We start from the raw sequence: 144179 nt of genomic DNA, 5'->3' as shown, positions 1-144179 counted from the left end.
CTGCTGTTGTTAATAGGGGCTGTGTCCACTACTTCAAAGTCCATAGGGGCTGGCTGGACTGTGTTGTGCAGTCAGTTCTCCATAGGGGCTGTGTCCACTCCAAAGTCCTGTGCAGTGTCCCAGTCCTAAAGGGGTGCTGTAGTGTTGTCCAGGGGGTGCTCTGTCCATCAGGGGTGCTCCCCCCAAGTGCTAAAAAAATAATATATTTTCTGTGTTTGTGAATTGTGTGCGCAGTAGCCGCACGTGCATCAACAAAGTAGTGCCAAGCGTGCGCCTGTGTCATAAGTAAAGGGCCGGCTGGCTTGACCGTTAAAGGGTGCTGTAACCCCCGAAAGTACACTCCAGTCCAAACCAAAAAAAAATTATTTTCTGTGTTTGTGAATTGTGTGCGCAGTAGCCGCACGTGCATCAACAAAGTAGTGCCAAGCGTGCGCCTGTGTCATAAGTAAAGGGCCGGCTGGCTTGATCGTTAAGGGTGCTGTAACCCCCGAAAGTACACTCCAGTCCAAACCAAAAAAAAAATTATTTTCTGTGTTTGTGAATTGTGTGCGCAGTAGCCGCACGTGCATCAACAAAGTAGTGCCAAACGTGCGCCTGTGTCATAAGTAAAGGGCCGGCTGGCTTGACCGTTAAGGGTGCTGTAACCCCCGAAAGTACACTCCAGTCCAAACCAAAAAAAAAATTATTTTCTGTGTTTGTGAATTGTGTGCGCAGTAGCCGCACGTGCATCAACAAAGTAGTGCCAAACGTGCGCCTGTGTCATAAGTAAAGGGCCGGCTGGCTTGACCGTTAAGGGTGCTGTAACCCCCGAAAGTACACTCCAGTCCAAACCCAAAAAAAAATTATTTTCTGTGTTTGTGAATTGTGTGCGCAGTAGCCGCACGTGCATCAACAAAGTAGTGCCAAGCGTGCGCCTGTGTCATAAGTAAAGGGCCGGCTGGCTTGACCGTTAAGGGTGCTGTAACCCCCGAAAGTACACTCCAGTCCAAACCAAAAAAAAAATTATTTTCTGTGTTTGTGAATTGTGTGCGCAGTAGCCGCACGTGCATCAACAAAGTAGTGCCAAACGTGCGCCTGTGTCATAAGTAAAGGGCCGGCTGGCTTGACCGTTAAGGGTGCTGTAACCCCCGAAAGTACACTCCAGTCCAAACCCAAAAAAAAATTATTTTCTGTGTTTGTGAATTGTGTGCGCAGTAGCCGCACGTGCATCAACAAAGTAGTGCCAAGCGTGCGCCTGTGTCATAAGTAAAGGGCCGGCTGGCTTGACCGTTAAGGGTGCTGTAACCCCCGAAAGTACACTCCAGTCCAAACCAAAAAAAAAATTATTTTCTGTGTTTGTGAATTGTGTGCGCAGTAGCCGCACGTGCATCAACAAAGTAGTGCCAAGCGTGCGCCTGTGTCATAAGTAAAGGGCCGGCTGGCTTGACCGTTAAAGGGTGCTGTAACCCCCGAAAGTACACTCCAGTCCAAACCAAAAAAAAATTATTTTCTGTGTTTGTGAATTGTGTGCGCAGTAGCCGCACGTGCATCAACAAAGTAGTGCCAAGCGTGCGCCTGTGTCATAAGTAAAGGGCCGGCTGGCTTGACCGTTAAAGGGTGCTGTAACCCCCGAAAGTACACTCCAGTCCAAACCAAAAAAAAATTATTTTCTGTGTTTGTGAATTGTGTGCGCAGTAGCCGCACGTGCATCAACAAAGTAGTGCCAAGCGTGCGCCTGTGTCATAAGTAAAGGGCCGGCTGGCTTGACCGTTAAAGGGTGCTGTAACCCCCGAAAGTACACTCCAGTCCAAACCCAAAAAAAATTATTTTCTGTGTTTGTGAATTGTGTGCGCAGTAGCCGCACGTGCATCAACAAAGTAGTGCCAAGCGTGCGCCTGTGTCATAAGTAAAGGGCCGGCTGGCTTGATCGTTAAGGGTGCTGTAACCCCCGAAAGTACACTCCAGTCCAAACCAAAAAAAAAATTATTTTCTGTGTTTGTGAATTGTGTGCGCAGTAGCCGCACGTGCATCAACAAAGTAGTGCCAAACGTGCGCCTGTGTCATAAGTAAAGGGCCGGCTGGCTTGACCGTTAAGGGTGCTGTAACCCCCGAAAGTACACTCCAGTCCAAACCAAAAAAAAAATTATTTTCTGTGTTTGTGAATTGTGTGCGCAGTAGCCGCACGTGCATCAACAAAGTAGTGCCAAGCGTGCGCCTGTGTCATAAGTAAAGGGCCGGCTGGCTTGACCGTTAAAGGGTGCTGTAACCCCCGAAAGTACACTCCAGTCCAAACCAAAAAAAAATTATTTTCTGTGTTTGTGAATTGTGTGCGCAGTAGCCGCACGTGCATCAACAAAGTAGTGCCAAGCGTGCGCCTGTGTCATAAGTAAAGGGCCGGCTGGCTTGACCGTTAAAGGGTGCTGTAACCCCCGAAAGTACACTCCAGTCCAAACCAAAAAAAAATTATTTTCTGTGTTTGTGAATTGTGTGCGCAGTAGCCGCACGTGCATCAACAAAGTAGTGCCAAGCGTGCGCCTGTGTCATAAGTAAAGGGCCGGCTGGCTTGACCGTTAAAGGGTGCTGTAACCCCCAAAGTACACTCCAGTCCAAACCAAAAAAAAATTATTTTCTGTGTTTGTGAATTGTGTGCGCAGTAGCCGCACGTGCATCAACAAAGTAGTGCCAAGAGTGCGCCTGTGTCATAAGTAAAGGGCCGGCTGGCTTGACCGTTAAAGGGTGCTGTAACCCACAAAGTACACTCCAGTCCAAACCAAAAAAAAAATTATTTTCTGTGTTTAGCCGCACGTATATATCAAATCGATATAACATAAATGGAGGACCAAACTTTCTCCGATAAAAATAAAATAGAGAAAGATCAAGAACCACTTCCTCCTAGTGCTGAAGCTGCTGCCACTAGTCATGACATAGACGATAACATGCCATCAACGTCGTCTGCCAAGGCCGATGCCCAATGTCATAGTAGAGGGCACATACAATCCCAAATGGCAAAGTTCAGGAAAATGACCTTGAAAAAGACATTTAAATCAGCTGAAGAGAAACGTAAACTTGCCAATATGCCATTTACGACACGGAGTGGCAAGGAACGGCTAAGGTCGATCCCTAGTATGTTCATGACTAGTGGTTCAGCTTCACATGACGATGGAAGCACTCCTCCCACTAAAAAAATCAAAAGAGTTAAGCTGGCAAAAGCACAGCGAAGAACTGTGCTTTCTAAGAAGATATCACAAATCCCCAAGGAGAGTCCAAGTGTGGTGGTGGTTGCGATGCCTGACCTTCCCAGCACTGGACGGGAAGAGGTGGCTCTTTCCACCATTTGCACGCCCCCTGCAAGTGCTGAAAGGAGCACCCACAGTCCACTTGCTGATATGCAAATTGAAGATGTCACTGTTGAAGTACAACAGGATGAGGATACTGGTGTAGCTGGCGCTGAGGAGGAAGTTGGCGAGGAGGATTCTGATGGTGATGTGGTTTGTTTAAATCAGGCTCCGGGGGAGACAGTTGTTGTCCGTGGGATGAAAAAGCCCATCACGGTCATGCCTGGGCAGAAGACCAAACATTCCACCTCTTTGGTCTGGCAATATTTCTATCCAAATCCGGACAACAACTGTCTTGCCATATGTACCATATGTAAAGGTGAAATAAGTAGGGGTAGGGACGTCAACCACCTAGGAACATCCTCCCTTATACGGCACCTGCAGCGCGTTCATAAAAAGTTACTGTCAAGTTCAGAAACTTTGGCTCAGACCGTAAGCAGTCCAGGGACACCTAAATCCCGTTGTCCTGTTGTATCCAAGCGCCTGCAAACCACACCGTCAACTCCCTCCTCGTCAATTTCCTCCTTAGTCAGGATCGGAAGTAGTCCTGCAGGCCATATCACTGGCATGACTGACTCTCCTATCCGGGATTCCTCCGGAGGATCCTGCATTGCTACGCCTACTGCTGCCGCTGCTGCTGTTGCTGCTGCTGCTGGGAGTCGTTCATCATCCCAGAGAGGAAGTAGGAACACCACTACTTTTACTAAACAATTGACCCTCCAACAGTCCTTAGCGAGGAGGATGAAGTACGACAGCAGTCATCCTGAAGCAAAACGTATAACTGAGGCCTTGACTGCTATGTTGGTGTTAGACGTGCGTCCGGTATCCGCCATTAGTGCAGTGGGATTTAGACAATTGATGGAGGTAGTGTGTCCCCGGTTCCAAATCCCGTCTAGATTCCACTTCACTAGGCAGGCGATACCGAGACTGTACAGAAACGTCAGAAAAAGTGTCCTCAGTGTCCTGAAAAATGCCGTTGTACACAATGTCCACTTAACCACGGACATGTGGACAAGTGGAACAGGGCAGACTAAGGACTATATGACTGTGACAGCCCACTGGGTAGATGTATCACCTTACGCAGCAACAGCAGCAGCGTCACCAGTAGCAGCATCTCAGAAACGCCAGCTCGTTACAAGGCAGGCTACGCTGTGTATCACCGGTTTCAGTAAGAGGCACACCGCCGACAACCTCTTAGAGAAACTGAGGGAAATCATCGCCCAGTGGCTTACCCCACTTAGACTCTCCTGGGGATTTGTGATATCTGACAACGCCACCAATATTGTGCGGGCATTACATCTGGGCAAATTCCAGCACGTCCCATGTTTTGCTCACACAATAAACTTGGTGGTGCAGAATTTTCTGAAAAGCGACAGGGGCGTGCAGGAGACGCTTTGGGTGGCCCGAAAAATTTCTGGCCACTTTCGCCATTCAGCGACTGTGTGCCGAAGACTGGAGCGCCAGCAAACACTCTTGAACCTGCCCCGCCATCACCTGAAGCAAGAGGTTGTGACGCGGTGGAACTCAACCCTCTATATGCTTCAGAGGATGGAGGAGCAGCAAAAGGCCATACAAGCCTATACATCCACCTATGACATAGGCAAAGGAGGGGGTATGCACCTGACTCAAGCGCAGTGGAGAATGATTTCCGTGTTGTGCAAGGTTCTTCAGCCCTTCGAACTTGCCACACGTGAAGTCAGTTCAGACACTGCCAGCTTGAGTCAGGTCATTCCCCTCATCAGGCTTTTGCAGAAGCAGCTGGAGAAAGTGAAGGAGGAGCTAAGACGGAGCGATTCCGCTCGGCATGTGGGACTTGTGGATGAAGCCCTTCATTCGCTTTGCCAGGATTCCAGGGTGGTCAATCTGTTGAAATCAGACCACTACATTTTGGCCACCGTGCTCGATCCTAGGTTTAAAGCCTATGTGGTGTCTCTCTTTCCGGCCGACACAAGCCTGCAGAGGTGCAAAGACCTGCTGGTGAACACACTGTCAGCTGAAGCGGAACGTGACACGTCAACGGCTCCTTCTTCATTTTCTCCCGCAACTGGGGCTGCCAGGAAAAAACTTAGGTATCCTAAGCAACCCGCTAGCGGTGATGCAGGGCAGGCAGGACCAAGTTTGGACATCTGGTCCGGACTGAAGGACCTGGCAACAATTTCTGACATGTCTACTGTCACTGCATATGATACTGTCACCATTGACAGAATGGTGGAGGATTACATCGGTGACAGCATCCAAGTAGGCATGTCAGACAGTCCATACCTGTACTGGCAGGAAAAAGAGGCAATTTGGAGGCCCCTGTACAAACTGGCTCTATTTTACCTGAGTTGCCCCCCCTCCAGTGTGTACTCCGAAAGAGTGTTTAGTGCAGCCGGGAACCTTGTCAGCGAAAGGCGTAGGAGGTTGCTTCCACAGAATGTGGAGAAGATGATGTTCATCAAAATGAATTATCAGCTCTTCCAGGGAGACCAGCCTCCAGAAGGTACAGAGGGACCTGTGGTGGTGGATTCAAGTGGGGACGAGTTAATACTTTGTGAGGATGAGGATGTACACACTGAAGAGGGTGAGGAATCGGTGGATGAGGAGGATGAGGATGACATCTTGCCTCCGTAGAGCCAGTTTGTGCAGGGACACATTAATTGCCAGCTTGTTTTGTGGGGGCCCAAACGAACCAATCATTTCAGCCACAGTTGTGTGGCAGACCCTGGCGCTGAAATGATTGATTTGTTAAAGTGTGCATGTCCTGTTTATACAACATAAGGGTGGGTGGGAGGGCCCAAGGACAATTCCATCTTGCACCTCTTTTTTTCTTTGCATTATGTACAGTTTGGGGCCTAGTTTTTCTAACTGCCATCCTGCCTGCCACTGCAGTGTCACTCCTAGATGGGTCACGTGTTTGTGCCGCCCACTCGTGTCGCTTAGCATAGTCATCCAGCTACCTCGGTGCAACCTTTTGGACATAAAAACACTATTGTGAGGTGTGAGGTGTTCAGAATAGACTGGAAATGAGTGGAAATTAAGGTTATTGAGGTTAATAATAGCATAGGAGCAGAAAAACCTACAAATTCTGTGATTTTAGCTGTTTTTATGCTTTTTTTCAAAAAAATACAGATCCAAAACACAAAACCCAGAACCCAAAACACGGAAGGGTGGTTTTGGCAAAACCAATCCAGATCCAAAACACGAAGAAAGATCCAGATCCAAAACCAAAACACAAAACACGAAAAGTGGCCGGTGCACACCCCTAATATATATATATATATATATATATATATATATATATATATATATATATATATATATATATATATATAGCAGCTGTTGTTTTTTTATTTTTTACATATTACTCAGACCAGTCTGTATAGACTTCTTTTAGAGAAGTATGTTTCAATATTTGTGATTGTAATATTGTTGCAAATGCTAAATAATATATAAAGAGATTTCTTAATCATATATTTGGTGTCTTGACTATTTTCTGCCATGCCCAGTTAATGAATTTAATATTTGAATTGGTCATTTATAAGCGCAACATCAACATTCTTCTTTTCCTCACTATTAACTCTTCAGCTCTATAGAGGTACTAGACAGGTGCCAATTGTCTCCATTATTATTTGACCTAGCATTAGATAGATTATTACGCTACTTTGATAAGATGACAGAGGGCCTGATTCAGAGCCGAACGCTTTGACCAGAGCGCTCGCTCTGAATCAGGGCCCTCCTCCCTAAAAATGGAGCAGCCTCGTGGCCACTCGTATATCTGTGGATGACCACCCACAGCTATAGCGAGCGGCCATGATGATGGTCACGATGGTCTTTGACCATCGCGACCATCGGGCTTGCGACGAGACCCTGCGGTAGGGTCTCGCTGCCGCAAGCCCTGGAGTGATTTTGGCTCCATCAGAGCCAAAATCACTCCCACTGACATCATTACTGATGTCAGTGGGGCCGGGCTCAGACGGTAGGCGTTTCCATGGGAATGCCTCCGTCTGGCAGCCACGCCCCCGGCACGCCCACTAAAGGGGCGTGCTGTCAGTCACCATCGCCGGGTCTCACGCATGCGCACAACGGAGCTCCCTCCATCGTGCGCATGCGCATTCGGCAAACATCGACCCGCTTGCGAGTGTCCTTTGCTCGCAAGCGGGTCTGAATGACCCCCAGAATCCCAATGAATAACTATATCACAGCATGGGGTAAAAGTCTCAGCATTTGCAGATGATTTGCTTCTTTACTTTGCTAATCCAAAAAAAAAACCAATCCCTCTTCTACTGAATAAGATATCAGAATCTTTGGGGGCGTGGCCGCGGTGGCAATGGAGTGAGACGTGGGTCTCTGAGCTCTCCTGCCTGATATGCTGCTATCTCCCATCCATCCAAACTGTGCTGGTGCTGTGGGGGTCCCTTCTTGCTGTGCTTGGTCTGCAACCTGGCTGTGCCTGTTTGCCTGGCTGTGCCTGCTCTCTTTATGTGTGGCTAACTTACCTGAGGTCCGGTGCCTGAGCTGTGCACTCAGCTGCCGGCACTGCACAGACTTCCTTGACGGCGGGGCGGGTGAGACTCCTGTGACGTGGGGTGAGCCTGCGGTCATCTGTCTGCACTTCCGACTGCTGAAGCTGCCCTTCTGCTGCTACTGTGCCTCTCGTGCTGCGGGGCTGGGCGTCTCTGGGGTGGGGTGGCTGGATGGGCAGAGACTGTCCTCTGGAGCTGGTGGTGGTGTCTGCAAGTGCCTGCTTCTGTGTCCGGCTGCCGGATCTGCTCCTCTGCTGCTGCTGTTGCGGTTCCCCTTACGCTGGGCTCTGCTGCATTCCCGATGTTGTGGCTGGATGGTCGGAGGGTGCTTCCTCCTTGGGCTGTCGGTGTCCTATGCTGGAGGTTGCTGACTCTCAGGGGCGTTTCTAGAGAGGAAGGGGCCCGTGTGCAGTCTCCGACATGGGCTCCCTCCTCTCCACCCAGTGGCTGGCAGCGCAGCGGCCAGCGCCGGAGTTATAGACTCTGGGCACTAGAGTATGCCCAGAGTCTATAGCATATGCACAGGTCACAGGGAAAATGGCCATGGTGGCCATTTTCCCTGTACTGCGCATGCACAAACGACAGGAAAATGGCCATTTTCCAGTCATTTTACAGTGCCGGACGCCCGTGCCGACGTCGGACTTCATAGAGGTAAGTAATATTATGGGTGCAGAGTGTGCGGTGCGGGGCCCTCCTGGACCATGTTCCCCGCACACCCTGCACCCATTATAGATATGCCCCTGCTGACTCTGGGCCTGATTCAGACCCGGTCGCAAGCGATGAGCACTCGCAACCGGGTCGATGGTGGCCCAGAGCGCATGCGCACGATGGAGCCGGCTCCATCGCGCGCATACATGAGACCCGGATAGCAACGGCAAACCGTCGCTCCAGATCTTGTACCAAAGGGGGTGTGCTGTCGATGTTGTGACAGCACGCCCCCTTTGGCGGGCGGGCTGGGGGAGTGGCTGCCCAAATGGAGGCATTTCCACTTACCTTTGTTATCTCTGTTTCTACGAAATCCATAGTGTCCACAGGGTTGACCTTAGGGTATAGGTTGGGAACCAAATCCGGGCACCACGCAGTTAAAGCTTTTAGCTCCCAGGATGCACTGGGTCCACTCTCCCTATAACCCCACCCCCAAGCCAGAGGCATCTCAGTTTGTGAGTAGCCAAAGGCCGGAGGAGGAGAGAAAAAGAGAGAGAAAACTGGAACACTCAATAACCATACTCACAGAGAAGGAGATGGGAAACCGGCGACCAGTAACACAGCCCATATGAAGCCAGGTGCTTCAGGGCGGGCGCCCTGTGGACCCTATGGACTTTGTAGAAACAGAGATAACAAAGGAAAGTTATTACCATAACTCTTGTTTTCTACTTCAGGGTCCATAGGGGGTCCACAGGGTTGACCATGGGGATGTCCCATAGCAGTTCAACCAAGAGTGGGGACGCTTCTGTGCTGATAGAAGAATCAGTCGCCAAAAAGGAAGCATCCTGAGAGGCAAAGGAAACCAATGCCTAGAACCTTAAAAAGGTGTGGACAGAAGACCACGTGGCCACCTAGCAAGGCAAAACAGCCGAGGCGCCATAGCGAGCCGCCCACGAGGGTTACATTGCCTGGTGAAAAAACAAGCATCAACAACAGAAAGGCCTACCCATGGGTAGGCCCCTGAGGAAGACATAAGAGGCCATCTAGCCAACATTTGGTTATAGGCCGGCCATCCTTTCCTGTGAAAACCAGAAAACTCACACCACAAATAAGTAGTCTGACTTCCCTAAGGAACTTGAACGGATCACAGAAATCCAAAGAGGCCGGACCACAGTCAATGAGGCCACACCAGCCGAGAGGACTGGGGACTGAATGGCCGTACCATAAGTTCCAGAATAATATGGAACCTAAAAACCACTTTAAGAAGAAACACAGGGCGAGAGCACCACTCAGCCTGACATGATGCCCTCCAGAAGAGGGAGCCACATGAGAACGCTCCCAATTCAGACACTCTCCTGGTTGATATAAACACCCTGAGAGAAAGAGAGAGCCTAAGCAATAGACCATGTAATGGCTATCACAACCAGCGGTACCATTGACTGTCCCCGGAGGGAACGAAGAACCACTACTAACTCCCAAGGAGCCCCTAGGGAGGACAAATGGAGGCATAATCCAGAAAACACTCGAAAGGATGAACTGGATACCAGTGTGGAGCAATTCCATATCTTAACCATACTGACAGTATAGAGATCCGCACTGTCAGGAAGGCCAGGCCATGGGTGAAACCCAAGCCAGCCTGAAGGGATGCCAGAATATCTGGAAATCCTGGACACCGGAGGATCGTATCGACAGGTACAATACCATAAGAATTATGGCTGCCACAGGTTGTGGTAGGTCCCAGCAAAAGCTGATCTATGTGCTCTAATCATTCCAACGATGACAAAGCCAGGGAAGCTGTAAGACAAAGACAAACGACCCAGCTCCAAGGCAAATCCAAGGACCCTGAGACAACAGGCCCGGGCAGTGAAGCATCAGGAATGGAGTATCGATAGATAGACTCTGAAAATCCAAGTACCCCTGACATCTGGGGCAATCAGGAGCCACCAGTAGGAAAGCATCTCCGTCTCGATTGAAACACTTCCAAAGACCTCGAGGAAGAAGGGAGACCGGAGAACACAGGTACACAAAGTGGAAGAACCACTTCACCGACAGAGTCACTGAAGGTTGCTTCAGAATTTCCAGAGCTGGACTGTAACACCATAGTGTGATAAAGTCAGAAGGCCATGAGGGTCACCTCAGGGGGGCCCCCCCTGCTCACCAGGAGATGAAACCTCTCTTGGGGAAGAGACTAGTCCCCGGGAAGCACGTCGTGACTGCTGAGGAATCCCGCTTTCCAATGGAGAGCTCCTGAAATGAACGCTGCCGAGATGGTCGGGAGGAGACCCTCGGACTATGTCCGAATGTGTGACATACCTGTCATTGCCACCCAACGAACAGTGTTGCTAAAAAGGAAGCCACTGTCATGACCCGTGTCGGACTGAACCTTTTCAGGATCACCCTGAAACAAGAGTTATGCCAGAGTGAAGGCCCAAGACAGCCTAAAGTTCCAACAAGTTAATTGGCAGGGTGGAATCGACAGACGTCCAACTGCATTGAAATGGATGCGAACCAGGCACTGTCCATAGCAAAGAGTACCCTGGACGAGATGGCCCTAGCCACCCAGACAGGGACCGACTTGCCTCCGGAGAGAGCATCATTGTTTGAACAGTGATCCGACAGAAAAAACTCGTAACCGCAAGCGGTGTTCCGCGACCTTACCTAATCCCCGTGGATCCGGCAGCAGTCCTGGGTGGCCACAGAGTCCGGCTAGTACAGACTCTGGGGTCCCGCTGAGATCCCCAGATCTGTACTGGCATCTCAGCGCCAGCAGGGTGACGGAGCAGCAGCTTAGACATCCTATGGACAGTCCGACGCTGCCGCTCTGAGGAGTCCAAAGTCCTTCGAAAAAACTTTGTCCCTAAAAAAATAAAAGAAAGCTTATGGGGCTGCTGAACAGCTCCCCATGCGCTAATGGTAACCCGACTCCGGCCAGGCACCAACTTAAACTGAGGTGCCTCTGGCTTGAGGGTGGGGTTATAGGGAGAGTGAACCCAGTGCATCCTGGGAGCTAAAAGCTTTAACTGCGTGGTGCCCGGATTTGGTTCCCAACCTATACCCCAAGGTCAACCCTGTGGACCCCCTATGAACCCTGAAGTAGAAACTACAGCTGCCCTATACATATAAGAGGAAGAAGGGGGTAAAGAAAGAAAAGGAAAAGGGGGGAAAGGGAGAAAAAAAAATTGTCGTTTACTACACACACACATTCTCCCTGTCTCAATTTGGGGAAGTCTGGGCAAGCTGTGGCTGCTGCTGCAAAATTAGAGAGATTTGTTTGATCTACTACACCACTGCTCCCACATAACACGCGGTCTGACGACCTGCAGACCCCTTCCCGGACTGCAGTTTCAGAGGTCTCAGGTGCTGATGCTCCACCTGAGGTTACCCTCCAGCAAGCTCTGGATGCAGTTACAACTAGTGAAAAGTGGCTGTCGGATGAGATTCAGTGAGTGCAGAGTGACCTATCCCTGCTCCGTCAAGATGTGCAACGAGTCCGAGAGAGGGTGGGAGAAGTTGAGACTCGTATTTCTACTCTTGAAGACTCTCAGGGTCCTATGAAGGAGCAGCTTTCTAGTTTAAGTCAACAGATGGTCGCTATGCAAAATAAGTTATCAGATATGGAAGGTCAACTATGCTGCAATAATGTTCGATTTGTAGGTCTTCCTGAGAAAGAAGGTGGTTCCTCTCCTGAATCTTTTTTGGAAGTCTGGCTTATTATTATATATGGTAGAGTTTCGTTCTCCTCCCAGTTTGCAGTTGAGAGGGCACATCGTATTCCTACCAGATCCTCACCCCCCGGTGCGCTACATCGCACCTTTATTGCTACATTTTTGCTCTACAAGGATCAAGACACGGTGTTACGACTGGCTCGTACCAAAGGCCCACTAGAAAGGAATGGGGGGCGAGTTTCAGTATTCCCAGATTTTGCAGTAGAGGTCCAGAAAGAGGACAAATTTTTGCAGCTTAAACGTAGGCTCCGAGACTTCAATCTCTCTTCCGCTATGTTATTCCCGTCCAAGCTGAGAGTAATGGCAGATGGGGAGTTTTGTTTTTTCGCTACATCCCATGAGGCTGCTGCATGGTTGGATCGCTATGCTCCTGGCAACAGGCAACTTGCCCCTGATTGATTTTGTGACCTTGTTAAAGTGTCTTTATGTATGTATAAGATTGCTGTGTCTAGGCTCAAATTGAGGTTTTATTTCTCTAAATTATTAATCCTAATATGATATGCTAAACAGGATGGGCTTCGAGGATATTATACACGGCAAGTGGGCTATGTTGCTCCTTTGAAGTTTCCCCACACCATGTCCGGTTATTCAGGAGAGGTTCCATGTATTGGTGGCTTTTTCAAATTATTGTCCCCAAGACTTGCAGGGCTTAGATCTGCTAGGTTGATTTGGTGACTATTTTCGTTTTTTTTTTTTTTTCTCTTCTGTTTGTGTTTTGGGGTTCAAGTATGCCTATGTTGGGTGGGCTATACAGGGTGGGGGCGAGGTTGGATTTAGTTAAAGTATTATATTTTTCTTTTTTTTTTTTAGTATGTATATGCTGTTTCTTGAGTCACATAAATTTTTCTCTTTTTATATTGAAAATACTCACAAGGAATGTTCGTGGGATTAACGATAAAATAAAACATTCCCTGGTGTTAAAAATGGTCCGGCAATATGATATTTTTTTGTTGTACAGAGACACATTAGGCGGGTAGAAAAGTCCCTCGCCATTAAACATTCATGGGTGGGGTGGGTATATCATGCCTCGTATACTTCTTCATCCCTGGGAGTTTCTGTGAGTAGAAGGTCAGTGCCGTTTCTTTGTAACTCTGTTAAGATAGACCCATATGGGCGCTATGTTTTTATAGATTGCAAGATACACAATGCTCCACTGTTTTTGTTTGTTGTTTATATACCCCCATCCCCATTTTCATATAATATCTTGAAAAAAGCAACAGAATTTATTGCTTCCTCTCCCAATACCCCTGTGATCTGTCTTGGGGACTTTAATAATCTTTTAGATCCCCTTATGGACAAATGGTGTGAAATACCCAGCACAGGTACAGTAGGGGGTAGGGCGGGTTTGCGCAATTTGTAGATGGTTTGGGTTGGGTAGATGCCTGGAGGATGAAGCATCCTAATGTTCAGCAATACTCTTGTTTCTCCTCTTCATTTCGTTTGTTTTCTAGGATTGACTTGGCACTAGTATCGAGAGATCTATTACCTAAAGTAACTGAGGCGGTTTATATGACTAGAGGAATATCAGATTATTCCCCCCTAATGTTAACTAGAGGACAGAAGCTCTGGAAATTACATCCCTCCTGGTTACTTCAGATGGGCGTATGCTCTGAACTAGAGGTTTCCTGGACGGGGTTTTTTGCAGATAATTCAGGGTCTGCCCCAACAGATACTGTCTGGGATACATTCAAGGCCTATATAAGGAGGACCTTGATTAAACGGGTCATTGAACGTAAAGCATTTTATAGGAAAAAGGAGAATGAGCTTGAGATTGCTTGCCACTCTCTAGAATTTGAATATTTGAAAGATAAATTGGAGGTGACTCGTACTCGGTGGCTGACAGCTCAATCTGAATGGACTGATCATCTTACAGATAGAGCGACCAGAAGGCTGTTATTTCAACCTCACTCTCAATATACTTATGCGGATAAAACAGGTAGCTACCTAGCTCATTTAGTTCATGCTGACCATCCCTCATCAGTGGTTTCCAAGCTTGTCAACACAGAAGGTTTAACGGTTTCCTCAGTTCCTGAAATTGCTGATACTTTTCTTAAATTCTTCACAAGTATCTATAGTTCTGGATTTTCCTGTACCATGGCTGAGATGGGGGCATATGTTTGGCACCGGAAGAGTGTATTTTTTTTAGATGCACCTCTTACCATGGATGAAATTGAAAATGCTATAAACTCCTTCCCAGAGGGTAAGGCTCAGATGGTATCCCATTGGAGGTGTATAAAAACACGCTAGCTGGTTTATCCCTCAGTTATTAAATCTTTTTAATAAATTGCACTATGAGGGTGTGTTTCCCTCTGCTTTTCAGTATCACGGGGTACCAGACAGGGATGTCCTTTATCCCCGGCTCTTTTTGCTTTGGCAATAGAACCATTGGCATGTATTTTACGTTCACATCCAGAAATTGTTGGCCTTAAACTAGATAATCGGGTGGATACTGTAGCTCTCTACTCAGACAACATGTTGTTGTTCCTTAAGGACTATACTTCTGCCGTGCCTGCCATCTTACGGGTGATAGATATGTTTGGGACATATTCTGGTCTCTTAGAGGACGCCCCCCGGACAATCCTTTAATTCCTCTCCCCTTCTGTTGGGCGCCCTCGTTTAAATACTTGGGTATTTGGGTGTCTAATGATATGCTTGAGTTTATTGATCTATATATATTACCATTATTTTCATATCTGAAAGAATTAAATCCTGGCGTAAACTCCCCCTTACAACTACAGGGAGGGTTACTTTAATTAAAATGGTAATACAACCAAAATTCCTATATGTTTTTCAACAGCCCCCTGTTTAACTTCCTGCCACAATTTTTTTTAAATTGAATAGCATGATCTCCTCTCTGATTTGGGTAGATAAAAGGCCACGCATTAAGTTAGATACTCACTAGGTCTGAAGACTCAGGAGGCTTATCACTGCCCCATTTTCAGTATTATTATTTCGCAGCTCAGCTGGCATATCTGCAGGTATGGGTGCAGGATAATGCTGTAGATTCCCTCCCGGCCTTACTAATTTCACAAGTGACACCTGGACATACACTACTACAAGCTTTGTTGAGTGACACTTTTTTCTGGAAGAATCCCCCCTTACATATACAAGCACTGAAGATCTGGCGTGCAGTTCATACATTAATGCAATTTCATGATGTTGACCCGGATACTCCATTAAGGAACTCCCATCAGCTGTCGTTAATCTCCTCCCTTCATCCTGGTGAGGTATGGGGCAGAAGAGGCATTACCACGATTAATCAGCTGTACCAGGATGGGTTTCTTAAATCCTTTACTCAGCTTGCAAATGAGTTTAATCTCCCCCCATTCATAATTTAGATATCTACAACTACGCAATGTATTATCTGCCCAATTTGTTGATAATTCCCCCTCCATACAGCATTCTCCATTATAATCTTTCCTCCTTCATTTAGGCCCTAAACACACCCTCTCTTGTTTATATTCATTTCTATTGTCATATCACCATAGCTCTGGTTTGTCCAGACTACAGCAGAGTTTGGCATCAGAGGTGGGAAGGTTATCTGACATAGAATGGAGTAGGACAATTGCATGTCCTTGTATATCTACTGCCTCCGTTCAGTAAATTCAAATGTTTATTTTGCATAAATCATATGACTCGTTAGGATAGTGAAGTTTGGTGGGTGGGTACCTGATGTATGTCCCAAATGTCTATTAGCTTCAGGTACTATTTGGCATTTATTATGGGAATGCCTGAAGGAGCAATCCCTTTGGGTTCAGGTGTGTCTGGTGTTAGCGGACATGGGTATTCCATCCTCGATTCTTACACCTAGGTTCTGCTGTCTTGGAGCTGTTGATGAAGATGTTCTAGATAAGAGTAGTTTGCAATATGCAGTGAATTTATGTACTATAACCAAGGTCTGCATTGCCAGACTTTGGTTGGCTCCAGAGAGCCCTTGCTTTCAGGCTTGGGTCTCGATGGTTAATACAACGATACAACATGAACGATATTTGTATATTGTCCATAAAGCAGAATCTAAATTTGACCGTATTTGGTCTAGATGGCTCTCCTCAAAGTATGTTTAATTTCGATATCCTAACTGATGATTGTTATAGTAATAGGTGAGATATACAGTATGTGACTCTCTTTATAGGTTTATATACTGTAAAAAACGTATCTCCTTTTAAGTGCAGCTATTCTGCATATATTATTGTAGTGTTAGTGAGGTATTTTCTTTATTTAAATTTTTTATTTGAATGTTTGACTTATTTGTTTGTGTATATTCGCTGGAAAACAATAAAAAGATTACTCAATTAAAAAATATCAGAATTTTTGACTATAACAGAAAAATAAAATCAATTATTCTAAAACAGAAGTATTCGCTTTCTATGAAGAGGGGAAAAAAAGAGATGGAATAAAATATTTAGGTATAACATTTCCATCAAATCTTTCTAGACTATGGAAGAGATGTATCAAAGCTTGAAGAAAGATAAAGTACCAACCAATCAGCCCTAACTGGCATTTTTAAAACACAGCTTGGAAAATGACAGAAGCTGATTTGGTTGGTACTTTATCTCTCCAAGGCTTGATTCATCTCTCAGTGAGGTAAATTTTTAACATTTTCAAAAAAGCAATTACTCAGACTCTAATTTTCCAAGTGGGCATGAAATGGCAATTGCCATTTATTTAAAGTTATAAGTTTTCCTGGGTTACTTTGTATTCAAATGTTGTAATTAATGTTATACTAAAGAGATTTGGGGCTATTAAATTAGGCATGGCAGAGATTTATATTGGCTTGTAAATGTCCAAGAATATCTTTATACGAACTTCAACAACCACTTAAATTTGGAGGTGTTAATCTACCTGCATAAAAAATTACACCTTGGCAGCCAAATACCACATTGCCATGGACTGGATAGGCACAAACATTTATTTTCAACATTTTCTATTGAGCAAGCATTTAGCCCAGTTGTAGTTTAAGCTCTCTTTTGCACACCAATCCAGTAGATCTTTCATCAGATATTAAAAATAATAATTTAATAAGTATGACATGTATGGCGTGGTGGATAATCCACTCTGAGATTAAATAATCTAAATCCCATTCAGTGTTTTTAACACTATTGGGAAATCTTGCTTTTAAACCAGGATTGTCCTCTTCCCTTGTATGGTATGCAAGAGGATTAAGGCATCTTAATCAGTTTGTGCAAGAGGGTACTATACAATCATCATCAATTTCAGGAAAAACACCCTTTCTTAATCATACAATTATTCTCTTATATACAGATGACATTATATATAGATATATACGAGGTTGAGTCAAAAATTATCCGCACTGTAGCTGTAGAACTTATTTTAATCGACTTTCAAAAAAGACAAATACATTATTTTTCTAAATGATCTCCCAGCTTTTGAATACATTTTGTCCATCTGTCAACATGCTTTTGTATTCCCTTATTAATAAATGTTTAGGTTGAGCTGTGAGCCACGAATGCACCGCTGTCTTCACCTCTTCATCAGATATGAATCTTCGTCATCTTAGAGATTCAGGGGACCAAACAGGTGATACAGGTTGAGTCGCCCATATCCAAATATTCCGAAATACGGAATTATTTTGGCATGACTGAGATAATGAAACCTGGCTCAATGTACACAAACTTTGTCTAAGGCGCAAATTATTGATAATATTGTATACAATTATCTGCAGGCTGTGTGTATAAGGTGTATATAATACATAAGTGCATTCTGTGTGTATATTTGTGTCCCATTCCCAAGATATTTCATTATGACATGCAAATATTCCAAAATACGGAATATTCCGTTATACAAAATACCCCTGGTCCCAAGCATTTTGGATATGGGAGACTCAACCTGTAGTCCAATGGGTCAAGATCAGAACTATAGGGAGGATGCTTTAACACCTCAAAACAAAGTTTTTGGAGACTGTCGACAGTATGAACAGTAGTGTGCGGATGTGCATTATCATGCAACAACATAACAACCTTGGATAGCAGTCCTCTGTGTTTTGTTTGAAGTTTAGGCTTCAGCTCTTCAGTGAGCATCTCACTGTAATGAGTATCGTTGATTGTTGAACCTTTTTCCTGATAATGTTTCAATACTGGCCCCCAGCCCAAACCCATGAACCTAGAAACATGAGAATCGGGGAGAATAATCCTTCCATGACGTAGGTACCTACTAATAAGGGATTTTTTTAAATTTGACTCCTAAGTCGGTGAAAAGGGCTAAAATGTTCCCTCCCCCTGTGCAATGCCCTGCCTGTCTCATCGTGTCTGTACCACAGTTCAAGATTCAAACACCAACTATCATCCCAAGTGCTGCCAAACATCACTGGCAGTTGGTGTGGCTCCCCTGTTTGAATAGTGAGGGAAGGGAATGTGTTATTACAGAGGTGAGAGAGGAAAATGTGGTTACTACACAGGTGAGGGAGGGGAATGTCAAATGTGTTAATACAGGGTGAGGGAGGATTTGTATTTCTACACAGGTTAGGGAGGGGAATGTTGAGTGTGATGCAACACGGATGAGGGAGGGAAATGTGTTACTACACAGGTGAGGGTGTCACGCTCTGGCTAAAATGATTCTCCACCACAAGATTAAATGATGTGAACTCAGGTTGAGGAGGGAACAGGAGGCGAGGGGCCTGGATTAGTGTCTTCCTCATCCACCAGTACCGGATGTTGACGAGACCTGACCAAAAGCCCGGCATCTAACCTATTGAGAGGTGTTCACCAGTGACCTCTCCAAGTGGGATTTGGGCTTAAGGTGCACCCAGTAGGAAGGTCGCAGCCCATTGGTCAGGTATCCGGTACGAGTGGGAAAAAATGGAAGTACACTACCAGAGGGCAAGCACAGGAGAAAGATATTGAAGGATTGTACTGAAGTGATGTAGAGAGAATGCACTTAGTGGTTTCAGTCGCAATGCTGGCACAGGAGATGGTATAATAAGCAGGTACTTGGATGCAGGGCCAGATTAACAATGGGGCAGATGAAGCTAAAGCTACAGCTCCAGGCCTCCACATAAAAATAGGCCCATAATCATGACAGCATGATTACCAGCCACCCACATGTCGGCTATAAATTATAAGTATTAGAACTGTATTTAAATTTTCCTCACAAAATGATGTCATTCTTCTATGTTTATATTTAGGCAGACATTGGGATTGATAGTGCCTCATACAATAGGCCCTTCAACATTTTCAGGACCAGGCCCATGTGGCCCTGCTTGGATGATGTACTAAGTACTAGGGGTGTGCACTGGCCACTTTTCGTGTTTTGTGTTTTGGTTTTGGATCTGGATCTTTCTTCATGTTTTGGATCTGGATTGGTTTTGCCAAAACCACCCTTCCGTGTTTTGGGTTCTGGGTTTTGTGTTTTGGATCTGTGTTTTTTTTTTAAAAAGCATAAAAACAGCTAAAATCACAGAATTTGTGGGTTTTTCTGCTCCTATGCTATTATTAACCTCAATAACCTTAATTTCCACTCATTTCCAGTCTATTCTGAACACCTCACACCTCACAATAGTGTTTTTATGTCCAAAAGGTTGCACCGAGGTAGCTGGATGACTATGCTAAGAGATACGAGTGGGCGGCACAAACACGTGGTCCATCTAGGAGTGACACTGCAGTGGCAGACAGGATGGTAGTTTGAAAAACCAGGCCCCAAACTATACATAATGCAAAGAAAAAAAAGAGGTGCAAGATGGAATTGTCCTTGGGCCCTCCCACCCACCCTTATGTTGTATAAACAGGACATGCACACTTTAACAAACCAAACATTTCAGCGCCAGGGTCTGCCACACGACTGTGGCTGAAATGATTGGTTCGTTTGGGCCCCCACAAAACAAGCTGGCAATTAATCTGTCCCTGCACAAACTGGCTCTACGGAGGCAAGATGTCGTCCTCATCCTCCTCATCCACCGATTCCTCACCCTCTTCAGTGTTGTGTACATCCTCATCCTCACAGAGTATTAATTCGTCCCCGCTGGAATCCACAACCACAGGTCCCTCTGTACGTTCTGTAGGCAGGTCTCCCTGGAAGAGTTGATAATTCATTTTATGAACATCATCTTCTCCACATTTTGTGGAAGCAACCTCCTACGGCTTTCGCTGACAAGGTTCCCGGCTGCACTAAACACTCTTTCGGAGTACACACTGGAGGGGGGGCAACTCAGGTAAAATAGAGCCAGTTTGTACAGGGACCTCCAAATTGCTTCTTTTTCCTGCCAGTACAGGTACGGACTGTCTGACATGCCTACTTGGATGCTGTCACCGATGTAATCCTTTAACAGACAGACGCACGCTTGTCGCTGCTGCTTTGAGGATGCAAGTGCGGCTACAGCCCACACAATTCACAAAGACAGAAAAAAAAAGAAGAATATTTTTATTGTTTGTGTAGCACACTTTGAGGGTTACACCACCCTTTAACAGACAGAAGCACGCTTGTCGCTGATGCTTTGAGGATGCAAGTGCGGCTACAGCCCACACAATTCACAAAGACAGAAAAAAGAAGAATATTTTTATTGTTTGTGTAGCACACTTTGAGGGTGTCACCACCCTTTAACAGACAGACGCACGCTTGTCGCTGCTGCTTTGAGGACAGTATCATATGCAGTGACAGTAGACTTGTCAGAAACTGTTGGCACGTCCTTCAGTCCGGACCAGATGTCCAAACCAGCCCTTGACTTATGACACAGGCGCACGCTTGGCGCTGCTACTGTGTTGATGCACATGCGGCTACATCGCACACAAGTCACAAACACATTAAAAAAATAGTTTTTTATTTTTTGGAGCACTTTGAGGGTTACACCACCCTTTAGCAGACAGACGCACGCTTGTCGCAGCTGCTTTAAGGATGCAGGTGCGGCTACAGCCCACACATTTCACAAAGACAGAAAAAAGAAGAAGAATATTTTTATTGTTTGTGTAGCACACTTTGAGCGTGTCACCACCCTTTAACAGACAGACGCACGCTTGTCGCAGCTGCTTTAAGGATGCAGGTGCGGCTACAGCCCACACATTTCACAAAGACAGAAAAAAGAAGAAGAATATTTTTATTGTTTGTGTAGCACACTTTGAGGGTTACACCACCCTTTAACAGACAGACGCACGCTTGTCGCTGCTGCTTTGAGGATGCAGGTGGAATCTAGACGGGATTTGGAACCGGGGACACACTACCTCCATCAATTGTCTAAATCCCACTGCACTAATGGCAGATACCGGACGCACGTCTAACACCAACATAGCAGTCAAGGCCTCAGTTATACGTTTTGCTTCAGGATGACTGCTGTCGTACTTCATCCTCATCGCTAGGGACTGTTGGAGGGTCAATTGTTTAGTAAAAGTAGTGATGTTCCTACATCCTCTCTGGGATGATGAACAACTCCCAGCAGCAGCAACAGCACTAGGAGGAAGTGGTTCTTGATCTTTCCCTATTTTATTTTTATCGGAGAAAGTTTGGTCCTCCATTTATGTTATATTGATATATACGTGCTGCTAAGGCGCACACAAACACAGAAAATATTTTTTTATTTTTGCTGGAGAGTAGTGCACTTTGTGGGTTACACCACCCTTTAAGAAATGAGCCAGCCGGCTCTTTACTTATGGGACACAGGCGCACGCTTGGCGCTGCTCCTTTGTTAATGCATGTGCAGCCACAGTGCACACAATTCACAAACACAGAAAATATTTTATTTGGTTTGGAGTGTACTTTGGGGGTTACAGCACCCTTTAACGGTCAAGCCAGCTGGCCCTTTACTTATGACACAGGCGCACGCTTGGCACTACTTTGTTGATGCACGTGCGGCTACTGCGCACACAATTCACAAACACAGAAAATAATTTTTTTTTTGGTTTGGACTGGAGTGTACTTTCGGGGGTTACAGCACCCTTAACGGTCAAGCCAGCCGGCCCTTTACTTATGACACAGGCGCACGCTTGGCACTACTTTGTTGATGCACGTGCGGCTACTGCGCACACAATTCACAAACACAGAAAATAATTTTTTTTTTGGTTTGGACTGGAGTGTACTTTGGGGGTTACAGCACCCTTTAACGGTCAAGCCAGCCGGCCCTTTACTTATGACACAGGCGCACGCTTGGCACTACTTTGTTGATGCACGTGCGGCTACTGCGCACACAATTCACAAACACAGAAAATAATTTTTTTTTTGGTTTGGACTGGAGTGTACTTTGGGGGTTACAGCACCCTTTAACGGCCAAGCCAGCCGGCCCTTTACTTATGACACAGGCGCACGCTTGGCACTACTTTGTTGATGCACGTGCGGCTACTGCGCACACAATTCACAAACACAGAAAATAATATTTTTTGGGGTTTGGACTGGAGTGTACTTTGAGGGTTACAGCACCCTTTAACGGCCAAGCCAGCCGGCCCTTTACTTATGACACAGGCGCACGCTTGGCACTATTTTGTTGATGCACGTGCGGCTACTGCGCACACAATTCACAAACACAGAAAATATATTATTTTTTTAGCACTTGGGGGGAGCACCCCTGATGGACAGAGCACCCCCTGGACAACACTACAGCACCCCTTTAGGACTGGGACACTGCACAGGACTTTGGAGTGGACACAGCCCCTATGGAGAACTGACTGCACAACACAGTCCAGCCAGCCCGTATGGACTTTGAAGTAGTGGACACAGCCCCTATTAACAACAGCAGCACAGCACAACACAGCCAGCCCCTATGGACTTTGAAGTAGTGGACAACAGCAGCACTACACTACACTACACTACACAGCCCTAACTCCCACCCTCCCTCTTCACTGTCCACAGCTGAGTGAGAAAATGGCGCCGACGCGGGTACCTTATATAGGATCCAAAACCCGTGAGACTCGGAAGGCAGGATGATGATGTTTTGCCTCGATTTCAGATCCGAGTCAGGCGGGAAAAGTCGAGCCTGACTCGGATCGGACTCGGATCGGGGGGGCTCGGGGGGGTTCGGATTTCAGAAATCCGAACCCGCTCACCCCTACTAAGTACACACACTGTGGCTTTAGACACAGCACTGACACAGGAGAATGGTATCATGAAATGGTACTTGAATGATGTACTCTGTATACATGCTGAGGATTCAGCAGCGGAGCTAGCACAGAAGCTGTCTCTTAAGAACTTGTACTCAGAAGACGTTCTGATTACACACACCGATGAAAACACTAGGAACAAGTCACTAGAAGGAATGGAGCTTGGAACCTGGAACGCTGCAACGGCAAGTTACCACCGGAAGTAATAATGTTGTACAGGCAACTTCCTGTTGTCCAGAGCCCGGTTATATACCCTAAGGTAGCAGTCCATTGGAGAACACTGTCAGCTGACCATAACCAATGCTACCATTGGGTAAAGGGTTAGTCAGGTGAAAACAGACTGTCATGGCTGTGTCCATGATGGTAACCGCAGAAACCATATCACAGAGTGAGCACATGGTTGTCCTAGCAGACCCCAGGTATAATCCTCAGCGTGTCACCTGTCGCTGCATCTGGCATATGTCCGCTCTAGAGATCAGGGGAAGCTGGCACTGAGGTGAGTAGTGGCCAGTCCTAGGCTGCAACCTGACAGAGGGTAATGCAGGCTTGCCTACTCTCCCGAATTGGTCGGGAGCCTCCCAAATATCGGGTGCCGCTCCCGACCCCCCAGAAAGGAAGGCAAGCCTCCCGGCTGCCGTCTGACCCCCCCCCAACTACTGCAAGAAACCCCCGCAGTGGGGAGCCCGATGACGCGATTCACGCTGAATCGCGTCATCATGGCTCCGCCCCTGCTTCACAATGCCAATATTTTCGGCATTGTGAAGAGGGAGCAGAGACATGATGACGCAATCGTGTGGCTCCGCCCCTAAAACCAGGTCATTACCCGGCCACGCCCCCGCTGTGCAGTGACATTCAGCTCCCTCCCGGAAAGAGGGAACTGAATGTCGGCATGTATGGGGTACTGTCTTACTATAGCAGTAAGGGAGGGGATGCATTAGTATAGGGGTGAAGGATTAATGTGTTACTGGAGATAGACAGCAAACATCTGAGGTCTACCCAGGTGAAATTGGTACATCAGCTAGTATGTGTGTGTGTATGTATATGTATGTGTATATATATATATATATATATATATATATATTAGTATGGCATAAGCATGTGTGAAAAAGAATAATCCGTTAGTTCCATTATTTTATGTAGAGATGCAATTTAAAAATATTACATAGCGCACACTATGGGGCCCATTTATCACAATCTGCATATGGAATTCCAATGGGGAGCCTAATAGGTATATTCAGAGTTACAGATGATAATCTTATGGCCACCATACACTCGCGACGGATTGTCACGAAGCTGCTAGCCCCAGATTTAGGGTTGTAGGATTGGTGAAATCAAATATGTTGGATATCATTGATTTGCCGAGCACGATCAAACTCTAATAGTGATTTGCTAATCGGTGAAATTTCACATATGTGTTTTCAATGATCCTCCGATGGATTGCGAAACATCGATGTCCGCTGGTTGGAATTGCAGACTGGCGGATAGCCATTTCCAATCCGATCTCAGGATCCGACTATCTGGCTGGTGTATGGGGGCCTTTAAAGTAATACAGAAAAATGGGATGCTTTAAAGGGATGTTACATACAAATGTGATCTTAAGGGTCATCCATACGATCCATGTTAGGGCCGAACCATCAGCTTTTATGGATAAATAAATATATATTTTTTTTATTGCCACAAGACTGGTGAGTGCCCTGCTCTATCTATATATGTGGGCATTTGGCAATGGATGGAAGTGATCCTTCACTAGCTTCTACAGGAGCACCCCAGCAGTTGTAACCTTGTGAGTGCTGAGCAACACTGGTATGTATATCTATCTATCTATCTCCAGTTTCATCCGGGTAGACTTTAGATATTTACTGCTTCCATTTCCATCTCAACAGTCCAGTAGCACATTTATCATTCCACTCTATAGTAATGCATCACTGTTATAGTAAGACATTACCTTCCTTCACCTGTGTACTAATACATTCCACTCCCTCACCTCTGTTGTAAAACCTTTCACTCCCTCACGCATGTTGTAAAATATTACACTCATCTGTGTACAAATAAAATCCTTCTGTCACATTACCCTCAATCACACTTGTAGTAACTTATTCCCCTCCCTCACCCATATATTAACACATTCCCCTCCCTCACCTCTATAGTAACACATTTGACTTCCCCCTTCATCTGGGGTGTGGTAAAACATTCCATCCCTTCACCCCATTGTAATACTTTTGACATTCCCCTCCCTCACCTCTGTAGTAACATATTTTCCTCTCCTATTTATGTAGTAACACATTCCCTTCCATCACTATTCACATAAGGGAGCCACACCAACTGCCAGTGATGTTTGGCAGCAGTTGGGATGCCAGTTGGTGTTTGAATATGACCTGTGCTGCAGCCACGATGAGACAGTCAGGCAGGACATAGCACAGGGGGAGGAAACATTTTAGCCCTTTTCACCCCCTTAAGCCCTTTGATATCCAATAAAAACTCATTGGATACCCATGGATTTTCTCAAATCATGTTTTTAGTGGTACCTGCATTTATTAAGTATCCCCTGAATGTATGTATGTATGTATGTATGTATGTATGGGGTATCCCCCATTTTTGTTCTCATAAACAGCCCCCATAGGTTTCTATGGAGATTGCATTAGCTACCCAGGCCAAGCATGATAAGTTGGGCAGATAAGCAGCCCTCATATATGTCTAGATTGTGGTAATTTAGTGAAGCTCCCTCTGATATGGTTTCACAATTGTAGAAATAACTTGTAAATGTAACAATATTGCAAATTGTTATGTGATATTTTTTTCAATTTAAAAAACAAGAACAAAGTTTCTGTATGACCCATCCCCGCCTCTCCCATTGCGGGAATGCATGTGCCCTAAGCTCTTATATTGTTCATGAACAGTTTAGGTGCAACCAATTTGTCTGCTGCCCAGTTATTATTCATTTCACATCATTATGTTTATTACAGATAGTATGTATAATTCATATCTTCTCAAGAGTAAGTGAAAAAATATTTATTTCTTTAAAGTAAACCATGTTCTCTGTTTGCTCTCCATTTGATTTATAATTGTTGGCAATTATTGGTACATGGTGTTCCATGGAAAAATAAAACTCAGAAGCAGTCAGGAGGTAACTATTATGGGGCCTATGTATGTTACAGCTTTGCTTCTGTGGGCTACAAAGGACAAAGGAGAACCATGCCCAGAAGAGGGCACATTACTATTCTCATCATCTCTCACATGTCAATTGACCCGCAGAGTGACCTGCTTTGGCTTTTGGTTTGCTTTTGTTTTTTTTTGTTTTGTTTTTTTGGGGGGGTGGTGGGGGAGATTTATCTATAGTGTAACATACAAACAGTAATGAATATTCGTATTTCTAATGAGTTCTTAAAAAGAAATCCAACAGTAGGCCTTTGTGTGAGTTATCACTTAATACTGGCACAGATAGCTCTTTGAATTGCAGAGAGCCAGGTAAACTTATCCTCTTCTGTAACAGTAGAGCAGATCCACTGACGCTTTGGGCCTTGTAGAACAAATGCATTCTTTACATCTATAAAAGCAAAATAATAAATGCACATTACTTAAGATTTACCACCGTAACAATAAAGGTCATTGAATTTATATGCTTTCGCTCTTGCAGTTTTATTTAAGTTCATTTATTAGTGAGCAATTTCCACTGAAATCTGTGTATGTATGTATGTATGTATATATATATATATATATACACACACACACACACACCAATTATATTAGCTGAAGTACTTATCGTTGTCCGGGTTTAAATATTCAAGTTATTAAGTTTTATTATGTAATGTCATCCAAATCCATCCAGTGGATGGCCCAGATAAGGCTCCCTTGGTCAAAATTTACATACACCAATGGGAGGTCCGACCGGGACCTCAACCCCCTAGTATGTCTTCTGGGATCCAATGTTACAGCTCCATGAAGTTTTCGTATAAATCCATCCAGTGGAAGGCTCAGAACAGGCTCCCCGGGTCAAAGTTCTGCCCTGTGCACTCTGCTGTGAGGTCCGACTGGGACCCCAACCACTCCATTAGGCATCCCAGACCAATTGCCTCCCCTCTGTGAAGTTTTCATCCAAATCCATCCAGTGGAAGGTCCAGAAATGGCTCCCCAGGTCAAAGTTCTGCCCTGCGTACACCAACAGGAGGTCCAACTGGGACCTTACCCCCTCCTACAACTTGGCCAGGATCCAAATGGACCACCTCGCGTTTGTTTCTTCTCAATCGGTAGAGGGTGTCCCAATGCATGATAAACGAATCAATGATTTTTTTATATACTTTATGTATGTATGTATGTATGTATATATATATATATATATATATATATATAATATATAAAATTACAAAAAGAGATATTCTATGTATTCTGCATACACCGGCCAGGTGGGTTGGGTACGGGATCTGGTGGTCGGGATGCCGGTGGTCAGAATACAGACAGCCACATCCCGAAACTCAGAGTCCTGACGTCTGAAGGTAAGAAGCCTAACCCCTAACCCCTACCTCATCTTTCCCGCATCTTAACCCTTAACCTAACACTAATGGTGCCCACACACATAACGATGTCCTCACGATACGATTTTATGGCCAATTTCCTCATGAACTTTCACGGGAGCTCCCTTGCCGTCGTGATCACGATTTGGAGTTAAAAATGTCCAATCTGACTAAAGATCCATCTTGCAGCCAATGCATTGTATCCCAGATTGGCTAATCTGCCCTACAGCACGGCATTTCAGAAGATGCGATGTACGACGAGCGGGGACACGCATCGGCATCGTGCTCGTGAGTATAAACTCACGATTTGTACTTTTTTTTTACCCGGTTCGTCGTCACGATTCGTCGAAATCAGCCAAATCGTGTAAAATATCGCTATGTGTGTGGGCTCCTTTACTGTCGGGATTCCGGCGCCATTGTTCTGAGTGCCAGTATCCCAACCGCCGGGATGGTGACTACATCCCGGCCAGACAACCACAAGCCTGCTTCTGTGATTACAATTATCTAATTTTAGACTATCTAATGATGAATGAACAGAGCACAGCACATTTAACATTGTATAAATCAAACATTGGGATAGTTATTCACTTGGCATGAATATTTCTGATTTTGAAAATGGTAAAAAAAATAATCTTAATCACCTGAAATTAAAAACTGTTTTAGACACTTAAAACTTAACTATGTACTTAATTAACATGTTTGTTACTGTACTCTGTGTTACACACATCTATTATTTTTATATATACACAGGGCTGGCATCCACCACCGCGGCAGTGCCGGCACTTGAGAAGAGGAATGGATGCCGCGACCATTACCCGTCCTACACAGGGCGCGGCTCCCCCTGGAGCCGGCCATGCATGCATATACTGTGTGTGTATGTGAATATATATATGTGTGTGTGTGCGTGTGTGTATGTATGTATGTATATATATATATATATATATATATATATAAATTATTATTATTTTTTTTTTTAAAGTCTCTCTCTCTCTCTCTCTCTCTCATGAAAAGCATCTGATTTGAAACATTGATCTAAATACAGCTTTGTAACGCTTTATAGACCCGGGGTGTCGTTTGTTTTGTTTTTTGTCACTATCTGCATATGAACTGCTACATATATATATATATATATATATATATATATATATATTAGGGGTGTGCACCGGCCACTTTTCGTGTTTTGGATCTGGATCTTTCTTCGTGTTTTGGATCTGGAATGGTTTTGCCAAAACCACCCTTCCGTGTTTTGGGTTCTGGGTTTTGTGTTTTGGATCTGTATTTTTTTTTAAAAAAAGCATAAAAACAGCTAAAATCACAGAATTTGTGTGTTTTTCTGCTCCTATGCTATTATTAACCTCAATAACCTTAATTTCCACTCATTTCCAGTCTATTCTGAACACCTCACACCTCACAATAGTGTTTTTATATCCAAAAGGTTGCCCCGAGGTAGCTCAATGACTATGCTAAGAGATACGAGTGGGTGGCACAAACACGTGGTCCATCTAGGAGTGACACTGCAGTGGCATACAGGATGGCAGTTTGAAAAACTAGGCCCCAAACAGTACATAATTCAAAGAAAAAAAAGAGGTGCAAGATGGAATTGTCCTTGGGCCCTCCCACCCACCCTTATGTTGTATAAACAGGACATGCACACTTTAACAAACCAATCATTTCAGCGCCAGGGTCTGCCACACGACTGTGGCTGAAATGATTGGTTCGTTTGGGCCCCCACAAAGCAAGCTGGCAATTAATCTGTCCCTGCACAAACTGGCTCTACGGAGGCAAGATGTCGCCCTCATCCTCCTCATCCACCGATTCCTCACCCTCTTCAGTGTTGTGTACATCCTCATCCTCACAGAGTATTAATTCGTCCCTGCTGGAATCCACAACCACAGGTCCCTCTGTACGTTCTGGAGGCTGGTCTTCCTGGAAGAGTTGATAATTCATTTTATGAACATCATCTTCTCCACATTTTGTGGAAGCAACCTCCTACGCCTTTCGCTGACAAGGTTCCCGGCTGCACTAAACACTCTTTCGGAGTACACACTGGAGGGGGGGCAACTCAGATAAAATAGAGCCAGTTTGTACTAGGGGTGAGCGGGTTCGGATTTCTGAAATCCGAACCCCCCCCGAGCCCCCCCGATCCGAGTCCGATCCGAGTCAGGCTCGACTTTTCCCGCCTTACTCGGATCTGAAATCGAGGCAAAACGTCATCATCCCGCCTTCCGAGTCTCGCGGGTTTTGGATCCTATATAAGGTACCCACGTCGGCGCCATTTTCTCACTCGGCTGTGGACAGTGAAGAGGGAGGGTGGGAGTTAGGGCTGGCTGGGCTGTGTAGTGTAGTGTAGTGTAGTGCTGCTGTTGTCCACTACTTCAAAGTCCATAGGGGCTGGCTGTGTTGTGCTGTGCTGCTGTTGTTAATAGGGGCTGTGTCCACTACTTGAAAGTCTATACGGGCTGGCTGGACTGTGTTGTGCAGTCATTTCTCCATAGGGGCTGTGTCCACTCCAAAGTCCTGTGCAGTGTCCCAGTCCTAAAGGGGTGCTGTAGTGTTGTCCAGGGGGTGCTCTGTCCATCAGGGGTGCTCTCCCCAAGTGCTAAAAAAATAATATATTTTTTGTGTTTGTGAATTGTGTGCGCAGTACCCGCACGTGCATCAACAAAGTAGTGCCAAGCGTGCGCCTGTGTCATAAGTAAAGGGCCGGCTGGCTTGACCGTTAAAGGGTGCTGTAACCCCCAAAGTACACTCCAGTCCAAACTAAAAAAAAAATGATTTTCTGTGTTTGTGAATTGTGTGCGCAGTAGCCGCACGTGCATCAACAAAGTAGTGCCAAGCGTGCGCCTGTGTCATAAGTAAAGGGCCGGCTGGCTTGACCGTTAAAGGGTGCTGTAACCCCCAAAGTACACTCCAGTCCAAACCAAAAAAAAAATATTTTCTGTGTTTGTGAATTGTGTGCGCAGTAGCCGCACATGCATCAACAAAGTAGTGCCAAGCGTGCGCCTGTGTCATAAGTAAAGGGCCGGCTGGCTTGACCGTTAAAGGGTGCTGTAACCCCCAAAGTACACTCCAGTCCAAACCAAAAAAAAAATTATTTTCTGTGTTTGTGAATTGTGTGCGCAGTAGCCGCACGTGCATCAACAAAGTAGTGCCAAGCGTGCGCCTGTGTCATAAGTAAAGGGCCGGCTGGCTTGACCGTTAAAGGGTGCTGTAACCCCCGAAAATACACTCCAGTCCAAACCAAAAAAAAAATTATTTTCTGTGTTTGTGAATTGTGTGCGCAGTAGCCGCACGTGCATCAACAAAGGAGCAGCGCCAAGCGTGCGCCTGTGTCCCATAAGTAAAGAGCCGGCTGGCTCATTTCTTAAAGGCTGGTGTAACCCACAAAGTGCACTACTCTCCAGCAAAAATAAAAAAATATTTTCTGTGTTTAGCCGCACGTATATATCAAATCGATATAACATAAATGGAGGACCAAACTTTCTCCGATAAAAATAAAATAGAGAAAGATCAAGAACCACTTCCTCCTAGTGCTGAAGCTGCTGCCACTAGTCATGACATAGACGATAACATGCCATCAACGTCGTTTGCCAAGGCCGATGCCCAATGTCATAATAGAGGGCACATACAATCCCAAATGACAAAGTTCAGGAAAATTACCTTGAAAAAAACATTTAAATCAGCTGAAGAGAAACGTAAACTTGCCAATATGCCATTTACGACACGGAGTGGCAAGGAACGGCTAAGGTCGATCCCTAGTATGTTCATGACTAGTGGTTCAGCTTCACATGACGATGGAAGCCCTCCTCCCACTAAAAAAATCAAAAGAGTTAAGCTGGCAAAAGCACAGCGAAGAACTGTGCTTTCTAAGAAGATATCACAAATCCCCAAGGAGAGTCCAAGTGTGGTGGTGGTTGCGATGCCTGACCTTCCCAGCACTGGACGGGAAGAGGTGGCTCTTTCCACCATTTGCACGCCCCCTGCAAGTGCTGAAAGGAGCACCCACAGTCCACTTGCTGATATGCAAATTGAAGATGTCACTGTTGAAGTACAACAGGATGAGGATACTGGTGTAGCTGGCGCTGAGGAGGAAGTTGGCGAGGAGGATTCTGATGGTGATGTGGTTTGTTTAAATCAGGCTCCGGGGGAGACAGTTGTTGTCCGTGGGATGAAAAAGCCCATCACGGTCATGCCTGGGCAGAAGACCAAACATTCCACCTCTTTGGTCTGGCAATATTTCTATCCAAATCCGGACAACAACTGTCTTGCCATATGTACCTTATGTAAAGGTGGAATAAGTAGGGGTAGGGACGTTAACCACCTAGGAACATCCTCCCTTATACGGCACCTGCAGCGCGTTCATAATAAGTTACTGTCAAGTTCAGAAACTTTGGCTAAGACCGTAAGCAGTCCAGGGACACCTAAATCCCGTTGTCCTGTTGTATCCAAGCGCCTGCAAACCACACCGTCAACTCCCTCCTCGTCAATTTCCTCCTTAGTCAGGATCGGAAGTAGTCCTGCAGGCCATGTCACTGGCATGACTGACTCTCCTATGCGGGATTCCTCCGGAGGATCCTGCATTGCTACGCCTCCTGCTGCTGCTGTTGCTGCTGCTGGGAGTCGTTCATCATCCCAGAGAGGAAGTAGGAACACCACTACTTTTACTAAACAATTGACCCTCCAACAGTCCTTAGCGAGGAGGATGAAGTACGACAGCAGTCATCCTGAAGCAAAACGTATAACTGAGGCCTTGACTGCTATGTTGGTGTTAGACGTGCGTCCGGTATCCGCCATTAGTGCAGTGGGATTTAGACAATTGCTGGAGGTAGTGTGTCCCCGGTTCCAAATCCCATCTAGATTCCACTTCACTAGGCAGGCGATACCGAGACTGTACAGAAACGTCAGAAAAAGTGTCCTCAGTGTCCTGAAAAATGCCGTTGTACCCAATGTCCACTTAACCACGGACATGTGGACAAGTGGAACAGGGCAGACTAAGGACTATATGACTGTGACAGCCCACTGGGTAGATATATCACCTTACGCAGCAACAGCAGCAGCGTCACCAGTCGCAGCATCTCAGAAACGCCAGCTCGTTCCAAGGCAGGCTATGCTGTGTATCACAGGTTTCAGTAAGAGGCACACCGCCGACAACCTCTTAGAGAAACTGAGGGAAATCATCGCCCAGTGGCTTACCCCACTTAGACTCTCCTGGGGATTTGTGATATCTGACAACGCCACCAATATTGTGCGGGCATTACATCTGGGCAAATTCCAGCACGTCCCATGTTTTGCTCACACAATAAACTTGGTGGTGCAGAATTTTCTGAAAAGCGACAGGGGCGTGCAGGAGACGCTTTGGGTGGCCCGAAAAATTTCAGGCCACTTTCGCCATTCAGCGACTGCATGCCGAAGACTGGAGCACCAGCAAACACTCTTGAACCTGCCCCGCCATCACCTGAAGCAAGAGGTTGTGACGCGGTGGAACTCAACCCTCTATATGCTTCAGAGGATGGAGGAGCAGCAAAAGGCCATTCAAGCCTATACATCCACCTATGACATAGGCAAAGGAGGGGGTATGCACCTGACTCAAGCGCAGTGGAGAATGATTTCCGTGTTGTGCAAGGTTCTCCAGCCCTTCGAACTTGCCACACGTGAAGTCAGTTCAGACACTGCCAGCTTGAGTCAGGTCATTCCCCTCATCAGGCTTTTGCAGAAGCAGCTGGAGAAAGTGAAGGAGGAGCTAAGACGGAGCGATTCCGCTCGGCATGTGGGACTTGTGGATGAAGCCCTTCATTCGCTTTGCCAGGATTCCAGGGTGGTCAATCTGTTGAAATCAGACCAACACATTTTGGCCACCGTGCTCGATCCTAGGTTTAAAGCCTATGTGGTGTCTCTCTTTCCGGCCGACACAAGCCTGCAGAGGTGCAAAGACCTGCTGGTGAACACACTGTCAGCTGAAGTGGAACGTGACACGTCAACAGCTCCTTCTTCATTTTCTCCCGCAACTGGGGCTGCCAGGAAAAAACGTAGGTATCCTAAGCAACCCGCTGGCGGTGATGCAGGGCAGGCAGGACCAAGTTTGGACATCTGGTCCGGACTGAAGGACCTGGCAACAATTTCTGACATGTCTACTGTCACTGCATATGATACTGTCACCATTGACAGAATGGTGGAGGATTACATCAGTGACAGCATCCAAGTAGGCATGTCAGACAGTCCATACCTGTACTGGCAGGAAAAAAAGGCAATTTGGAGGCCCCTGTACAAACTGGCTCTATTTTACCTGAGTTGCCCCCCCTCCAGTGTGTACTCCGAAAGAGTGTTTAGTGCAGCCGGGAACCTTGTCAGCGAAAGGCGTAGGAGGTTGCTTCCACAGAATGTGGAGAAGATGATGTTCATCAAAATGAATTATCAGCTCTTCCAGGGAGACCAGCCTCCAGAACGTACAGAGGGACCTGTGGTGGTGGATTCAAGTGGGGACGAGTTAATACTTTGTGAGGATGAGGATGTACACACTGAAGAGGGTGAGGAATCGGTGGATGAGGAGGATGAGGATGACATCTTGCCTCCGTAGAGCCAGTTTGTGCAGGGACACATTAATTGCCAGCTTGTTTTGTGGGGGCCCAAACGAACCAATCATTTCAGCCACAGTTGTGTGGCAGACCCTGGCGCTGAAATGATTGGTTTGTTAAAGTGTGCATGTCCTGTTTATACAACATAAGGGTGGGTGGGAGGGCCCAAGGACAATTCCATCTTGCACCTCTTTTTTTTCTTTGCATTATGTACAGTTTGGGGCCTAGTTTTTCAAACTGCCATCCTGTCTGCCACTGCAGTATCACGCCTAGATGGGTTACGTGTTTGTGCCGCCCACTCGTGTCGCTTAGCATAGTCATCCAGCTACCTCGGTGCAACCTTTTGGACATAAAAACACTATTGTGAGGTGTGAGGTGTTCAGAATAGACTGGAAATGAGTGGAAATTAAGGTTATTGAGGTTAATAATAGCATAGGAGCAGAAAAACCTACAAATTCTGTGATTTTAGCTGTTTTTATGCTTTTTTTCAAAAAAATACAGATCCAAAACACAAAACCCAGAACCCAAAACACGGAAGGGTGGTTTTGGCAAAACCAATCCAGATCCAAAACACGAAGAGAGATCCAGATCCAAAACCAAAACACAAAACACGAAAAGTGGCCGGTGCACACCCCTAGTTCGTACAGGGACCTCCAAATTGCTTCTTTTTCCTGCCAGTACAGGTACGGACTGTCTGACATGCCTACTTGGATGCTGTCACCGATGTAATCCTTTAACAGACAGACGCATGCTTGTCGCTGCTGCTTTAAGGATGCAGGTGCGGCTACAGCCCACACATTTCACAAAGACAGAAAAAAAAAGAAGAATTTTTTTATTGTTTGTGGAGCGCACTTTGAGGGTTACACCACCCTTTAACAGACAGACGCACGCTTGTCGCTGCTGTTTTGAGGACAGTATCATATGCAGTGACAGTAGACTTGTCAGAAATTGTTGGCACGTCCTTCAGTCCGGACCAGATGTCCAAACCGGCCCTTGACTTATGACACAGGCGCACGCTTGGCACTACTTTGTTGATGCATGTGCGGCTACTGCGCACACAATTCACAAACACAGAAAATATTTTTTTATTTGGCTTGGACTGGAGTGTACTTTGGGGGTTACAGCACCCTTTAATGGTCAAGCCAGCCGGCCCTTTACTTATGACACAGGCGAACGCTTGGCACTACTTTGTTGATTCACGTGCGGCTACTGCGCACACAATTCACAAACACAGAAAATATTTTGTTATTTGGTTTGGAGTGTACTTTGGGGGTTACAGCACCCTTTAACGGTCAAGCCAGCCGGCCCTTTACATATAATTAGGGGTGTGCACCGGCCACTTTTCGTGTTTTGGTTTTGGATCTGGATCTTTCTTCGTGTTTTGGATCTGGATTGGTTTTGCCAAAACCACCCTTCCGTGTTTTGGGTTCTGGGTTTTGTGTTTTGGATCTGTATTTTTTTGAAAAAAAGCATAAAAACAGCTAAAATCACAGAATTTGTAGGTTTTTCTGCTCCTATGCTATTATTAACCTCAATAACCTTAATTTCCACTCATTTCCAGTCTATTCTGAACACCTCACACCTCACAATAGTGTTTTTATGTCCAAAAGGTTGCACCGAGGTAGCTGGATGACTATGCTAAGCGACACGAGTGGGCGGCACAAACACGTAACCCATCTAGGCGTGATACTGCAGTGGCAGACAGGATGGCAGTTTGAAAAACTAGGCCCCAAACTGTACATAATGCAAAGAAAAAAAAGAGGTGCAAGATGGAATTGTCCTTGGGCCCTCCCACCCACCCTTATGTTGTATAAACAGGACATGCACACTTTAACAAACCAATCATTTCAGTGCCAGGGTCTGCCACACAACTGTGGCTGAAATGATTGGTTCGTTTGGGCCCCCACAAAACAAGCTGGCAATTAATGTGTCCCTGCACAAACTGGCTCTACGGAGGCAAGATGTCATCCTCATCCTCCTCATCCACCGATTCCTCACCCTCTTCAGTGTGTACATCCTCATCCTCACAAAGTATTAACTCGTCCCCACTTGAATCCACCACCACAGGTCCCTCTGTACGTTCTGGAGGCTGGTCTCCCTGGAAGAGCTGATAATTCATTTTGATGAAAATCATCTTCTCCACATTCTGTGGAAGCAACCTCCTACGCCTTTTGCTGACAAGGTTCCCGGCTGCACTAAACACTCTTTCGGAGTACACACTGGAGGGGGGGCAACTCAGGTAAAATAGAGCCAGTTTGTACAGGGGCCTCCAAATTGCCTTTTTTTCCTGCCAGTACAGGTATGGACTGTCTGACATGCCTACTTGGATGCTGTCACCGATGTAATCCTCCACCATTCTGTCAATGGTGACAGTATCATATGCAGTGACAGTAGACATGTCAGAAATTGTTGCCAGGTCCTTCAGTCCGGACCAGATGTCCAAACTTGGTCCTGCCTGCCCTGCATCACCGCCAGCGGGTTGCTTAGGATACCTACGTTTTTTCCTGGCAGCCCCAGTTGCGGGAGAAAATGAAGAAGGAGCTGTTGACGTGTAACGTTCCACTTCAGCTGACAGTGTGTTCACCAGCAGGTCTTTGCACCTCTGCAGGCTTGTGTCGGCCGGAAAGAGAGACACCACATAGGCTTTAAACCTAGGATCGAGCACGGTGGCCAAAATGTAGTGGTCTGATTTCAACAGATTGACCACCCTGGAATCCTGGCAAAGCGAATGAAGGGCTTCATCCACAAGTCCCACATGCCGAGCGGAATCGCTCCATCTTAGCTCCGCCTTCACTTTCTCCAGCTGCTTCTGCAAAAGCCTGATGAGGGGAATGACCTGACTCAAGCTGGCAGTGTCTGAACTGACTTCACGTGTGGCAAGTTCGAAGGGCTGGAGAACCTTGCACAACACGGAAATCATTCTCCACTGCACTTGAGTCAGGTGCATACCCCCTCCTTTGCCTATGTCATAGGTGGATGTATAGGCTTGAATGGCCTTTTGCTGCTCCTCCATCCTCTGAAGCATATAGAGGGTTGAGTTCCACCGCGTCACAACCTCTTGCTTCAGGTGATGGCGGGGCAGGTTCAAGAGTGTTTGCTGGCGCTACAGTCTTCGGCACGCAGTCGCTGAATGGCGAAAGTGGCCTGAAATTTTTCGGGCCACCCAAAGCGTCTCCTGCACGCCCCTGTCGCTTTTCAGAAAATTCTGCACCACCAAGTTTATTGTGTGAGCAAAACATGGGACGTGCTGGAATTTGCCCAGATGTAATGCCCGCACAATATTGGTGGCGTTGTCAGATATCACAAATCCCCAGGAGAGTCTAAGTGGGGTAAGCCACTGGGCGATGATTTCCCTCAGTTTCTCTAAGAGGTTGTCGGCGGTGTGCCTCTTACTGAAACCGGTGATACACAGCGTAGCCTGCCTTGGAACGAGCTGGCGTTTCTGAGATGCTGCGACTGGTGACGCTGCTGCTGTTGCTGCGTAAGGTGATACATCTACCCAGTGGGCTGTCACAGTCATATAGTCCTTAGTCTGCCCTGTTCCACTTGTCCACATGTCCGTGGTTAAGTGGACATTGGGTACAACGGCATTTTTCAGGACACTGAGGACACTTTTTCTGACGTTTCTGTACAGTCTCGGTATCGCCTGCCTAGTGAAGTGGAATCTAGACGGGATTTGGAACCGGGGACACACTACCTCCAGCAATTGTCTAAATCCCACTGCACTAATGGCGGATACCGGACGCACGTCTAACACCAACATAGCAGTCAAGGCCACAGTTATACGTTTTGCTTCAGGATGACTGCTGTCGTACTTCATCCTCCTCGCTAAGGACTGTTGGAGGGTCAATTGTTTAGTAAAAGTAGTGGTGTTCCTACTTCCTCTCTGGGATGATGAACGACTCCCAGCAGCAGCAACAGCAGCAGCGGCAGCAGGAGGCGTAGCAATGCAGGATCCTCCGGAGGAATCCCGCATAGGAGAGTCAGTCATGCCAGTGACATGGCCTGCAGGACTACTTCCGATCCTGACTAAGGAGGAAATTGACGAGGAGGGAGTTGACGGTGTGGTTTGCAGGCGCTTGGATACAACAGGACAACGGGATTTAGGTGTCCCTGGACTGCTTACGGTCTTAGCCAAAGTTTCTGAACTTGACAGTAACTTATTATGAACGCGCTGCAGGTGCCGTATAAGGGAGGATGTTCCTAGGTGGTTAACGTCCCTACCCCTACTTATTCCACCTTTACATAAGGTACATATGGCAAGACAGTTGTTGTCCGGATTTGGATAGAAATATTGCCAGACCAAAGAGGTGGAATGTTTGGTCTTCTGCCCAGGCATGACCGTGATGGGCTTTTTCATCCCACGGACAACAACTGTCTCCCCCGGAGCCTGATTTAAACAAACCACATCACCATCAGAATCCTCCTCGCCTACTTCCTCCTCAGCGCCAGCTACACCAGTATCCTCATCCTGTTGTACTTCAACAGTGACATCTTCAATTTGCATATCAGCAAGTGGACTGTGGGTGCTCCTTTCAGCACTTGCAGGGGGCGTGCAAATGGTGGAAAGAGCCACCTCTTCCCGTCAGTGCTGGGAAGGTCAGGCATCGCAACCACCACCACACTTGGACTCTCCTTGGGGATTTGTGATATCTTCTTAGAAAGCACAGTTCTTCGCTGTGCTTTTGCCAGCTTAACTCTTTTGATTTTTTTAGTGGGAGGAGGGCTTCCATCGTCATGTGAAGCTGAACCACTAGTCATGAACATACTAGGGATCGACCTTAGCCGTTCCTTGCCACTCCGTGCCGTAAATGGCATATTGGCAAGTTTACGTTTCTCTTCAGCTGATTTAAATGTTTTTTTCAAGGTCATTTTCCTGAACTTTGTCATTTGGGATTGTATGTGCCCTCTATTATGACATTGGGCATCGGCCTTGGCAAACGACGTTGATGGCATGTTATCGTCTATGTCATGACTAGTGGCAGCAGCTTCAGCACTAGGAGGAAGTGGTTCTTGATCTTTCTCTATTTTATTTTTATCGGAGAAAGTTTGGTCCTCCATTTATGTTATATCGATTTGATATATACGTGCGGCTAAACACAGAAAATATTTTTTTATTTTTGCTGGAGAGTAGTGCACTTTGTGGGTTACACCAGCCTTTAAGAAATGAGCCAGCCGGCTCTTTACTTATGGGACACAGGCGCACACTTGGCGCTGCTCCTTTGTTGATGCACGTGCAGCTACTGCGCACACAATTCACAAACACAGAAAATAATTTTTTTTTTAGTTTTGACTGGAGTGTACTTTGGGGGTTACAGCACCCTTTAACGGTCAAGCCAGCCGGCCCTTTACTTATGACACAGGCGCACGCTTGGCACTACTTTGTTGATGCACGTGCGGCTACTGCGCACACAATTCACAAACACAGAAAATATTTTGTTATTTGGTTTGGAGTGTACTTTGGGGGTTACAGCACCCTTTAACGGTCAAGCCAGCCGGCCCTTTACTTATGACACAGGCGCACGCTTGGCACTACTTTGTTGATGCACGTGCGGCTACTGTGCACACAATTCACAAACACAGAAAATATTTTTTTATTGGTTTGGAGTGTACTTTGGGGGTTACAGCACCCTTTAACGGTCAAGCCAGCCGGCCCTTTACTTATGACACAGGCGCACGCTTGGCACTACTTTGTTGATGCACGTGCGGCTACTGCGCACACAATTCACAAACACAGAAAATATATTATTTTTTTAGCACTTGGGGGGAGCACCCCTGATGGACAGAGGACCCCCTGGACAACACTACAGCACCCCTTTAGGACTGGGACACTGCACAGGACTTTGGAGTGGACACAGCCCCTATGGAGAACTGACTGCACAACACAGTCCAGCCAGCCCCTATGGACTTTGAAGTAGTGGACACAGCCTCTATTAACAACAGCAGCACAGCACAACACAGCCAGCCCCTATGGACTTTGAAGTAGTGGACAACAGCAGCACTACACTACACTACACTACACTACACAGCCCAGCCAGCCCTAACTCCCACCCTCCCTCTTCACTGTCCACAGCCGAGTGAGAAAATGGCGCCGACGTGGGTACCTTATATAGGATCCAAAACCCGTGAGACTCGGAAGGCGGGATGATGACGTTTTGCCTCGATTTCAGATCCGAGTCAGGCGGGAAAAGTCGAGCCTGACTCGGATCGGACTTGGATCGGGGGGGCTCGGGGGGGTTCGGATTTCAGAAATCCGAACCCGCTCACCCCTACTTATGACACAGGTGCACGCTTGGCACTACTTTGTTGATTCACGTGCGGCTACTGCGCACACAATTCACAAACACAGAAAATATTTTATTTGGTTTGGAGTGTACTTTGGGGGTTACAGCACCCTTTAACGGTCAAGCCAGCCGGCCCTTTACTTATGACACAGGCGCACGCGTTGGCACTACTTTGTTGATGCACGTGCGGCTACTGCGCACACAATTCACAAACACAGAAAATATTTTTTTATTTGGTTTGGACTGGAGTGTACTTTGGGGGTTACAGCACCCTTTAACGGTCAAGCCAGCCGGCCCTTTACTTATGACACAGGCGCACGCTTGGCACTACTTTGTTGATGCATGTGCGGCTACTGTGCACACAATTCACAAACACAGAAAATATTTTGTTATTTGGTTTGGAGTGTACTTTGGGGGTTACAGCACCCTTTAACGGTCAAGCCAGCCAGCCCTTTACTTATGACACAGGCACACGCTTGGCACTACTTTGTCGATGCACGTGCGGCTACTGCGCACACAATTCACAAACACAGAAAAAATATTTTTTTTTTTAGCACTTAGGGGGAGCACCCTTGACGGACCGAGCACCCCCTGGACAACACTACAGCACCCCTTTAGGACTGGGACACTCCACAGGACTTTGGAGTGGACACAGCCCCTATGGACAACTGACTGCACAACACAGTCCAGCCAGCCCCTATGGACTTTGAAGTAGTGGACACAGCCCCTATGGACAACAGCAGCACAGCGCAGCACAGCACAACACTACTCTGCACTGCACTACACTACACTACACTACACTACACTACACAGCCCAGCCCTAACTCCCACCCTCCCTCTTCACTGTCCACAGCCGAGTGAGAAAATGGCGCCGACGCGGGTACCTTATATAGGGTCCAAAACCCGCGAAACTCGGAAGGCGGGATGATGACGTTTTGCCTCGATTTCAGAATCCGAGTCAGGCGGGAAAAGTCGAGCCTGACTCGGATCGGCCTCGGATCGGGGGGGTTCGGATTTCAGAAATCCGAACCCGCTCACCCCTAATATATATATATATATATATATATATATATTAAACTGTAAAGAAAGTATTCAACAATCTCTCTCTCAATCTCTCTCTCTCTCTCTCAATCTCTCTATATACACTGTATATATTTATAATTAATTATTACCAGTAGTCAATATAGCGCATACATATTCCTCAGCGCTTTACAGAGAATATTTGTCCATTTACATCAGTCCCTGCAGTACTGTATGGGGCATATTCAGTTAGCCCGCGCTGGGCGGGATACAATTAACAGGTATTCCACGCGCGGGTGTCCCTGAGACCCCGCGCGCAAGTCCCCGCTGTTTGACTTTACCTCGCACCTCTTGTAGGTGCGAGGTAAAATCAGCGTGAGGCCGCCCTGTTCGGCCTCGCGCGAGAGGGTATTACACACTGTTTCCGCGTTGCTCGCGGAAACAGTGTGTTCCCGCGCGCGACAGCAGAGTTAACGGCGCGGGGAGAAAGCTATTTTATTGAATAGCTTAACCCCACGCCACAGGACTTTCAAGCCCCAATTACTCGCGGGAGAGGTCCCGCAGGTAATTGGATATGCCCCTATGGATTAGAGTTTTAGTGGCTTTTTGGGTGAGGAAAGGCTTCATCAATGAGATGTTATGGTGGTGCTAGCGGCAGGACTGTGAATAACCCTGAATGTGGGGAGTGAAGAAGAGAACTGAGGATAACACTGAGGAAGCAGACATGGGGTACAGGCAGGCCGGCCCGAGCCTAATTTTTTTGGCAAGCGGATATAGATTTTGGCGCCCCCCTGTTGAAAAAAAGCCTCATAGTTCGGTGTGTTAAATATCGGGAGTGCATGTAATAATGTAACAATGATAAAAGAGAATCTGTAGATCAAAAGACCAGCTTTATATACACACAGTTATAATGTAATGGAGCATACACACGGTCAGATTTGTCAGATGAACGATTGAACGATTTGACCAACGATATGAATGATTATAACTATGAACGATTTTTGACTGCATTAAAATGAATGGAATCGTCCAAATCTGACTGCAAACACATCAGATGTCAGATACCATTATCTGACCATCGGGAACACGCATCGGTCATCGTTCAAATATATCAGATTTTCATTCAGATACAAACGATTGAACGATTTTTTAAATCGTTATCGTTCAGATCTGAAGAAAAATCTGACCATGTGTATGCACCATAATACTACTCAGTGGCGGCACTAGGGCTGGTGTACCCGAGTGCAATAACTAATGGTGTCACCCCACATGGACCTTCTCCTGCATCAAACCATGCAAAATCCTTAGTAATAATATACAATGGACCCAACAGGGGGGAAAAAAAAAACATACACATTAACCCCCACATGAAAACCACATACACAGGCCACAACATGAAAAAACAAACACACAGACCCCCCCACATGAAAATGATAAAGCGCATGTTTTTTTTCATGCAAAGCCTATGAGCCCCATGTGAAAATAAAACGCATAGCGCTTTGCAGAAAAGAAAACACACACAGACCCCCACATGAGAAAAAAACCCACATAAAAATAATAAAACACATTGGATTTGCATGAAAAACAACACACACATAGGCCTCCACATGAAAACGTATGAAGTGTTATAGGGCCCTTATGCAGCAGCACCATCCTGGGTGATGAGTTACAATTATACCCTAAGATAGGGAGAGGGAGACAGCCAGTGGGTGACAGGGAGAGGGTGAGGACAGGGAGTGGGCGATGGCACTACGTGACAGGGACAGGGTGAGGATAGGAAGAGGCTGACAGCACTGGGTGACAGCGAGAGGGTGACGGGGAGAGGTTGACGACAGGGAGAGGGTGAAAGCACTAGGTGACAGGGAAAAGGTGATGACCGAGAGGGTGACGACAGGGAGTGTGACAGCACTAGGTAACAGGGAAAAGGTGATGACGGAGAGGGTGACGACAGGGAGAGGGTGACAATACTGGGTGACGGAGAGGGTGATGACAGGTAGAGGGTGACAATACTGGGTGACGGAGAGGGTGATGACAGGGAGAGGGTGACAATACTGGGTGACGGACAGGGTGATGACAGGGAGAGGGTGACAACACTGGGTGACGGAGAGGGTGATGACAGGGAGAGGGTGACGACAGGGAGAGGCTGACAGCACTGGGTGACAGGGAGAGAATGACCAATGAGGTACAGGGTGATGACAAGGAGAGGGTTACAGCTAGTGCATGACAAATACAGGGTTTTAACATTTTCTTACCTGTGCCCAGAACTGCAGCACATGGATTGCTCCTCCTTGGACGTCACATAACGCCGGGAATGGTCACAAGATCATTGACATCAGATCCCCGGCGTCTAAGCACAGTCTCAGAGAGAGGCAGCAGGGGTTTGGAATGTGGAAAGGGGAGGAGCTGTGGAGAGGGGAGAGTGAGGCCCCTCCTCCCCCACCAGCCGGGCAGGCACACACTTGTAAGCTTTCACACTAGGGTGAGGTGCTGAGGAGATGGGAGTGTCCGGCCCCGAAACTGTCATCATTGTGAGAGGTGTTCAGGCAGCACCTGCGGTGCTGGCTGCGCAGTGCACAGCGGCATATGATGAGTCAGTGTGACTGATTGTCACACTGACGGCAGCTGTGGGGGACAGCACAGCGGAGGGACTCAGGACTCGAAGATGACGCCCTTATAGCCTGGCGCCGTACACAGCTGCGTGCCTGGTGTAATGGGATGGCCAGCACTGGGTACAGGGGAGAGGGTGACGTTATCAATAAAGAGGAGGAGAGAAAACAGTGAGTTCAGTCTTGTGTATGTTATCTTTTAGGAAGTGCTAAGACATCCAGGAGGAGGTTGGCAGGCAGGCAGAGATGCAAGAGAGAACGGAGGAAGAGAGATCAAGGGTAGGTAGAATGGGAGTGTCATCAACGTAAAGACAAAAGAGCTGATGACATTTCCTAGTGAGGAAGTGTAGAGAAAAGAAAAGTAGGCGGAAAATGTACTCTAGCGGGACACCTACATGTACAGAAAATGAGGGGGAGGTGGAGTTAGATGTAGAGGCTGAGAATGATTGGTTGAAGAGGTAGGAGGAGAACCATGAGAGGACCGTCATTGGGGCATTGGAGTGGAGGGTATGAAGGAGGACAGGATGATTGACATTAACAAAAGGCAGCAAACAGATTAAGGAGGATGGGGTGAGCCTTAGATTGGTTGGTGTAAAGGCCCCATACATCAGCAATCAAGTTTGCAGGTGATTGTGTAAAATCGCAGATTCCAACCAAAAAGTGATTGAAATTGATGAATCAGGTTGCCCAACATGAAGGATTTCACAGACCAATCTGGGCTGTAGATTGCTAGGGGTATATTTACTAAACTGCATGTTTTTTAGACATAAAGTTGTTGCCCATAGCAACCAATCAAAATCCTTTTTATCGTTTATCTAGCACCTTCTAGAAGATAATAGCTACAATCTGATTGGTTGATATGGGCAACATCTCCACTTCTAAAATCCTGCACTTTAGTAAATATACCCCCTAGTGTATGGTAACAATCAGTAAAATGATGAACCTTTCAAGACTGGCAGATCTGTCTTTGCTGAAAATGATCTGCAAGTCACTGAAAAATATCTGTAATGTATGAGTGCAGATTGGTGGATCAGGGAATCTTTAAATTGGTTAAAAAAAAAAAGTCACAATCTGTGAATATTTTTTCTGATTGCTGATGTATGGCCAGCCCAAGTTTATGCATTCCAAGTTTTTATATCAAACATAGACACCTTACTTTAGTTTCTAGGTTATCTACAAGCTTTTTTTTTTTTTTTTAAATAAATAAATGAGATTAAACAGACCAGGGCTCAGTTCGAATCACTACTGTACACCATTAATATATTTAGCCCAGTCTAAATATGTTAAATTTATAACTATCCTAGGTCTTGTAATAATAATAATAATAATCTTACATACTAATGTCAAGACAATCATTAAAAGTCACACTCATTTACATGATATTCCTGTTGCAATCCAAGTCTAGCCAACCTGTGGCTCTCCAGCTATTGTGAAACTACAAGTCCCAGCATTACCTGCTACAGTTTTGCTATTAGGGAATGCTAAAACTGGCAGGGCATGCTGGGACTTGTAGTTTTACAACAGCTGGAGAGCCACAGGTTGGCCAGGCCTGCTTGAATAGCTAATAAAACAGTCAACATAACTGTTGCTTTCAGTAATTCATAATCATAAGTGGTGTTATAGTATGTAAAAATGTATATGTTGAATCTATACTTACATTTAGTGTCTGCAATGTCTTCTATGAGTAATCTTGGCAGGGAAACTGATGCCGTAAACTGGTGGGAGGTCTTTGATGTGCGTTTGAAGGGTGTATAGGAAATATGCCGGCTGGATATCACCAGAGCATCATTGAACAGAAAAAGGCTCAAGTCACTGTTGTGCTCGTAGATCCTGATGTTTACATAGGAAAATCAGTTTTCAGAACATTGCAGCTAGGATTATAACAACACTTATTTTGTCATTATGGAATGCAAACACACACATACATGTCCCAAACAATACTAGTCAGAAGGGTTACCAGGAGCAAATGAATAGAAAGGCTAGCCTGGCAGCACTGAGGACAGGAACCCGAGTATGGATGTAGGCTGGAAGCCGACGGTCTAAATGCCGACCGCCAGCTTCCAGACTACTTAATCCCGGCGATGGTTGAATGACAGACGCCTGTCATTTTACTGATCGAAGTGATGCCGGGCGCCGCAGCGGACAGCCGCAGGGGGGGGGGAGGGTTAGGTTTAGGGCTCCCAGGGGGGACTTAGGGTTAGGCACCTAATACATATCACACCCCCTGAGTACATGTGCTGAAGTGATCAACATAAAATTGTCCTTTTCAACAACCTCTTGACCGGTATATTGTTATATAATTTTTTTGTTCTCAAAAAATACAATTAAAAAACCCCAAAGAGGCATTAAAACAATATTTCAACATCAGCCAAATGTTATATTCTGCCTTCTAGCCTACTACTTCTCAAAAGCTAGACCAATCCCAAGCTTTAACCCTTGGCCTAGCTCTAACATTGCTAAACTCTCAATTAACCCCAGGTATGTGATCATCCTATTTACAGGTGCTGATCTAAATAGTGAGGGGAAAAAAACACAGTATTAGAGGCAGTGGATTGTGTATATCTTATTGCAACATTAACATAACCCTTTTGATAATAGTTTGTCTCATTTCTTTTGTATCTCATACTAGGTAGAGCTGGAAACTCTGCTTGTAATGCAGGCCTGTACAGCCTGTGGCTCTCTCAGTGTCATAGAACTACAAGTGCCGGTAGCCTGCCAGCTAGCTACCTGGAGAGCTACAGGTTATGTAGACCTGTTGTATTGTATCTGTGAAGTATTTTCTATATAAATATATAAATGGCAGACTTGTCTGAATTACAATGAGGACAGATCAGTGTGTGCCAAAACTGCAACATTATTTAGTGTGTCCAGAGGACTGAACAATATACTGTATACTAGGATTAAATCTGGAGGCCAAAATAAGATAACTGAAAAAGACGGCAGACATTGAAAATATTTGTGCTAAAAATATGAAACTCCTGCATCTCAAGAAACTAGAACTCAATACTAACCAGCAATACATCTAGAGGAGAGATTCACAAAGCCAAAATCTACAACAGAGTACCAAATACCAAATCATTTATTATTAATACACCATAATGCTAGGTAGCAATGATCACAGGACCTAGACATCCGATGATTATAATGTTCACAGAATCAAATAAATTATCCTTTACACTTTAAGATTTATAGTTGAAGAATGCTATAATCCTGTGTACCTAGTACCAACAGATGGGAGGGAGGATCTATAATGACATGAGCAAATCACCATATGACCCTTCATGGTAGGTTAGCCAGTGAGTATGTTCGGGTTGGGTATGAAATCCCGGCTGTCGGTATGCCACTGGTCAGAATACCGACAGCGGCATCCAAACACCTATAGGAAGCCACGGTAAGTATTTTTCTAACCCTACCCTAACCGACCCTCCCTGGTGCCTAAACCTAACTCCCCCCTGCACCCTAAACCTAACACCCCCTACCCAGTGCCTAAACCTAACCTCCCCGTCCCCGCACCCTAATCCTAACACTCCCTACTCGGTGCCTAACTCTAACCCTCCTTCTAATGCCTAACCATAAGCTCCCCCTAACACACTGATACTTATCTTTGGGATGCTGGCAGTCGGGATACAGGTGCTGGGATCCCGACCTGTCGGGATTTCGGCGCCGGGATGTCAACTACATCCCACTATATTCATATTGACACTTCAGGGGAATACTGTAGATGGATGCAATGTCACAAACATTGCTTTCAGCAACCAGGGCTGGCTCTACCTACCATTTTACAGCTGTCTAATGGCCTGAGATTACATATAACAAAATTAAGGATGTCTATGAGAGAGGCATCCTCGTTGTACTTAATACAGGTGGCGGTTGTGGAACATCTAAGATGCCACTGCCACACTTTCACCTGAGGGGCTGGAAAGGGGGTATTGATGTGTGGGTGGGGATTCAGTAGGCAGAAGTATTGCCTAATGTGCCGAGAAACCTTACACCAGTCTACCAACAGCAGATCCAATTACTCAGGACGATCAGATCCCATTACACACAAATGGTTTCAATCTTGGCGTGAGGAACATGAAGACTAAGTTCAATATGTTTCTAAAACTGACCACAATGGCTCCATTCTATGACTATCTGGTGATTATGTGGCCACACAGCATGTTCGTCAACCCAAAAGTGAATATATCTGGATATTGTCCAGTTGAAACATGGAGACACATTCCCTAGAATACATTTATCCATGTAAAATACTGTTGAAGTTATTGCTGTTTTCATTACATTATTACAAAACAGAAAAGATTAATCTGCACAAACAACAAATCATCTAAGCACTGCATTACCTTAGGGATGCACTAATGTCTTCATTGATACAGCGCAGTAGAAATACATCTTGCATATTAATAAGATGTCTATTGGCTTCTATTAAATTCTGCAACAAAACATAGCAGTCACATTTATTTCCACAAAAAACATAGATGTATAGCGGTCAATGTGGCACCGAACAACCCGCAATGTTCAACTGTACATATATCCGCCTATTTTGTTATGCGCAATATTACTAATTTTCTTATGCACCTCTGTGGGGTACAATAAAAATTAATAATGTTTCTGTCTGCAACTTGCTGTTCCGGAGCAGCACATCAACGCAATGCCTAGCTGCTAATTGAGTCACACACTTATAATACTTTAAATTGGCTCATACATTATTATTATTAGCGCTCAATATAGAAATATACAGTCAGGTGCATAAATATTGGGACATTGACAGAATTTTCATATTTTGGCCTATATTCACCACCACAATGGCTTTGAAATGAAACAAAACAAGATGTGCTTTAACTGCAGACTTTCAGATTTAATTTGAGGGTAATTAAATCCAAATCAGGTGAACAGTGTAGGAATTACAATGGTTTCTATATGTGCCTCCCACTTTTTAAGGGGCCAAAAGTAATGGGACTATCAACTCAAAAGCTATTTCATGGACAGGTGTGGCTATTCCATCGTTATTTCATTATCAATTAAGCAGGTAAAAGGTCTGGAGTTGATTCTAGGTATGACATTTGCATTTGGAATCAGTTGCTGTCGACTCTCAATATGAGATCCAAAGAGCTGTCACTATCAGTGAAGCAAGCCAACATTTGGCTCAAAAATCAAAACAAACCCATCAGAGAGATAGCAAAAACATTAGGTGTGGCCAAATCAACTGTTTGGAACATTCTTAAAGAGAGAGAACGCACCGGAGAGCTCAGCAACACCAAAAGACCCAGAAGACCACGGAAAACAACTGTGGTGGATGACAAAAGAATTATTTCCCTGGTGAAGAAAAGCCCCTTCACAACAGTTGGCCAAATCAAGAACACTCTCCAGGAGGTAGATGTATATGTGTCAAAGTCAACAATCAAGAGAAGACTTCACAAGAGTGAATATAGAGGATTCACCACAAGATGTAAACCATTGGTGAGCCACAAAAACAGGAAGACATCTAAAAAGCCATTACAGTTCTGGAACAACATCCTATGGACAGATGAGACAAAGATCAACTTGTACCAGAGTGATGGGAAGAGAAGAGTATGGAGAAGGAAAGGAACTGCTCATGATCCAAAACATACCACCTCATCAGTGAAGCATGGTGGTGGTAGTGTCATGGCGTGGGCATGTATGGCTGCCAATGGAACTGGTTCCCTTGTATTTATTGATGATGTGACTGGTGACAAAAGCAGCAAAATGAATTCTGAAGTGTTTCGGGCAATATTATATGCTCATATTCAGTCAAAAGCTTCAGAACTCATTGGATGGCACTTCACAGTGCAGATGGACAATGACCTGAAGCATACAGCAAAAGCAACCAAAGAGTTTTTTAAGGCTAAAAAGTGGAATGTTATGCAATGGCCAAGTTAATGGCTGACCTGAATCCGAGTTAATGGCTGACCTGAATCCGATTGAGCATGCATTTCACTTGATGAAGACAAAACTGAAGGGAAAATGCCCCAAGAACAAGCAGAAACTGAAGACATTTGCAGTAGAGGCCTGGCAGAGCATCACCAGGGATGAAACCCAGCGTCTGGTGATGTCTATGCGTTCCAGACTTCAGGCTGTAATTGCCTGCAAAGTATTTGCAACAAAGTATTAAAAAGTGAAAGTTAGATTTAGGATTTTTTAGTTTGTCCCATTACTTTTGGCCCCTTAAAAAGTGGGAGGCACATATAGAAACCATTGTAATTCCTACACCGTTCACCTGATTTGGATGTAATTACCCTCAAATTAAATCTGAAAGTCTGTAGTTAAAGCACATCTTGTTTGTTTCATTTCAAAGCCATTGTGGTGGTGAATAGAGGCCAAAATATGAAAATTCTGTCAATGTCCCAATATTTATGCACCTGACTGTATAAATGTATGTGCTATTATCATGTAGCATAAGAAAATGCATAAATGTATGACCCAAAGTGCTATTATTATGTAGCGTTAGAGCCACCAAAAGCAGAGACACCGTGGCGTGGCTGGTGGCTTACCATATGTTTGCAACTATATGTACCGAGGTTCTCTGCAATTACTATTATCATATAGGATGCAGTATATTCGGGTTGGGTATGAAATTGGCTCAGAGGCAGGCTACCTAGTTATAGATGGCAGGATTAAGTTGAAATGGAAGGCTGGACAAATTGAGATTGATGACACCGAAAAAAATGTGTCTTAGATGTGACCTAATTTCTACAATGTATTCAAGGAGAGTGTGGAAAGTCATGTCTGCATTCATTATGTCAAAACTGTCAAAATGTCGACCTGTTCAATGTGTCAACATTATGAATGTTGACAATTAGGATGGTGACACTCATATTTTAACCTAAACCTAATTGCAGCCTAACCGTAACTCTAATTGCAGCCTAATCTTAATTTCATGTAGCTACATTCTGAACATGACGACATGTTAAATGTCAACATTTTGAACACATCAACATTCAATGTTGACATTCTGACTACATCCCATAAAGGAACTTAAAAAGGAGCAAACTCTGTGCATGAAGGGCTGTTTAGGTAACAAGATCACTTCCTTTATAACTGGAGAATAGGCTGTTTGGCTGCCGACGTACAGTAGAAAGGGATTTTCACTACAAGTGTAGACAGGTTAAAGAATTACTAACAGTGGGATATGGTGAAGGCACTGGATTTAAAACTGGATAAAATGCCTTTTTTCACAAGGAGTGTTATCAAAATCCATAGTTAACAGATTACACAGTTGGGATGATTCATATACTTTATATAGTTTACATCTCAGCTTGTCATACAGAGACCATTTACTTACTACTTACAGGGCAGCCCTGAATATTTTTCTGTATGTGTGCCAGCTCAGTGTCCTTCTCCAAACTAGCCATCAGCTATTAAAAAATACAATTAATTGTTAATATAATTACCACAGCGAAAGAAAATATATGTTATAATTTGTCCCATTTAGAGGACCTAATTAAAATTAGTTAGTTATCAACTTGAAGGGTTAGAGGACCTTCACAACAATTTTTTATGGGTTTCAATCTATTATCATTATTATTATTATTTCAGTCTGTTATGGGTTTTAGTCTATTCAGTCTGTATCAGAATAAATATATTTTTAGTTAGAATTCATTATTTAAAAAAAAAAATCTGCAAAAAAAATACTTTTCAATAATTCTTAATGTAATTAGTGCAATCCCAGGGATTAAGGCAAACTTGTATTAAACAGTTATAGAAGTTGTAATGCGTTATAATGCATTGTAATACATTAGCACCATGATTCCCTGTACTGCAGATCCAATCAGCCTATCTGCGGCCATCGATGATCGGTAATCCGTCAGCAGATCAGTGGAAAACTACATGTTAGAAAGCCCCGGTTTGCCGATCTCAACAGAATGGGGAATTGCCGCTATAGCGGCTAAATGTATGGGCCCCGTAAAATAGAAAATATAAGACTGAAGTTGTAATGCAGTAAGTTTGGGCAGAATGGTTTTCCTAGATACCCACGTGTGCAATAACATTTTTAAATTAAACACATTGAAAGTCTACATGAATCATAAAACTGAAGTGACCAACCTGTACAATATAATGCTTGTACTGTTTTATTTGTCCTATGGCAGCATTTAAATCTTTACGATCAGGGTGCTCTGGAGGTGTATGCAGGCGAAGAGCATACAAAAGATTCACATACTCTTCAAAGCGAATAGAAGGGAAAAGCAACAACTCCTGTAAACTACAGCAAAACAAAATGACAATAACAAAGCTACAAAAAGTAACAGTTTTCATACATGTGTGTGGACCAGCATTTTAGGTTCTTTGCCGTCATGTTCAGGGGCGCAGAGAGGGTGGGGAGTGGGTACTAATTACCCAGGCCTGGGATTGCTAGAGGGGCCCGGTGGGGGCCCAGGTCCCGCACCGCTCCTCCCCCTCTTACATCACAGCAGCCCTGCACACGCTGCTGTGTTCTGGGCTGCACTGGGAGACTGCTCACGGCTGCTAAGAAGCAGTAACAGCAGTCTCCTATGCCTGCGGGGGGAGCAATCAGGCTGATTGTGCCCCCCACTGGTTATGCGCCGCAAAACTTTTCTTCTTTTTTTTTTAACCTAAGGGGACATGGCCACACCTCCTGTGAGTAGGCCACGCCCCCTTTTACACGGGTCCGGCACGGATCTTGGTCATGTGACCCCTTTACCATTCACAAAACACAAATGGTAGCTTGCAATGTATCCCAATAATTTTTGTTTCTTTTAGTAGAACATCCACTCCCTAGTGCGAAATTCAGGAAAAATTAATCAAGTTCAGATTAAATACTAATGTGTTTGTGACCACGGAAATGTTGCCAACAGACATGAAACTTTCCTCCATTCAGTTATAAAATACAGGCTGGCTGAGATTCACCAACTCTGACCTGATCATGTAACTGACTTACATCATAGACTAGCATTAAGCTTGGGTAGGGTAGGCCATATACAGCACAGAATCTTTCACCTTGGCAAAACCAGGTTGCACTGCAGGTAGGGCAGATTTAAAATGTGCAGATGAAGGTTTGGGAGGGACGTGTCCTAGCGTAAATGTAAATAGCAGTGTAAAAAAAATTTTTTATTTGCATCCCAAGTATTGCAACTGGTTCTGCCTTGGTGCAAATGTGCACCAAGGCAAATGTGCTCCCAACCCAGAAAAAGCCCCTGTATATATTACCATATATATATATATATATATATATATATATATATCTCCCGGATATCCTGCACTCACACCAATTCGATATATTTAAAACGGGGGTGTCTCCAAGATCTTTTAGGATCGCATACATCTATCTTTGTCCAACAAGATGGAACCCAAAACACAAAAGTGTTGAAGCAAGGATAGCTTCATTGTTGAAAAAGAACATTAAGTTGCCACAATTCCAATGGAATTGCTCTGTTTCAACAATAAAGCTATCTTTGCTCCAACACTTTTGTGTATTGGGTGGTGAGTGCCCCAGTCCATCTTGTTGGACATAATATATATATATATATATATATATATATGTATATATATATATATATATATATGTTTGTTTAAGAACACTTAACACTTTTGTGTATTGGGTGGTGAGTGCCCCAGTCCATCTTGTTGGACATAATATATATATATATATATATATATATATAGATATATATATATATATAGATATATATATATATATATATATATATATGTTTGTTTAAGAACACAATTTGTGCAGTTTTTTATTGAAATTTATGCAGTTTTAATGAAATTCAAGCATAGAACAAGTAAACATTTGGAAATTAAAAAATATCATAGAATAATTTTAGCAAAATTGAATATAATTTTTCGACTAAAAGTAGCCACCATTTGCAGATATAACCACTGAACACACTCGGATGGAAATCAAATATTATTTAGGAACTTGTTCCCAACACTGTTGCAGAAGTTCCCACAAACGTGTAGCCCTTGTAGGTTGCTTTGCTTCCACTCTTCTGTACAGTTAATCCCAAACCAGCTCAATGTGGTTTTGCGTTCAGGATGCAAATCACTCTGTGCAAGCCGTCGACTTGGGGTCCAGCAAAAGAGCCCCAAACCATCACAATCGCGCCTCTTAGACAATTAGTGTCACAAACTGAGGAACCATCCTGTCGCCTACTCGATGGTGTATCAAAATCCTGTGTGATGAAGCAAAGATTTAACATTTTGATTCCTTGCTCCATAAGACTTCCTTCCAGTCTTCAGCAGTCAACTGTTGGTGCTTCATGGCCCAGGCAAGCCTATTTTCTTATTTTGCCTCCAACTGCCTTTTGATAGGGTACAACACTGTACTCACTTACTCACTAACACCTTCGCTTTCTTTGCAAGTTTCCTAAAGGAAAGGCCTACACATGGACTGTCTGTCTTCCTTTGTTAATTAACTTTTTCTCACCATTAAGATAGCAATATACTTCTTCCTGTAGTCACGGTTGTAACATATAATAATTACGTATTCTACTTTCTCCGTAATGAATCACTATTATTCGGGAGTGTCCACAGAGCCTTACATAATATATCTTTAAATAATGCAACAATTGTGATCTTACCACGCTGACAGGTATGATCCCTGTGGTGAGAACGGGTGTGGTATATTTTGTTGACTTTCATCATGTCAACATTCATAATGTCGATATGGCCATAATGTCAACATGCAGCATGTCGACATTCATCATGTTGACAGTGATGACGTTGACAGGATTAGAATTACGGGAAAACATTCCCAGCAGTGACATACCATGTTTGGCAGGTCCGGCGGCTCCAGCGGTGATGTCATGATAACTTCAGACTGATTCTGCAGCTCTTCCATTGGTGAGTAACCCTAATCCTAACCTTCCTCCTAATACCTAACCCTCATGTCCCGCAGCCTAACCCTTACCTTCCCCTCCCGCCGCCTAACCCCTAACCCACACGTCCCTCAGTCTAACCCTAATGCTCCACTCCCTAAAGACTGTCAACATTTCACATGTGATCATGTTGACATGTTCAACAATGTTGACATCATAAGTGTCAACATTTTGAATGTTCTCATGGTAACTGCATCCCAGCGAAAACATCACTTTGCCAGAACACATTTATCCATCTACTTTAGAGACCATTCCATCACAAGCTTCCTAGAGACAGGCAAGAAATTTGGCAACATAACAGGTACACTGTTTCCATTTGATATTATCAGTTTGGCTCACCTTGAGCTAACAGTGGATACAAATAACCCAAGTACCAAATATCACATTGTACCACTGTGGCAAGTTATACAATAACAGATACAAATTTATGGGACAAACAAACCTTTCTTTATTAATTAAAATGAATGAATTTGGAGAATAAGCATACAAATACACAGTGACTCACTGATATATAATTCTCTGTGAAAGTAACGCTGTGATACAGTACATTGCATTACTGGTTGTAATGTTCTCTGTAATCACATTACATTAATGGGGCATACTGCTGCCATAGAAATCTTGGCTGGGCCCGGGTACTTTTCTGGAGGCGTGGCCTAATTACGGGAGACATGGCCATGTCCCCTTAAGAAAAAATATTTTAAAAAAGTATTTACAGCTGGGCACTGTGAGCCACACAGCTAGGGGCATTTCACAGAGAGACTGTTGGTCAGCGGCAGCAGCCTCCCTGACCCCACTGTGTGCGTGTGCTGGTCTGGGGCGAGAGACTGCTGCTGCTGCTAGGTAAGAGGAAGGGGGGGCGGCTTTGAACTCGGGTCCCTCCAACAAGCCCAGGCCTAGATAATGAGTACACGTTCCCTCCCCCCCTCTCGGCTGCCTTACATTCTAAAGGTGCCCACACACATACCGACTTGCTCCCAATCAGCCGATATACACGATTTCCCCTGAACTCTCCCTGAACTCTCCCCAAGCAGTCGTGGTCACGATTTGGAGTTAAAAATGTCCAATCTGACTTAAGATCTATCTTGCAGCCAGTGCATTGTATCCCAGATTGGCTAATCTGCCCTACAGCATGGCAGATCTGAAGATGCGAGGTACGATGAGCGGGGACACGCATCGGCATCGTGATCAAGAGTAGAAACTCACGATTCGCCCATTTTTTTACATGATCTGTCGTCACGATTCGTCAAAATCGGCCAAATTGGAAGAAAAGTCGGTATGTGTGTGGGCATCTGTACACAGTTGCAGAAAGTTAGCAGCCACATCGCTAGAACTGGCAACTTTTGATTTTTCACCAGGATAAAGCTGTTCTTCGTAAAAAGGAGGGTTACCTTCCTAACGTAGTGTCCCATTTTCATGTGAACTAAGAAATTGTAATTGTAATTCCAGCTTTTCAGGCTCCTGTAAGTGAAGCCTCCCTGGATGTAGTTCGTGCCCTCCGTTATGTGGAGCGTACAAATTATGTTAGAAAATCAGATGCTCTTTTTGTATTATAAGGTTTTCACAAACGAGGATGGGCAGCTAACAAACATGGCTGCGCATGACTATCTCAGATGTACACACAGGCTGATCTACCTGTCCCAAGCACGGTGACAGCACATTCTCCTCGGTCTGTAGGGCCATCTTGGGCATTTAGTTGTGGCGCCTCCGCTGAACAATTGTGCAAGGCAGTCATGTGGTCTTCTGTTCACACTTTTCTTAGATTTTATACCTTTGATACTTTTGCCTCTCATGATGCTTCCTTTGGGCAATGAGTTCTCCTTTCTGCTCAGGAGCGTCCCCCACCCTAGGGGAACTGTCTAAGGACATCCCCATGGTATCCCTGTGGATCCCTATGGACCCTGAAGAAGAAAATTAGAGTTATGGTAGATAACTCCTTTTCTTCGAGGTCCATAGTGTCCACAGGGCACCCACCCTAGATATGGAGGAGGACCCCGATGCATCCTGACAGCTCTACAATCATAATATCTATAAGTAATCAGTGATCATTTTTATACCTAATCAAATAAGAGTTATGTTTTCATGATACAGGAGTTCACTCTTTCAGTTTAAAAAAAAAAAAGATAATTTCAAGTGCTTACTTAGGTAAGTGACCCAGACAACAGGTCCTCAACTCCCCATTATAACAACTCTCTTTTACTATTCTTTTGTCTTTTTGTTTAGGCTTCTCAGAATTGTAGGTGGCACACCCAAAAGATGAAATATCATTTTCATGTTCTTATACCAATTACAAACAACTTAAGGTCCCCATACATCTGTGACGGATCGTCGCGATGGGATTGGAAACGCCAAACCGCTGGTCGGAAATGCAGACCAGCGGCCATCAATGTTTTGTGATCCGTCGCCATATCATTGAAATTCTACATGTTAAATTTCACCAATCTGTCAATCACGATAATTCTTTGTTCCAACATGTTCAATTTCAAAGATCCTGCAATGCCGGGTTGCAGGATCACTACATCGTGACGATCCGTCGCAGATATATGGGGACCTTTAGTTACAACAGATAAAGCATCACATTAAATAACCACAAATCAAGTTACTAAAAAAAAATAGTAGGTGAATTTTTTGTGCAAGAATAAACGCCTTTTTCCCAAACTTCATGCACTACAATATTTTCCATATAATGCTTTAGAGCAGGGGTTCCCAACCACGGTCCTTAAGGCACACTAACAGTCCAAGTTTTAAGGATAGCCATAGTTGAGCACAGGTGACTTAATTAGTACCTTAGTTATTTTGATTTAACAATCTGTGCTTAAGCATGGATATCACTAAAACTAGGACTGTTAGTGTGCCTTGAGGACTGAGGTTGGGAATCACTGCTCTAGGGCAGGGGCGTATCTACCCATTGGCCAGGATGGCACTCACCAGGGGCGCCGACCAAAGGGGGGCGCCGTCTGGCAGTGCCACCAGCAGCCAAGGGGTGGACAAGTCCCCCGGCCCCACAAGTGTAGGGCAGACTGCAGTGAGAGCGGTCTGACCTACATAGTTTACAAACACACAGCCGCCAGCGGCGGCTGTGTGTTTGTAATAGCAGCCAGCTAATGAGAGTCAGACAGACTCTCATTTGCTGCTGCTGCGTCTGCGGGGGGAGCCGGCTGGAGCTCACTCACGAGCTCCGTGTTCCGGCTCCCCCCGCAGCATGTGATGGGAGAGACGTCATACGTCATGACGTCTCTCCCATGCAGGAGAAGAGCGGGCCGGGACTCAGAGAGGACAGCGGCGGTCGCGTTAGGAGCGCGGATCAGGTATGTTGAATATTTTGTTTGTGTGTGTGTGTAAAGCTGGCTCTACAGTGGGGGGGGGGGGTGTCACTGAAATAGGGGGTGGCCGCTACTGGGGGCACTGTATAGGGGTGGCCACTACTGGGGGCAATTTAGGGGGGGTGGACACTACTGGGGGCACTGTATAGGGGTGGCCACTACTGGGGGCAATTTAGGGGGGGTGGACACTACTGGGGGCACTGTATAGGGGTGGCCACTACTGGGGGCAATTTAGGGGACAATTTAGGGGAGGGTGGCCACTACTGAGGGCACTGTATATGGGGTACTACTACTGGGGGCAAAGCAGCATGGGGGGGGGGTAGGGGGTGCCAGTCCATTACATTGCCAGGGGCGCTTGGATCCCTAGATACACCCCTGCTGTAGGGGGTAAATTTACTAAGATGGGAGTTATATTTAAGAAGTGATGTTGCCCATAGCAACCAATCAGATTCTACTTCTCATTTATCTAGCACCTTCTAGAAGAGAATACCTGGAATCTGATTGGTTGCTATGGGCAACATCACTTCTTAATAGAACTCCCATCTTAGTAAATTTGCCCCTAGCAGTTTACTATTTACCTTGTACTTGAATTGCTTAAATTTCAGTCAAAACTGGAAAAAATTGGTATGCTCTAAAACTTGTGATCAGAAGGTCAATGAATGTTATTAAGGAATTAAAGCAAATAGAAAAACTACATCTGATGTGTATATAACGGTAAATTATATTTAATTTTCGAAACTAGAAATTTGTTACCGCTATCCCCTATGGTGCTTCTTAGTGGTTCACAAATGTCAAATTATTAAATATTTTATTTATATAGTACCAACATATTATGTATAACTTTACATACAATGTTTCATAATTGACAAAAGTCATTTCCTGCCTGAGCTTACATTCTAAATTACCTAGCACACGCATATGTCAGAAGCTAATTAACCAATTAGTATTTCCTTAAACCCACTGAAATGTAGGGAGAACATACACAGTCAACACAGATACTGTGCTGGTTGGAATTGAACCCATAGCCACTTCGCTGGCAGCAGCTATGCTAACTATTTTGCCAGAGAGCACCTGCATCATAAGGGTACATGTTGATTGTGTACAATTAGGATTATTCTTTGATCAACAGTGATTTGGATCAAGGTCTGGATGGGGCTGTGTGTCCACTGGCCAATTAATGAGTATTTCTTATACAATACGCAGCATTTGCAGTTTAAAGTGTGTTGTATTGTTTAGTTGTATTATGTATTCTATAGTCCGGTGTCTTATATTGTGTTTCTTAGAATGATAAAACTACTATTAAAGTAATTAAACATGCTTATATTGCTGTAAAAAAAAAGATTATGGTACACTAACCTCATCATTTTAGTTAAAACAGTCTGGTCATGTCTTTTTAAGAAGGCTCTGAAAACTGGCATTGCTTCCCGGCACTACAAAGAAAATAAATAGCTTTATACTACTGTGAGATACATCTGAACACGGGACATCTGAAAGGAAGATTTGCAATCTACCATCGGACATCTCAGAATGGACATTTAAGTATTAATGGACTTTTGTTGAATTGCACTCAGCGCTGCTACCCAGGAATTTTATATTTATAGAAGCACTTATATGAGGGCAAGGTGGCCCTTATGATTCTGGCTGGCTGCATAAGTGTATTTTTGCGCCCTGGGTGTCCACAATTTTTCTCAGAGCGCTCAGTAATTGGATTGTTATCTACTTTGAACTGTAATGCATATTGCTCTGCACTGTAACACAATCAAAAATAGGATTTTTAGTCAAATAACCGTTGAATACTTTTCTCTTAAACAGCCTGGGGAACACTGGACAATGGGATTGTAGGTTGGGGCTGGAGCTTAATGTAAACTGTAGCTTTAAAACCTAAGCTCCTCCCCCCTGCAATCCTACAATTCCAGTACTTCTTTAAAAGAGTCCGGAGAGGAATAGCAGGAACCATGTGAAATTGTAGAACAACCAAACAAATCAATAGGGAAAAAGGATGGTCAAGAACCAAAAAACCTTGCACGACTGAGCGTGAGGGAGGGATCGCAGTGTTCACCAGTCTGCTTAAGAGAAAAGGATTCAGTGGTAAGTTGATTAAAAATCCTATTTTCTCTTACAGCAAGGCTGGGGAACACTGGACAATGGGACGTTCAAAAGCCGCCCTCAGGGGGGGGAACCCTCAGGCTGCCTGACCGGAGAACTGTATGCCCATAGTGGGTGCCGCCGGAGGCAAAACAACCTGAAACGTAAAAATGAGGGATCTGTGCTGCTTAAGTCCCACTTCATGCTGCCCATAAGATGGTCACCCCGCACCAGAACAGGCTTGAGTAAGTAATGACCAAGCAGATCTAACGCGCAAGGATCTGCTGAGTAGCCAGCCATGTTCCCGCGCGTCAAAAAAGAACCCGCAGAGAACAGTGCGGCATACCAAAGATGATGTGTCCAAGGAAATCTGCAGAGCTCAGCCCAACTGGAAGAGCCAAGTCATCCTAGTCCCGGGAATTCACCAAAGGAGGACAAACCGGGAGGACAAAATCCTGTGCAAGTACAAGGCCAAAGCAAGTGTCGGCAGGTACATAAAACCTGTACGGAGCTAACCGCACAGTTGTCATGGAAGAACAACAAAAAGTGGCTTGCCAAGCCCAAACACTGAACTATGCCGAGGGAAGGCAATAGCCCAAGGGAAGGCAAGCTTCCAAGTAACTAACCAAAGAGCCATTGAATGCAACGACGCCAATGGAGCCTGGGTGAGAGCCAATAAGACTAGATTAAGATTCCACAGCTCCATCTGCGGATGAAACGGTGGCAAAATACGCAGCACATATTGTAAAAATGGTTTGGACTCTCGGAAGCAGAGCCAAACGCTGCTGGAAAGAAAATGAAAGGGCCAAAGCCTATATTGTCCCAAAATGAAGCAGTCAACTGGCCTCCAAATCCTCCAGAAGGAAGGCCAAAAAACATGAGAGGCGCAATACATAGCCGGGACACCACCAGAGGTAGAGTTTCCAAACCCAGAGGTAAGGGCGAGCTGGACATGGAGTTAGGGCGAGCAGCCTAGTACAGACCACAAGAGAAAAACCTGTAGCTTTCTCCTTCTCAGAAGTCCTGCCGTGAAAACTAACCAAGGAAAGTGTCATTGCAGATACGAGCCTCGCAGCAGGTCTGGATGAAGTAGGAGATGCCACCTCGTACCTACCGACCCTGGAAGAATGTCCGCATACCATGACTAGTGTAGCCAGTCTGCAGCCACCAGGATTACCCTCACTCGGGAAGCCTCAATGCCCCTGGAGACCTGAGGGAAAAGTGTGGACGGCAGAAACCGATGCTTTGGAGGAAACATTCCTCAGAACAGTCAAGGCAGCCACTTGTGGAAGCCAGCTGATACCTGGATCACATAACAAACATGCCGAGAGGTCTTCCTGTTGTTTGTAAAGGCCTCACGCCTGAACGGCAGGAAGACCACTGGTGGGAGAGCCCACTGCCCTGGGAGAAAATTGAGGAAGTCCACTGTCCAATCTCCCCTTACTGGTAATGACCACTTCTGAGAGAGATGGGACAAAGGACCCCCTGGAAAGACCCCAGCATCGCATTCTTGTGCATGCCGAAGAGTGTACATATGCTATCGTCGCGTCGATTGTCCGACCGACTACGACTGGCCGGCCAGCCAGCAAGGACGGATAGGGCCCCCCAATAGAGCCAGCATGATGGCTTGTAGCTTAAGTCCATCGAACAGGTGAGCCATCGTGGATGGTGACCCAAGGCCACAGAGCCGAAAGCAAATTCACGGCACCTCAGTTCAGGAGACTTGCGGCCGAGGTCACAATGAACCAATACGGAAGGACCAAGGATGGGACCCGAAGGAGAAGAGCGGAAACCCACCTGCCATGGAATTTAACGAGTGCTGTCGGGCAGGACAGGAACTGAGACGAGAGGGATGCTAAGCAACCCTTTCAAGCATGAAGAAGTATCCACTGGGACTCCTGTTAGTGGAACCTGGACCACTGAGCGGTCCCCAAATGGAGACCGACAACCAAATGTTCCACAAGGTTGACAGATGAGGCACCGACCGAGCCTTGGACTAAGGTCAGTAGGGTCCATTCCCATCTGCTGCAAAAAAAACACAGCTGGAGAGAGGTGACAGAGGCCACACCCAGAACTGAAGGTGCAGACCAGAAAACCAGGGAGACCGTGACAAGTCGGAATACAGCACTGATCCGAACATATGTGAAACAAACGACCTAGGAAGGTCTGCAACTGTGAAGCCGAGGTATCCATCACCAACAGACCCTGAATTGTAATCCGTTCTGTGCGCACTATGCGCTGCAGCACCAGCCATATTGTGTTATTGTGTTGCAAACACACAGAGCCTGGGCCCGGAATCGACAGGGGACTGAGTCGATTATCCACTGAAGTATAACAACCTGCCCAAAACTGAACCTCTAGCGAGGATATGTTGTCCTCTGCAGTGGATCCCTGATCTGAGGGAGCTCATGCCAACTGAACTACCCACCTGCTGGTGCTCAAGGCACGAGGAGACCAGAGTGGTCGGAATGAGCTGTCCGGCATTCGAACTAGGAAGGAGATAGAAGCCCCATTTCCGTACCTGTGGTGGAACTGAAGCAGAAAGAGGAGTGGAATGATAGCACAGCCCAATGTCACCGCGTTTTCCGCTTCCTCGGGAAGAGCGATGTGAAAAAAACAATAAACAACACCTTGGTGGCAGACCTCCGAGGTCCAGATGGAACCCTAGTGAAAGATTCCAAGCACCCAGCTGTCTGAAGACGTCACGCAACAGTCACTGAACCAGAGCAACCGCCCTACCAGTCGCAAGCGAACTGGGTATAGATAGACACTAGGTTAGGCCCCAGGCTTCCTTGGAGCCGTTTCCCCAGAAAAGAGAGTGTTATGAACAGCCATCCCTGAAGACAAACTTCTGTCAGTGAACACTCTGCTTGTGTTTGACTGACCTTCCAAGGACTTATCACCTCAAAGGAGGAGCGAAAACTTGGAAACACGGATCCCGCCGTTAGGATGGCCACCAGCATAAAAGTGCTTTTCCGACCGGTGGGGATTATCCAGTTGTGGCCAAAAGAGAACATCCTTACCAAACAGAAGGTAGTGTAAGGAACACAGTGATAATGAATGCGTATGCAACGCCCAGAGCAAAATGACTTTCAAGCCAAACAGCCGTAGTTGATATGGAAGCTACCTGTGCCCTGTTTTGCCTGGCCTCACACACAGAGCCAGCCGCTAATGTCCCGCCAATTCAACAGGGAATCCCAAGGCGAATCCTGTGAAGCCCCTAGATGGATTCAAAAGTGACCACATCTCATGCCACCCAAGTCAAGGTTCGCCAGGGCCGGATACGACCCTAGAACCTAACAAAACAGACTGGAGACAATCCTCACCAGTCCCACTAACTAATTCCTACCGGACGCTGAGCCCTGCGCAGGAAGGGTGTGTGGCAATCTAAATGGCTACCGCCGCAACTACCATGGGAGGTGCTTCCACTTGGACACCCAATGCGCTGGAAGCTAATGTGCGAGGAATGGAGTCCTCTGAATCCAGCGTCTCCTAAGTCTTCCTGAGGAGACCGGAGACATTCCCCAAATGGAAAGTAGTAACTTTCCGTCACCTATGCGTGTACAGACCCACAGCCACGCTGGGGAATCCCTATGTAAACCTCCTAGAGAGAATGAATCGAAAAGGACAGGAGGTCCAGGACAGTGCCAACACCGTGCAAGGTCCTGTACGAAACGTCTAATGGGCGACGCCTCCAAGACCCCCCTCTAACTGAACCTCGCACAGCAGAGGATTCCTGAAAAAAAAAAACATTGCTACTTACAAGGGCTGCATATCAGCCCATCCAAAACGTGCCCAATTCCTCAGGCACTTAAAGACGACTGGAATTGTGGGATTGCAGGGGGGAGGAGCTTAGGTTTTTAAGCTACATTTTGAGTGCCAGCTCCAGCCCCAACCTACAATCCCATTGTCCAGTGTTCCCCAGCCTTGTTGCAAGAGAAATATAGGATCTATATTTTGTTCAACACAATGAAAACAAAGCAAATCTCAGATTAGTACTGCAGCACTGTGGACGCGGATTTAAACTTCTTATGAATGTTTAATATACTCCACTCACTGGTCATCTCTAGACTGGACTCCTCATCTGGCCTGCCTGACTTACGCCTCTCTCAACTCCAAACTGACTTTGTATTGCTCGACTCATCTTCATCTCCAAACTCCAGCTTCTGTCTCCCCACTTCCCCAGGCTCTATACTGGCTCTCCTTTCTCTTCCAATTCAAACCTCTCATGCTCACCTGTTAAGCTCTCTCTGGCCACATCTCCCATCACACTCTCAACATATTCGCTCAGCCTATGACAGCAGCCTCTCCTCCCAACTACTGTATTAACTTCCTCCCATCTCCAAGATTTCCCCTGTGCTGCTCCCCACCACTGGAACAGACTCTCCTCCTCTCTCCATAGCTTCCAACAGGCTTGCAAAACCCACTTCTTTATTAAAGTCTTCTAGCTCTCATCCTAACCCACTGCACTATACTCCTCCCTCACTGTCCCTGTCATGTCCACTGTCCATCTACCAATCCCTTTAGCCTGTAAGCGCTCACAAAAAAGGCCCTGTTCCGTTATATGGTCTTCCCTCCTTCACTTAGAGGTTCATTCAGACCCACTCGCAAGCGGCAGTACGCTCGCAAGTGGGTCGATGTTCCCCACTGCGCATGCGCACGACGGAGGGAGCTCCGTTGTGCGCATGCACGAGACCCGGACTGCGACAGCCAAGCTGTCGCTCCGGGTCTCGCACCAAAGGGGGCGTGCTGTCGATGGTGAGTGACAGCACGCCCCCTTTGGTGGGCGTGCCGGGGGCGTGCTTGCCAGACGGAGGCGTTCCCATGGGAACGCCTACTGTCTGAAGCCGGCCCCACTGACATCACTAGTGATGTCAGTGGGAGTGATTTTGGCTCTGATAGAGCCAAAATCACTCCAGGACTTGTGGCTGGGAAACCCTACCGCAGGGTTTCCGTCGCAAGTCCGATGGTCGCGATGGTCAAGACCATTGCGACCATCTTTTTGGACGCTCGTATATGCTGGGGGTGGTCACCCACAGCTATACGAGCGTCCAGGAGGACGCTCCATTTTAATGGAGGAGGGCCCTGATTCAGAGCGAGTGCTCTGGTCAGAGCGTCCGGCTCTGAATCAGGCCCTTATACCATCATTCCCCTCCCCACTGCCAACAATGGCACGGAACCTTTGCATTCAGCCAGTGCGTCCTTTGTGCTGCATATGCAGCAATGTTTATATAGCCTGCATCACATAAGTCTTTCACACCTTTTTCATGTTTTGTTTGTATTGTTTCTGTTTATGTACTTTATAAGGTGTTGCAAATACCTTGTGATGCCATGTAAATAAAGGATAATAATATTAATAATACCTTGTCAATAGTTTTTAGAATCACTGTGTAGTTGTTGAAAAAATTGTTGTATGTCTTCAGACGTGAACCAAACTTCATAAAAACATCTCCCAAACACTGTGCCGGCCCCCATTCCTGCAGTCTTTCTGCCAACTCAGTTAACAGCCGGCTGAAGTAAAATAAAATATGGCAATATGACGAAAAGCAATATCAAACTTATTTTTTCTGTTATATAGAAAGTTATTTTATAACTTGTGGTGTATTAGACCACAGAGCCTTGAGTCAGACCTCTCCACCCCTTACTGTGTTGTCACTACACCTCTCCTCTTCCCTACAAGCTGTGAGCTCTAGCACAGCCTAAGAGAGAGAAAGCATGTTTTACCATGTATAATAATGTTAGAGCTATGTGCAATAGATCACATGGTGAAAGTCCTCTGCATAACAGGGAATGTAATTGTGCATGCAGAAACAGTGCTCATTGAAAAAACTGTGTGCGGTCTCACGGACAGCACACAGACATTGTTCCTGGCCCTAAAATGGGTCTCTTCAGTCTTCAGAGGTGGCATGCAAATCACACATTACAAGCTTTTCTTGGTCAACCATGCATTTAGAAGCACTGACTTACTAGCATGAATGACATCGGAGATGAACAGCCATAAATCTACCTTGCAAAACTACTATTTTATTCTAGTTAGATATGGTTTCTTCTATGTGTAGGGCTTGAGGAGTGCCATTTCCATAATGACTAGCTTGCTTTACAGGCTAGCATGATCAGAAGTGTAGAAGTGAGCTGATCGGTGGGAATCCTATACAGTTTCTGAATTGTACAAAATATCTAAAGCGTAAACATGGAATAAACAATGCACCTACTTATTAACTTGTAAAATATTGAGAATATCAGAGAAGATGATCTGCATGTTGGCGATGCTCAGGATGGCACGATTTGATGAAAGTGCAGATTTTAGCGGGGCAGCATACACATCTCTGATGATCTCTAGGACCTGCACATACTGTCTCTCACTCCTCAGTAATTCTCCAGCACACCTTGAACGTTTGTCTCCTAGATCAGCCATTAGTTTATTATCCTGTGTTCACAAAAAATGTTAGTTTTCTGATCATTTGTCCTTGTTCACTACAATATAAAATGGAGATTGAGTTCACCAAGTTCTATCCTTATTCCAAACTGTTCACCTAATTTTTTTTTATTATTTTATACAAAAAATGTAATGTTTAAAGGAATTTTGAGACTGCCATAGACCATGAGTCTACAATATAGAACCTAGTAAAATAGTCTTGCATACGGACTCTAGAATTGCTTAGGCACTCGCTGCATGCTTTGACAATGTATTCGCTGTTCTGTACAACAATAAATCTTCTGGAGCGTTTCTCTTTCTTACATCCATGTGTCATGGCTGTTGTTGTCTTTAAACATTTTAAAAAAAATGTATTTAACAGTACATGAAATAAATAATGAAACTAGGGCATTACGAATTACATTTCAAAACTGAAAACAATCTACAAACTTACCAGCAATGTCAACTGCTGGAACCTGGAATCAGAGTGACTTTGGGAGAGAACAGCTGTATCAGATGTGGTGTCACCAGCATCTTCCTGCTGTAATATATACCACAAATCTACTAACAGGATTTCTGCCAACTTTCATTTATTGGTTGATATACATGTTCTACTGAAATGTTTCCTCATGCTTTCTTTTATGATGTTCATCACAGTAATCTAGCTTTTAGACAAAGTTGTTTGTATTTATGGCTCCTGGACAGGACATGAACGTGCTCTGAAGGTTACAAAGATTTACATTTATGAAGGTAGAGATTGAGAACCCCTTTAAGCATATAATGTAGATATTAATCACTATTCACACTACCAGTCTCTTCAGATGCTTTCCAGCTTGGTTAGTTAAGCCACTAAGCACAGACAATAAAACACAAATGTTATTATCATGTATTCTAACGGGACGTAGTTAAAAATTAGAGTTGTGATAGACTCACGTAGATAACTCCTTTTCTTCGAGGTCCACAGGGATTCCATGGGGATATTATGGTTCAAGACCAGACACCAAACAATTAAAGCTTCAGCTCCCAGGATGCCTCTGGGTCCTCCTCCATATATACACCGCCCCTAGCCATAGGACTTCAGTTTAGTTAATAAGCCTCAAGGTGGGAGAAGGAAAGAGGAGACGGAAGAGCAATTGTACACCAGAAACACACTTACACAAAATGAGGGAATCTGTGACCGAAAGAAAAAATACCTAATGCAGCCAGGTGTATCAGGGTGGGTGCCCTGTAGACCCTATGGACCTCGAAGAAAAGGTGTTATCTAGGTAAGTCTACCATAACTTTAATTTTCTTCTTCAGGGTCCACAGGGATACCATGGGGATGTCCTAAAGCAGTTTCCCTAGGGTGGGGGACGCTCCTGAGCAGAAAGGAGGACTTGTCGCCCAAAGGAAGCATCCTGAGAGGAAAAAGTATCAAAAGGCATAATACCAAAGAAAAGTGTGGACATAAGACCACGTGGCTGCCTTGCACAATTGTTCAGCAGAGGCACCATGACTAAATGCCCGAGTAGAATGTGCTGTCACCGTACTTGGGACAGGGAGCTCGGCCTGTGTGTACACCTGAGAGATAGTCATGCGTAGCCATCTCCCCAGAGTCTGCTTATTAGCTGGCCATCCTCGTTTCTGAAAACCATGTAATACAAAAAGAGCATCTGATTTTCTAACAGAACTTGTACGCTCCACATAAATACGGAGAGCACGAACTACATCCAGGGAGGCTTCACCTACAGAAAGATCTGGAGCCTGAAAAGCTGAAACTACAATTTCTTCATTCACATGAAAACAGGACACTACCTTAGTAAGGTAACCGTCCCTCGTATGAAGAACAGCTTTATCCTGGTGAAAAATCAAAAACAGGGAGCGACAAGCAAGAGCTGCCAAATCAGAGACTCTGCTTGCAGAAGAGATAGCGAAGAAAAAAGTCTTTGCTGTAAACCATTTCAAATCTACAGTGTTCAGAGGTTCAAATGGGGGAGCTTGTGGCCCTTCAAAAACCAAAGACAAATCCCACGGTGCTACCGGTGGAACAAAAGGAGGCTGAATTCGCAGAACTCCTTGAATAACAATTCTAACATCTGGTAATGAGGCAATCTTCCTCTGGAACCAGACTGACAGTGCAGAAACCTGCACTCTCAAAGTGGCCAGGCGGAGACCACAGTCTACACCTGCCTGGAGAAAAGCCAGTATCCTGGAAATCCTAAACACCTTAGGATCATACTTTCTGTGTGAACACCATTAACTAAAAGAATGCCAAACTCTGTAATAGATGTGGGCAGAGGCAGGCTTCCGTGCCCTAAGCATCATGTGAATTACAGAATTGGAAAATCCTTTGCTCTTAGTATGGAAGATTCAAGAGCCATGCCGTCAAAGCCAGACGAGGTAAGTCCGGATGCCGGCAGGGTCCCTGCATTAGCAGATCCTGCCATAGAGGAAGATGATATGGACTGTCTATTGTCAGATTCTGTATGTCGGTGAACCAATGATGTCTGGGCCCAATCTGGAGCCACCAGTATTACTGTTCCACCTTCCTGCATGAATTTCCTGAGAACTCTTGGGAGGAGGACGATCGGAGGAACGAGATACACCAGTTTTAAAGTCCCATCTTACTGTCAGTGCGTCCATGAAGGCTGCCAATGGGTCTCTGGACCTGGACCCGTACCTGGGGACCTTGTGGTTGTGACGTGACGCCATGAGATCTATCTCTGGTAGATCCCACTTGTTTACCAGGAGCTGAAACACTTCTGGATGGAGAGCCCACTCTCCGGCGTGCATGCCCTGGTGACTTAAGAAGTCTGCTTCCCAATTGAGTACTCCGGGTATGAATATTGCCGAGATGGCTGGAAGATGACGTTCTGCCCAAATCAAAACCCTTTTCACTTCTTTCATGGCTGCGTAACTTCTTGTGCCTCCCTGATTATTGAGTTGGACCACTGTTGTTGCATTGTTGGACTGGATCTGGACCGGCTTGCCCTGGAGCATGTCCTCTGCCATGACAAGTGCTTTGCACACTGCTCGCAGTTACATGTTTATTGGCAGATGACTTTCCTGATTTGTCCATCTTTCCTGAAAGGTATGAAGATCTGTCACTGCTCCCCATCCATGAAGGCTGGCTTCTGTGGTGAGAAGCACCCAATTTGGAATCCAGAATGGACGCCCTTTGTTCAGATGATCCTTTCTCAGCCACCACCGGAGGGAGTGACAAACCTCTGGAATAAGAAGGATCCTCTGGGACTTTATTTGATGATACTGTCTCTTCCACTTGGACAGAATCTGTCTTTGCAGAGGCCTGGAATGGAACTGGGCATACCCCACCATGTCAAAAGTGGATAGCATTGATCCCAAGACCTGCATCATTAACAGAATGGATACTCTTTGTAGTAGCTTGTGTATTCGCAATGATAAGGCCACAATCTTGTTCTCTGGCAGAAACACCGTCTGTGCCCGAGAATCCAGAAGTACCATCTGCTGTGTTGGAGAAAGTGATGATTTCTTCCAATTGATGATCAGCCGTGCTGTTGTAAGCAGGCTATGGTTAGATGAACATGGTTTTCTAAAACAACCGGAGTCTGTGTCAATATCAATAGGTCATCCAGATATGGCAGAATTCTGACTCCTTGACGCCTGAGATAGGCCGTCACGACTGCCATTATTTTGGTAAATACCCAGGGAGACCTGCAGAAAGGCCAAAGCCTGAAATTGGTAATGTTGCTGAAGGACAGCAAACCGTAAAAATTGCTGGTGGGATGGTATAATAGGAACATGCAGATATGCATCCTGAATGTCCTGGAAAACCATGTAAACCTCTGGCTCCATTGCCAAAATAATTAACCGGAGAGTTTCCATAAGAAACTTGGGTACATGGATAAACCTGTTGAGGGTTTTTAGATTTAGTATAGGGCGATTAGCCCCATTCGGTTGCTGAACCAGAAATAGATTGGAATAATAACCCTTCCCTGTTGAGACACAGGAAACAGGACTTTCTGCTGGAGGATCTGTGCAGAAAAACTTCTAGGGAGGTTGCCTCCTGAAAGTGAGAGCATACCCCCGAGAGACCACTTCAGAGACCCAGGCATCTGTTGTTGATCGATGCCAACAATCTGTAAATTGAAGAAGTTGGCCTCCCACCCTGGGATCCCCTAGGAGGAGGCCCTCCCCATCAGGCAGAGGGTTTGTGGTCCAGTTTAGAAGCTGGAAGTCTTGCCGGGGCCAGACCTCTTAGAGGAAGACTGTTCCCTTGCTCATCCCTGAGAATGGAAGGACTGAAAAGAAACCTGCCTAGACTTTATAGTCACCATAGATGGCAGACCTGCTGACTTTGAAGCTGCCAGACTAGATATTTTTTTATCCAACTCTGCTCCAAAAAGTACTTTTCCATAGAAAGGTAAACTTTCAGTGCCTTCTTTGATCCTGTGTCAGCTTTCCGGGATCGTTAAGATTAACAAAGGACCCTGCCTGCCACTATTGTAGCTGCTGATGCTTTAGAAGCTAAAATTCCAGCATCTACAGCAGCTCCTCCTAGATAGGAAGCCACTTCTCGTATGTGGGAGATATACATCATTTGTTCTCTGGTAGCATCTGGTAGAGAGTCTTCCAATTCCCCCATCCATTCTTCAACAGCTTTGGCTATCCAGGCTCCAGCCATAGCTGGACGAGTAACAGCTCCAGATGATGAAAAGATCATCTTAAGACATGCTTCAATCTTTTTATTGGTGGAATCCTTCAGGGAAGATGCCGATGGAATAAGTAATGTAGCATTTCAGATCAAATGCGTCACATGAGCATCCACTTTTTACATACAGAAGCCGGGAAAGGATACAATGATGTTATTCTCTAATTCACATAAAAACATTTGTCAGGGTTACCCCATACCTCATCCATAAGCTCAGTGAGCTATTCAGATACTGGAAACTCAGTTTTGACCACTTTCCGGTGGTGACTAAACACTGGAGCCTTCTTACTATGAGCTGGTTCATCATCCTGAATGTCTAGGATTGATTTAACTGCCTTCACCAAAGAAGGAACATCTACTGTGGACAGATGGTCCTCCCCCCCCAAGTTAGACCCTGGAGAAGAACCCTGCGCATCATCTGATTCGTCTGATGATGCGTCTGAATCCATATGTTGAGCAGACTGATAAAAAAACTAACTTGCACTTAGGCGCCTTGGTAACTACCGGTCTGCTATCAGCATTACATGGTGCCATACTCTTGACTAAAATGGCCATCAACGTCTTTCCATGAAAAATGCATAGGAGTTGCAAACATAGCATACTGTGGACACCCCATCCAAGGAGGAATAGTTGGAGCAGCCATACGATCCACAGACTGCTTCATTACCTGGGAAAAAGAGGCTACCCAAGAAGGCTCTTGTCCAGGAACATGTACTCTGGATTGGTTAGGTGGCTCTTTATGACAGACAACACACAGACCATCCTTAATGTCCTGAGGGGACAAATAAGTCATACATGCTTTACATGAAACCAGCACAGAAGGCTCCTCCTCCTGTTTCCCTTTATCTTTTGACATGTTCAGTAAAGGCAATACTTGCAATGTTATGTAACAGCCTTCACAAAATCTAAATGAATGTGATGAGAAAAACCTCCATCCCAAGAGGATTGAGAGAAAAAACATTGATAGTTATAATTGACAGACAGAAATAAAAGACAGTGTCAATACAGCAGCTAGCAAACAGTAACATACAATGCATATGTAATAAAATTACAATCGACTCTAAATCAACTACCCAAACACAAAGAAATGGTAGGATTATAGAGAACTATGGACCTCATTCAGAGTCGGTCGAAAGTGGCCACTCGGTCGTACCCAGCGATGTTCGCAAAACAGCGCATGCGTAAGTTTCGCAATGCGCGTGCGCAAACTAGCTGTTGCGATCGGAAATTTTTCTCTCCTTCAACTTGGCCAGGTCCTTAGTTTGAGTGACAGAATGAGGCGTTTGTGGGTGGTAACAGGGGAAGGTGCTTGTGAACGGGGGAGTGGAGATCCGAACGCAGGTGTGCCTGACTATGCGAACGGCGTTTTATGGGAGTGCATAATTAACTAAGTAGTGTCATGGCACATGTGACATGGGAGGTTTTTACACTGACTTGATCGTAGTGCTTAAGAGAGGGTATGGTCAACCTTAAGCTCTACGACCAGCTCCGATGGTTCCCGATGGTCTCGATTAATCCTTATATGCCCGGAGATGACATGTATTGCGAATGAGAAGGGGCGTGTTTTTAGTCTTACGGCCGCATCCTCCCCTCGCTCATCCAGCTAACGATCCCATCTTAACGACGCAACTTGCGAGCGCTTCATTTGCATATCCGGCCCCTTTTCCATTACGACCGAGCGGCCGCAACGACCGACTCGGAATGAGGTCCTATATACCTTAACCAAGGGAGAGGTATACAGGGAGACTGACCCGAACCCTCCTGAGACCAACAGCTACAGGTGCACTGAGCGTGGACCATAAGCGTCTCATATACACGTGGAGGATAGACGGAGTAACCCAGATGCGCAAAACCCTTCGTAGGAACTGCTTCTGGGTCAGGGGAGGAGCTGCCATGGGAACGCCTACCTCCCCTAAGCTGCGTTAACAAGCCGGGGACGCTGGCCTCGTGGCAGCAGAAGCATCTGCTACTGATCCCCGGCGTCAGATGATAAGGCACCGGTGGTGTAGTGAGGAGGCGGACAATCCCGGGCCCTGGCAGCAGCGGCTTCTGGCACCAGAAGCAAGGACTGCCACGCACGATTCCCCGGAAGCGAGGAATCACTTTACCCGACATATCCGTGTGTCCGGTTGCAGCCCAGTTCGCAGCATTGTGGCTAGCAAGCTTAGCCGCAACCCGCCAAATCACCAGACCGGTTGCTGGTGTTGCGGCCCGGCGGAGGTAGATGGAGTCGCAGTATATGCGTCCTAAGTTAGACACTTAGTACTGCCAACACAAAAACATAAAATAAAACATAAAATGCCAGAGCAGTCCCCTGTTACAAAGGTGCGTCTTGATCCTGCCGCACCAAATGAACAACTGAAGTCCTATGGCTAGGAGCGGGGTATATATGGAGGAGGACCCAAAGGCATCCTGGGAGCTGAAGCTTTAACTGTTTGGTGCCTAGTCTCCAACCATAATATCCCCCATGGTATCCCTGTGGATCCCTATGGACCCTGAAGAAGAAAAGTTGGCAGTTATACTGTTGACAGCATAATGTCAATTGGAGAATACTGACACGTTAGTAACGTTAATTAAAGCATTTAAATGTGTTGGCATTGTAACTGTAAACATGATGCTTTACTATAATCAATGCAGACATAGGTAATATGCTTTAAATAACATTACTACCACGTCAGTATTATCCCGCCGTCATTTTGACTGTCAACAGCATAATTGCTCTGAAATATCATTCCAAACCCATTTAACCATATAAAATATATAATTGCTTTATATATTTGAGGTAAGAAAACAATATTATGTCTGCTGTACAATATATATAATAAATACTCACAATTCACAGAATCTGGACTTTGCCAGTTTTGATTCAATTGTTCTACACAGGTAGTTGAGTGTTATTACATACTGTCTTATGGACGTAGTTTCTCCCATTCAAGTGACCACAGCATTATTATTTCCCCATTAGACACAGGTGGGATGTGTGCGGTCACATTCCCTATTCATCAAACCTAAAGTTACATTTTTCATGTATTTTATTACATATTTATGTATGTCTTGCATTCATTAAAGACAATGCAGGAGATATGGCTAATATCTCCTGGTTAAGTCAGTCTCCGTTAATTTCCACACTCCCCATATATTAATATGGGTATGTGGAAATTACTGTATTTATCAAACACCGAAAATCTAAGATTTTCAGTAATTGATGCTGTTAATTTACGTCATCTGCAGACGGCGTACAGCCCCCCGAAAGTGCTAACAAGCTGCCGTTTAGACGGCACGGCAGATTGTGTAGCAGATATTTCCCCAGCTTGTGCCCTCCTCCTTCCTATCCTCCTCTGCCAGCAGCCGCCCTCTCCTCCCATAGCAGGACAGATCTTATCCGGGCCGCTGCCTACTGAATACAGCAGTCTTCTGCGGGACCTCACACGACCTCTTCATTCGGGTCCCCCCCGGCGCTGCAGACTGAAGCATCTCCCCTCTGCTCCCCGTTGGTACTTGTAAGTAAGCTTAATAATTAACTGTTTATTTACTGTAAACAGTTAATTGATGGAGCACTTACAAGTGACCCCAGGGAGCAGAGGGGAGATGCTGCAGTCTGCAGCAGCATGCAGTGCCAGGGGGAACATGGATAAATATATTTTATATTCAATTACCGCAGCTGAAATCAATGCTGCGCATGCACCGCTTCTGTGATTAAAAGCAGCGCATGCGAAGAACTGACTATACTGCGGTAAGGTAGGAGAAGCAGGGAAAAGTATCTATTTGCAGAAAAGCTGTCATCGCAAAAATGACAGCTTTTCGGAATAGATACTTATGAAGCGGAGAAATTATTAATTTGTCCGGTAATTAGGTAGAACTCCATGCGAGTTCTAAACCTAATTAACTCCGTAGATTTTTTAGTAATGATGAATAGGCCCCCATGATACAAAGGATTGGTTAGTACCAAGATTTCACTTGCTCAGGACACGTGCAGCATATACCTAGTAATCATTTTGGTCCAAATCCTACTGTCCCTCTTCCTTTTTTAAAATGATCTCTATTCTCAAGTATAACTTGGTATATAATGAGATCATTAGTGTAGAAGTGATATAAAACTTGAATGTTACCCTTTGACTAGTTGAAATGATGGGAGATATGTATAAGGTCCCCAGATCTCACCTTCAAGAATGCTGATAGCGTGTCATCTGTATTTCCTGCTGATAACAAGAGTGCTTTCTTCCTGCTACATTTTTTTAGCAGAAAACCAGAAATAAACTCCAGTGGATGATCCTACAAACATAAAACGAGGGATAACTATAGATAGTCTGGATTAAATGAATGGGAATTGATCAATAACGGAAAAAATAATAATCACTGAATGACATGCGGGGAGGGAGGGCTAGGAGTAGGGTTAGGATACTTACTGACAGGTGTCGTTATCCTAACCCAGTCGGGATGCCGGCGTCGGGTTTCTGACCGCCGGCATCCCGAGCACTGGCATCCCGTACCCATCTCTACTGTCAACCTACATTATTAGATTTTATGCATATAAACATTTGATGGTAAAACACAGATTTAAACTATTGGTCATTTTATGCTTTGATGATGGCATTTAACTAGGCTTGTATAAAACAATGTAGTGAATGGGGAATATCTTGGAGGCGCCCAATAGGATACCCTTACTCCTGTATCCTAAGGAGAGAAAAGGGATTCACATCCAACCCCACAGAAGTAAAAAAGAGGAATATCTCCGGCGTTGGAGGAGGGTATAGCGTGAGTAAACGGTTGATCATTATATTGGTTGAAGCTGAGGACAATTATTAGGACAGTCCCAGAACACTGTATACAGTAGCTCTCCTTTTAGGAGGGTAAGGGATGGTCCAGTCACAGACACATTTTATCAGGTTATAACCAAGATTGTTGCTATACCCTCTCCATAGATGTTCCTCTTCTTTTCCGTGTATAAACCAATACAACATTTCTATGCATAGTATAATTTGAGGGAGTGCATATGCATAATTTGATGGAGGAGAGATGAATAGGTGCTGTGCTAGCATCAGAGAAACTTTTAGTATGTTAGTTCTTAAAGGCAGGGCCCTCCACCTTAGCACACTGTATGTCACCAGCGTTGCTCCCTTCTCTCCTCCCCTTCAGCAACCTTGTCTGCTCACCCATACGTTAAGTACAGTAATATTGACTACTAAATCGAGTACCTCCCACAAATCCTACTAGCTTTAGAGAGTTGCCATACACTTGCCCCTGTTGTCTATCCCACCCTGTCTGGGTTGTGATATTATTAATGTGTGGTACTTATGCTATAGTATGCCGTTGTGTGTTGTACTTATGCTTTGATACCCTGTTACTGAGAAATGTTTTCTAGGTTTACCTTGTACAGCACTGCACACACTTGTAGTGTCTTATAAACAAAAGTTATTCATAACAATAATGAGAAATAATATTTGAGAGAAGGTGCCATCAGTTTACATGAGTAAAAATTGTGTATATGTTGGCTTAACATTCTATACAGACTTTTGTGTACATGGGAAACCTACAGTATCTCTCATATGAATCAAGGATCCAGAATGTGCTTGTAGTCTGCACCTACGCAGCTGTGACTGAACCAGCATTAATTGGCAACATTGTACTCATACTGTAGGCAGACCTTTATAACTTTATATGGGCTCAGAACTCATGCGTACGTTGTATTAGCTGTACAATTTATACTTTATATGTTGAATATCTTATTTACTTACGTTTTTCTCTTTAGAAAGCTCCACCAAAGCCTCAGTTAAAGCCTCGGCAACCTCATGATTGGTCTGCACCTTTACCATGGGCATGGTGTCATACATGAACTGCCCTGTACATAGAAAACATATTACAATCTATTACTACAACATTATTCATTGCTAATAATTAACACATGATAGCTACACTTTCCACCTATGCACAACAGAACATTCATTTTATTCCCAACACTAATACTGAGGGCTCTATTTACTAAACTGTGTTAGGAGATAAAGTGAATGGAGATAAGGTACCAGCCAATCAGCTCCTAACTGCCAAGCCACAAGCTGTGTGTGAAAAATGGCAGTTAGGAGCTGATTGGCTGGTACCTTATCTCTGTTCACTTTATCTCCTAAAAAAGCTTAGTAAATAGACCCCTGAGCACTGTGTCACTGCTCTAAGAATGATCGGGAAACCTCCAAACCTTAGCAGCTAGTTTTCGGACCTCCCTACAGTTCATTAGAGCAACACAACTCTTTAATCCACTCACTGTGACTACATACATTCAAACAGCATCAGGTCAGCAAAATGACTGCTTATCTTAATATACTGGAAATAGTGTTTGGGCACACAGAGATTACAAAATATTTCAAAAATGGCTTGTTATTATCTTGTGTACTTCATTATTCTGATTATATTACCAGTATGATTCTGGCATCTTAAACATAACATATTGTAGCAATATTCAGTACATATGCATATACGTCTCATTACCTATTATCCTCCCAGATACATTTCTCTGAAGATCACTGATGAACAGTTTCATCTGCTTCCTGATCATGCACAGTGCCTCCTCCATCACACTGGCCAGTCTACACCAAGCCTGCAACTTCACTTCACTGAAGTAAATAAGCGGTGGGGATTCATTCCTCCCAGGTACAGTCCTCCATTCACTGAGAACTGGCAATAAGCACATAATTACATTGATGATGTTTAAACCAGACATGTTGATAGCACATTAAGGCGACACACTTAGCCTCCTCGTGTTTTTTCTTAATAATTTATTTTTATGCGTAGGGAAAGAAGGACAGATATGAAATGTCATAAGCGGTGCACTATTAAATAAAGCTTAAATTTTATTCTTGTTACAGATTAATATCCAATCGGAAAAGAAGAAGCAGCGAAAGTAATTTAAAATAATAAAGTGTGTCACAAAGTGAGTTTTAATAGTGCAACGCATATGACATTTAATTTCTGTCCTTCTTTCCCTATGCATATGATATAGGTGTCAGTGGTAGCACCCCTCAAACATAAAATTGTTGAAATTTTTTGATACATATGATATGAGGGTTATAGTGTTCTCCTCAATTGAGAAATAATGATTCTTGTGCGACTGTAGATATTTCATCAATCTACCGTAATTTATTTTTATGACAGACCTTTATTATCTAAAGCTATATTACTCAACATTAGCGCTCATCCCTTTCCAACATCACTTGGTAGCCACAGAAATTATACCTTGTTTTTTTTTTTTTAAGAAGACTTTGTATTTTCAGAAAAGTCATTTTCCTTATTCTAACACATCAAATAAAATGTAGCCACAGTGGCTAAAAAAGTTTTTTGTATTGAAGTTTCATGAAAATATTCATCAAATACTTCCTGTCACAATTTCTTACTATGTATAGTAATAAGATAGTAGGCCAACAATACCTGCCATTTTTTTTAAAACAGACAGCCTGTATAATGGAGTGGACACCTTATTTTATTTAAGATGGGGGAGGTTTGGGCTTTAAATTCCTCCGATCTGTGGAAAGTTTTATTTTTTGTGTATTGTTTCAGTTATTGTCTGGGGGTCACCAGGCAATAACTTCTAAGGAGGCACATCATTTGATAGAGGAGACACCCTTTTTTCAAATATGGATGCCCCCATGGTTGCATGTGTCATTATGGGGGTGATAGGACACATAGTGCCCTCCACCTCATATATCGAAAATGTATGTATTCCATAGCGTAAGGTAACATTGTCCGGTGATCAAAAGTAATACTAGAAAATAAGTACTAATGGGCTTCACCACTTGAAAGAGGGGACCCCATCTTTCTAAAATTGGTGCCCCTTAATTATTGGAAGCCAGGATTAGAGAAATCTTTCACCATGTCTGGACTGCATTTTTTTTCTGTAGTGCAGGGGGTTAATGTCTGATGATCAGTCTGATCACAGATATTTATTTATATGGGACAGACATTTTGAAAGATGGGACTCTCCTCTCTGAAACGAGGGTACCCCATCTTTCCAGCTTCTATGGTCAGGGAGATAGAGGGACTTAAAGTCCCTTCATGCACCATTTTCATTAAAATAAAGCAGTAGCAGTAGGGATGGCCATTGATGGTCAGCAATAACACTGTACAACAAATTAATACTTTTAATTTGTTTCCTTTCTAAAAATAGTCATACTGTACATTACTAATTTGAGGTCAAGAAAAACTAAAATGATTTCAGAATGTTTTTACTAGCTCTATTTTTTTACCTACACTACTTGCACTATACTGTATGTACATTAGTAATATATTCATAGTGAAAAGCCATTTTAAAATAATCTGATATTTTCTTGATAGAAAATAAATAACAGTTGTTTTAATTCAATCAATCACAAATAAGAACACAAAACGAAACAAACATACAGCATACGAAACAAACATACAGCATACGAAAGTACTATCTATACTGGGGACTACTACTTGGGGGGGACTACCACTGGGGGCATTATAAAAAGGGCCTACTAGTAGAGGCACTGCACTCAGGGGACCACTACTGGGAGCAATAATAGGAAGGGCCACTACAGGGGGCACTGGATAGGGGGGATCACTACAGGGTGCCTGCATAAGGGGACCACAACTGGGAAAACTGCATGGGGGGGACTACTGCTGGGGGCACTATATAAAGGGCACTGCATAGGGGGGGGACTACTACTGGGGGCACCATATAAAGGGCACTGCATAAGGGGATACCGCTACTGGGCGCACTGCATTGTGGGGACTGCTACTGGGGGCACTGCATAAGGGGGAACACTACATGGGGCACTGCATTTGGGGGGCCACTACTAGGGGTACTGAGTAAGGGGAACTAATTGGGGGCTATATAAGGGGGACCACTACTGGGGATACTGTATAAGGGGCACTACTATGGGCCTGCATAAGAGGGACCACAACTGCATACTGGGGGTACTGTATAAGGGGTACTACTGGGGTTAAGGTGCATATGGATAGGAATGTTCAGCGTGAAAATAAAGGGGTGTGTCATGTTGACACGCCCCATTTTTAAGTGACCACGCCCATTTTTCGGCGCGCACACATCTCCGGTTGTTGGGGGAGGGCCCCCTTTTCAAATTTGCCCTGGGCTCCAAATACCCTAGTTACACCACTGCTAGGAATACCCCTACATCGTCATAAATGGGCTATATCTCGGAACTCAGAGCTAACTGAGAGTTTTAAATGTCATATTCATTCTTTGCATGCTTAAATCAATTAGAAGTAACTATTTTCACATCGGAAACATTTTCAGTGTAATCGATGTTTTGCCACCTGTGGACAATGGTTTTTTCTTTGTTTTTTTTCTCATTAGTGCACAAAAGAACAGGGCTTAGAACCACCCCCAGTCCCTGCTCCTTCTCTGATTAGCCCACCACATAGCCCCACAATCAGTCGCATCACTAAGCCGTCTGCTGTGTCCTACTCAAGGGATTACCACCAAACCACCAATGGTTCTCCATCTATGGTTTCATACAATCAACACTGATGGCAACAACAATGGACACAATTAATGGTTAATCCTTCAATTGCCTCCCCTAAGTAACAGACTCTTGCTGTACTTCCATAGTCATCTGCAGCCACTGCAGGGAGTCCCCACTGGACATCTGGACCAGTAGAAACAAAGTACAAAATTTTTTGGGGGGGTGACGCTCTATCCATTGCTGTGGAGGACGAGTGGTAAAATATGGCACTAAACAAATAAAAAATAATTATGATTCTTCAAGGCCACTTATCATTTATATAAGTCAATTGGCCTGATATTGCAGCACAGGCCCCTCTAGTCAAAGCATCCCCATGCCAAGTCTGTTTAAAAAGATTACCATGATTCAATTATCACCGCAATCCTCTTATTGCTGTCATCATTTCATAAAGGCGACAGCAGGGACAGCTTAAATACTTTTATAAATAAAGCATATGTTACAATAAAATGTATAGATTCCGATTTATTTCTATTTGTGTCACATTTTGTAGCAAGTTATTTGTTGGGGGGTTTCCCCAACAAAAACCATAAAGACAGTTTTGTAAAAATGATCTCATGACATGGATTAGGAATCACTATTGCACAGCATGAAAATAAATGTGTTGCTGGAGGAAACCAACTCATATTGAAAATGTCATCTTATTGCACTCAATAATTACAAAATGATATAAAAACATAGCATAGACCACCTAAACTTACTATGATGGTAAGAACCTGTGGCGATTCCAGTTGGGGAACAGAAGAAGACACCAACAAGCTGAGACAGATTCTCAAGGATTTTCATTCCAGACTCTGCAAGATATGATACACAAAATGTAATGTTTACCACTAAAGAACATAATCTACAAATGTTTTCATTACATGACACCAAAGCACAAGACTACATAGCACTACATGAGGAAATAGAATGGGCTCCAATATAATTCTATAAAGTTTATTAGGGAGCACTGGCTGTCTCCTACACATAGTGAGGTGCGCTATTTGTGAGCTAAACCAGTCAGTAACATAATGATAGGCTGCATTCCCTGATACTGGTACAGTCACAAAATGGCTGCCAAGATATCAAATAAATGAAATAGAACAAAGTTTGAATAGCTTAAATATCATCATGAGACACATATTCTGTGGGCATGTAGTCATAATATCAGCATTCATAATGTCAACAGTGTTGAAATGTTGATATTGAACATGTCGGCTTGTGCAGAATGTCAGCATGTGAACAACATTCTGCATGGAGTGGTAGTGGAGGGCTAGGGTTAGGCTGTGAGGCACTAGGGGGAGGATTAGGGTTAGTTATACTTACCCCCAGGAAGCATCGCAGGATCTGCTAGAAGTTATCCTGACATAAGAGCCTGACCCAGAAGACACAGCTGGAGCCACTGATCCCGCCATAGCAGGTAAGTCACCACAAGACCATCAAGGACGTTTTAACACTCTAATAATGTCAACATTTCATCAGTGTCGACATGAAGAATGTTGACATGATGAATGTGAAAATATACCACACTCCATCCTGAGATAGTAAAATCAGTCCCATGCTGATTATCAAATTACAACTTTGTCACCGAGACTCATGTTCCTAAAACCTCTCATACCTAAAAAAGTTTAAATAAAAATGATGACTCCCCAAAACCCCTGTTCACCCTTACAGTAACATTTAAATAAATGAACAAATAAATAAATCCTCCTTCTCAATGTGCTGTATCCCAAATAATGGGGGAAACATTGAAAAAGTGACCCACTCGCACATTACGGTCAAGCTCTATTATAGCCAGGACTAAAACTTACTCTCCTCCTCTAGCCAACCAGCTGCAGGTGTAAATTGTGGGGGGGGGGAAGGGGGGGTTATGAGGAGGTGTTTGTTTTGATTTTTCCCAACTGCGCTATGACGGATGAAGAAAAAATAAATAAATGATCTGAAAATGATTAAAGTAGTGGATGAGAGTGTGGGCAAATACTTGAAGTAAAGATTTCTGTTTTGCTTGCTAGCCATGGATTTCAGGGACAAATTTACCACTCTTAATTTCTACACCCCAACAACCGCCCCTCCCCTTTCACACACACCATGTAATAAAAGGTGCCGTCTATATGAGTTGCCTTACCTGAAGCTGCCAGTGGGATAAATAAGTCAATATGACCACCATCTTTCTCCGGCACCACACAGCTCCCCAGCCGTTCCCAAAACTCTCTAATGTCAGGGCTTAGGACACTCTGAGAATTGATTATTACATCTGTGTATATGTGAACAAAAATAAAACAAATCTATAAATGTAAATGAACTATCTGTAGTATGCTTTTCTACATGTCAGGGAACAATACCTGGTATTTAAAGACTTTATGAAAGCATGGAGAGAAATACAATTGTGAGAAATAAAGTACTAACCAATCAGCACCTAACTTACAATCTACAGGCTGTGTTTGAAAAATGACAGTTAGGTGCTGATTGGTTGGTACTTTATCTCTCACTATTTTATCTCTCTCCAAGCTTTAATAAATATTCCCCTGAAAGTAATTTATCTATTTATATTTCAGCTGGAAAAATAAAAATGTGTCACAAGTTATTGTGAAACCAATAGTGTTTCATGTAACTTTAATAAGTCACGTTGAAATAAAGATATGCAAAGGGGGTTTCTCCACAATCCCTGTATAATGTCTGATTCCTATATCTGACAACAACTGGAGTATAGAAAAAGAGGGATGATTAGTTTGGGTGATGGCACATAAATGATTATTAGTCACTTTCATCCAGTCCAAGATTTAAACCCGCTTCTTCGCCAGACCCATGAAGTACTGCAAATTAACATGGATCTGGATTGTACTTTTTTCTAATTATTTCATAATGTAATGTACTGTGGATGTATTACACATGTGACTTGCTGCAGTTATGGTCCATGAGATTTCAACCTAAACACTGTCAAATTGTAATAATAATGTGTTTAGGCTAAATGACAATTAATGGTTTTCTTATTCATAGTTAATAACCTTGTTGGGTTATTACAGGATCTCTTAATCTCCTCTGTGTCTGTCAGACTCCCACAATCTGATCCTTATTGTTTGTATCATTCCTCTTAAGATGAATCAAGAAAATCTAAGAGCTATATAAACTCAATATTTCCTCACTCTTTTCAGCCAGATGCATAATCGAAGGTGACATTTTGTAAAAGCTCCTGGCTCCTTTTCTGCTATTGTGTTTGCCATTTACTACTGACTGGTATATGCTACTGTGTTTTGCTTATATCAATGATCCTGGATTGTTGCTCTCTAATCTATTCCACATGATGTCTTGACCTGCCACCATACAATGACATTACAGCACCAGTCCTAACTCTGCAATAAGTGTATCTGCTGGGAATCCCCATCTGCGATAAGCCCAATGCTCTGCACGGTACGTCCATCCAGCGCTTTCTCCACATAGAAGAGGAGACTTTCAGGTGTCATCCCACTGAAGTCATAAACCACTGGAATCACACCGGGTTTTACGCTATCAAGAACCATCTGCAGAAACAAGTCAGGATGAGTTTGCCAACATTTACACTGAATATTGACAGTCACAGCAGTTAAATATATTATATTAGAAAAAAAAATAACCTCATAGGCCGGTATATGAGACGATATCAACACAAGATGACTGTGACTGGAATTGCAGGGCTGTGTATACTGATAGCGGAGACTGCTATGTTGCCTGGTAGATGTAGCGGTATGGGTGATATCTCCAGCTACATTTTTCCTGAAAACATCAAAAGGAAAAAGCTTTAATACAAAAATTATGCTACAGATATCAGAATGGGCGAACAGATTTCTATTGGACACTTTCATACCTCAAAAGACTAGACTTTAATAGTAATAAACCATGCATATCACATGCCTCATGTAAATATGTGATGTTTTATTAGAATTGTGCTCATAAGTGGTACATTAACTAACTATACATTGTGCACATTTACAAATTGTAATTACTATGGCTGGAATACACTATGGCCCTGATTCAGACCCGCTCGCTATTTGCGAGTGCTCGCTCTGAATCAGGACGGGCCGTTTTTTTTTTCACCGTCCTCCAGGCCACTCGCTAAGCTGTGGGTGACCACCCACAGCTTTAGCGGGCGGCCTGGCGATGGTCGCGATTATCGCGATCATCGGGCTTGCGACGAGACCCTTGTGGTAGGGTCTCGTCCACCGCAAGCCCAGTGAACTTCCTGCCCTAATAGAGCAGGAAGTTCACTACTGACATCACTGGTGATATCAGTAGGGCCGCCCACAAACGGCAGGCGTTTCTTCAGGAACGCCTCCGTTTGTCCAGCCACCCCACTGCACGCCTACAAAACGGGGCGAGCTGTCAATCACAATCGACAGCTGCCCTATCTTGTAGTGAGTCCCGCAGTGAGGGAAAATTCACTCGCTACGGGGCCCGCACGTGCACACTGAATGGCCTTCGACCCTCTTGCGAGCGCTACGCGCTCGCGAGCAGGTCTAAATCAGGCCCTATGTTTGTTTTTGCATTGTCTTTTTTCCTTTGACATGTTGAGAACAACTAGCGTAAGACGACTACACACTGACTTGCTGGCAGACATACCATAAATCTATTGGTCCAACTACTGTAAGATTTAATATTGTAAAAGTATATCCAGAGATTTTTTTAAATCTTGATAAAACAGTGGGAATGGACCATTTAACAAACAACATGGTAATGTAATGATATTGGAGATGAAGCATTTGATGTAAAACATTTTTTCTTTGCTCAGAAAAGTTCTTATTCCTGTTCTAAGTAGCTGAGAATAATATTCTGCTCTCAACAGAGCAGGAACTGTTGGGTGTGCCTAGCAGTGCTGCCGCCTGAGGGGGAGGAAGTACAATGTGCATGGCTTATAGTTATTACCTACTGTTTGCAGATGAATTTCTACCTTTTTGGCAAAGAGCCTAATGATTGTTGGACAAGCTCATTTTCCACAGCCAATGTGAAGCTGGGTGTGTGGTAATCATCCTCCTTCAGCCGACTTGTCAGAGTCTTATCTGAACCTTTGTTTTGGCCCTAAAAATAATAGATATATGTATTACTGCTTTTATTTCAGTCCATTGGGGGACACTGGAAATACATTGGGGTATAGTGGATGCAGAAGAGAGCAGGTATTTTAAATTTTAATTAGGTGTTTGTGCTCCCTTTACTTATAACCCCATACCTGCCAGATGGACTTCAGTTAAGTTTAACATGGAGCACACACATCTTTGAAGGCTACCATTGTGGATGACATACCTGTTTGAGGTCATACCCTGGAGGAACATGTCTTTGAAGGCTACCATTGTGGATGCCTTACCTGTTTGAGGTCATACCCTGGAGGAACATGTCTTTGAAGGCTACCATTGTGGATGACATACCTGTTTGAGGTCATACCCTGGAGGAACACGTTTAATGTTTGCTGAATGTGTTGCACAGAATCCACTTTCTTAACATGAAGCTGAACCACGACAAGTGTCGGTTCTGGATGATAGAGGTTCCCTACTTAGGTCATTTACTCACCTCCCAGGATGTCAAAGCTCGCCCAACAAAGACATTCAGCAGATGCCCATCCCCATTCGTTAAACTCAGCCTCCAGCATTTTCTGGCATGACTAATTACCTCTCCAAGTTTATGCCCAACTACAGCTATGCTTCATCAGCTCCTGCACTTGGACTCGAAGAGAGGAAGTCAATTTTTTTTGCGTGCCTAATGTGCCGTCTAAAGTCCTAGTTAGAGGGTCCAAACATCCATTTGGTTGCCCAAAATCCGGACTTTTTCCAGATTTCTTTTCACCACCTCAGCACCTTAGTGCAATCAGTAATCTGGGCACTCGTGGTACTCGCGCCCGATCAAAGCAATAAATGATTTGCTAACGGTGCACACCATAATTTTGCTTTTTCTAAGCGGAAGTCTATGGTAACCAGCAGTTATGTCCTTAGATTGCTACAGATGCCTCTCAGCATGGTGTGGGTGCTGTCTGCATGCAGCACAGCAAGTCTAATGCTTTTGCCTCCTGTGCCTCATTGAAACTACAAAGGCAGAGGATCACTTTGCTAAGTAAACTAAACTCAATCGCCCGTATTCAATTAGAGGCAAAAAGTCGGATACTTTTCGCCTATTGCACTTTTCGCCGCATTCGCCTGTATGAGACACGAATTTGTGTCTTGCATGTCACCGCGATTCGCCCAATTCAATTACAGAACAGGTGAAAACACAAATAGGCGAATGCATAACAGGCGGAAAGTACTGAATAGATTGGGGGAATCAGTCTGTACCCCAAAATAAGACGCCCTGACACTGGAAATCATTACGGATGTACTATTAGCCCTAATAAAAGTACTTTGTGTCCTTAAGTTGGGTTAAAAGCTTTCTAGAAGCATATTTGTAATAGTGGTGAAGAATGATAGAAAACAGTATTTTTTGTGGAAAATAAATAGTCCAGCCAAATTTGGGGTACTTGAAAACGGGCGCTAGCATATATTTGTGCTCTAAAGTGCATTTTAAAAAAATGTGAATAATCCACCTGCTGCATGCACCTGCAATCCTAAAAACACATGTCCCATCCATACAGCCCCCCAAGAAACCTATTTTGCTACTTTTTATCCTTGTACCCCCACTTTTTTTTTTAACCAAATATGACATGTCTTTTTTGGGGTGTTCTAAGGTAATTGTTATTTTTTTGTGTGTGCTGATTTGTACTTGGGGGGGGGGTTCAAAGGGTTCTGATTCAATCTGAACCCCAAAATAGAGATTTTGCACTTTTTTCCACCTGCTATTCATTGGAGAAACTTTTCCGCCTGTGTCAGTGCATTTAGTCTCCGCTTAGGCAAACTGGCCCTGGAGACAAGACGCAAACAGGCGAAACGTTTTTGCCAATCGCGGCTTTTCGGCTCTAATTGAATCCGGCACAAAGTCTGCTACCTGTCATGGGATACACTGAGACTTGGATATACTGATTACAATATAACTTTACTGATAATTAGTACACACATATTATACACATATAATACATAAAATATCAATAAAAGTCACACAATCCATTATAAAACTGTCAATTGTTAGAATGGCTCTCTAAATGCAGGAAGTAGAGCGTAGCACAAGGATTTAATATGCCAGTTGCTTTTGTGTGTCTGTGTATGTAATTCGTATGGCGTGTATGTAATTCGTATGGCAATTAAGCTGAAAGTTTAAGCTTAAAGAGATACACTGTAGGCACAGTAAGTAATTCTAGCAAAAATGATGAAAGAGATTATGGTGAGTACCAGACCTTTAGATGTATTTAGGGATAAGTCCTTCCAGAGAAGTTATACGTTCTGTTCACAGTCTCTCTTAGATGGTATGGAGACTGCTGTAGTATACTTTTTATGACTACTGGTGCCGGCTGAATCATGCCAGTAATTGAGATAGGGCACAGACCTTCCTGTGAGTCACTAAGCAGTTTTTGGACAATGAGAACAATGGGACTCCTGTGTTAAGCTGGGTAGACACTGTCAGGATACATCCTGTCTGGATCCATCTGAATCTGTATTTCTCTGTAGGCATAGGAACTGGGACCGCTGGGCTATAGATGAAGCTGTAGTGAGAATAGCTAAGTACTTTAATGATTCTACTTGCTGGAGTAGACTCTAGGGAAATAGGCAGGTTAGATAACAAGGCTACAACTGGAGGCCGGAGTAGAACCGGTTATGCTTGAGACCTGACTGGGGGCCCCATTTACAAATGAAAAATAACCCCTTTAGCGCTCGCTAAAGGGGTTATGCCACGTTTCTGTATTTAGTAAACAGCTGTAATCTTAGATTACCGCTGTTTTTACAGCATCGCTCTTGCCATCTTTTAGATGGCGAGAGTGATGCAGGCCCCATTGCTGGCAATGGAGACCCGGCGGTGCCTTTCCGGCTTCAGCGAAGCCTTCCAGGCACTGCCAGGTCTCCGTGTCATGCACATGCGCAGACGGACCGTCGTGCATGCGCATAACAATGGAGCCCCGTCGCTGGCAGCATTAGGCTGCCAGCCACCCAGCGGAGGACCTCGCTGAGGGCTTCGACTTCGCGGGACCTCGCCGGAGGGCTAAGTATTACTGTATACCAGTGGAATTTTCGTTTGTATCACAGTGATACTAAACGAAAATTCCCGCTGGTATTTCGTTTAGTTTGTAAATGGGGCCCTGGAACTGGTGATTTTTGAGACAGGGCTGAAACTGGTGATGCTGGATGCCAGGATGGGACTGGTGATGCTGGATGCCAGGATGGGACTGGCGATGCTGGATGCCAGGTTGGAACCGGCGATGCTGGATGCCAGGATGGGACTAGGAAATTAGGAGATGCTCACAGGTGGAAGCAGGGATATAACAAGAGTGTAGAATTCAGGGGCAGATTCCAGCAGGCTCCAATCAGTGAAGTGCAGCTGGAAGCCATTCTGAGCGTGAGACACAGGAATAACAGGAGAAAAACGTAGCTTGAAACACAGGCTTAGCTGAAAAGATGCACAGGAATCACATGAATAATCTGTAGCTGGGAAAGGTCAGCAGCGCTGATACTTGCAGAGAGGAAACCCAGCAATACTGAGACACTGTAATCACACTAGGAATTTCAGACTTACTGCTAAACAGAAGCCAAAAATTCAGTAATGTGACTTGTTTCTCTGGCAGTGAGCTGGTGAACATGAAGAGTTTACATTGGTGTTACAGATCACAGATTGGCTGCCAGTGTCAGCTGAGGATAGGGAGCACTCTGACTGGAAGGAATACGGTCAACTGACAAGATCCAAAATGGCGACATCCATGCATCAGTTCTGTAATACAAGTACAACTAGAAAACCTGACCTGCAGGACAGGTAACTGATTAAACAAGTTTGAAAATACAGTTTATGACACACACTATACGATGTATCTGTCGAAGCTGGATAATTGGCTGAGACAAGATCAGCTTAAATAAGATCGAAACGACGCCATCTTGCGAATGGCCGCAAGACACCATTTTGTAAATGAGATCGGCAAGACGCCATTTTGCGAATGGCCGCTCAGCGCCATTTTAGCCAAACTCACACTTAAGTACATATGGCGATGCTATTATTAGCATTAGGTGATCGCATCTTTTACCATACCTCATACACACATTAATACACACAGTTGCGCTGTTAATATGTGGCACATTAGCGAATGCATAAGGCCCTGTATGAAAACGCTGTTCATTAGCTTAGTGCGCACGCATCTGCCCGAAGTTAACTAGCGTCTTTTCCCAGATCCCTAATACTTACATAATGCACACTCACACAAAAGGTTCCATAGCTGTAAAGTATAAGATCCAAGTTTTATTCATTTATTACAAATGCTGTGAAATAAAGACTATTTTGGTATCTAAGGTTTAATACATGATAAGTAAGCTGTGTTTGGTATTATACTGATCTGCACTTTATCCACAGCTTTCCGGTATCATCGGTGTGAAGATCGCAACATGCATTCTCAACTTATGGACCGTAGAGACTTAAAGCACCAAAATGTACATTGTAAAACCAACAGCCTAGATTTTCATGAGGCGGGAAAACGGAGGCAACAAGCTGTTAGAGGCTGTTCTGTGTCCATTTGAATCAACCTGTTAAATGCCCTGTAACAAACGCACTGTGATAGGGAACCAATGGGATCAGCAACAAACCTCTCTATTGTGTTGATTGTTTCTGTAAGGGTATAAATGTGTGTGTTCTGACCCCAGTCTTCATGCTGATGCTGTTGATGGAGGTTTCTTGCTGATGCCGGTATCTGGTCCAGAGCGCGTGCGTATGTATAACTGTATCTTGGGTCTGTATAATTCTTTGCGCTAAATTGTACTTAGATCACAGCGTGTAACTGACTGTACTTTACTTGAATAATACTTTATGCTTTGGAAACACATGTTCAAGGTCTAAAGTCTTTATTTTACTGTGTGACTGCGTACGCAAATAGCGTCAATTTTAGAGGTTTATAGGCAAGTTTTAGAAGGTATAGGTAGGAGCGTATAGAGGTTCAAATCCAGTATCCTTATATCATATGATATATCGTTCCGACACAAATTGGAATGATATATTGTACACATCGCATATTGTGAATGCCCGATTGGTCAGTCACGGTAATTGTTCATCGCATCGTCCCATCTGCTGTTCTACACAGTGAGATAGGACAATGCAATGAATATTGCAGTGGAGTTACATGCTGCATTTAATAATATCCCCCATCGTCATACCCGGATCGTGCAGCGTGTATCATTACATCGCTTCGCTGCATCGCACCATCGTATGGTGTGTACCCAGCTTAAGAAGAGCCGCCTGTGTCCAGGGTAGCTGTCTGTGTCTGGAGAACTGCAGCCACAGTTACACATTTTAACAAAGAAGCAGGTGTGTGCACGGCAGAAGAGTGGTTGTCCAACGCATGGTTGACAATGGAGACTTATCTTGAGTATTGAGAAAGTCCCATTGTCAAAAAGACATAACAGCTCTCTGGACACAGACTGCTCTCTTTGCACAGGAGACCCGTTTTAACTCATCATCCTAATGTATGTGGCTTTTAGTTGTTAAAACACAAACATCTAACTACTTTGAAGAAAAAAGGGTTAATTAATATGACTATAGTTGTATTGGATACATATTTTTTTTGGGATAAATAAAGGCGGGTATCCACTACCCGACAGTGAAAAGACTGAACTATAACGATATCGTTATCGTTCAGTCATTCACTACACTGCAGGGTGCCCACACTGAACGATATGTCATTCAGTGCAGGCACAATCAATCATCTGCAAACATGCTGAACCTGACGATATCATCAGGTTGACCAGCATGTTTGAACGATGATAGATGTCTAAAAGATGTCTAAAAGACCAAATTTTCAAACAATGTTCAAACGATCATCGAACTATTATCAAACAATTATCAAATGATTTTAGCGTTATTGTTCAACTTTATCGTCTAGTGGATATCCCCCTTTAGACTAATCTTGTATCATGTTGTATTATGCTTTTAAACATGGCAACTACCCACTCAAACTGTTCACACTGCTTTTGATGAGGTTTTCAATATAATACTTCTCTTATTATATACTACATGGTCTCCCCTAATTGGACTGTGTTATTTAATGTTTCCATATATTTTCTAGGCACGTATACACAGCTTTGTACTTGAATAAAACATAAGATTTGGCAAAGATCAATCAGCAAACTCAGCTGACCAATAACTAGATGTACAGTATGGACTGCATAATGGGAATGTAAGTGAAAAAACATGTGTACAAAGTTTTCAGAAAATCGATGCATGAAAAAAACATACACAGTTACTTCAATTTCACTCACCTTGAACTGCCATAGAGTAGTCTGCACAGCAGCCTGATCGGATAGGATCACAGAGTTAGTTAGTGCTAATTTGGATTTTATAGCTGATCTCCATTCTCCGCTCATCCAAGGAGGTCTGGTCTCAATGAGCTCTCCTGAAAAACAGGGAAGCAAGTTCTTTCCCCAGAGAATGATGGAGGAGTATAGAAATGGATGAAGAAGGAAAATCAGAGGGGGAGGATAAGTTTTAAGAGGTAAAAAGAAGAAAGAAGGGGGATGATAGAGAAGGATGAAGGAGTGAGAGGATAGAAAAGAATGGAAAAGGAGGAGGAAAAAGTATAATGGAAGAGGGTAAATTCATCCAAAGGCTGGTGGTAACCACTATATAACTGGTTCTAAGTGAGCCCTGCTTATAGCATGAAGGGAGGATGGAAGAAGGTGGAGATGACATACAGTTGAAACAGAGAAAAGGTGGCTGGATTTAGCTACTCAAGCAGGTAAGTAGCTGTGTTGATATGTAGCTAAAATACTCTCTGTATTGTACTGCGGTCTGCATGATGCTCTCTGCATTGTATGACAGTCACACGGACGTTCTATGCATTATATGGAAGTCATTAGGATAGTTTTTCTGTACTGTACCAGTCTGTAAGATGCTCTCTGTATTGTATTGTGATCACTAGGATGCTCTCCGTATTTACGACTGTAATTAGAATGCTATTTTATGGTGTTTGATTGGATGTTTTCTGTATTGTACGATGGTCACAAGGATGCGCTTTGTATTGCAACTTTGTTACCATAATGCTCTTTGTATTTATGAGTCACTGGGATGTTCTCTGTATTGAAGGAAAGTCCCTAGAATGGTTTATATATTATATAGTGGTCACTAGGATGAGCCCAGCACTGTCTAAAATTATAGCCATGGCATTTGCTTGATGGTCATACCCACTAAGATAGAATGGTATGGAAACCCCTCTCCAGACATGTGGTACGAAAAGCCGTTTTTGGCGATAAAGTTTCGCGAGTGACGTCATTTTCGCCATGCAAAAAGGTTCCTCCATATTCAATTCTAGAGACTTTTCGCAGGTGCAGAAACTCAAGGCAACGTAATCAGCAAAAAAGTTTTGCCTATAAATAGGTGTCGAAAAAAAGTGCAGAATTGGTGTTTTGGGGTGAAAACTCTGGAAAAACCCCCTGCACCCTTAGGACAGTCCCCCAAAGGTAAACTGCACCCCAAAAAAAGTTTAAAAAATACTATAGATCACCCCCAAAAAAAGTCCAAAGTTGGTGGACAAATTTAAAAACTAGCGAAATAGACTCCAGGGGGGTCCCCAAGTATGCCCCAGGTGTTTTTAAGTTTGCAGGTGGTTGCGGCAGGTGGATTTTTTAAGTTTTTAAAACTTCCCTTTAGCAACTTTAAAATATGCTAGCTCCCATTTTCGTGTACCCCAAATTTGTCTCTGTGCACAAGACATCAGCTAAGTTGTTAGCATATCTTTGCAAGTCCATTCGTCGCGACGGGATTTGCGTGCACCTCTGAAGTTTATGACTATGTATATAAGTGATGTAAGCATAACAGTAGAAGACAAAAAAAGAAAACCATTTGCACTGTAGATGAAAGTGGATAGCTATACAGTATTTCATGAAATTGACTTGGTACTGTATAGTGATAAGCAGCTTGGTTAGGCAACATTTGTCTTATGTACTCAATGATACTGGATGTCAAAAGGTTGTGTTGCTAAGATACTATTTAGTTTGCATTACGATAACTCTGTTTAGTCACTAGACTAATTGGGAACCATGGAAATGTTATTACACAACTATCTATAATTCTATATACATTTTAGGAGACAAGTGTGAACCTTGTTTGTTTAAACTGAGTTGTTAGCTATTTAAAGGAACAATCCCAAAACAATACAGTGCAAAAACAATTTTGCTTCTAAAAGGTTTTTTTGTTAACAGTATACAGGGCCAGCGCAACTATTGTCTAGGGTGCCAATGACTAGGGGGTTCCACAAACAGTAAGGGGGAATTCAAATGTTTTCTGCCGCACCTATTCTTAATGCACACCCAAGGGAGCACTTTAATTGATTCTCCGATCAGGTGCAATTACCGCGGGTGCCCATATTTCTGCTCGCACCCTTTGCAAGGCTAAACCAGGAGCTTTTAGGCGCAACAAGAGCAACAATTAATGGTCGACCAAAGAAACTGGATTGCTCCATCGGGCGCCCATTAATTATCAATAATTAACAATTTAATCTCCCCCAAATGTGCCAATGATTAGGGGTGTCACAAACACTAAATTAGTGTCATAATGTCATGTTTAGGCTGCGGCATCCCCCACGGAACGCCTGCTGGTGACATGGAGAGAAGCAGTCAGCAACTATTTACATATGAAGCTGCCAGTTGCTGCTCCTCCATGTCTGTGATGGGCTGGGAGAATGGTACTTAGCTATGATGTCACAGCCAAGAGCCACACTACTAGGTATATAAGAACTCAATGATCATCTGATCATCTGTAACTTAATTCTATAAGGCATCATTTCATTATTATAATGCAATATATAATTCAATGTTGTCCTGTCCCTTTAGATTCAGATCTATATTTGGTTTTAATTGTTCTCTTTAAATTGTACACTCCAGCAATCGAAGAGTTAAAAAGTCATTCCCCTATAATTAGGGGTGAGCGGGTTCGGATTTCTGAAATCCGAACCCCCCCGATCCGAGGCCGATCCGATTCAGGCTCGACTTTTCCTGCCTGACTCGGATCTGAAATCGAGGCAAAACGTCATCATCCCGCCTTCCGGGTCTCGCGGGTTTTGGATCCTATATAAGGTACCCGCATCGGCGCCATTTTCTCATTCGGCTGTGGACAGTGAAGAGGGAGGGTGGGAGTTAGGGCTGGCTGGGCTGTGTAGTGTAGTGTAGTGCAGAGTAGTGTTGTGCTGTGCTGCGCTGTGCTGCTGTTGTCCATAGGGGCTGTGTCCACTACTTCAAAGTCCATAGGGGCTGGCTGTGTTGTGCTGTGCTGCTGTTGTCAATAGGGGCTGTGTCCACTACTTCAAAGTCCATAGGGGCTGGCTGGACTGTGTTGTGCAGTCAGTTGTCCATAGGGGCTGTGTCCACTCCAAAGTCCTGTGCAGTGTCCCAGTCCTAAAGGGGTGCTGTAGTGTTGTCCAGGGGGTGCTCTGTCCGTCAGGGGTGCTCCCCCTAAGTACTAAATTTTTTTAATTTTTTCTGTGTTTGTGAATTGTGTGTGCTGTAGCCGCACGTGCATCAACAAAGTAGTGCCAAGCGTGCGCCTGTGTCATAAGTAAAGGGCCGGCTGGCTTGACCGTTAAAGGGTGCTGTAAACCCCAAAGTACACTCCAAACCAAATAAAAAAACATATTCTGTGTTTGTGAATTGTGTGCGCAGTAACCGCACGTGCATCAACAAAGTAGTGCCAAGCGTGCGCCTGTGTCATAAGTAAAGGGCCGGCTGGCTTGACCGTTAAAGGGTGCTGTAACCCCCAAAGTACACTCCAAACCAAATAAAAAAATATTTTCTGTGTTTGTGAATTGTGTGCGCAGTAGCGGCACGTGCATCAACAAAGTAGTGCCAAGCGTGCGCCTGTGTCATAAGTAAAGGGCCGGCTGGCTTGACCGTTAAAGGGTGCTGTAACCCCCAAAGTACACTCCAAACCAAATAAAAAAATATTTTCTGTGTTTGTGAATTGCGTGCGCCTGTGTCATAAGTAAAGGGCCGGCTGGCTTGACCGTTAAAGGGTGCTGTAACCCCCAAAGTACACTCCAAACCAAATAAAAAAATATTTTCTGTGTTTGTGAATTGTGTGCGCAGTAGCCACACGTGCATCAACAAAGTAGTGCCAAGCGTGCGCCTGTGTCATAAGTAAAGGGCCGGCTGGCTTGACTGTTAAAGGGTGCTGTAACCCCCAAAGTATACTCCAAACCAAATAAAAAAATATTTTCTGTGTTTGTGAATTGTGTGCGCAGTAGCCGCCCATGCATCAACAAAGTAGTGCCAAGCATGCGCCTGTGTCATAAGTAAAGGGCCGGCTGGCTTGACCGTTAAAGGGTGCTGTAACCCCCAAAGTACACTCCAAACCAAATAAAAAAATATTTTCTGTGTTTGTGAATTGTGTGCACTGTGGCTGCACGTGCATCAACAAAGGAGCAGCGCCAAGCGTGCGCCTGTGTCCCATAAGTAAAGAGCCGGCTGGCTCATTTCTTAAAGGGTGGTGTAACCCACAAAGTGCACTACTCTCCAGCAAAAATAAAAAAATATTTTCTGTGCTTGTGTGCGCCTTAGCCGCACGTATATATCAATATAACATAAATGGAGGACCAAACTTTCTCCGATAAAAATAAAATAGGGAAAGATCAAGAACCACTTCCTCCTAGTGCTGTTGCTGCTGCTGGGAGTTGTTCATCATCCCAGAGAGGAAGTAGGAACACCACTACTTTTACTAAACAATTGACCCTCCAACAGTCCCTAGCGATGAGGATGAAGTACGACAGCAGTCATCCTGAAGCAAAATGTATAACTGAGGCCTTGACTGCTATGTTGGTGTTAGACGTGCGTCCGGTATCCGCCATTAGTGCAGTGGGATTTAGACAATTGATGGAGGTAGTGTGTCCCCGGTTCCAAATCCCGTCTAGATTCCACCTGCATCCTCAAAGCAGCAGCGACAAGCATGCGTCTGTCTGTTAAAGGGTGGTGTAACCCTCAAAGTGCGCTCCACAAACAATAAAAAAATTCTTATTTTTTTTTCTCTTTGTGAAATGTGTGGGCTGTAGCCGCACCTGCATCCTTAAAGCAGCAGCGACAAGCGTGCGTCTGTCTGTTAAAGGGTGGTGTAACCCTCAAAGTGCGCTCCACAAACAATAAAAAAATTCTTCTTTTTTTTTCTCTTTGTGAAATGTGTGGGCTGTAGCCGCACCTGCATCCTTAAAGCAGCAGCGACAAGCGTGCGTCTGTCTGTTAAAGGGTGGTGTAACCCTCAAACTGCGCTCCACAAACAATAAAAAAATTCTTATTTTTTTTTCTCTTTGTGAAATGTGTGGGCTGTAGCCGCACCTGCATCCTTAAAGCAGCAGCGACAAGCGTGCGTCTGTCTGTTAAAGGGTGGTGTAACCCTCAAAGTGCGCTCCACAAACAATAAAAAAATTCTTATTTTTTTTTCTCTTTGTGAAATGTGTGGGCTGTAGCCGCACCTGCATCCTTAAAGCAGCAGCGACAAGCGTGCGTCTGTCTGTTAAAGGGTGGTGACACCCTCAAAGTGTGCTCCACAAACAATAAAAATATTCTTCTTTTTTTTTCTGTCTTTGTGAAATGTGTGGGCTGTAGCCGCATCTGCATCCTTAAAGCAGCAGCGACAAGCGTGCGTCTGTCTGTTAAAGGGTGGTGTAACCCTCAAAGTGCGCTCCACAAACAATAAAAAAATTCTTCTTTTTTTTTCTGTCTTTGTGAAATGTGTGGGCTGTAGCCGCACCTGCATCCTTAAAGTAGCAGCGACAAGCGTGCGTCTGTCTGTTAAAGGATTACATCGGTGACAGCATCCAAGTAGGCATGTCAGACAGTCCGTACCTGTACTTGCAGGAAAAAGAAGCAATTTGGAGGTCCCTGTACAAACTGGCTCTATTTTACCTGAGTTGCCCCCCCTCCAGTGTGTACTCCGAAAGAGTGTTTAGTGCAGCCGGGAACCTTGTCAGCAAAAGGCGTAGGAGGTTGCTTCCACAAAATGTGGAGAAGATGATGTTCATAAAATGAATTATCAACTCTTCCAGGGAGACCAACCTCCAGAACGTACAGAGGGACCTGTGGTGGTGGATTCCAGCGGGGACGAATTAATACTCTGTGAGGATGAGGATGTACACAACACTGAAGAGGGTGAGGAATCGGTGGATGAGGAGGATGAGGACGACATCTTGCCTCTGTAGAGCCAGTTTGTGCAGGGACACATTAATTGCCAGCTTGTTTTGTGGGGGCCGAAACGAACCAATCATTTCAGCCACAGTCGTGTGGCAGACCCTGGCGCTGAAATGTTTGGTTTGTTAAAGTGTGCATGTCCTGTTTATACAACATAAGGGTGGGTGGGAGGGCCCAAGGACAATTCCATCTTGCACCTCTTTTTTTTCTTTGCATTATGTACAGTTTGGGGCCTAGTTTTTCAAACTGCCATCCTGTCTGCCACTGCAGTGTCACTCCTAGATGGGCCACGTGTTTGTGCCGCCCACTCGTATCTCTTAGCATAGTCATCCAGCTACCTCGGTGCAACCTTTTGGATATAAAAACACTATTGTGAGGTGTGAGGTGTTCAGAATAGACTGGAAATGAGTGGAAATTAAGGTTATTGAGGTTAATAATAGCATAGGAGCAGAAATACCCACAAATGCTATGATTTTAGCTGTTTTTATGCTTTTTTTAAAAAAAAATACAGATCCAAAACACAAAACCCAGAACCCAAAACACGGAAGGGTGGTTTTGGCAAAACCAATCCAGATCCAAAACACGAAGAAAGATCCAGATCCAAAACCAAAACACAAAACACGAAAAGTGGCCGGTGCACACTCCTACCTATAATGCACTACTGAGGCTTACTTTAGTCTATAGTTAAACTTTAAACTACTTCTACTACAGGTGACAAGCATCTAATAAAATAACAACATGCATAAAGTCCAATCAAATAACTTTATATGTATACTGTACATGCAATGTTTATGCACTTTGATCTAGACAGACTAGTACTCACTCTTATACAGTGACAGCCTTTCACGAAGCATCTTGCGCAGCCATTTTTCCTGCAGCCTTTCCTCCAGCTCCTCTTTACCTTCCTTAGGCTCGTTTAATGTGCCATATGTCTCAGCAGCTTCCCTCGGAGTCAGAAAATCTAGGCTACATGCACATGAAATATAGTGTCTCTTCCAGGCTCCGTACTCATTGTCTGGCGGAGTGTATGGCAAAAACCAGCCAAACTTGGTGCACTTCGGCATCCAAAGACAATCCTGTGTAAGGGAACATTCAGGAAATACATTTACATTATCTTTTAGTGACAAATAAAAGTAACCAATAGCTGACTGGATAGGTTTAATTTAAGTAAGACACGAAATTATTGTCAGTGTCACACAACTATGGTATATTAAATAGAAGATTATTATGTTTAGTTCCTATGGACCACAGTATGATGTTCTTTTTGGTAATAGGGAGCTCAGGACCAAATTCAGAAATGTACGTATTTTTGACATAAATTTACAATGATTGATCTGCTCATGAGCCGCACTGCGCATGTGCAGATCTGTTTGTGTGATGTCTGTCGCAGTGACCCAAAGCCGCAGCATGATAGACGTGCTCCTGGCATTTGGGGGTGGTGACCAGGGACGTGCAGTCAGAGTAGGCAGAGCCTCCCTTTTGATACTCCTGAGATTTGATATAAAGTATAAACATGATTACAATAAACAAAGAATATTTATAAGTTATAAATATCTTCTTTGTATTATTCTAATCATTTTTATAGTTAACACTCGCCAGCTGTGTGCAGCTCCCAGGAATTGCAGGGAGACGAGAGATGAGGCAGCAACAGCTCAACCTCGCTTCTGTATAGTCAGACACTGATGCAGAGCTGGGGGCGGGGCCACACCATGGGCAGTAAGCTGCACAGAAAGAGAGCTAATAGATGCATGCCTCTGTGTATGGGGGGCGTGCCTTGAGCACTGAAGGACACCTTGGATGTGTGATGTGACCAGGAAGTGCACTGCAGCATTTAGAGATTGGAGCTCAGTAAGCAGCAGCAAAAGAAGACACAGTGATGCAGGTAAGAGAATCAATGGACACTGAAGCTGAGGGGAGTGTTAAAGTGAGTAAGGGATGAGACAGGCTCCCAGCACTCAGACCCATCTCCATGTATGCCTCCCTAGCCATTGACCTCACCGCACATCACTGGTGGTAACGGAAAGCATTCCAGAAAACAGGGTCATGTCTGACCCATTTTCTGGGTGTGCCAAAGCCAGTGGCTGCGTCCTTGGCAGCTTGATTTTGCTGGACATCCTAAGTAACCTGAGAGTTACTTAGATGTCCGAAGTTCATGCAGTTGATCCGATACTGCGTCTTGCAACAGCGGGTCAGAGAGGCCGGCAATGGGCGTCTTGTCACTTAAGGCGCCTCATGCCAATTTGGCATATTCTACCACAGCGGCTGTGCTATAGGGTAGATATCTGAATCAGGCCCTCAGTTTCTCAGCATCTATGTGACAGCTACTTAGGCAGACTAGAATGCCGCTAGAACCAGTGGTCGAAGTGGGGCGGTATACGGCGGTATGACATACCCCCACTTCCCGGCCCCACTTCATTTTAGCAGCAGAAGAGAATACACCAGCGCTGGGATCCAGTATGGCATTCCAGCACTGGAACAGTGGCGGCAATGTGTAGAGATGTGTCCCGCAGGGGACACATCTCGATCTGCGGCAGCGGAGATGCTGGCATGTAGCCAGGACAAAGCATCAGGTCCCGGGTGCATTGTAAGCAGCACACACTGGCTGCCAGCCAATCACGGGGCTTGCGGCCGCCAGCCAATCATGGGGCTCGCGGGCGCCAGCCAATCACGGGGCTCGTGGCCGCCAGCCAATGAGAAGCTGCCAAGTGGCAGCTTCTCATTGGCTCGCATTACTGCAGCAGCAAAGAAGACCAGGTGCTCTTGGCAGCTCCATTCCAGCAGCGCAGGTCAGAGGGAAGTAGAGAGAGGGGAGGATGTGAGAGAGGGAATAGAGAGAGGGTCAGACAGAGGGAAGCAGGCAAGTTAGTATTATAGGGGGTGAAGGAGAGGGAATCAGTAAGTGAAAAGGGCAGGGTGTGAGAGAGGGAAGCAGGCAGGGAGAAGTGTGTGTGTGTGGGGGGGTGAGATGTACAATCAGGGCCGGCCCTAGGCATAGGCATTTTAGGCAAATTCCTAGGGGCACCTGGAGTGCCTTGGGGCATCTCAGGCTTAGGGCCAGCGGTAGAATTTTTCTTCTTTGAGCTGGCTCGGGTGCTGATTGCTGTCTCAGCGATCCAAGCCAGCCAGAAGGAGAGGTCAGGAGGCTGCAGCAGCTGAACACAGAGCCGGAGCTCAGTCTCAGACAGGCAGGAAGTGTGTTTACTTTCACTTTCTGCCTGAGCCGAGGCTGAGCCCTGAAAAGCTGCAGAGGAAGCCATACAACACGCGCGGAGCTGCAGGACCCTGTCCCAGCCACACAGAATAAAGGTAAGAGCCGGATGAGGGGAGGCAGATACATATGGGGAGTGGGGGCTGATGACACTGCTGTGGGAGGGGAGAAAAAGACATATGGGGAGTGGGGGCTAAGGAAGCTAATGATATTGCTATGTGGGGGAGGGGGGGCAAATATATATGGGAGCGGGGGCTCAGGGAACTGATAACTCTTATGGGGGAGGGGAGGCAGAGACAAGGGGGTAAGGGAGCTCAGGGCTGATGACCCTGCTATTGAGGGAGGGTAGGAGGCAGAGACATGGTGAGTGGGGGCTCAGGGTGTTTATGACACTGTGGGGGGGGAGGGGGAGACATATTGGGAGTTAGGGCCAGGGGGCATGGGCATGGGTGGACACCCATAATCCACATTGCTAAAAAGGAACCCAGTGTGTGGACTAGTGATGGTGACGGTCACCAAGATAGAAGGAGGTAGGGGGTAACAACAAGCTGCAAACATCAGCTACCATTTTACTTATGTACTCCAACAGCCTACTTGGGTTCCCTGCAAAATTGTATGCAGCGAGTGTGGTGTGGGGGTCAGTCTTTACTATGAGTGATGGGTGCTGACTGTGTTCTGTGAGGGGTGCTGTACTGGCTGAGGGGTGATGGGTGCTATTCTGTAATCTGTGTTGTGGGCGGTGCTGTGCTGGCTGAGGGGTGATGGGTGCTGTGCTGTGGGGGGTACTGTACTGGGAGAGGGGTGTTGGGTGGGGGGTTATGGATAGATGTGCTGTGATCTGTACTGTTCTGGGTGAGGCGTGTTGTACTGGGAGAGGGTAGCTGTGCTGAGAGAGGGGTATTAGGTGAGGGGTGATGGGTGTTGTGATCTGTACTGTGCTGGGAGAGTGCTGCTATGCTGGGTGAAGGGTGCTGTGCTGTAATCTGTGCAGTGAGTGGAGCTGTGCTGGGAGAGAGGTGTTGGGTGAGGGGAGCTGTGCTGTAATCTATAATGTGAGGGGTGCTGTGAGGGGTACTGTGCTAGGTGAGGGGTGCTGTAATCTTTACTGTGAGGGGTACTGTGCTGGATGACGGGTGCTGTGATGGGTGAGGGGTGCTGTAATCTGTACTGTGAAGGGTACTGTGCTGGGTGAGGGGTGCTGTGCTGTAATCTGTGCTGTGAGGGGTTCTGTGCTAGGAGAGGGGTGCTGGGTGAGGGGTGCAGTGCAGTGAGGGCAGAGGAGTGCTGTGAGGGGAGAATGTGCCCTATAGAATGCCTTCTGAGGTGGGGGTATAAGGAAATTTCCCCTAACACCTGTCCCTTTTTTCTTTAGTTATAGCAGTGTGCTGTGAGGGGAGAACCTGGAATTATCTGCTGGGGGCACCAGCCAAAATCTTGCCTAGGGCACTGTATTGGGATAGCAAAATGGCTACTGACAGCCATTTATATTCATGGTTCTTATGTGTGTATCAGACATGAAGTGGTATCAGGCATGAAATGGTATAGGAATGTGGAAAGCAGACAGGCCATAAATCCACAAGGCGTTGTCTACTGCGATGTATGCTTGCGTTAAGTTTTAGAAAGTCCTTATCAGTAGTTAACCAATAGAGTAGTTTGAAGTAGGTTTATGCCCATATTAGTAAGAGTTAGATGGGTATGACAAGTAGGATACTATATAAGCAAAGAACAAAGAAGCTGCCAGTGGCCTGCCCTATGCCTGGACTAGACTGCAGCTGGTGGCCAGGAAATTGTTCGTTCCAGCTCTATTCTGAGAGGAGGCTCCTGGATCGTGTAACCATCTTATATTCCGAAGCTAAGTAACTATTATTCTTCCATATCTTGTTATCTGTTGTAATAAATTATATCTTTTTTCAAGATACTGGTTTGTGTGGCTTAATTAACCTTCTGTATCCAAGAACCTTATCTCGTTCCACCGGGAACATTAAAGTGGTGTCAGAAAGTGGGATACAGAGAGTTAATAGCCATAAATCTGCTTGGAATGTGTAGTTAATTGTTTTATAATTGCTGTGCAAACGTAGTGTTGTGCAAATGCAGGGTTGTGCAAACCCATGTAAAAAATCCTCTGTCTCATAAGCGAGTGAGGGAGGTGTGACCTGATCAGTCACAGAGTGTATACTGTACGTCACAGTATATCTGTATGTTGTCTGTTTACTCTCTTTGTGTTGGTGTTGTTGAAACAAACAAGAATAATGCATTTTAAGATTTTTAAGAAATATGTAAATATGTTGAAAGATGAATTAGGATTTCAGCTAGCTGATTTCCAGAAAAAGCATAATGTTGGTTTTTCACTGCCTGGTATTGATAAGAGTAAAAATAGTGATGCATAGACCAATATATGTTGAAAGAAGTGTAAAATCTGTTGAGAAGAATGCAGTGATAAGAAAGCCTGTCTCACAGACAGAGGGAGTAAGCCTGAATTCACATTGTCCCAGAAATTCCATAGGGAGGGGGAATGAATCCTCGCAAGTAATAGCTGAGATGTCAGCTAGCGCAGAAATAAGTGCTGATTTATTACATATAGAAAGTGTAGAAATTAGTGAGTTTGAGATACACAGAAAAGTGTTAGAAAGAATTTGAAACAGAAATTGTGTTTGATCAGAGGAGTTGTGTGATGGAAATGTCTGCTGATTTGACAACATGTGAACAAAATGTTGAAACCCCTAAATGCAAAGAATATGTCCAGAAATCACAGTCAAAACTGAATGCAGATGAGGTTTCTGATAACATGCCATTGGTTAGTGATACTCTTAAGGTGAATGATGGTATGTCTGACTTGTCCAGGAGTGTCCCGTTTCCTATGCAATGTGAACTGATTGAAAAAAAATATGTGTTTGCATGGCCATTGAGAGGTGTGTTGCTGAGTGAAGGGGTGGTGATGATGCCTTTTGCCTTGCCCAATGAGACAAAATGCAAGAGGCGGGGATTAGGCAGGATTGCAGTTATAGACCATACCCCTGAGACTGAAGACTCCCCCAGTGACATTACTTTTACATGGCATGATCAACATGTCATTGTTGAGTTTAAGAATGCAAAAAGTGAACAAGATGTGTTTTCTGATGAAACATCCATTGCCAATGATGTTCATGGTTTACTTGCTCATTGTGAAGGAGGGGTTGGTGCGTACACACTGACCAACCACAAGGGGCATACATGCAGTACAGACACACTGATTGTGGGAATATTTTGTGACAAAGTTGCAGATTTTGTGTTTGGTAATGAAATTCGTATCCCAGTGTATTTCCTTACAAAGCCTTACCAGCCAAAGGTTTTGAAGCAGCTGAAAGACACACAGTTGCTAATGACAATGGCAGAAATTCTCATGCTAATATAGGAGATCAAAGTGCTACTTGCTGGCCGAGTGAAATTTAAACCAATGTTTGAACTGTCCATACTGGATTTCTGTATGATCACAGCAACACAGTGGTGGGAAGATTTCCAAGACAGAGAGCATTATTGGTTCATGGACTATGGTGCTACCTGCACCCACACAGGACTGTTGTGGATTATTGCTGAACCAAAGCAGCTAACTTTACAAGCTGACAGCAGAAAGACAGAAGAAGGGGCTAGCGAACTTGTGGAATCTATGACTGTTTTTCAAGTCACTGACAAGACTAAAGACCCTGTAAGTCTTCACACTGAGAAATGGACATTTGACACAAAGTCTATATGCGCTGCTGTCCAAAGTTGGAAGATCGACGTGGGACATGCTGATACATACACCTACAGCTTCAATGGTGTGTGCACAAGTGAACTGAGCACAGAACATGATGTGCAATTCACCGCAAGACAGCACTGATGGTGCTAGGAGAACTGTTAAGCCATGACGGAGTTGACGCTGCATTCGAGCAAGTTCAAATCAAAGGGATTCCTTATATCCAAATCATGGTCAGAGACACTGCAAAAACCTGTTACATTTTCCAACAGCTGGACATGTGGCCTACCTTGCTTGCTACTGAAGGCCTCATATACTGTGAAATAACTGCACAAGTCTGGCAATTTCAATTCATCGTTTGCCACCAAGAAGATGGAGGACGAGTGCTGTACTGAACAGCTACATAAAACTGTCATTCAGGAGTGAAGTTGTCTTAAGCAGAGTGATACAAGATAAGAGACTTTCCTGAACATGTGACACAGACTGACTTGTTGATATTATGGGATGTCTGAGAGGATTCAAGCAGACAAAGACACCCATTTTACAGAAACATGGAGTATATTGGGATTTCTATGCTTCATACCATTCACAAAACTGACATCAGTATGATTGAATGAATGGATATGTTGTTTAGGAAACAGGAATGTTCACATATATATACAATAGTGGGTTTAGAGAGCAGGCTGTATACAGTACATATGTATTTTGATAACTGGAGGGTGGTAAAAGGTGGAACTTTTAAAAGTACGATACCTGGTGCATAGACACAAATACTTATGATAAGGTTGTTGTGGTGAAATGTTTAGTAGGAAGAGAATAGAGACAGGTGTAATAGATATTTGCAGCAGGATAAATAAATGCTTATTTTGTGTTGTTGTTATGGTTTATCTCACACTGTTTATTTGTTTAAGCCAACAGGTTGCTGGTTGGAGCAGGAGGTGAGATAACGTCGCTGGAGATGTGTCTAAGATGGCGATGGCCTGAGAGTGATTTCTTATACAGAAGAGAGAGTCCAGGAGGACAACAGTTACAAGCTCTGATGGCACAGCCATTACATACATCTGTTTGTATTCTGCAAAACTGAACTTGTGCCACACTCACCAATATTCTCAAGATTTAATTGAACTGAACTGAGTTTATTATTATTCACATATAAAAGGGGATTGTTGATGACTGAGTGTATGGTGGGTAGGAAGATATTTCAAATATGGGATGTAGGAGCTCAATTGGTTGATGTTGCCAGGGAATGGCGGGCTCTGTTAAACATTACACGTAATTGTAGTGATACCCCAGACATGATGCAATTAACACTTGATCCTGATAAGACCAGAGATCTTTTGGCCAATGTATACACTGTGGTGGCTAATATTCCATATATTCTTCCAGATGATGTGAATTACCTTTGTGGGTGAAAGGCATACAAATGGATGCCCTATGGGGATTTGCTAATTGTACATTGGGACGTTTGATACCCACCACATTCTTTACAGATGGGAATCAAGTTAATACCAAGCAGATTCCGCATCATTTGTTAACCAAGAGAGCAGTGCGGCCTTTAAAACAATATTATGAGGAAAAGTGGTTACGGTGGTTCAACCCTGTTCAGAAATAGGGGGTTGGTTTACTGCATATACTTATTTATGGAATCAAGGTTATAATATGTATGTATCTTGGGATCAAGGTATTATTTCTTTGTACAGGGTAATGTTGTAACACGCTGATTCTGCTACATTGATGCCAATTAGGAGGAAAGATCCCTATGAGATCATGATATACATGACTTCCACACCATAAGCCCAAGGGTGGATTGTATTGGGATAGCAAAATGGCTACTGACAGCCATTTCTATTCATGGTTCTTATGTGTGTATCAGACATGAAGTGGTATCAGGCATGAAATGGTATAGGAATGTGGAAAACAGACAGGCCATAAATCCACAAGGCGTTGTCTACTGCGATGTACGCTTGCATTAAGTTTTAGAAAGTCCTTATCAGTAGTTAACCAATAGAGTAGTTTGAAGTAGGTTTATGCCCATATTAGTGAGAGTTAGATGGGTATGACAAGTAGGACACTATATAAGCAAAGAACAAAGAAGCTGCCAGTGACCTGCCCTATGCCTGGACTAGACTGCAGCTGGTGGCCAGGAAATTGTTAGTTCCAGCTCTATTCTGAGAGGAGGCTCCTGGATCGTGTAACCATTTTATATTCCGAAGCTAAGTAACTATTATTCTTCCATATCTTGTTATCTGCTGTAATAAATTATATCTTTTTTCAAGATACTGGTTTGTGTGGCTTAATTAACCTTCTGTATCCAAGAACCTTATCTCGTTCCACCGGGAACAGGCACCTAATTGTTTAGGGCTGGCTCTGAAGTGATATGGAAGCAGGGGCCCAAGGAGGGGGGTGGAGATTCAATCTCCATACCCCCACCTCTAAATTCCCACTTCGAGCACTGGCTAGAACTATTTTTGGTCTGTCATCTGCAAAATAGCCATTAACATTTTTTTTTCCGAATACATTTTTTTTATAGACCAATGAAGAAAATGCAACCGTTACAACAGGTAGAGTAAGTTAGGACAGATAACAACGATTGTTAAAAAAAATTGATTAAACATCAGAACATAAAGAAGTTAATATACAACAACTCTTCCTTACATATCTAACCAGGAGTACTGTAACAATGGACTTCCATAGACCCTACAAGAAAGTGACACATCATCTAATAAGTAACTGGTTTGAGTTGCAATCTGAAAACATAATAGTAATAGCTATATAAATACAGAAAAAAGGGAGGTAATACAATTATGTTAGGGTCAGTACCAGAATTGCAATCCACTGCTCCTAAGAAAAGAAAAATAGAAAACTACCCCACAATTAAAAGGAAACTCTCCCTTCCAGATGTGCTACATATACCAGGTTATCAGTTGAAAGCTGCTTTTAAGAGCCAGCTTCACATCTGGGGAATTAGTTTGTATATAAGGCAACCAAGTGGGGAAAAACATTTTTCAGCTAATCCAGAGATCTTATGTAACATTAAAGTGAGAGCAGGGACTTCAGGATCAATTAACTGAAATAAAACAGTTTTCTTTGCTACGGCTGCAACTTTAGTCAGGAAGTTTTGCACACCTATTATATTTACTAAAGTGCGGGTTTTTAGAAGTGGAGATACTGCCCATAGCAGCCAATCAGATTCTAGCTATTATCTTCTAAAAGGTGCTAAGTGAATGTTAAGTAGAATCTGATTAGTTGCTATGGGCAACATCTTCACTTCTAAAAATCTGCACTTTAGTAAATATACGCCTTAAGGTAGTCTTAAGATAGTTCTGGACCAGTTTCCAAAAGTCACGTTCCCAAGGAATTGTCCAGAGACAATGTAAATATCTGTATCTGAAGAGCCAGATTTAGAACAATCAGAATCAGTGGATAGCCCTGTTAAAAGCTTTAATGTAGGAGTGTAGTAGGCTCTATGTAAAATGTTATAGTTCATCTCCACATAAGAGGTGGATATCAATTGTTTATTCATCTGTATTTAGCTTTTACAATGAAGGAGAGTTCAAGATTCGGGAAGTGATCTTTCCGCTTAGCTAAGGGCCTGATTCATAGATTTAGGCAAAGCCGATATTTTCGCAGATGTAACAATTGTTTGCTAATGCGCATGCGCGAAAGCCACACTGTGCACGGGCAGCGATTGCATTGTGATTACTCTTGTACTTGGGAACTACTCGCACAGTGAGTGACAATTAGTCAGTGTTTGCGAGTGGTAACGGGGGGTGGTTAGAAAAACGCAGGCATGTCTGTCCATTTAAATACCGTTTCATGAACGTGCATAAATTAGCCATTGCGATCTCTTTCACAGCATGAGAGCTCTCTGTGTGTCAGGAGAGCTGCAGTGATTGCGGGTGGTCAGACTTAACTTACATGCTGTGTAACTGGCCGTTGTGCGTTGATAGTACAAATGTTTATGCTGTTGTGCGGCGTTGGACGGATATGAGAAGGCACCAGAGGGCATCCCTGTGCTTGGCTATGCATGGGAAGGCATTAGCATATTTTAGCAACTGCAATTCGTGAGAGAATGCATTTGCGTTTGCATTAGTGTAGATCTATAAATCAGGCCCTAAGGGGTCTATTTACTAAGCCTTGGATGGAGATAAAGTGGACGGAAATAAAGTACCAGCCAACCAGCTACAACTGTCATTTTGCGAACACAGCCTGTGACATTGCAGTTAGGAGCTGACTGGCTGGTACAGTTTATCTCCATTCAAGGCTTAGTAAATAGATCCCTTTATCCCCTAAGTGGGGATGGGTACAAAATGCCGGCGCTCGGGATCCTGACGGTCAGAATCCCGACAGAGTGAGGATACAGACACCTGTTGGTAGGTTTACTAACTGTCCCCCTCTCTCTACCCTAACTCTAACCCACCCTCTCTCGTGCCTGAACCTAACCTCCCACGCCCCGCACCCTAAACCTAACCCTCTCCCCTTAGTGCCTAACCCTTCCCCTAGTGCCTAACACTCGCCATAACCCTGCTTCTTACCTTCGGAATTCTGGCAGTCCGGATGGCGGCACTGGGATTCTGAGCGCCGGAGTCCCCGCAGTCGAGATATTGACTGCATCTCCCCTAAGTGTGATGCAGACAAATCTTAAGTAGGGTGATGGCGAACATAGGTGTAAGATGAGGATAAAGAATCCGTAGATCGGCAGCGGACTGCACCATCTAATCTTCATTGATTATATTAGCCTCAGTCAGCGATTGCAAAGTTTTGTGTAGATAACTGAACACTTGCAAATAAGGCAAAAGTGAAATAATCAAGCCCACGTATGTACTTTGTAGCTGACAGAGTACTAGGCTGCATAGTTTTAGTAATCACCAGTTGGCATAGAAGCGACCACCAGGAAAAAAATGTATTTCCAACTAGTGGGAGAAACAGGGAGCGAGATAGGGAGAACTTGAAATGGGACCAGGGCTGTCGCCAAGCTATGCACGTCATAGCCAGTAGAACGTTGTCTTTGTCATCAGAGGAGAAAGTGGCAGGGTGTGCATGTAACAATGCTGCTAAATGCTAAAAGCTTATTCTATATGGTAAGTCATATAATGGTCTGCCTCACCTATCCAGTCCATGGCAAACAAATAGTTAGCGGCTAGAGAATAACTTTTAAAACAAGGTAGGAACACACCACCTAAGGGGGTTCCTTTAATTTGTACAGTGTTATTCTAGGGCATTTATAAGCCCATATTAATTTCTGCATAGCTCCATTCAGAGATCATAAATCCTTTATCCTAAGTAAGGGCAGCATTTTTATGGCATAAGAAGTGGGAAGCGGACCGGTTTTATCACATGGCATCTCCCTATATAAGATCACAGAATGGCATTTCACTTTTGAAGGTCTGCCAGTGTCTGGGCAGTTAGCTTGCAGTAGTTAAGCACATATAATTGAGAACGATGAGAGGGAATCAGAAATCCTACATACTTTAATTCTGTATTTGCTAGTCCCCCAACCCCGACGGTGTCACAATAGAAAGCTTAAGCCTCTCTTTTGGAGGTACTGATCTGGAAACCTGTTATGTTTTAAAAATCTCGACAAATAATAAGGGTATGGCAGTCTTGGGGTTTTAAAAAAAATAGGTCATCCGCAAAAGCGAAAATCTTAATTTCATGTTTGGCTACTGAGATCCACTGCCAACCCGACATTTTCTCATAATATCTAAGCAACAGATCTATGGCTATATTGACAAACAGTGGGGAAAGGGGCAACCTTGCCTAGTGCCTTTATGTAAAGTAAAACTGCGGGTATTTAAGGCTTTAATAGTTAAAAAAACAAAGGGAAAGTGGTAAAGGGTTTGAAATATATGGAGAAAATCAGAGCCAAAATTCTGAAAGTGGAAAATATGGATTCAAATTTAAAAGGGACCTATAGACCTTGTCAAAATACTTTGTCAGCATCTCAACTAACCAATATATTATTTTGGGTTTCATGAGCTGGGTGTGTCTAAATCATTGCTGCAATAAGCGTTCTAATATTATGAAGTGAGGGCCTGATTCAGCAAGGATCGCTATTGCAAGCTTCATGGGCGATTAAAGGACGCAGGAAGCCGGTGGTAAGCTAGTTCTTTGCCTGCATTTATCCTCTGTATCCCGATGGTGAGGGGGCTGCTCCACAATTGCAGCTCTCAGTAGATGATAAAGTATAGTGCGGAGACCTGGAGGAGCGCAGAGAAAAGTGGCCTTGTTGTAGGCCCGCCGCCCACCAGAAGTCCCACCATTGACATTTTTAATACATTTATAATAGAAAACATGTTACATTTGTTGTATCACACAGAAAGTAATTTGCAAATTGTCCTTTGCATTGTGAAAAATCAGTTAGTGTAAGTGTGGGTGGATTTCTAGAAGAGGAGCAGAAGTTTGGGTAGGGTTATGGCCTTCCTAGAAATGTATGGAATAGACACAACTGTGTGCCTCAAGATTTCCCTTTGTGAAGTGAGATTATTAAAACGCGATAAAAGGGTGGAGGAGCCGCCACCATTTCTACTTTACAAAAGGACTTATGCACCAGATGTGTTAGTCTTCAGGTCTCATCTATTACTTTAAATGGACCCCTTTTTAAGTCTGTATGTTCATTTCCAGGCAATGTAATTTAAATATTCACACACAACTATCACCTATAATAAAACTGTCTCTCTCTCATAATTAATTTCGGCCATACATGAGATTATATCAATGTCTATATAAAGAAAGAGATGGTTCTAAAGTCCACCTCCTATGCCTGGTTTATTAGGTAATAGGTAACAAGCTAATTCTTCACTGAATTCATATGCTATTGTTTCTAATGCCTTATGATTTGTAATAGTAGTTAATTTGTTATAAGGTTTCTCTCCAGTCTATTGACTGAGTGAAGGCATGATTTATTTCTAGCCCTAGATGTTTGGTATGTGTTGCCTGTTTACTTAAGCCATTTTATTGCTAGCTTTCTGTTGGACGGCCAATGGGGGGGTTTTCATTAATTAGTGTCCACACTTGCCTGCATCTCTGTATAAGTATCATTATCTTGGCTGGAGGGTGCATTTTTTCAAAGTGCATTTTTTTTAAGTGCTAAACTGTAGCGTTATACCTGTGTTAAACCGAAGATAAACAGTTAAAGGATACTCTAAGGGCCTGATTCAGAGCCGGACGCTATTTGCGCTCACTCGTCCAGAAAAAGGGGCTGGCTATTTAAATTGACCGTTCGCTCTTTGCGGTCTGTTGACGCCTCTATGTCTGAACGAGCGAACAAAACATGCGGACGTTTTTTTGTAAAAAACGCCCCCTGGCCGCTCGCATCATACGTCATCTCCGCTATTTATTAGATTAATCAAGTACATCGAAAGGCGAATGAACTGCTCGCTATTCTTGTGGTTGCATTTTCCTACCGCAATCATGCGAGCAGTTCTGGCTAAAAGACACCCAACTGACGTGGTCGATGACGCTGCTTTGTTAATTATGCACACCCTTAAAACGCCCGTTTTGACCTTTTGGCACGCCTGCGTTCGGATCTCCACTCCCCGTTTTCAAGCACCTTGCCCTGTTACCACCCACAAACGCCTCATCCTGTCACTCAAATTAGCAGGCATTCGCTGTTGTGCGAGCACACGATTTTCGGCCGCACTGACTGGTTCGTGCATGCGTACTAAAACCCATACGCATGCGCAGATGTGCGAACATCGCTCGGAGCGAACAAGCGGCCGCTTACGAGCGGCTCTGAATCAGGCCCTAAGTTCCATCTATCAACAAACCACTCAATATTAGGACAAACTTGTAAATTAAAACCTCGCCACAACAAACCACTGCTGTCTACACACCCAGCACTGTTAAGGGGCCTATCCATTAGCAGATGTATTTCTGAGCGATGAAAGACAAAAGATATCCCTTGAAAATTCCAGTGGCTGTGCTGAACGATATCTGTCATGTACATGACAGATTTTGGCAAACGATGTACGATATCGCATGACATCATTCAGGGAGTGGATTTTTTTCTCTGCAGCGCTCTGTAGCTGCTGCTAATATCTTTCGTTGTTTACCGCATATAAACTGCACGATATTGCAAATATCGTACAGCTATATGCGATAATTGACCAACATGTTAGAGAGATGATAGATGCGATTTATCGGCCGCAGGAGTGCGCATCTGTCATCGTTCAGGGCCTATCCATTAGCAGATATAATGAATGATATATCGTTCAATCGTTCATTTTATCTGCTAATGGATAGGCCCCTTTACTACTGTACTTCCTGCGCGGTCACAGCAAGAACTCAACACTTCGATTGCTATTAATAATGCTGACCTTCTGATTTTCACTTACATCTCAATGCATACCGTACTTGTGCCCATGTAAGTTTGCCTCTTTCTACTTGGAAATACTGTATTCTATCTTAGGTCTCTTGCCTAGCCTCACATCCTCTATCTGCTTACAGTCTACATTATTATTCAATTTCTGCACACATTAGATCCCCACTTTTAATCCACTCAATAAAAAAACTTATGTTAATGTGCATATATATTTACCAACACTGTTCTTTCACTTGCATTTCTACAAATCTCTTGCAGTGATATTTCATTTATATTTCCCATTTTCATCCCTCTAGTTTACTTATCAACACCATTACAAGGTTTTCTTCAACTCCCTCCTTCACTCAGTCTCTACCTAATCCTCTGTTCTGTCCACTGCTTGCATCTTTAACCTTTCCCCCTGGACTCTTCCACTTTCTCCTCCCCTTCTTCCTCCCTCCTCTGTCAGTCAACTCTCCCCTCCTCTCACATTACTCCACTTTCATCCTGTTCTACCCGCCCCTCTGTCCTTCTACCCCCTACACTAATCCCTCCTCCTACACTCCTCTCCCTGTCACTTCCCATCACTGCCATTCACATCTCCATCCCTGCCCACCTCCTACAGGTTCCCTTGTCTAGCTCAGGTGCCCGCACCATTGTATCAAAGTAAAATAATTGGTTATGATCGCTGTACAATTATTATCTGACGATATAGTAGTCTATGGTCGGATGACGTGTTACTAGGACGCTACTTTGTGTCGGTGCAAATCAATGTTCACAAATGCGAATCCACAATACACATACACTGATGCACATAACGCACACATATATATATATATATACATACACATAGACGTTCGTATGTATATTCACATACGTACACGTAGACGCTCATATGCGCATGCACATACATACAGACACATATCTGCTATTTCAATACACAGACGCACATATGCGAACGCATACATATAGAATGGTTCCCACACATTATAGTTAATAACTAGAGTTATTAAAGGTATTTGTTAGCTAATAGTTATGATGTAATATGTGTTTAAAAGAGATCTAAGGTTCAGAATACAGTGGACATGTCGTCATGCTTGGTATCATACTAGATCCCTGTTTATTTGCAGACATCCGTTTCTTTCGGCAAAGGAGTCGCATCATGCGTCCGCTAGTTATGGATGATAGGGAGTTATTGAATAGAATGTTATTACCAGTATGCAGTGTTGTAGCCAGTTTTAACACAATGTGACCATTGGAGGATTGAGCCATACCCGTGATGACACCGTATTAACTGACCAATAACCATATTGACCAGAAGCAAGAACCAATGAGAACCTATCAATTTGTCCCTTTGTTAAAACTGTGGGCTGATCTCCGTGTACAGACATCTTCTTGCGACCACAGAAGTCTGGATTGATAACTGAATACTGGGACCAGTGCGCACGCGTATGTATCGGGCTGTACTAATTTCATTGCTTTTTACTGTAATTGTTAAATCCTACATCGTGTTATCCTTTTTACATAAATAACTTTTTGTGCTTTGGAACCACACGATTGGACTGGAAAGCAATTCTTTCTTAAGCGACTTGCAGCGCTAAATAGCGACTTATAGGAATCAATAGATGGGGGCTCGCGACTGATATCACGCTACAGGAGATCACGCATATCGTACGGATTTCGGTTCCTCAACAAAGGATGGAGGCGTCATACATGGGTAATAACGGCCAATGTGTTTAAACCCTGTTTTGTACTCTGTGTTGTGAAACCGAATATGCGTTTTTGTGTAATCTAAGGAGCGCTTATTAGAATCCAGGGACAAGAGAGAAAAGTCAGTTTCTTTTATTGTCAATTTTGCGCTGCAATAGGTGATTTGCAAATAGCACATGCATCTTCTTGTAGTACTGCCACATGTTTAAGCAATCATTTTGATAGATAGTCTTATATCACTTGTTAAAACCTCTGAATATGTATTGCCACTAGGGAAAGCATTTTTCTGGCCAGAAAACAAAGGTATATGAATGTGAACGTATGCTTGTGATGTGAAAAGGAAAAAGAAAAAACGGAGAAGGTTTTTTTGGCACTGTCGGAGTGAGACAGGAGAGACCCGGTAGGTGTCTGATGAGGCACAACTACTACCGAGTAGGTATACACAGCAGGTATACTGGCAGCGAAAACAGGGATTTCTGTTTTCAGCAAAAACTAAGGGATTTTCGGCAGACACATCCAATTGTAATCACAAAGTCCATTGATAGGTTAGCAATCTGGGCAATGCGATCGGACCACATGTTTGTGTGAACCGTGATTGTGAATTGGTTGTGGTAGAGGAAATCACTGGCAAGGGTAAGTGTTATTGGAATACTTAAATTCTACCAGTGGAGATTAACTCATAGTAGGAAGTGGTCGGACAAAGCTTGGTATAATTTGTCCGGAAAGCAGAATAATTGCATAGGCTATTTTCTGTTTCCTCGTTGTGTAAAGCTGATAAAAAAAACGATAAGCGGTCGGCTGTGCACAATGGGTGAAAGTGAGTGGATGCAGCTTGTTTAATTCGTCCACTGGTCGAAGTCCCTAGTGAAAGAAGCGAAAGCGTTGTCCCAGATGGGTGCTAAGCAGTCGCTAGGGATGGTCGAGGGAGAGCTGCTCATGGATGGGCCATTTGGATCGGCATGGTATATAATGAATGAGAAGTATGGCGCGTACGCAACAGCGTACTGTGACATATGGGTCAAGATGACCAAAGGATGTATGAAACCCTTTCCCAAAGTTGGCAGTTTCAATTCAGAGGTACTAAGTAATGTTAGAGACAACATATGTTCAGTCAAATCTTTGAAGAAAAGAGTAAAGTATAATGATTGTTTAAAGTTGTGGCAGCACGAGGGGAACACCTGGCAAGGTGGTGTATGCACACCGCAAAGCAGCATACTCACACCGCTAGACAGCGTGCACAAGCTGCAAAGTAGCGTGTTCACGCCGCAAAATGGCGCACATACGTGGCACAGTAGCACGCCACAATACAGCACGCCGCCAGGTAGCGTACCCACGCTGCAAGGTAGCATTACCGTGCACAAAGAAGATAGCACATGCGCACCTCGGCCGCCATATGTGGCCGCAGGTGAAAGTACAGCTGATACCAAAAAATAAAAAAATCGTAACAAGTAACTTATATTCTGATTTAAGTCCCCTCTAGGAAAATGTTATTGTAGAAGATGATGAATCTACTGTAATTTCAGCCATTGCACATGCTGTTAATATACTAGATGTTCCACAGAGACAAGGAAAGGGAGCGATCCAACCAGCAGGGGCAGCAGCTGAAATTGGTGAGAGTATCTATTTGCATTTTTCTACAGAGGGGTACAATACACATGGACACGATTGCTCCAGGGTTTCATAGATAGCCCCATGATTTTCTCTCAGGTCTTACACGACTGTTTGCAATCTTTTCAACCAAGCAATGGGTCTGTCCTCATTCAATATGTAGATGATTTGTTGTTGTGCTCTGATTCATTTATGTCATGTTTAAATGATACTAAACTGTTGTTGCTTCATCTCTCACAAACAGGGCACAAGGTTGCAAAGGACAAATTACAGCCATGCCAGACAAAGGTCAAATACTTGGGACCATGTCTAACCCAGGGGCTAAGACACTTGACAATGGACAGAATTCAGGCCATACAGACCATGACACTGCCGCAAAACTAGCAGCAAATCCATAGCTTCTTGGGTATGTGTGGATACTGCAAGACGTGGATCCCAGGTTTTTATATTTTGGCATTACCATTGCAGGACTTCGTTTCATCCTCAAAACCTGACCGTGTCATACACACTGAGGAGACAGAGCAAGCTTTCCTTGACCTAAAGGATAGTCTGACAAGAGGACCTGCCTTGGGAATACCAGATTATGAAAAGCCCTTTGAGTTATATTGTACAGAAGCTGATGGCTGTGAGGCAGGTGTCCTCACACAGAAACATGGTGATGGTAGCAGACCTGTAGCATACTACAGTGCACAATTGGACACTGTGGCAAGATCACTCCCTATGTATTCAAGAAGTGTAGCTGCAACTGCTCTTCTGGTGAACAAGAGCGAGGATATAGTATAAGGGCATGATACAACTGTCTATACACCACATGCAGTATCTGCTTTGTTAAATTCTGCCCAAACCAGACATGTCTCTTCAGCAAGGTTCACAAAATGGGAACTAGCTGTGATGGCACCTGCAAATTTTACCATTAATCGGTGCAATACGTTAAATCCAGCAACGTGCTTGCCATATGTGCCTCGAGATGCACAAAGGGTGGAAGAAGGTGAGTTTCTGGTTGAAGGTGAGTTTTGCAGGTATACTGACACACATGATTGTATGGAATATTTGAATCAGACCTTTACTGCAAGACCAGACATAATATATACACTGACTCTAGGTATGCCTTCGGGCGAGTACATGATTTTGGGGCTCTTTGGTGTCTTAGAAACTTTATGACAGCAGCAGGCGCACCAGTAGCACATTCACAACACATAAAAGGACTTCTGACAGCAATTCAGTTACCAAAGCAGTAGCTGTCATCAAATGCAAAGCCCACACATGCGAAGAAGACCCAGTGTCAATGGGCAATAACAGAGCAGATGAAGCTGCCAAATGGGCAGCAGGGTTACACATAAACATAACAACTAACAAAGTAATGGTCTTCCAGACAATATAGACACAGAAATTAATTGAAATGCAAGATTTGTGTTCCCTACAGGAAAAGGCAGTCTGGAGATCGAAGGGATGTGGTCAGGAGTCCTCAGGACTCTGGAGAGATGGACAAGGTAGGCCTGTTGCTCCCAGAGCACACTACCCAAGCTTGGCTGAGGCAGCGCATGGTCTGACTCACCTGGGAAAAGAAGGTATGTGCAAGTTGGTCAGAGGATATTGGTGTGCATCAGGCTTTTCTTCTCAAGCTGGAAAGAGAGCAATGTCCTGTCTGACTTGTTTGAGGACACATGTCGGGAAGACAATACCAACCGAGCCATCCCATATTCCTCTGACAGATGGTCCTTTTCAGGTAATACAAATTGACTTCATTCAATTACCACCTTGAGGGAATCTCAAGTATGTATTAATTTGTACGGATGTATTTTCTAATTGGGTAGAGGCATATCCAGCTGCCACTAATACTGCTGTTTTTACTGCTAAGAAGATTGTTCAGGAGTTTGTATGCAGATACGGTATACCTAGAATCATAGAAAGTGATAGCGGTACTCATTTCACTGATGTTTTCCAGAACATGTGTAAGCTTATGGGTATTAATAGTAGACTTCACACCCCTAACTGACCTCAAGCCAGTGCCAAGGTGGAGAGAGTGAACGGTACTAATAAGAATAAACTGAGTAAGATCATGGCTGAAACTGGATCAGGATAGCCAGAAGCCTTACCGTTGGTCCTCCATAGCATCAGAACCACTCCCAGACCTCCTCTTAATCTGTCCCCCTTTGAGATACTGTTTGGAAGGCAACCTCGTTTGATTATAAGTCCACAGGATGATTTGAAGAGTAATAATGAGGTTACTGTGCAATATCTCATAAAAATTAGTAGATCGTTGAAACAACAGCAACAGAAACTGAAAATGTTGTTACCTGATATACCAGAAACAAACTGTCATGATGTTGAATATGTTATGATTTGAAATTTTTTACGCTCAGGTTGTTTGACAGACTGGTGGGAAGGTCCTTTCCAGGTGTTGATGACAAGTACCACATCTTTGAAGTTAGCAGAAAGAGATACCTGGGTCCATTCCACTCACTGCAGAAAGGTCAACCACCCGAAGGAGATACAGGGCGAGGTCGAGACAGATGGCGTGGACCTGTCGATTGCGAGCCTGTTTCGGGAGAACTAAAGACTGCAGTGGAAACACCTGAGCCAGAGGCGTGCACAGATTACTATTCCATCAATGGAATGGAGATCTGCTTCTGTGTCTTCTTCTTGTTCCAGGGTTCTTCTCATGCTTATTTGTTTCAGGTTTTCCTATTTCTGTGACGGAGGACAGATGACGGAGAGGGAGGCCGACAGTGATGTCGATAGAGTGGAGTCGGAGGAGAGAGCAATAGAACAATCAGGGCAACCTATGGTCAAACTCAGTTCAGGGATTGTTAAGAGATCTGTTAGCTATGGAACTCGGAGATAGTGTGAGGGGTTATTGTCTGATGAATATTGTATTTGTGAGTACTGTGGATCTCTAGTTGATGAGAAATGCATCTAACCATGACAGTCCAAGAGTAATCTGTATTTGGGCAGGCATCCTTTAGAGGATTACCATTCCTTAGTGGGTAAGGTCTTAAACCAGACTGAATGTTGGGTGTGCACTCACGTACCCCAGGGACAACATAATGTAGGATTAGTACCATTCCCATTAAATTTCTCTGAGGTCCTTGAATTACGGAGGAGGGAGTTCCATAGATGGGAAGTATAACATCACGAGATTCCCTATTTTAAAGCTGCACCAATACTCCATAGATCAGTCTTTGCTGTGTCTGAACATTTCATACATAGAAAGATTGGAGAATTGGGAAGTAGATTTATTGGATCAGATGATGGCTCGCCACACCATTAGTGATGAACACCAGAGATGAGGACATAGGAACAAACCGAATGTGGTATCTATTGGAAAAGTTCCTATGGGTTATTGTAAAAATGTTATTCAGGCTGAAACATGTCTTGAGCAGATGAGGACAATAGGCATAGGTAGTTTTGTTAAAACTTTATGTGATATTGTGCAGGATCGTAATATACCTTATGTCCTCCCAGATAATGTATACTATGTTTGTGGAAGAATGGCATATTCTTGGTTATCTCTGAGTTCCAAGGGTTTATGTTTTATAGGTAAATTGGTCCCAGAGGTAATGACCCTTACACATGATGAAATGATTAGTATAAGTTTGATAAAGAACTGCATTACAATCCTGAAATTGAATGTACCATCAGATAATAACATGTGAATAGGCTTGGTCATGTATAGTAAAATATATTGTAAATGTTCCATATAACATCCCAGATAATGTAGTCTCAATTCCCCCAAACTTCCTTTATAGGTTCGATGAGGTCCCACATCCTACCAATGGTCCCCTATAGATCCGCTGAGTGCGTATAAGGGTTGTTTTACCCTTCCTTGAATTGCATTATTGACGTTCAATGACTGAATTGTGTCATATCATCTAGAACATTGAATAATAATTTATTATGCATGACTAAAAAGGTTAAGAATGTCAGGACTGTGACTATTTCAGTACGTAAAGATAAACTACATTTGCCAAAGTTCCATTGTGGTCATTGGAGGAGCTATCCTGGTTGCTGGCATTCTCCACATACAGGGGATAGGGAGTTAAAATGATCATCTGTCTCAAGGTGTTGTCAGGTTGTGGGATTTCTGATTGCTTATTATTTCAAACCTGATTCCATTTGGTTCACATGTTCTGAACTTCCAATGGATCACAGACCTCTAGTATAAAGCCTGTTACTGTGTTTCAGTGTCTGTGCAACGTTACTTTCAGGTCTTTCTTGGACTCATGCCAGATCCCTGCTGTGCCTGTGGTTTGCTGTGGACTTTGCTATATCTCTATCCGTGTTCCGGTTAAACTTCTGATACTGGTTACCAGCCGCACTACAGAGCTCAGCATTGCCATTGCCTAAGTATTGTTATTCTGCTCTATTGCTGTGGTTGCATCCCCTGCTGGATTATTTACTCTGCCTGTTGTCTTCTACTTCTGTGGACATTGAACTTACCTTTACTACAGTTGTCAACTGCACAGTTAAAGTTATCATCGCCAGACCCTTACTACATCGCGGGGCTCAACCCCGCTCCGGACCCTTGTCACACTGCAGGGCTCAACCCTGCTCCGGACCTTCACCGCATTGCCAGGCTCAACCCTGCTCCGGACCTTCACCGCATCGCAGGGCTCAACCCTGCTCCGGACCTTCACCGCATCACAGGGCTCAACCCTGTCCCGGATCTTCACTACATCACAGGGCTCAACCCTGCTCCGGATCTTCATTACATCACAGTGCTCAACCCTGTTCTGGATCTTCACTGCACTGCAGGGCTCAACCCTGTCACGGATCTTCACTGCATCACAGGGCTCAACCCTGCTCTGACTTTTAGTACATCACATGGCTCAACCCTGTTACGGATTTTTACCACGTCTCAGGGCTCAACCCAGTTCCGGATCTTCACTATATTACAGGGCTCAACCCCACTTCGGATCCTTGTCACACTGTAGGGCTCAACCCTGCTCCGGACCTTCACCACATTGCCGGGCTCAACCCTGCTCCGGACCTTCTCCGCATCACAGGGCTCAACCCTGTCCCAGACCTTCACCACATCGCAGGGCTCAACCCTGTCCCGGATCTTCACTACATCACAGGGCTCAACCCTGTTCCGGATCTTCGCTATATTGCAGGGCTCAACCCTGTTCTGTATTTTCATCACGCTACAGGGCTCAACCCTAGTAAGGTCCATCATACCATCCTGAGGTCTTAGCCTCATATTGGACTCGGGGTTCCCTACCACATTAGTATCAGAGACTTTATTTACATATAGGGGTTTACTCCTATATTGATTACTGCATATCTGAACTTCTGTGTTGTTGAGACTTTATGTGAAACATTGCTTTAATATTTTGTCTGTGAATAAATTCTATTTACTTTTGTAACATGTTACTGAGATTTCATGAAAAGGTCATTCCTAAAACCACCTCAGTTTATAGTGCCCAGTAGGCCTGACTCCTTCCAGGAGTCTAAAGTGTCGGCAGCCGTGACAAAGAATAGAATGTGATAGTTTTATGTTTGCTATTAAAGGGTGGTCTGTCAAATTCAAATAATTGGTTATGATCGCTGTACAATTATTATCTGACGGTATCTTCTTGCGACCACAGACGTCTGGATTGATGACTGTATACTGGGACCAGTGCGCATGTGTATGTATCGGGCTGTACTATTTTCATTGCTTTTTACTCTAATTGTTAAATCTTACATCGTGTTACCCCTTTTTACATAAATAACTTTTTGTGCTTTGGAACCACATGATTGGATTGGAAAGCAATTCTTTCTTAAGCGACTTGCAGCGCTAAATAGCGACTTATAGGAATCAATAATTGCTAAACTCTATTCATATTGGTCCCCCAAATTAATCTCCCCTCCATGTTACAGTAAACCTGATAATCTTATTCACATAACAAACACTGTACCTCTATCCTGTGCCCTCTGGAATGCCAGGTCAGTCTGTAATAAAATGGTCCTTACCCATGGCCTTTTCATCTCCAACTCCATACATCTCCTAGCCATTACTGAAACCTGAATTTCACCCTCTGACACCATTTCTCCAGCTGCTCTCTCCTCTGGGGCCTCACCTTCTCTCATACCCCTCATCCTGGGGGTCGCCATGTTGGTGGTGTTGGGGTCCTTCTGTCCGCCAGTTATTCCTACCAGCTAATATGCTCTGAACCATCCCTTACATTCCCCACATTTAAGGTTCATGCTATATGCTTCTTCCAACCAGTACACCTCAGAGTAGCTGTAATTTACCGTCCCCCTGGCCCTTCTTCCAAATTCCTTGACAACTTTGCTTCCTGGCTCCCTCACTTTCTCTCCTCAGACCTTCCCTCCATTATCCTAGGTGATTTTAACATTTCTATTGACATTCCCACAAAATCCTCTGCCGCTAAACTCCTTACCCTCACCTCTTCTTCCACCTATCCTTTCTCTCTCTTGTCCTGAACAAGCCACTTCGCTGTACAATGCCTCCCTTACTTCTGCCCTGGACTCTGTTGCTCCGGCAATAGCTGCTCACCCTCACAGATCCACACCACAACCCTGGCATTCCAAATGCACCAGATACCTGCAAAAGTGTCCACAAATTACCGAGCATCAGTGGAGGAAATCACGCTCTAAGGCAGACTTCCTCCATTTCAAATTTATTCTCTCATCCTGCAGTGCTGCCCTGTCCTTCTCCAAACAATCATATTTCAAGAACCTCATCTCCTCCCAGTCCTCAAACCCCCGGCATCTCTTTGCCACTTTCAACTTCCTCCTCTTCACTTCCCCTCCTCGCCTTCCCTCCTCGCTCCCTGCCCTTGACTTTGCCACCTACTTTGCATCTAAAATTGACTCCATACATGAGGATATCATATCCCATCAGACCCTCAGCACTCCTGCCCCTCCTTTCCCTGACCATCCCTCCCCATCTGTCTCACCAACTATGACATCCTTCTCCCCTGTATCTGGAGAGGAAGTCATGGCCCTCTTCCAGTCCTCCCCTCCTTCCACCCTATCCCTTTCAGTCTCCTCTGTTACCTGTCTCCTTCTGCATGTTCCTATCTTGCCTACCTCCTCAATCTCTCCCTATCATCTGGCACTGTCCCTTCTGCATTCAAACATGGCCTTGTCTCTCCCATTCTTAAAAACCTACCCTTCATCAGAACATACTCTCATACTCTCCAACTAGTGACCCATCTCTCTTCTCCCTTTTACTTCCAAACTCCTTGAGTGTATTGTTTACAACCTCCTTACCACCTTTCTTTCCTCCCACACCCTCCTTGACTCATTTCAATCTGGCTTCCGTTCTCTAAACTCCACTGAAACTGCCCTCACGAAAGTATTCAATAACCTCCTTACTGCCAATCAATGACCTCCTTACTGCCAAATCCAAGGGCCACTACCCTCTGCTCATTCTCCTTGACCTCTCTGCTGCATTTGACACTGTAGACCACCCTCTCCTCCTGCAAATCCTTCACTCTCTTGGTCTACGTGGCACTGCCCTCTCCTGGCTGTCCTCTTACCTCTCTGATCATTCCTTCTCTGTCTCCACTCATGACTCCTCTTCTTCCCCACTTCAACTTACAGTATAAGTTCCCCAAGGTTCTGTTCTTGGACCTCTCCTATTGTCCCTATTTACGTCCTCTCTAGGTGAACTCATCAACTCTTTTGACCTCCAATATCATCTCTATGCTGATGATACTCAAATCTACCTTTCCACCCTTGACCTCTCCCCCTCGCTCCTTACCTGTATCTCCAACTGTCTCTCTGCTATTTCTTCATGGATGTCTCAGTGCTTTCTTAAACTTAACATGTCTAAGACTGAGCTGATCATCTTCCCACCCTCTTCTATTACCTCACTTCCCACAATTTAATTATCTATTAATGACACAACTATCTCCACTAGTCCCAAAGTGCGCTGTCTTGGAGTTATCCTAGACTCCTCCCTCTCCTTTAAACCACACATTCAGCACCTCTCGCAGTCCTGCCTTTTCCACCTAAAAAATATTTCCAGGATAAGACCCTTCCTCACACAGGATGCTACTAAAACCCTCATCCACTCGCTGGTCATCTCTAGATTAAACTACTGTAACCCTCTTCTTAACTGGCCACCCAGTCTCCCACCTCTCTCCACTACAAGTGGTCCTCAATGCTGCTGCTCAGCTCATCTTCCTCTCCAGACATTCTACATCTGCTTCCCCTCTCCTTCAAGCCCTACACTGGCTCCCCTTCCCCTTCACATGCCACTTCATGGTTCTTACACTCACCTACAAAGCCTTCACCAAATCCTCTCCCACTTACATTTCTGACCTTCTCTCCCTTCACACTCTCGCCCGTCCACTTCGTTTAACAAATGCATGCCGCCTCTCTTGCCAACTGATTACTTCCTCCCACTCCCGCCTCCAAGATTTTGCCCGCGCTACTCCCTACCTTTGGAACTCTCTTCCTTTACCTATTAGACTACTCACCTCTCTATAAATCTTCAAACGGGCTCTCAAGACCCACTACTTTATCAAGGCCTTCCAGCTCTCATTCTAACCAACTTCATGCTCTTTCTTTCCTATCTACCCCTTCTGTGCCACACCTGTGTGTCAGCCCCTCCCCTTTAGAATGTAAGTTCTCACGAGCCGGGACCTCTTCCCTCATGTGCTTCTCTTTACATTTTCTTCTACTCCTTACTCCCCACAAGGGCACCTAAAACTAGACTAACTTCCTGCTGCTTATTGTGAGTGCTTTAATCACTATTGCAGCAATGTATATAAATCGTGTCCTTGGCCTGAACTGTAATTACCTGTAAGTTACTAATTTGCTGTTCAGATATTATTTTATGTACTCTGTAAGGCGCTGCGGAACACTTGTGGCGCCATATAAGTAAAGAATAATAATTAATAATAAAGTGAAGGTTGATGGACGTTCCTTTGAATTTGAAATTTTTTCACAATGCTTTGAGGGGCACTTGTAGTTTGCAGAGGTGTTTGCTGAGAGTAGACAGGAGGTATGCACACTGAAGTGTGCAGACTTTGTGGTGCGCTTCATAAAGGACGTTTTCAGTGACAGGAATAACTAGCACTAGGCCACAGACACATGTGTACCCAAGTCTGTATTTTGTATTTGGCAGGAAATGTTGGGCACAGTTGTAATTAGTAACAGTGTATCTAGTTACCTCTTGTCTAAATGCAGTTGCAATTGGCATTTCTCAAAGTGTAATGGGATTTATATTACTATTACACTCTACATCATAAAACATATCAGAATGGAATACCAGTCCTAGGTCCGACGGCACCGTAAGGCAAATGTTTGGCGGTGGCCTCTGGCGCCGCCTAAAATACTGAATGTGTGATAAAGTCACTTATACAATGGGCCTGATTAGAAGATGCATGCAATGTTGAAGTCGGACACAGTGGAACGATATGCTACTATGCATGCGTCAAAGCCGCACTATGCACGCGCAGCAATGGGTTAGCGCAAAGTGAGAGACAGGTAGTCGGCATTTGGAAGAGGTAACGTGGAGTGGCTAGAAAAATGCAGGCATGCCAGGACCATTTTCTGGGCATGCCCTAGTGATCCTTTGCGAGTTTATACGCTGCTGCAGAGACCCTGGAGTCTTAGGTGAGACACTCATACTGAGACATTATAGGGTCGCTCAGATGCTTCATGTGTGACTGCTGTTCCAGATGTTTTCGCTGTTGTATGTAAGCGGCTGTGAGACTCGGGAGGTGCACAAGACAGCAGCTGAGCCATATTCATATTTTCACAAGTCCGCTGAATATGGAAACTCTGTCGCGACGGGATTGAGCGAACCTCTGAATCATGCCCAGTATTTTTAATTTCCCTTCGGCACCCCCACAAGGAACAGTGGAGGCTGATATGCAGACGAAGTTTCAAACCCATGAAGTTGTTGGCAGCTGCACCTCAAGGCTGCTGATAGGCTGGCAGAGTAGTACAGGACTATGATGTCAATGCACAGTACTAGATTCACAAACTGAAGGAAGCAGAAGATGGTGTCTCCGCCTTGTCGAAGCTGAATAATTGGCTAAGACAAGTTCAGGTTAAAATGTAATCGCGGCGACGCCATCTTGCGACTGGCCGCAAGACGCCATCTTGAAAATGAGATCGAAAGACGCCATTTTGCGAATGGCCGCCTAAGCGCCATTTTAGATAAACTCACATTTTAGTACATGTGGCGATAATACTAATAGCACCATGCGTTTGCATCTTTCACCATTTCTCATACACTCATTAATACACACAATTGCGCTGTTAACTAATCGCATATTAGCGAATGCATAGGACTTTGTATGAAACCGCTGTTTTATTAGCTTTATGCGCACGCATCTGCCCCAAGTTAACTAGAGTCCTTATTTCAAACCCTGAATACCCACACATTACATATTCACACATAAGGTTCAATAAGCTCTAAAGTATATGATTTAAGTTGGTTCAGTTAGTTTAAATGCTGAAAACTAAAGATATTTGATAACTAAGGTATTATACATGCTAAACAAGTCATGTTTGGAGTTGTACTGATGTGTATCATTTTTACAGTATTCAGGTGTTATCGGTGGGGAGATCGCATCATGCATTCCCGAGTTATGGATCGCAGAGCCTACAAGCAACAAAATATATATTTTAGAAACAACTGTTAGGATGATACAGGAGGCGTGAAGAGGAAGACCCCCAGCTGTTAGAGGCAGGGAGAGTCTGTTTGAACCAGCCTGTTAAATGTGCTGTAACAGATGCTTCACCCCTGGGAACCAATGATATCAGCAACAGACTTCCCTATTGTCCTGTTTATTCTGGGGGGGGTATAAATATAAGTGCACGAACACTGGTTCTGAGTCTTCGTGCTGAATGACGAGGGGTCTCTTGCTGATGCCTATCTCTGGGTCCGGAAGCGCCTGCGTATGTATACTGTACTTGGGTCTGTATAATTTCCTTTTGCGCCTAAATTGTGTCTTGATCAATTGATCAATCAACTGTCTGAACTTTTACCTGAATATCACTTGTGCTTTGGAACCACAGATTCCACGTCTAAGTCATTATTTATGGTGTGACTGCATATGCAAATTAGCATCATCCTTAGAAGGTATAGGCAGGACATTAGAAGGTATAGGAAGGTGTGTATAGAGGTTCTGATCCAGTATCGTTAGTTGGGGGCTCGTAGTGAAGTCACTTACCTGCTCACACGGTACATACGGTCATCAATATTTCAGCAAAGGGTGGAGTGGCCACATGCAGGGTTTGCCTGCAACCACTTTGTGCTGAAAGATCGTTATCCATCTCTGTGTGAATCAAGGGAGCTGACTGGAATCCAGGGACAAGAGAGGAAAAAGTTTGTTTTCCTCTGTTGATAGAACCTTACGTTTAAAGGGGTGTCGCAGTACTGAGTACGCGGCTAAGTCGCAGGTTTGTGCATAGCAAAGATGCACTTTTGTGGACGCAGTTAAAAAGCCATTATACGGTTGTGTGGTAGTCTCATTATTGTGTATGCGACTGGGCACACAATAGCGTATAGGTACTTCCGGTTGTGCTGCCACGTGTTTGAACAAAGCCATTGAGGTTTTCATTTTTTTTCTATTGCCAATATCTGGGTTAACTTGCATTTTTCTGCGCAGGAAAAAAGTGTGTAACAGTGAATACTTGTTGAACAAAGTTGAGGGTATCATATGATCCTTAAGGGCTAGGTGCAAGGGTTAGCCTAGCCGCTCGGTAAGCAGCTTTACCGTTCTATACACAGTAGCAGGTGTACATGTTGTCTTTGTTGTAGAGAGGTGCATGAGAGTAGCCGACATATAAACATATAAACTCTCATAGGTGTGGAAGTTGCCTTACTAAATCTTATCCGGGTGTGGAAGTTGCCTTTTTCAAGTTGTCTCAGAATGGGAGCCACGCAAACAGTAGAGATGTTAAGCAATGATGTGCTGCTAATGGAGGCGCTGATCGGATCGGCCCGTCGTATCATGCATACCAAGTACGGTACTTATGCAATAAGGTATTGTGATTTATGGTTTAATATGATGAGGAAGAGTGTTAGACTGTTTCCCAGAATTGGTAGTTTTGATAAAAATGTGTTAGACAATGTCCGGGATCACATGAGTTTGATGCGCTCCCGAGAGAAAAAGGTTAAATATTTAGAATTTTTAAAACTGTGGCAGCATGAAGGGGATGCGTGGCTTAACAATGTGCAAACAACGCAAACTAGCGTCACTAGCACATTGTCTGAAAATACATCCGTGACGCTAAATTGCAATACGGGCGAGCCGCAAAATGGCGCGCACGTGCGACACGGTAGCATCATGGAGAGTATTGCCAGCAGTTCACGCTCACCTCCCCCACCTTATGTGGATGGAGGTGCAAGTACAGTAACCAAAAATACCCATATAAATGTAACAAGCAACTTGTACCCTCTCTTAAGCAACTATAAAGAAAATGTTTATTATGCGGATGATGAGCCTATTGTGATTTCCCATGCCATTTCCCATGCTGTGCGGATGATAGATGCTGCATCAGCACAATCATGAGTGGTGCCGCCATCTCCATCGGTAACAGCAAGGAAGTGTTAGTGTCCTCTGCACCCGTAGAGGAAGTTGTTCATACCATACGCAGAAGCAGCAGACTAAACCCCCAGCCAGGTAACCAGGTAAAAGGTAGCAGCGCTACTGGGCTGCATCCCATTCGGACAATAACTGTTCCAAATGGAAATGCAGACGCAAACGGTATAGTGTCCACGAGGGAAGTAGTAATGCATTGTCCTTGGACAAGAGCAGAACTAAATTCCATCATAAATGATTTCCCCGATCCCAAAAAGGAATTAGCCAAATGTCAAAGATTTTTGAGAAATTTGGGTAGTTCACATGAGCCCACTAATAAAGATTGGCATGTGGTGTTAAGGGCCTGTCTGCTACGCAATACCGACGTGCCAAAATTTATCACAGATTGTGTACTGGATGGTGACGTTCCCCTAACAGACCAAGTAAACCAAGGTAACATTTCCCGCATTGTAACTCAATTGGGTATATATTTTCCAGTAGTAGTTAACTGGAACAAAATTTTCACCATTAAACAAAAAGAGAGTGAGACTGCAGAAGATTACTGCGATCGGGCTCTGCAGGCTATCACCCAGTACACTGGGATAGAAGATATTAAAGATAGCACTCATCACAGGGGAATGATAGTCACGGTACTTGTGGACGGTCTGAAAGGGAGTTTAAAGACTCGGGTTCAGACCTCACAGCCTGGCTGGAGGGGACTTACAATAGATACCCTCATAGAAACCGCTATTGAACATGATAAAAACATCTCCAAAAAGAGAGAAGCCCAGAGCAAAAAACTAATGGCTGTCAGTATACAAGCTCTGGAGGGATTGACGGTAACATCACAGCCAACAGACACACTTGCACTTGCACACACACTCACTTCTGAACAAGTATGTGCTCTCACTAACCCCACTCAACAACAAACACAACTCTATCCCACTAGCCCGATGCAATCACAGGTCCCAGGCTATCCACCAACCTCTTATCCCCCACAATACCCTTACCCTCCCTATCCTTACCCATATCCACCACCTTTACCCTCTGCGCAAACCTCACAACACCACATGTCTTCACCCAAAACACGAACATGTTTTAACTGTAAACAAACAGGACACTTAAGTAGAAACTGTACAGTAAAAGGAGTAGGGATCTCACATCAGGGAAGACCTAGATATCCCCATAAGGGATATGCACAGAGGCCAGCATATGTTCAGCAGGTACCAGCTCCAATTGTAGCTGTAAATGCTTTATTGGAGAATGGTAGCTAACGCTAGGGGTCAGGTCATACCTGTAGTCTACAGATGGTCAGGTTAACGGGAAGTACTAGGGAAGAACCGGTCATGATGGTCGATGTAGCTGGTATTGAATATCCTTTTCTTGTAGACACAGGGGCGACCAGGTCGGTGATAAAATCTTCCGTTAATTTGCAGGTGACCAACGAGACAGTACCAACAATGGGTGTAACAGGTAAACTGGAACATTATCCTTTAACAAAGTCCACAGAGGTTACTATTGGGCCGTTGCATACCAGGCATTCCTACTAACCTACTGGGCAGAGACTTGTTATGTAAGATGGGATGTGTTATATATTGCACCCCTGATGGTGTATTTTTAGATATCCCAGAAAGAATGGTATACGAGGTGCGGGATATGCTAGACACTCCACAAAGGATAATGTATCACTCTACTGTTTTAAATGAAACTCCATCACAGGTAGATGAAATGTTGTCCCTAATTCCAGATTCCCTTTGGACTAAAGATGGACAGGACACTGGATTAATGGCAAACGTAAACCCTGTAATGGTAAATTTAAAAAGCGGAAGGCAAGCTCCAAAAATTCCCCAGTACCCACTAAAACAGGAGATAGAATTAGGGGTTTTTCCAATAATTGAGTGATTATTGCAACAGGGAATTTTAGTTCGTACAGCTAGTGTAGCCAACAGTCCCATCTTTCCAGTGAAGAAGAGTGGTGGGAAGGGTTATAGGCTGGTACAAGACCTTAGAGGTGTCAATAAGGTAGTAGAGAGCCAATTCCCCGTAGTGCCGAATCCAGCTGTCATTTTGATGCAAATCCCACCAAATGCAACCCATTTCACTGTCATTGACCTCTGTTCTGCTTTCTTCTCTGTGCCTCTCCATCCTGACTGTCAGTATCTATTCGCATTTACATACAGAGGTTTACAATACACATGGACACGATTACCCCAAGGTTTCATAGACATCCCCAGTATCTTCTCCCAGGCATTGCACAACTGTTTACAATCTTTTCAACCTGCCAATGGATCTGTTCTAATTCAATATGTGGAAGATTTATTGCTATGTTCTGACTCGTTTATGTCATGTTTGAATGATACTAAACTTTTGTTACTTCATCTCTCACAAACAGGACACAAGGTGGCCAAGGACAAACTACAGCCGTGCCAATCCAGAGTAAAATATTTGGGACACTGCCTAACCCAGGGGTTACGACACCTTACAACAGATAGAATCCAGGCCATACAAAACATAACACTGCCGCAGAATCAACAGCAAATTTGTACCTTCTTGGGAAAGTGTGGATACTGTAGAATGTGGATACCAGATTTTTCTATTTTGGCCTTACCTTTACAGGAATTAGTCTCTTCCTCAAAGTCCGATCGTGTGATACACACAGAGGAATCAGAACAGGCTTTTCTTAATCTTAAGGATAGTCTGACAAGAGCTCCTGCATTGGGAATACCTGATTATGAAAAACCTTTTGATTTGTATTGTACGGAAGCCGATGGTTGTGCTGCAGGTGTCCTTACACGAAAACATGGTGATGCTTGTAGGCCCGTAGCATACTACAGTGCCCAATTGGACACGGAAGCAAGATCACTCCCCACCTGTTTGAGAAGTGTAGCAGCTACCGCTCTATTGGGGAGTAAAAGTGAGGACGTAGTATTGGGCCATGATATGATTGTCTACACTCCCCATGCTGTATCTGCTCTGTTGAACTCAGCTCAAACCAGACACGTCTCCTCGGCTAGGTCACCAAATGGGAACTAGCTCTAATCGCTCCTGCAAATATTACTATTAAACGTTGCAGTACGCTGAATCCAGCAACATACCTACCATATGTACAACATGATGTACAAAGGGTGGAAGGAGAGGAGTTGCTGGCGGGAGGTGAGTTTGGCAGACATAATGATACGCATGATTGTATGACATATCTGAATCAGACCTTTACTGCTAGACCTGACATACATGACACACCTTTAGAGAATGTGGATGTAACTTTTTATACGGGTGGGAGTTGTCATAGACAAACAGACACAGGTGAATTATGTACAGGCTATGCTATTGTTAATGACACAGACATCATAGAAGCTAAACCTCTCAGTCCTCCTCACTCAGCCCAGGTGGCAGAGTTAGTAGCACTGACTAGAGCATGTGAACTGGCAGCAGGCAAATCTGCTAACATTTACACTGACTCGAGGTACGCGTTCGGGGTGGTGCACGATTTTGGGGCTCTATGGCGTCTGAGAAATTTTATGACAGCAGCAGGCACACCAGTTGCACATTCCCGACACATAAAACATCTTCTAGAAGCAATCCAACTGCCCAAAGCAGTGGCAGTAATTAAATGCAAAGCCCACACATGCGAGGATGACCCGGTGTCACTGGGCAACAACAGAGCTGATGAAGCTGCAAAATGGGCAGCAGGGTTAAAAATGTTTCCTCCAACTGAAACAATTATGTTATTTCAAACTATTGATATGCTGAAATTAATTGAGATGCAAAATTTGTGTTCAATTCAGGAAAAATCCATTTGGAAGTCCAAGGGGTGTGGGCAAGAGTCCTCTGGGCTCTGGAGGGACGGACATGGTAAGCCAGTAGCCCCCAAGGCATATTACCCCAGCCTGGCTGAGGCAGCACATGGTCTGACTCATCTGGGTAAACAGGGAATGTGCAAGTTGGTGGGTATTAATAGCCGACTTCACACCCCCTACTGACCGCAAGCCAGTGTCAAGGTAGAGAGGATGAACGGGACTATTAAAAATAAGCTAAGTAAAATCATGGTAGAGACTGGACTAGGATGGCCAGAAGCTTTATCTTTGGTCCTACATAGCATAAGGACCACTCCTAGACCTCCTCTGAATCTGTCTCCATTTGAAATATTGTTCGGTAGACAACCTCATTTGATTATAAGTCCACAGGAAGATCTAAAGGGTAACAACGAGGTAACTGTGAAGTATCTTATATCAATGAGTAAGCAGTTAAAGCAACAGCAGCAGAAACTGAAATTGTTGTCTAATGATATGCCTGAAACGAACTGTCATGATGTTGAACCAGGAGAATATGCAATGATCAGAAATTTCTTGCGTTCAGGTTGTTTGACTGATCGTACCAGGTGCTGCTGATGAGTACTACATCTTTGAAGGTGGCCGAGAGAGATACCTGGGTCCATTCCACTCACTGCAAAAAGGTCAATCAACCAGTGGAGAAACAAGTCGGAGACAAAGCTGATAGCGTGGATCTGTCGCTCACGAGCTTGTCCCGGGAGGATTGAAAAGGTCGTAGTAAGATACCTGAACTGAGAGAAATTTGCAGGTCTTGTTGTGACAATGGACGGGCTTGCTGTGTTCATTTTCATAATCTCTTTTAGAGTGTTCACCATCCTGGTAAGTCCGGGGATATCCAGTGTCTGTGATGGGGGACCGATTGAGGAAACGGGAGCTGATGGCAGTGCTGATGGAGTGGAATCAGGAGGAGTGCAATGCCAATCAGGGGAGTGTCTTTCCAATCTTAGTACTGTTATTGTTAAAAGAGCTGTCATTCCGGATACTAGGGGAAGGTGTGGAGGGTTATCGTCTGAAGATTCCAGTATTTGCGAGCTTTGTGGGTCCCTAGTTGATGAGAACTGTATCCAACGGTGCCAACCTAAATATAATCCGTACTGGGGTGGGTATCCTGTAGAGGATTATCATAGCATGGTAGGCAAAGTGTTAAATCAAACTGATTGCTGGGTGTGTTCACATGTGCCCCAGGGACAGCATAACGTAGGGTTGGTGCCATTTCCGCAGAATATCACGGAAATTTTAGAATTACAAAAAGGGAAAACATTGGATGGAAAATTCCTCTCATCTGAACCTCCTCATTTCAAACTCTATCAATTCCAAGTAGATAGATCACTTTGTGTTTAAACATAACCAACCCCAACAAACCCGGGAGTTGGGAAGTGACGGGGAATAATCAGACGATGACCTTCTCACAAAGAGCTGATAATGAGCCCATAAACCATGATTTATTGCACTCCATTAAGTCTGGTGGGAAACATTTTAGGTATCGGTATACATTGAGTTCCACCAAAGAAATTATTGGTAAGGTGCCAAATGGTTATTGTGCTAAAATAATAGGGCCAGAAACTTGCATGTACCAGATGGAAGAACCAGAAATAGGATTGTTTGCAAGGGAAATGTGCTTAATGATAATGATGCATACCATTCCTTATGTTCTCCCTGATAATGTATATTTCATCTGTGGAAGAAAAGCGTATAAATGGCTCTCCCCGAGTTCCGAAGGTTTGTGTTACCTGGGAAGAGTAGTCCCAGAAGTAATGACCCTCACACATGTTGAAATGCTGGGTATACATAAAAACACACCGTCACCATATCTTCACACACAATATGAACACAGAGGCAAAAGAAATATGGTACCTGGTGATATACATAAAGCCACTCAGTTAATCAGTGAGACAACTGGCTTTCAAGTTCTGGTCGCATTGGACCCCACCAGGATCGCTCGGGGTACATTAAATTTTACATATATACAGGAACTTGGTAAATTAATAGATAATATCACCAAGATGTACGATGACACATTCAGGTATACAGGGAGAGAATTGCAAGCGTACAAGAAAGAACTGGTGCAACACAGGCTAGTGTTGAATTATTTAACTACTGTTACTGGAGGGTATTGCGTAACATTGGCCACCCAATTTGGAGTAAAATGTTGCGCCTATGTCACCAGCGACCCTAAGGAGGTGATAGACCGGAAGATGGATGAAATTCTGCAGCTAAAGTGGGAATTTCGCAAAAACCATAATGCTTCAGTGGCTGAAGTAGGGGAAAAGATAGAAGGATGGGTGTCATGGCTGAACCCAGTAAAATGGTTCTCAGGTCTAGGGGAATGGGTCCAGGAAGTGATCGCCAGCATAGGCAAATTCTTAATCCTTATACTGATTGTCATCATAATAATTGGCATATGCGTCCGGTGTGTTCCAATTGAGTTGAAGTGTGGAAAATGTAGAAACAGAGTGAAACGAAAGAATGAAACTATGATGGTGGTCAGTAATGACAATATGTATACTGAGGTAAATATAGAACTGCATTACAACCCTGAACTAGGAAATACAATCGTTTGATGTATTATATTTAGACATGCATAGAATGTATTATTGAAATGTTATTCATAGAACACCTCAGATGATGTAAAGTCTCAAATTCCCCTTCAAGACTGCTATTATAAGACTGGTGCATTCCCACACCTTTCACATGATCTCCCAAGATCCGCGGCGTGCATATAATAGTAGTTTTATGTCCCCACCCAGAGACACATTTTTGATGGATAAAGAACCACCTTGTGCCATCCCATAATAACACCAAATAATATGTAAATGTAAGCCTAAATTAAATTCTAATAGCAAATTGTGATAGCATGTTGTTTGCTATCAAAGGGTGGACTGTCGAAGCTGAATAATTGGCTAAGACAAGTTCAGGTTAAAATTTAATCGCGGCGACACCATCTTGCGACTGGCCGCAAGACGCCATCTTGAAAATGAGATCGCAAGACGCCATTTTGCGAATGGCCGCCTAAGCGCCATTTTAGATAAACTCACATTTTAGTACATGTGGCGATAATACTAATAGCACCATGCATTTGCATCTTTCACCATTTCTCATACACACATTAATACACACAATTGCGCTGCTAACTAGTCGCATATTAGCGAATGCATAGGACTTTGTATGAAACCGCTGTTTTATTAGCTTTATGCGCAAGCATCTGCCTCAAGTTAACTAGCGTCCTTATTTCAAACCCTGAATACCCACACATTACATATTCACACATAAGGTTCAATAAGCTCTAAAGTATATGATTTAAGTTGGTTCAGTTAGTTTAAATGCTGAGAAATAAAGATATTTGATAACTAAGGTATTATACATGCTAAACAAGTCATGTTTGGAGTTGTACTGATGCGTATCCTTTTTACAGTATTCCGGTGTTATCGGTGGGGAGATCTGTAACAGATGCTTCACCCCTGGAAACCAATGATATCAGCAACACACTTCCCTATTGTCCTGTTTATTCTGGGGGGGTATAAATATGAGTGCACGAACGCTGGTTCTGAGTCTTCGTGCTGAATGCTGAATGACGAGGGGTCTCTTGCTGATGCCTATCTCTGGGTCCGGAAGCGCCTGCGTATGTATACTGTACTTGGGTCTGTATAATTTCCTTTTGTGCCTAAATTATGTCTTGATCAATTGCGTGTAACTGTCTGAACTTTTACCTGAATATCACATGTGCTTTGGAACCACAGATTCCACGTCTAAGTCATTATTTATGGTGTGACTGCGTACGCAAATTAGCGTCATCCTTAGAAGGTATAGGCAGGACATTAGAAGGTATAGGCAGGACATTAGAAGGTATAGGAAGGTGTGTATAGAGGTTCTGATCCAGTATCGTTAGCCTCCTTCCTGCCTGTCAAGAGTATAGGTCGTTGTGAATTAGGGGAACCACCTAGCACACCCACAGAGTTTCTGCCGGTCCTGACCAGTCCAAACAAATACAGTCCGTTATTGGAGAATGTTTGTGTGATTAGCAGGAAGAATGTAGCACTATACCTGCTCAGAGAGAAACTTCCAGTGCCAGCTGACCTGTGCCGCCGAACAAAGTTCCTGAGGACTGAGGAAGGACATAATGTACAGAGTGAGAAACCTGGGCAGAATTGTGGTAAAGTCTAATTTGGCAACAGGAACCTCCTCAGTAAAGCAGCCCCATACAAATCTATGAGAAAATGGACAACAATTATTAGCAAGGTACTTTCAGCTAAAATGTAACTTATCAGTGTGATATTACTACAAAAGATAAATTAAACAGTAATGATAACAGTTTTATTTTCCCATTAAGACAGTACAGCATATTACACCATTGTCAATAATGCATGACTACTATTATTATTTATTCACATTGTCTTCCTTCTGGAACTCAATTTGATTAAACAGAATTAAATAGACAGTTTTGTTGCTTGAGTCATATACCATGATAGGTCCAGCGTATGGACATGAGACTTAAATCACCTTTGTTAGGATGTGCACCTGATGGGGTGTGGTCATGCCTCCTAGTACCAGGGCCTGACCAATCTCTTGGCAATCCTGGCAACCAGTACCTTATGACTACGGGACATGCATCCAGACCATTGATGCTACTAGTCTCTACTGAATTAGTACCCACAGAGTTAGTTTAGTAGGTGGAGGGGCAATTCATATGCCTACTGAATTTTTTTACAACAAGTCATTCATGAAGCACCCAGCTGCATGCCTGTACTAAACCGCTATCCACATGAACAGCCATCACTGACAAACCATTGTGAATCTAATATGAATAGAAAGCATAAGAAATGAGAGCAATCCACACATCATGCAGTTATATGGGACTTCAATGTTATTGAGTCACTAAATACCAGTTTCCACACTTACTTCAGCTGTGACCTGCTGCTCCTTGCTAAAATTGAATGCAGAAATTGTTTGCGCTGCTTGTCTGTCCATAAGTCATACCAGTGCCCTATGAGATTAACCCTCTCATGAAAGAGCTGTGAAGAAAAAAAGTGTTAAAGATAAAGGGGTAACTCTTTTACTAACTTCAACTGATGTTTGTGGAACATTTGGCATGAGCCATCGGACACTAGCACCCGGAGTAGCAGATCCCATAGGCGCGACCTCCAACATGCTTTAGTGCGCATGCGTGGCTCCCCACCGTGTCTTCCTCATAAACCATTCATTAATCGGACGTGTCTCTGAGAGTGTCCCTAGTTGTGGCTACCTACAGAGACCCTTATATACACTGTGCCACCGCTGCTTAGTATATTAGAGATCCCGCTGCCACCACGTTACAGTGTGTGTGTACTAAATGGCGCACCCCAATGGCCAGCAACCCTAAGCGCTCCTGGCTGCAGCTAGCTGTTCATTGTTTCCTGCACCTGCTACCATTTACTATTAACCCTGTTTTGATCTGTAGCTGCTTCTACTGGTTAAAAAACCACCCTCTGGTTACGTTGATCTGTTATGTGGACCTCCATCGCATGTCGCTGCCACCTACCATCGTAGTGTCTGCCAATATCATCATCATCATCATCAACTCAGAACTTTGTATCAGGCTTATTGGATGCACAAAGATGCACCTCCTAAAAGGAATGTGGTTAACTTGTGTCTTCACACCCCTATTCTATATAAATTACGAGTGAATGCCCTGATTTGTTTCTTCAATTGCAAGTGGATGCAAGCATAAGATATACATAACTGAAAATCTAGCCACAAGTTATCACACCTTAAGGTGCTGCAAATGGATTTACGCCCAACTCCAATCAGGCCCTAATTCTTAGTTTCTCCAGTCCCTTCAACTAATAAAATTTAATGGCAACCCATAAAAACATAATTAGTAAAGCAGAAAAAAAATATCTTTAGTTGACTACCGAAAAAGTTAAGCGGGTTATTTTAATTATTGCATTTTCTATTGTCATATTTTGTAGGCGATCCTCTTGTAATGTTATTTACATAATAGCAAGGTAATAAAAGTGGCTCACTGCATGAGGCAATCATTCTATCTACCTGCATTCTGTCATAAACTAATTAAATAACAAAAAATGTAGTGATTTTCTTTAGAATATGTTCCAACACATTAATGTTTTCTGAAAGGCTTTATGAAAAGGTTAATTTCAGGTTCACCGTAATGGACCTTAAAAAGACCTCTACACGGTAAACCCAAATTAAAATTCCAGGCATTCCCGCACATGCACACAAATTAGCAAACTGGCCGGCTTCTAGGGAATGTGTCGGCTGCAGCCCCTAGAAGCTGGTAAGGGCTGTCGTAATGGGTGCAGCTTCCCATGGGAAGTGCTTTCTGCTGTCGCAGTCTAGAGTGGCATTCCCAGGAGGAGAAAACACCTCCCCCTGGGACTGCCTGTCCATCATGTGATTAGCAGGGGGCACTTCCACCAAGAACTCACGGCTAGACAGTCCCCGCAGGTGGCAGATTTTACTGGGGGATGGGGGGTGGTTTTGTGGGAGTGTTGGTATGCTGTTGGTTGATGGTAACATCTCTCCTCTATGATCACCAAGATTGACCAATGCGCAAGTTATAATAGCTTAACGTTTAGATTGATTAATAGTTAATTTACCTGTCTGTTGGAAGATTTGCTCGTCATTGGTGTCCAGGCACTAAAGAGTGTCTGACTGCTCATAGTCTGATCTAAATGAATGCTGTTTCTGATAGCCATCTCTGTCTCTCCAGCCTGGATCCCCATACTTTCCAGCTGCCACCGTTTGACACTATGAGGACTGTGCCTCCGAGGACTGGCCATAGTGTCTGCTTCACAAATACAAGTGAAGTCATAAAACAGTTCATGAGATAGAGGATATGCGACATATACTGTAGTGACTAAAATGCCAAACATAGACAATACAGTACATCAACTAGATCAGCTCATGCATTACATAAATACATCTGCATGTAACTAGGTATATATGAGATATTAGGGGACCATTATACAGTGGCTACATGAAGGTTTCATAAGGCTTCAGTGCAGGAAAATTGTGTCTGTACCTCCATGCAATGTCATGGGGGTGGGCAATGGTCGGCCCTCCAGCTGTTATTGAACCACAAATCCCAGCATGCCTTGAAACAGTTTAGCATGCCCAAATAGCAAAACTGTAACAGGGCATGCTGGGATATGTAGTTCAGCTGGGGGGCCGCTTATTGCCCACTCCTACATTAGATGGATGAGGTAAATTAGAGAGCGGGGACCGCACATTCTGCATATACAGTATACAGGGAACCGGGAGATGTACACAAGTCATCAGTGAAATATGTTTTACAGACCAGCACAAAGCTTGGGGCGGTAACATTGCAATGGTTGTAAGGGATACAATTGGCCAGACATGGGGGAATCTTTCCTTGTAGAAAGGTAATGCAATACTTCCCAGGGTGGAGAGTATGCATTGTTTGGGAGGCCCTACATGTTTTATTGTACTGTTTGATGCATCTATCTAGGAGAAATCTGAAAGCACATTATACGCACATAAATAATAGCTCAGAATATTAAATTGTAACACTTGAAATAAATATAGCCTAGTGTCCTTTTTGCTGCCATAAATTATAGAAGACATAGGGGGTAATTCAGAGGTGGACACAGGCAAACCATCTGGCGCAAGTGTCTGATGCAGTGGCGGAACTCCCGGAGACAATGGAGTCATTTGCCGCCGGGCGTCAGCCCTGAAGGGGGCACCTGGCTCCATTGTCCCCGGTAGCTGCATGAAGAAGGAGCGCCGCTGATCGGCGCTCCACCTCCATTGGCGTAACTAAGGAGGGTGCAAGGGGTGCGGTCGCACCTCCTGCACCCTCCATTTTCCGGGCGCCCGCTGAGTGTGTTACCAGCGGGCGCCCAGCTCCTATTCAAACCCCCGGCGGCAGCCGGAGGACGGAGCTCCCTCCGTCTTTCGGGTCCCGCAGTGTACTATGGGAGTGACGTAATGATGTCACTCCCATAGTGCCGAGGAGCGGACGCCGGGGATGGACAGCAGCAGCACTGGAGCGGGGATAAAGGTAAGTGTTTGTTTTGTGTGTGTGCGTGCGCGTGCGGTGGGGGCCATCACTACAGGGGGCAACTACAGGGGCCTCACTACTGGCGGTAACTACAGGGGCCTCACTACTGGGAGTAACTACAGGGGCTCACTAGTGGGGGCAACTACAGGGTGCTCACTACTGGGGCAACTACAGGGGGCTCACTACAGGGGGCAACTACAGGGGCCTCACTACTGGGGGCAGCTACAGGGGCCTCACTACTGGGGGCAACTACAGGGGGCTCACTACTGGGGGCAACTACAGGGGGCTCACTACAGGGGGCTCACTACTGGGGGCAACTACTGGGGGCAACTACAGGGGAATCACTACTGGGGGCAACTACAGGGACCTCACTACTGGGGGCAACTACAGGGGCCTCACTACTGGGGGCAACTACAGGGGCCTCACTACTGGGGGCAACTACAGGGGCCTCACTACTGGGGGCAACTACCGGGGGCTCACTTCTGGAGGTACTGCATAGGGGGACCATTACTGAGGAGCACTACATAGGCGGGCACTGCATAGGGGGACCACTACTGGGGGCATTATATAAAAGGAACTGCATAAGGGGGGTGGCGGCAGCTGAGGCTAGCATAGGTCTTGGGGGGTGGTACATTTTAGTTTGGGGGGGGGGGCACCAACATTTAATTTGCCTCCGGGCACCTGGGATGAAGTTACGCCACTGGTCTGATGGTTTCCCTCTGTACATGCGCCGAGTTGGTTACCGCTCACAGACACAGATTGAAATTGCATGGAGATCCATGCAATTTCAATGGGTGATAACTGGGGAGGCGGACATGGTAAGTCAGACATTATGCGCCTGCCACAGGCAGGTGCAATGTTCGCTGTTTTGGCCAATGCTGCACCATATGTGGAATCGCGCTGTGATAGAAGATCCATCAGCCATGGCATTGCCATAGAGATGTAGTAGCAGCAACTGTGTCCACCTCTGATTAATTCCCATAGCTAGTGTCAAATGAACAAGATTTTCAATAAAAAAAAAAAAGTTTTAAAGACTAATTCAGTATGCGTACAACACCGATTGTGAGAGACCTGCGCATGTGCAGGTCTCCCTTTGTTAGATCGCTCACAGCTCCCCCAAGCCGCAGCCTGATTGACAGCCAGTGATTATTTGGGGGGTGGAGGCGTCCTCCGTTACAGAAAACAGGGGCCTGTTCCTCTGTTTTCTGGGAGTGTCGAGGGCAGGTTCTGTGTCTTTCAGCATAGACTTCCTGTCCTCAGCTACAAAGGGGCAATCTGAGTAACCACAGGATTAGGATGCAGCACTCGGGTCTGCAGTGCTGTCAGGACGCTATTTACACCAGATGCCTCCTGCTGCATTAGCATATTAGTTGTATGGTATTGCACAGCAGCTTCCCTGTGGCTGTGCAATACTGTAAAACTCTGAATCAGGCCCATAGAACCCTTACCCTTTCCAGTGTTCTCTATTTGATGGAAAATGGTCTTTGCAACAAGGCAAGGCTCAACTCCAGATGCACGGATGTCCAAATGCACAGATGTCTGCTGCAGAATGCTGTCCAGTATTTCTAGGAGGATGGTTTCCAAATGTTAGATTACTAAACAGAACAAAAAGAAACAACTTGTTACAACAAACTGGCAACAGGCACTTTTTTGTGATTGTGTCTGCACCACTCCTTTCCATGACACATACACCACACTAAAATACTGATCACTATACATAGTTCACACCGTAAACACTGAAATGCCCTCTATGTCCACAAACTTTTGTCTCACGTGCCCCTTTGCCCACTAGCTTTTCCCTCATATGCACCTCTGCCCACCGGTATTTCTCTCACTTGCTGCACCTGCCCCCCAGCATTTCCTTCTCCCCAACTGCTTTATTTCTCTAAAACTCATCTGCACACCAGATTTTATCCCACATGACCCCTGCCTACAAGATTTTTCCTCAAGATGCCTCCCTACCCACCAGCTTTCTCTCACACAACCCTTTACCCATCAGCTTTTCTCTTATATGCCTTTCTGTCCACCAACTATTCCCTCATGTCCCCCTGCCCACCAGCTTTTCCCTCGCATGCCTTCCTGCCCAACAGTTATTCTCTCACATGCCTTCCTGCTTCTCAGCTTTTTGCTTACTTGCCTTCCTGCCCACCAAATATTTCCTCACATGAAAGAGCATCAGTGTTCTCCCCAGAATTGTTTTTCAGGCAGGTGGCATTATTAAGGGGCTAGGTGAGGGCAGACTGAAAACTTTTATATTAATTATAAAGACAGGTGGTTAGTGTCCATTTGCTGGCTGGGCTGTAACCTGGAGGTTATTACCAGCTGGGCTGTAACATGGAGGTTATTGCCAGCAATTTAAAAGAACATTATAAAATGTGTGCACTTAACAAAATTAGTCTTCCGATTCTCTCGCACAGGAAATATCACAGGACTGCTGACCAGGTCTAGATATGATGGAGGAGTGGCAGTCCTTTCACAACTAGGGCTAGCTGGAGGATGGCTGCGGTAAGTGACACAATAGGTATAGATAGGGTACACTAGCAGCAACAAATAATTGTCTGGGTACGTCTTGGGACTAAGGGCAGGAATGACCAGGACTGTAGTAAACAGCAGGATAACAAGGCAAGTCTAGACTGAACAAGACAAGAAAATTCTATGATAATACTGACAGACAAAACAGACAAGAACTGGACACAACTAAATAAACACATAGTACTAGATGTGGCCTAGAGGCCATGGTGTGGTTTAGACAGCTGGAACGCGGCTTGGAGAACCGTGTGATACTGGGCTGAGTAAGCAGCCTGCAGACTGAGGTGCGGCTGAGATAGTCGAGGTGCGGCTTTGAGAGCCGAGTAGTTCTTGGCAAAGAAGCAGCCTGCAAGCTGAGGTGCGGTTGAGACAGCCAAGGTGCAGCTTTGATTGCCGGGCAGCTCTTGGCAAAGAATCAGCCTTCGGGCTGAGGTGCGGCTGAGTCAGCCAAGGTGCGGCTTTGAGAGACGGATGGTACTTGGCTAGGTGCAGCAGCAGCCGA

General features: G+C 44.4%; 1 protein-coding gene across 1 annotated transcript; it reads right to left on the bottom strand.

The window, feature by feature from the left end:
• Nucleotides 1-26628: 26628 nt before the first annotated feature.
• ECT2L (epithelial cell transforming 2 like) lies at nucleotides 26629-142685 on the bottom strand. Its single transcript, XM_088451735.1, has 23 exons — nucleotides 142597-142685; nucleotides 139725-139915; nucleotides 138028-138140; nucleotides 137173-137335; nucleotides 99088-99340; nucleotides 92358-92491; nucleotides 85949-86076; nucleotides 84639-84777; nucleotides 84377-84545; nucleotides 83153-83281; nucleotides 81750-81842; nucleotides 78038-78223; nucleotides 77293-77396; nucleotides 75719-75829; nucleotides 67343-67429; nucleotides 66686-66900; nucleotides 65837-65984; nucleotides 59745-59818; nucleotides 52274-52430; nucleotides 51520-51585; nucleotides 48553-48641; nucleotides 45870-46042; nucleotides 26629-26766 (listed from the first exon to the last, which is right to left on the bottom strand). The coding sequence occupies exons 2-23, from the start codon at nucleotides 139905-139907 to the stop codon at nucleotides 26642-26644; spliced, it is 3039 nt and encodes a 1012-aa protein (XP_088307861.1). The 5' UTR covers nucleotides 139908-139915; nucleotides 142597-142685; the 3' UTR covers nucleotides 26629-26641.
• Between the last annotated feature and the right edge of the window lie 1494 nt (nucleotides 142686-144179).

Source organism: Taudactylus pleione, unplaced genomic scaffold (assembly GCF_031769625.1).
Source record: "Taudactylus pleione unplaced genomic scaffold, aTauple2 ptg000006l, whole genome shotgun sequence".
Classification (NCBI taxonomy): Eukaryota; Metazoa; Chordata; class Amphibia; order Anura; family Myobatrachidae; genus Taudactylus; species Taudactylus pleione.
Note: the sequence above shows the minus strand (reverse complement) of the source record. Positions and strands in the feature narration are given on the sequence as shown.

What these genes read in the sequence shown, in the direction of transcription:
- ECT2L (XM_088451735.1), bottom strand. Translation starts at nt 139,907, where the DNA reads ATGGCCAGTCCTCGGAGGCACAGTCCTCATAGTGTCAAACGGTGGCAG. An exon ending in TGTATCTGGGAGGATAATAG is followed by an intron (nt 77,397 to 78,037) that starts GTAATGAGACGT and finishes TTCTATGTACAG; the next exon opens with GGCAGTTCATGTATGACACC. An exon ending in ACAAGCATTATATTGTACAG is followed by an intron (nt 51,586 to 52,273) that starts GTTGGTCACTTC and finishes ATTTTTTAATAG; the next exon opens with CTGATGGCTAGTTTGGAGAA.